The 144,179-nt window shown below is 37.7% G+C and overlaps 1 protein-coding gene across 3 annotated transcripts; it reads left to right on the top strand.

Annotated features, from left to right (window-relative positions):
* The first annotated feature begins 45,882 nt into the window (after positions 1–45,882).
* pdzrn3b (PDZ domain containing RING finger 3b) lies at positions 45,883–136,890 on the top strand. Of its 3 annotated transcripts, XM_084426501.1 has the most exons (10): positions 45,883–46,749; positions 50,290–50,376; positions 52,206–52,313; positions 128,634–128,887; positions 131,188–131,275; positions 132,790–132,888; positions 133,017–133,079; positions 133,163–133,264; positions 133,352–133,468; positions 134,578–136,890. In XM_084426501.1, exons 1-10 carry the CDS (start codon positions 46,036–46,038, stop codon positions 136,111–136,113), a joined length of 3,168 nt encoding a protein of 1,055 aa, XP_084282627.1. In that variant the 5' UTR covers positions 45,883–46,035; the 3' UTR covers positions 136,114–136,890. The 3 variants fall into 3 exon arrangements, with proteins under 3 accessions (XP_084282627.1, XP_084282629.1, XP_084282628.1); XM_084426503.1 differs by lacking the exons at positions 45,883–46,749; positions 50,290–50,376; positions 52,206–52,313 and adding an exon at positions 87,764–87,797; XM_084426502.1 differs by lacking the exons at positions 45,883–46,749; positions 50,290–50,376; positions 52,206–52,313 and adding an exon at positions 115,755–116,088.
* The last annotated feature ends 7,289 nt before the right edge of the window (positions 136,891–144,179 follow it).

The raw sequence follows: 144,179 nt of genomic DNA, 5'->3' as shown, positions 1-144,179 counted from the left end.
CTTTAAGAGCCTGAGAAATGAAGATAGTTAAGTCTAAAATGATTTACACTGAATCTTGAAACGATTTATTTTGCCAACTTGTCGAAAAGTACCGTGATTCATTTAACAAAACAGATAGAAACACACAATTGATGAAATATTGGCATGGAAATGGTTCATTTTATCCATAACAAACATTAGTACTAAAAACTATGATTTAAAAACCAAGAAATTCAGTTAAATTAATATGTTGCCATTGTAGCAACAGCATTGATGTGTAAATCCCAAACAGAGATATATACAGATAGTTTGTCCCTCGAAGATAAGGGAGCAGAAGTTCTCATTATATTGTGGGGCTTTTTTCTGTTCCTCCTGCATCCAGCATCATCAATAGACTCAAGCACCTTTTTTAGGGCTTCTATATAGAAGGAGGTTCTTTAGGGGCCAGACCTGAGCATTCCTTCAGAAAAAAATCCAAACCTTTGGAAGTGTCTCGCTCGAGTTCCGGCATCAGGTTCAATCCCCCAGTGCATCTCAGAAGGAATATATAGCATCTGCAGATATGTTTGATGCAAGCAGAAATCCTGGTGCATAATTTAGTGATCTGATGCAAAACGTCCAGCCATTCCTTCTCGTCAGTTTACTAGCCACTCAAATGCACCAGACAAATGAATACATTTATGATCTTCTCAAACCAAAAGAATCAATATGCGACTAAAATTTTAATAACAAGCTGAGACAATAGGCTTCTAAAATACAAAATAATATTGTACTACCAACAGTGCGCTTTTCTAAGAGTATCTTGCAGTAAAAATTAAGTACACTACCATTCAAAAGTTATACATTTGTTCAGCAAGAATGCATTAAATTGATCAAAAGTGAAAGAAAATACATTTATAATGTTACAAAAGATATAGATTTCAAATGCAGTTGTTTGAACTTTCTATTCCTCAAATAATTCAACAATGCATCACGGTTTTCACAAAAATATTAAGCAGCACAGCTGTTTTCATCATTGATGATAATAAGAAATGTATATTGTGCGCCAAATCAGCATATTAGAATGATTTCTGAAGGATCATGTGACACTGAAGACTGGAGGAATAATGCTGAAAATTCAGCTTTGCCATCACAGGAATAAATTACAATAAATATATATAAATAATATATGTAATAATATTTCTCAAAATGTGTGTTTTACTATATTTTTGATCAAATAAATACAGCCTTGGTGAGCAAAAGAGACTTTTTTCAAAGTCATTTGAAAAAAAATCTTACTGACCCCAGACACTTTTGATGGTACTTATACCAATTTTCTCAGGCACACCCAGACATTCAGAACTGTTCCACACTTCCAACATAACCATTAACAGAAACATTTATTGGTCTAATATTTAATTCCGTTGGCTGTTTTATTCTCATACTGAATTTTCAAGATCACACAACTTAAGAAGCACTCATGCTTCATAAAACCATCTGTCTCTTCCAATAAAAGAGTAAGACTTGAGGTGGTTTTTTTATTTATTTTTTAGCTGACATTAATATTCCATAATAAATGCTTCAGAACCACTGCTATCAGATGCCTTTTTAACACCTCTAAGAGATGTACTGGATAGGGACCCAAGCCTCCCAACCAAGAAACATGAAAAATACTGCCTGACAGAAAATGGAGGGATTCAGCAAAGATTTGAAAATGAATCTTTGGTTCTGTTATCAGGCAGAATCAACTGCAGCAGAGATCTGGCCCTTCCCCTGTAACATGAACCCTCATCTCATGAAGCTCTTCTCTTGATCTGACGACACACATATCTGCTCAGCAGTGTGTGGGGAACGTGTTGTGCAGAACAGTGTGCAGATCAAGTACATCGATCTGAAAAGAGATTAATAAAACAGTCTATCCACCAGTTAGCTCCAATTAAATGCCTTCATTTCTCTGACATGTATATTTTAATATCTATCCCTTTCGTTCTTTTTTCTTTCTTATTTTTATTCACTCTGACTATTGATTATGCTTTATCTTTCCATCCATTGTAATTGTATCAAATCTATCTATCTATCTATCTATCTATCTATCTATCTATCTATCTATCTATCTATCTATCTATCTATCTATAATAGTAATTTAAGTAATTTAAGTAATTAAGTAATAATAAAAGTAATTTATTTCGATTTTTATTTCAGTTATAGCTTCTAAAGCAAGTTTAAGTTTTTCATAAGTATATTTTAATTTATTTCAGCTTTTACTTAAGTTAACAAAACTATAAATTATGCATAATTACAATCAATTAACCATAATTAATCTAACCTTACAGTAAGGACACCTTAAAATAACGTGTAAACCATGTTTTTTTGTAACATTTTGCTTAATGTTGTGTTGTTGTTTCAGATCTGCCTAATTGTATGCATTATTCATTTGAGTTTTTAAATAAAATATTTAAGTTTTATTTAGCATTATCAAGTTAAACCAGTAAGCTACATATAGGAAATACCCAAGCCTCTGTATTTGATCTGCGATTCGCTTGACAGTTTTGACATCAGGGCAGCAGGCGTAAAGGCAATGCTTGGGTTTATAGGCTTGCATAACTTTCTCATCAAATATCCACTATTAGTATGCACCAATAATCTTCGACAATATAACATGATGTGCCATCTAGAGTGCAATCACTAACATTGGAAAATTACAGAATCATATCACTCAGTACCACCATCATTATCCTGATTAAAATCATGGTGCAATTTATGTGAGCTGTGAATGTCCTCTTGAGCCCTATTAAGTTCTATTGTGTTTTTACCGCAGTGATTCTACCCCAGCTTAAGGTCAAGCAGTCGGTAGAGAGTTTAGTCAATGCTTAAGTTGTCAAAATTCAGCGCATATATATACACACACACACACACAGAGAGAGAGAGAGACATTCACCAAACACTTTTAGTACAAATACTTCTGGCTGGGTACCAAACCAGAGTCCTATCCTTGTGCTATTGTGGGCCAAGTAAGAACTAATAAATCAGACAAACCCATTTGGAGACCCCAAAGCTGGAAAGAAACTAAATTGGATCTTACGAGAGATAAGAGTGACAGAGAAAACAGTGCCTTACAAAGATTACCAGAAGTCACTTTTTGGGTGAGTAAATGGAGAAACTTCTAAATCAAGGTGTGTTTTCTTGGCCAAAGATCACAGTCTGTTAAAGTTTCTGCTAAGAAAAAACAGAGTCCATTGTAATGTGCAAAGCAATCAGCTTAGTAACAAGATGAACACAGCAACAATATTCTATAATATCAGTGCTGCAATTCTCTGCGTTCATTTCCACTACAATCAATAACGGCAATGGAAGATGGCGCTGTTTGCGTTTATATGAAAAGAGAGAGAATGCATCAACGGTGTGATACGAGAGACGTGAAAGCAGCGCAGATTATCCAGATAAGAAGATTGATATAGAGTTGGATGACTCGGCATGGAACCCATAAACAAACCCAACACTATCTCACGACCAATTCGTACGAGTGATTAAACGGTGGCTAATTCGTACGACCTCACTCATATGAATTCGTACGATTTGTCTAAACCCGAGTGATGAGTAGGTTTAGGGGCAGGGTCAGGGATAGGTCATTCGTACGAATTCATACGAATTTGGCAACTCGTAAAATATGTATGATTTAGCAAAAATCATACGAATTCGTACGAGTGAGGTCGTATGAATTGGTACGAATTAGCCACCTCGTAAAATTGCCGTGAGATCGGGTTGGGACAAACCCATATTGTGCCTACATTGGCCCCACCATGAAATGTTGGCTGGTATAAATCTACTGTGAGAAATATTGACTGAATTAAAGGGATACTTCACCTCTGGGAAGATGAATGTGTATTTAAAATAGGTCATTTAAGTAGCAGAAATGTGAAGAAATTTTTGAATTTGGAGCTTTCTAGACTGAGAAAAGCCAGAAAATGTATTTTTGGCTTATGTGGATGAAAGACAACAACTCCCAGAATGCACTTGCTTCGCTGCCTTAGGAGGCCACGCCTACCGGTAAGAGTGCGCACTGCAGTTGAAAACAACAAAGCTAGCCTACGTGATGAGTTTGCGAGGGATTTAGAGATAGCCCAAAATGTCCGGGATTCGGCTTTTGCGTTCTACAGTCGCCATTCATCATGTTTACTGTGGCGAGCAGGACGAGGCTGACGGCCGCGGGAGAACAGCGCGAGGCCGGTGGTGTCATTACTGAGACGCGCCGGTCTCGCATCTCTCATGGAGGAGCGGGAATTTTTCTTAGCAATGGTAAAACGCACATCAACCGATCACTTGTTTAGCGTTCATGTAAACACTACATTCAGATTCACCAATCGGAATGAATTCAGTTAGATTGAAAGGTGTGCATGTAAACAAGGAATAGCGACCGCAGAAAGCAAAAGCTGAATCCCGGACATTTTGAACGATCTCGCCCGCCGGACAAGTCCGGGAAAAGGAGGATGGTTACTTACTCAGCTTTCTCCTACTATTCAGCTTTCTCCACAGAACAAGAGCCTGCTAGCTTAGCTTCCAAAGAAAGACGGCTGACACTGTGTACATTCTGACTGAGTGAGATCCCACCCTCTATGGGCGGGTTGAAAACATGCGGAACAACGCCATCTACTGGCTGTAGTCTTTAGCCACTGTCCAGAAAATCCTCCGATGACGCAAAATGACGATTTTTGCGTCATCGGAGGATTTTTTCCAGACAAAAAACACATAAATCTCTTGTCTCAGGGGGATATGAGGGTGGAAAGCATGGTAATTCGAAAATACTACAGGTTTTCTACTAATACAAAGCTTAATGCTAAATCCTGAAGTAACCCTTTAAAGTGAGACAACGGTGGTTGATTTTAGTCAGTTATTAATATCATTGTTGTATCTGTTAGCTTTTATGATAAGTAGTGAATGAATATTCATGTATGTATATACACAGTATACATGCAGACACATAAGGCCCTATAAGGCCCTGTGTTTTCATCTTACTAACTATAACACCATGCTGGATGCCTGTAAAGTGCTAAATAGTTTAAAAATCAGAACACAGGTCGTATATTTCAATGTACCCATTCAGTTGTACATGTCACCCCAGCCTCTGCATTGGAATGAAAGTTAAACATCCTTGAGTTGTCACACATTTGCCCTTGCATATGTTCAGCCATGCTATGCCAGTGCTTTTGGACAAAAAATGTGCCGTTTCTATTCGATAAAGAAAAGTAAAGGGTTAGGCTAGTCCCTCACACAACTACACCTGACAGGGTTTAATCCCCGCAACCAATTCTTTTCTTTTTTTCACACCTCAACCGGTCTTTCCCTTCTGCACCTGACTCTGACTTGAAATGGAATTTCGTCTCGTCAGCCTTGAATGTATAATACAAAGGGATACCTTTGTCCTCTCTGTAAGTGCTGGGTAATGAACTGTGTGGAATGCAATCAGGCACTAACTAAAAACCTCTTTTCAGCCCTATTTTAGAAGGACGGCACTTTAGACTGAAGAGCCTGACTAACTCCAAACCCTTTACTCTTTTTTTTCTTTTTTCTTTTTTTTAACATCTTCCTCTTCTTCATTGAATTGAGAAATTCTTACCAACATGAACTTCACTATATGCACTCTTTTAACATTCATGATTCTTTTTGCTCTGTGAAAAAAAGGACAACTGAACAATCATCAGGCCTTGAGACTAAAGGTTACCCTGTTCCCTCATGAAAAGCATTTTTGATCAATATTACAATGGCTCAAGTGAAGGAGAAATATTTATTTTGCAGGTGTCTTTTCAGAGCGTTTGTGCCAAGTATGCAGAAGGTTTTAATAAAATAATTTTCTATATTATAAATAAATATTCTATTTTAGTTTTGCTTTTAAAGCTAAAGAGACAACCTTCAAGTAAGCTACACATTAAATGGCTTTCCCAACCTATTTACTTTTAAAATGTGCTTCAGAATGAAGCAGAATATTCAACAGAAAAAAGCAGGGTGGGACTTGATTGGATTGTGTAATATTCTCTATATGTGCTTGTGTAACGGAGGCCAGCTAGTAAGAGCTGTGCGAGTAAACCTCACTCCCCTGGCCTCAAGAAGCGCACTAGTGACTGACGCGTGAGGCTACGGTGTTTAGCGTCATTGCTAGTGCATCTGCCTCCCATGCTGGAGACACCCGTTTGAATCCCGTTTGGAGCAATGTGAGTGAAACGGGGGGGTTACTATAGGTGCTTTCGACCCAGAGGAATCTTTTTATATTTCGTAGAACCAATGGGGGAAGTACCAGATTTTTTGCATGTCCGCACCGCAGGGAACGATTTTAGTTCTAGGAACGTCTTTTGGAGGAACTTAATTCAGAGTAAGGTCTAACCCAACACTATAGGAACAGTGACGTAAGTGTACACTTCTTGGCCGAAAGCACGCGAAACACCAGCACCCGCTATTTAAAAAAAAAGCTGTGTACACAAACACCGATTATAGCCCGTATATTTACCCCTACACAAACTAACTCTACAAACATGGGAAACAGTGCTAGATGGACCTCTCAACCTTTATGTTAAGCCAAGGAGAAAACCCAAAGCAACTTTGAGGGGACCAAGCGAAACATGAATATGTATTTTTGCGACATTGGGCATCAACTACACGGTAAACGGAAAATACTTTTTCATCCACTGACTTTCTTTAACGTATTAGACAGGACTGTTAAACAGATCATAAACTAATGAAGAGGGAGAACTACCTAGAACCTAGTTCCTAGCACTACCCAGTGCTAAAGGGGCTTTTGGTGCCGTGACCCAGATGGAAGTGAAGGCAATTGCTGTTAGCGTACCCACCTCCCATGCCAGAAACACAGGTTCGAATTCTCCTCAGAGCGGTGAAAGTTGTTTAAAAATAAAATAACTTAAAGGCCATGTTGCAGGTTTTTTTTTTCATCGAATTTGTGCAGTTTACTTGTTGGTAATAAACATTTAAACTGATATCCATTGTATTTTATGTTGTTGGGTATCACAAAACGCAATATAATACGAAAAAGTAGGCTATCTTACAGCGGTTTGCAACGATTCTCCTTTCCGCCACAATGCATTCCATTACGTCACGTTGGGGAGAGAATATTCCAAAGCCCGCCTTGAGAGCGTTTAGAGTGACTAGAGAGACGAGTAGTAGACGAGAGTATTCAGATAGCGCAGATTATACAACACATCTCTAATCACCTATAACTGTTTAAGCTGGTTCATAAGACTTCGTGTAAAAAGAATAGTAAAGTAAACAAACAATTAACATACTCGTGCCGGCTTGAAGGGGACCATGATCCTGCGTGAAATGGGTTTATGCTATCTTCAGCACAAACGGATTCAGGCAGCATGCAAATCCTGGATGCTGAGTGAGGCACGTCACATCTGATCGCGGGGTGAGCTCCTCGACCAGCGACCAAAATGCACTCACTTACAGCACAAGCTTTCCAACGCAGTTTCCATGGGACGGCACCGCCGGCGCCCACACAAGCACATGCCAAACAGCGACAGACACGCGGCGGCTGTGTTTGCAACATTTTCACCGGAGGAAGAGGTAAACGCTTAGAAACACTTGGCAATGATGCTGTTACTGGAGCTAGTAGGCTACCATCAAAACGTGGGATAACTAATCATTAATGTGTTTACCACGTTGGGGGAAAGACTTAATTAGGGATTATCTGGAGGGGGTGGATAACAGGTGGGACTGGCAAATTAGCCCATAGCTAGCATGATGCCTTCTATTTCTAGATGAAGACAAAGTTTACCGGTACTTATCTGAACTAATGTCATGATCACTGCCACTAGATATAAAGAAAACGTTGATTTTTCACTCATTTTTCCCAGTCAGTCGCCATAGTTCTAATACAAACTGTATTGGCTGAGGCTACCTTTCCTCCGCTTCTCCCCAACGTGACGTCATCACCGAATTGCGTAAAAAAAAACGTTCATACCAAAAAACGTAAAAAACTGGTCTTTAAGACCATTTTTGAGACATTTTAAAAATGGTATACATATCTGGAGTGATTAATGTACCCATTGATCAACAGTGGTGGTTAACCTGCAACATGGCCTTTAATGATGTCACTCAAAAAGAAAAGTTGTCTCAGAGGCGAAGCAAAATTACATTTTGATGAAATATTACTGCACAAAGGTGATTACTTTGGAATAATGTGCAATGAATTGTTCATATTAATACAAAGAACCTACATTAAAAAAAAATAAAAAAAAATAAATTAACTATCCCTTTAAGAACATAAACGGACTTTAATCAGACCAAACTTTCTTTTTTCCTTTTTTTTTTTACATATACACCAATCAATTATTAGTAATCATCTGATAATGATTGCCGGGCTGATGAAAATCTTTGAGCACAAAACATCATCCTCTGGATATAGGCTGAAACAGAACTGCTAGCAGAAGGAAAGGACAGAGAGGACGCTCCCTGATGAGTGATGCATGATTCTTATTTGACAACCTGCTGATTGCCCTCCCAGGGAACAAGCAGATAAATCTGAAGAAACTGCCTGTATAAGCAGATCAAGTGTTCTTATACTGCCCCCTTGTGGTTGAAATAAATGCCACTGGACTGTGGTTAGCAAGGTTGGGATTCACTCGCAAGGAACAGGGCTGTGAACCATTCACAACTGAACTAAAAATGCCTTTTGAATTCTAATTCAGTTCATGAAAAATTAAAAATGTAAAGAAAGTCATATAACAGCTTCAGTTAGTGTATTTGTAAAAAATACTAATTAAACAAATAATAATACTAATACTAATGGTTTTCAGTTTGATTTACCTACAATGTTTATTGAATTAATTTTAATGTTTATGAAATATGAAATTATTAACAATAATACTACAGTAGTCAACATTTGAAGTGGATCAAAAAAGTTCGTCAAAGTTGTCCTAACACAAGAACGGGTATCGTTCAAAATGCATGTATAACTTTGATGAAAGGTTTTGATCCACTTCAAATGCTAACTACTGTGTGTACACACATACATACATACATACATACACACACATACACACATACATACTTACTAACTACTGGGTAGTTCCATCACAAATCCCAGTCTGGGAAACCCTGATTTGTGTAATATTTAATGCACCTTTAATTGTTAATAACACAGAATGGAATACATTTTCTTTCTCTTTGTATGTTTAGATCAATATGGTACAAGATTATCCTATTCAAATCAATGTGATAAACAAGTTAGGTCAAAAGTAATCAAAAGGTAGTCACATTATTACCTTAAATACGAAATGTAATGGATTACGTTACTAACAAAAAAAATTTGTCAAGTAATTTGGAACCAGTAACCGACTACAATTTGTAAGTAAAAACACACACACACTAATCTTAACATTCAATGGCCAATTCTATTTAAATTCCAAGTCATGAAATGAACAAGATCCAAATCTTCAATTCTGATTTTATCCCACGCAAGCCTCAACCAAACCAAACTAATCTAATTCCATCAGCAAAGCCATATTTATTTTCTCCTGGTTTGCCACATTACAACAGTAAATCAGAATCATCACAAATATGGAAACGGTCAGTTACGGTCTTGTATAATTTTGAAGACTGCAACTCAAATAAACACACCTAACCTTCATTTATAGCGTGGAAACTAATTGCAACATTTAAACTGAAAGTGTGGGGACTTGGGATTTGGTAAACCAGTCCCAGATGTGCTCGTGCAGCCCCGTCCAAACCAAATGCTCCTGGAATGCATACATACAGTAGACTGTTGCAGAGAGGTTCTGCAGCACAGCACAGTTCAGATGAGGTTAAGAAGATTATTAAGGGGGTTTCCTGGACGTGGAGGGACAGTCTAAATGCTGAGAGGTCAAACATGATTCTGGAAGTGAACTAGGAGCGCAGTGAGCAGTTCACCAGAGGGGGGCGATGTAGTGCTTTAGATGTTTTGATCTGTCTCATTCATGTGTTGGCCCTTTTTGCCATCATGTTTAAAAGAACATTACCCTGCATAATGCCTGCCCTGCCTTTAAGGGTTTGGGTTAAGGGCTCAGGCAATTTGCCCTGTGGGCTTTTGCCATCTCTATCTATGCCAACTGAATGAGACGGGAGGGCAATAATAAGCACTTCTGATAGTGCTTTAGTATTCGCCTCCGTTTGTTTGTTCTAATTCGCTTTTTAAATTACACCAGCCTTGTACCGAACAAATCCACCCTGATGTTTAAGGCATGAGAGACAAAATAAATATGGTGAGTTTGGAAACAGAACAGAGGAGAAAATGTCTCAGTCAGCTTAACCATATCCTCTACACGTCTAAATTTAACAATCTTGCACATTGATTATATATGTCATCTCTTTTTAATGAGAGCGGTTTTACACACACAAGCCCAAAGATACACAAATATACCAATACACACACATTCCGACTCACAGCCCAGCAATAACTACTTCATAAATCCGACTGAGGTTGAGCATTCAGATGTCTTGGCCAAGGACACAATCCTAGACATTCAGTTGACCCATATGCTAATTAAAAGATTCATACTCTCCAATCTGGGCTGTCCCACCAAACTAAACATGCCAGCCCATTTTCATTAACATCCAGAAGACTATCAAAACACATTTGTAGCCAATATCTACTTAAAGGAGAGGCGAATTAAACCAAAGAGTGTTCTTTCCATGGTCTTTTTGAAAGAGAATCTGGTATAAAGTTCGGTGGGTGATTTATCTTATGTGCTCTTAAAAAGGTAAACTGGACCGCAAACTCTCTTTCCCTTTTTCTCTCTTCTTTTGTACTCGTCTGGGTTCAACAGGTGTTGTTCTGTTGACCTCAAATCCATTACAGCCCTTCACATTGTGACTTTAATCACATACATACAGAGAGAAGTGAACTATGAAACCACTCATTCATGACTATATCTGAGGCTTTTGGCACCGAGCAATAATCTTTTATGTTTTAGCCTGTTATTTTGAGGTTAAATGTCAAAATACGTTGTTAAATTAGAAACACATAAAAAAAAAAAAAAAAAAGCTCAAATCCACTCTGACAGAACATCCCAGCTAAGATTCAGGACGTTAATTTAATTTTGGGACCAGTGTCAAACAATCACTTGCATTGCAATTTCAAATAACTGTTTTTGTCGTACTGACCCAAAACTTTTAAACATTTCATTAACATGCTAAACTTTTCAACTGAAATGTCATACTAGGTTTTAATTTGGGATAATTTTCAGTCTATCATTTGCACAGTGCACTTTTTTGATAACTCAATTTCCTTGAAATTCAGCATTCCATGGGTCAAACTGAAGCCTCACTCCATCTCAGCCAGGTCCAATACACACACACACCTCACAGATGAAAGTACTGCACCTGGTCTCCATCATCCAAAACCAACACAAAAGGCCAGATGACGCGTATCCTTTTAAAGGGTCATGTTTTAAGATATCTTTCCGCCCTCTGCTTTTTTTCCCCTCCGCCTGTACATGTGAAGAGGTGCTCTAGCACTTATGAAAAAAGTGGCAGTTAAGTGTTTGGGGAGACAAAGGCGCTTGTTGCACGAGTCTATTCACAGTAGGTGCGGTGTGAAAAGTAGAACGCGGAAGGAAAGAGAATGAGAGAGAGTTTAGCTGCGGTAAATGGAGCGGCGGTTCAGTGATGCTTAAACGTTATCTCTTTAGAGTTAGTCATGCATGCATGTTGAGAGACGCGAGGTAGAGAGGTGTGGCGTCAAGTATTGAGTTGATTACAGGAAACAGGAATGAATGTGCTAATGAAGGGCTGTATGCTCTCCACGTACTCTTTTTTTTTTCCCCTCTCTCTCTCTATTTGATATGCTCGATCTGTCTCCCATTAAACTTCACAAATCTGTTCATGTAGCTCAATGCAATGCTCTGACAAACTCCAAGATTATGAGTTTGATTCCCAGGAAACACACTGATAAGATGCATACCTTGAATGCAAGTATGTAAATATCTCATGATGTCACACACACTAGGTGGGACCAAAACCAGTGTCTTCGATTTGAGTCGTGGCTGGGTTGACGCTTGTGCTTTTGATTTCCCTGTCCTGTATCTACTGTGCCTATCATCGAACACCAATTTGTATGTTGATATGTCACTGATAGACTCAAATCCAGATGTGACACCAAAATAATCACCTTACAAACATTACAAGAATATCTTCATTGTTTGTTCAGTTACTATTTGATAAACTAACAGCAATAAACTTTTCTATCGACCTTATGAACCGGAGAAACAAGCGCGCAGCCATCTTTAGAATTTTGTGTTTGAACCTCTGTTTTTGCGGTAGCTCTGTATATTTCTTACTGTAATGAAAGTTATCATGAGCATTGCCATTTTTTAAGCAGATGTCATAGCAAATGTCAGTAGACTGAAAGGTTTTAAAACAAGTGGTTCATTCATAAAGCCGCCAGATCTTACCAGATCTTCATGCTGTGGAAATGTAAACCGTAAAAGACAGAACACAACGAGCACAGCACTGAAAAGGGGCGGAGCTACATATGGTCTACATATTTTAAATGCGTTATAATATTGCATTTCTTTCAAAAAAATTGTAAAAAAAAAATAGTTTTGGCACACCAAAAGAGAAACGAATAAGCCTCAGGCTGAAGGAAATTCAAATTCACACCTGTCCTGTAGAGGGCGCTGCTCAAACAAACCTTTCAGCTGTGATGCCATTCTGGATCACAGAAGAATATGGACGCAGGAGAAGAAAGTTCAACACTCTTACTTCAGCAATAAAAACCAAAAATGAAACACAAATGTGATGTTTATCTAAAGTCATTTTTGCTTATTAGTATGGTTGAACTGGATCATCGAAGGCCAGCAGCAAAGACACTGGTTAATAAAGTGAGAGTAAATACATAAAGTATATTTGTTAAATTTAACATATTTAATTACTGCAGGTTTGCGTAATATTCTGAGTTTGCATTTCACTGTTTTTATTCATTTTGAGGAACACTGAATCTGTTTTTGTGCAAGTGAGATGAGTAAATGCATGCTCACATTTAGTCTAGAACTACAATAACTATCATGTTCACACAGCGCACACAACACCTCTGCACTTACTCATGATTTCTCTCAACATGGGGACAGGAGAGGTATCAGTCAATACTAGGGGAAAACAAAGTCACCTGCGTTACTTATTTGAAAAAGTAACTAAACACTTTAGTTACTTGTAATGTGTTACCCCAACATTGTCTATAGGTTTGTAAAAATGAAACACTCTATAAGGGTGTATTGAACTTTAAACTAGGTAGAGAAAAGGATTCAGAATTGTAGTTTGAATTTAAATGGTAGAAGAATATTAAAACTTAAAAAACACTGGAGAAGTAATACACAAATATCAGCTCTAAAATGTAATAAGCTTCACATCTGTTAAAATCCCCGACACATTTGATTTTGATTATTGGATGTCATACATTTCTCAAACCGGGAAACATCTGTAAGTAAATTTGGTCTAAATGCTAACTGTTGCTTCTGGGCTTTTTTTTGCAAATCTTCTGATACCTCCTTAAGTAAACAGCATGTAATTCCAGAACATCACCCTGTGGCTAACCATTTCCCATGTGCTTTATTTTGTTTGTTAGTCTGTAATATTCAGCATATAAATTATATCATTATAGGTCAGACCCTGCAGCTATTGGGGAGTGACACTCAAACCATGTACTTATTGGCTGGATGCTTCTTCCTACTTCTGTTCAGACATGCATCCATTTCCTACACTGATCTGAATCTTTGTATTCAACCACATTCTTTTCACTCCAAATCCTGTGAAATTCCAGCATTCCTCAAAGTCATTCCTTCCCCTGTCTCTATCTGTCTCTCCAAGATTGTTCGTGCCAACACTATAGATCAACTTTAGCTTTACCATAGCTATCTCTTGGGAATTTTTTTTTTTTTTTTTTTGTGTGTGTGTGTCAAGTACAACTTTACAGCTCAAAACATGCATAGCACACAGATATATAATTATAAACTTCACAATTATAATAAAAAAATATTCTTGATTTGACTGCACTGACAGAGAACTGAACTGGACGATAAACATACGATAGATAGATGAAATGAACTAATTTAATAATTGATTATCTTTACAACGGAACTGAATGAACACTGAACTGACTTCAGCTGAACAATGACAGTGTTTTCTTTTAGAGCTGCTTAACAGCCAAAATGAACTCCGTTTGCATCATTGAATCATTTCAATCTCTATAAAGCTGCTTTGAAACAATCTGTATTGTATAAAGTGCTATATAAATAAAGGTGACTTGACTAGACATTTTGGCTTTTAAATCCTCCCCCATATTGGCCCCATTTACTTCCATTGTAAATGCCTCAGCATAACCTTGATTTTTTTTAAAGACAATTTGAAATTAATTGTTGTAGTAATTAACAGTATGCCACAAATGCTGTCGATTTATGGGGTCATGAACTGCATTATTTTTAATTATTATGTTCTTTGAGGCCCACTTATTGCCCACTTGCAATAGTGACGCATGTTAAAACATTGTTACGCACACATGTGTCGGATCCAATATAGTCGGCACTGAATCTTTTTTTTTTTTTACTGTCTCTCTGAAAAGCAAACGTCGAACTGTCTTGTTTAAAAACGAATCCGTAGTAACATGAAGCGAACAAACTGTAATCCGGAACTTTGTAAATTGCCATCTTCACTCCTCAGAGGCATCTCTGTACAGTAGCTCATCAAAATGTTAGGTCTGGCAACTCACCATAGACACAGCTCAATCCGAGGGGCGGGATAAACGGCTGTCTTTCAAATTCACTCTGCACGCAATAGGACAGCGCTTCAACCAACCAGAGCGTTTTCCCAACAGCGGAGCTAACGTTAGTTGATAGATTCAACTTTTGAATCTGGCCGGCAAAACTACGAACACATCTTCCTTTTTTAAGAATGACTTAAGTACCGTTCTTTGCTCTTTTCTCAAAGAAAAACTTAACTCCAAATCCTCCAGAGTCGCGGCCAAAGCCGATTCGAAAGACAGCAGCCGCCATTCTTTGTTTTCAAGTAGCAGGGAACCGTCGCAACTCGGTCGTCATAATGTTAAGCCCGCCCCGCCTACTCTGTACAGTACACGATGTGATTGGCCTGAGCCAATTTAGGTTTTTACAGCTCCGAAAGTCAACGGAGAGTTGCTAGACTACCCTGGCTGCAAAATAAATTTTGCTGCCGCTAGGGTGCGTCTAGATTTCTAGGCTAAAATAGCTAGGCAATGACGTAGCAGTAGGCGCTAATCTTCTTCTGCACTGGTGGTCTTTCATTGCATTATTTCATCATACTGAGACAAAATCCAAAACGAGTAATTTTGGGAGCTTGGTTTCAATAAAAGATGTTTATGGACTAATGAGGAAGTATTGAGTTCTAAAACTTACGGGCTATTTTTTATAGTACAATGACCTCTTGTATGTCAAAAGAGCCCAATTCATAACCCCTTTAAGTAAGACTTAAACACATTTTAAATGCACTTTCATAATATTTATTGGTATAAGTGTAGTGCCAAATACTGACAAGCTTTTATGCTAAACTAAATGTAATTTCTGTATGTCAAAAGAAAATGTTGATTTTTCAATTCATGACCCCTTTAACTTCCCTGGTGAAAAAAAAATATATATGCTAAGTATACTTGCGGCCAGACTAATTATCGGTATACTTCAAGTGTGTTAATGTTAATGATTAGTTAACTTGAAGTATGCTATTTTGAAACAACTAATTTTGTACTAAGTATATTTTAGTTGTAATTAAATTGTAGTAAAACATAACTTTAAGTGTATTTAGTGTACTAAATTGGACCAACTTCAAGTATACGTTAAGTATATGCCTGTGTAGGGACTAATTACATGCTTGATTAGTGATATTAAGGTGTACTTTATTTGTGTTATAAGTACATTACAAATGTCTTCGAAACATTCAAGCAATATACCATAAGTGTATTTATATTTATTTTTAGCATTTCACCTTTTATTAGGATAGGACAGTAGCTAGACAGGAAGTGAGGTGGGAGAGAGAGAGAGGGACGGGATCAGGTGGTCAACGAGCCGGGACTCGAACTCGGGTCTCCTGAAGCACGTCGGCACACTTGCCCACGAGGCTAATACTACAAATTGCATACTTTGTCTTCAATAACAAATGTACAATATTAGACAAATAAATCTTAGCTATACTTTATACAAAATACTATTGTATACTATAATGTATTTTGAAAATATACTTCAATGCATTGTTACAATGATCATTTCCAGCACACAGTTAAAATATTTTCACTTTAAGTATATTTTTCTAAAATACATTTTAAGAAAATTTACTAAAGTACAATTATTTTAAAGTGTGTTAAAGGTTGTATTGTGAAAATCGGTAAAATTGTGATGTTAATATACTTTTAATATATTTAAAGATAGTACAATTGTTGTTAGTATATTTGCAATGTACTATTGAAAAAGGGAATATATTTCAAATACAATAAAGTATATTTTTGTTTCACAAGTGTTGTACTGAACTTGGAATACTTCTTGAAGATGTCATTTAAGCTGACTTAGCTAAGAGAGTTGTCCAGCTACGAATCAGTGAAAAGACATGCTAGCCATTCACTTTTACAGTATTCAGTCCTCCTGCTGTCATTTCGCAATTATAGTTATCAAAATGCCTCAACGCTAGCAGTTATCAGTCATCAGGAATACTTAGGCAGAATTTCAATGTTAAATAATTTATATCTATTTAGAAAGGAAAAGGTTTGTCAGGATAAGCCTAGCCGCAAGCCACCTAGACAAATAAGAGGACATCTTTCTACCAGATGTGTGTTCATTTCCCCCATTTTTACATTATTGTTGTTTCATTTTTAGCCTAACTGACAGGTCTTGCTCATTCTATTGCATCTTAACGTTCAATTATTTGGTGCCGGGATGTCTCAGGCCTGCTTCACTTTGCTGATTTTCACATTTAGTCATATCGAGCCGCCTGGCGGACAGAGTATTAGCTGTATAATTTTGTGGTCTGCGGACTGATGGATTGCGCTATCTGATATCTCTAGAAGAGGGAGAATTTTCAGGTCAATAAATGTTTATTTTGAGAACCCTCCAGACTGGATAACAATATAGAACGGTTTTGATGGTAAAGGATGATTAAGTGATCTTCGTTATTGAGAACGCTCTGTCTCTCTTCATGTCTAAGCTACGTCTCCGTCTCCTCGTTTCACCCCTCATATCTCTCTGGTTTCCTTCACCCTGCACCTCTCGGCTCCTTAGCTTACAGTTTCTCCTTCTGTCTCCCACTCAGATGAATGTTTTATCTGATAAGCTATTTCATAGCCTTGTAAATCTTCTATAGGCATTGTCAGACTCTCGCCATAAGGCCAAAGTGCCCACCCTCATAAGAAAGTGTACTCTTTGAACTTGGCCCGCCTGCTTGTTCGGCAGTGCGACTGCCGACTTTACGAGACAGAAATATTTGGAGCGCATGACGGCGAGAGACAGAGAGACTCCTGTAGGTTATGATTTTGGTCACTCCGTCAATACCTTCACGGTAACATCATGTAAGAAGCCGGGAGCTTGGAAACAATCTAGTTTAGAAACTGTTAAACACATTAACTGTTGAAATCAACTGCGCTGGATATGTTGACCTCCGCGCCACTAATTTTCGTCCAAGCTAACCACCAACTCCTCATCGCTCTTTCTCTGTTGGAGAGGGAAAGTCCCCTCAATGGTCTTTCAGTACAGCCTCAATGTTATCTGAAGTTTCTAATTAGTCTCAATGCAGTCCAAAGAGATGTTGGCGTAAAAAAACAGACTTGGCTTGAATGTCTCCAAATGGCCTTTCATCATCGGAACACCAAAGCTTCTTTTAGTAAGCTTCTTTTTATTCTAAAACCTCAACAAAGGTTCCATAGACTTATTTAAGTAGAATGTAAAGAATGCAGCTGGTCTCACCAAACTTTATGTGTTTCCAGCAGTGCATGTTACATGCATGGGCTGAACATCTGCACAGCTGTAAATGGACCCTAAACTTTCATCAACTGCTCAGTTTCAAGCATTGGTAAAAAGTCATTGGGTTCAAGAGTTTTGTGGCAACTTCTGAACAGGAACGCCACGAGTCATTTAGCCCAGCTTTACCTCAATCTTGTAATCCTCAGGTCACTTTAGTTTAGGTTTTTGATGTGGACTTTAAAGGATGGAAATATTTTCAAAGTCCAAATCATTATAATGATTATATGGGGGGGGACTAAAATTTTACAAACAGTGGCTTTCAATGTGCTTATTTTGGCGATAATTAAATAAATTAACAAACTAGATGGGTTTATGCCTGTATTCATTGCAAATCTGTATTTTTTGATGAATCAATGTTTATTTTAAAAGTATTCACACTTAAAGGTAGGGTAGGTAATCATTTTTCTAAAAAAAAACATTCCAAATTTGTTTAAACTGTCTTTATATACCAATACATAATTAAAATGTAAGTACTCTGAAAAAGAAAATATAAAAATCGAGTGACTGTAGACCTTTTAATCTGCAATAAACACAGCTCATTATTTCCATTCACTCCCACCCCCTCCCTTCTGAGCTCCTTCCAAAGCCACGCCCCCAAAACACATGAACGCGCGACGCCAAACGCTCAGGCTGGAACAAGACGCATTTATTACCTGAGACGAGTGGAGAGGAAGGAGCGCAGTACATACAGTGACATCATGTCAGAATCACATGTAATAAAATACCTAACTTTATCACTGTGAATATAAACAAATAAGATTTCTTTTAGTACACACTATCAAGCTAGCATATCGATAATGGTAAAGTTTCATTCGGTAACGAGCTATATTTATAAGGCAAAACTAAAAACAGGTTGCATTGATACACGTTTTTCCATTACCATCAGTTACACTGTGATGAAGGTGAATTTCGTGTAAGATTCATAACATATACGGTGTTTTGCATGTAAGAGTTTCCATGATGAAAACATTGTTGACTCTAATGAAGACTAACGTACACTCCGAGTCCGGAGACAAGTACCGCATCGTCGGTTCGAGGACAGGTCCGGGGTTGAGGGCGAAGCAGAGGAGGTCGTTCAAGAGTGCGGGCAGGGTCCGAGGAAGTAGTTTTTGCCTTGTTTGCCTTCGCTGACTACATATGCAGGTGCTTTGAGCTGAATATTTCCGGGAACGGTGACATGTGATGAGTGCACGCAGGGCAGCGCGCGCAGTGGGGCTCGGGGCAGGCACGAGACATGAAGGCATCTGATTGGTTCTTTACATTCGCACCGAATGGCAGTGATTGGTCAGAGTTTTTACTGTCCTGCAGCTGCTACAGAGGTCTGATTTTTTTCATTCCTTTTTCTAAACACATAATGTATTGACTACTATCAGGATGGAAGGACCATTTCACCCAGTATAAAAAAAAGTGTTTCTGAACAGGAACACCTACCCTACCTTTAAAAACAATCTAAAATGAATCGTTCAATTCAGATATCAAAATTAGAACTAGAAATAGAAATAGAAATAGAACAAAATCAGACTCATATAATAGTTTTTTGGTGGCAAAACATTGCAAAAGACAAAATATAACAAAAATAACGAAATATAATGTTAACATTAATGCAACTAATAACATGGACAATCATTTTATAGCATTTGCTAATCTCAAATCATAATTTAATGTTGATTTTTTTACACATTCCAACAGATTTTTAAACATTTTAAGTACAATGAACACACATTAATATAACATTAATCTTGATTATAAAATGCTGTAAAATTGTTGTTCATGGTTAGTTCTTTATACTGTACTTAATTAATTAACTAATGTTAATGAACCTTACTGTAAACTGTTTTTAAATGTTTTATGGTATCAAATAATGGTATCAAAAATGGTATCAAAAGACAATCAAAGCCTAAACTTGCATAAAAAAAGATACAGATCCTGATATTAAATGGACAAATGCTTCTTGAAATAATCCAAGGATTAGTTTTACTGCGGTCATATGTTAAGGTCAGTTCACTGCACTCGGCTCAGTGAGGTGGACAGCTGCTCGAATGTGCTTTCACTCACCCTGCACTAGGAAGCAGATGTGTCCTGAGGTTAATCTGAGGGAAAACAGGATCTTTAATCATTCAACCAATACCTGAGCTCTGTCTGTAGCCATCTGGTACTTCAATTAACCCTAGCATTGTTCAAAAGTAAAAGTACAGGAGACGTGCTTTCACAAAAAAAGGTCTCCTCACCAAACTCAAACAGGCATGGAATGACTTCACTTGCACTGGACTTTAACACAAGCATCTGTAAAGAGTTACCACCTCAGGTTGTTGATTATAAATGGCACCTTTTCAAAATGGAGAGAGCCCACGTGTTTACAGTTAAAACACATAGTCTGGCTAGTGTGTCACTGGCCCCCTGTTTTTCAAAAGAGCCATCCAGCTGTTTCGGATCAGTCTGTATCACTCATTCTCTTTTGAAGGACATGTACTGTAGATTTCTCTTCATGCTGAAGAGTTGCGTTTCAGGTCATTTGTGTTGTGGGTAAAAAGCATAGGCTTTCTGAAAGTGATCTTAAGTGGAAAGCTAGATAACTAGCTAGTCTCTTTGCTTATCTAACCCAGCTGTCATCCTGAAGATGAAATGGTGACAAGCATAATAAAGGTTTATGACTCACAGTAGTAGTGGGTGATCTTTATTCTATCTTCTTTCTTTTCTTTTTTTTACAAAACTATTTAATAAGTCATATCTAAAGGTTCAGAGAGCTACAGTTATTCATGAGACATTTTATCAGTCACGCTGATTTATACTGTTACACAAGGCATGAATGTGTGGATATTTCTTGTGAGACATGGGAGGTTTTCATACTTAACAAAACGCAAATATTTGCCCTGTTGACCTCCATGGCTATGATTATAGGCCTTGTAAAAACAGTTGTTCAGTAATTCTTCATATAGCTTCATTCCCTTTTTATTCTATGAAGCATAAATAAAATCGTACATCTTCTTATTGACGCAATTGCATGCAATAGTAAGAATTGTAAACTTTGCTCTTTTGAATTGGTTACCTACCTAACCACCTACAACATTTTAGCAACCACAATGAAATGACCACAGAGAGTCAGGACCTCGGTTTAATGTCTCATCCAAAGGACGGTCTTTGACAGTATAGTGTCCCCATCACTATACTGGGATTTTAGGACCCACACAGACCACAGGGTGAGTGCCCCCTACTGGCCTCACTAACACCTCTTCCAGCAGCAAACTAGTTTCTCCAGGAGGTCTCCCATCCAGGTACTAACCAGGATCAACCCTGCTTGGCTTCAGAGGGCAACCGGTCTTGGGCTACAGGGTGATATGGCTGCTGGCTGCTAGCTTTTAGTTCCATTTAACACAGAAAGGGAATATATAATTCCATATAAATCCAATCAGCAGACTTTCCCCTAAAATCATGCAGAAAAAGGGCTGCAGATTCCATCTGGGCCTGATAATGGTTGTGAGAAATCTGTACCACCTGTCTGCATAAAACCATCTGCGACGAGCTTCAACCTGACAGACTTCTTGTCTTCTCAATCTCAGAGCTTTTTCACCCCAGGTACAAGAGCGTACATGAGAATGTCCTCATTCCCCCGCATGCATCCCTGCATCTGTGTGTGTTTTTTTATGTATGCGGCACACAGAAAATGAAGATGGGCCGTTTGATTCCTGCACAAAGAACAAGAGATCACTGATGCTTCTCATAACTCAGGCCTGATGGGGACCGACGATAACGTCTCCTCATTCCTGGACGTCTTCCCAAAGCTAAATCTGAATTCTTCCACAGGTCTGCTGGTTTGCTTTATGGCTTGGCAGCATTTTTTTTTTTTTTTTTTGGCATTTTTCTTTGATTGCACTCTATGATACCATCACTGTCATCAATTCTGACCAGAGTTTGTCAGGAGGCAGACACAAAAATAAAATAATGGAAATATTTCCAACCAGATAAAGATGGTGTGTGAACATGTAACTAACAACCAACCAACCAACCAATCAATCAATCAATCAATCAGAGTGTGATTGCTTATAAACTAAAAACTGAACAAAAAACACTAAAATTAAATTAATATACAAAAATAATACAAATTATATACAAACTTTTATTTTGGATGCAACTATATATATATATATATATATATATATATATACATATATATGTACTCTGTATAATTATTTTGTATATATAAATACACACATATGCATGTATATACTATATATATATATATATATATATATATACTGTATATATATACAGTACCAGTCAAAAGTTTGGAAACACTACTATTTTTAATGTTTTTGAAAGAAGTCTCTTATGCTCATCAAGCCTGCAGTTAAAAAAAATTAAATAAAAAAAAAACAGTAATATTATGAAATATTATTACAATTTAAAATAATGGTTCTCTTTTTTAATATACTTTAAAATGTAATTTATTTTTGTGATGCAAAGCTGAATTTTCATCAGCAAGTACTCCAGTCTTTGGTGTCTTATGATCCTTCAGAAATCATTCTAATATGCTGAATTATGATCAATGTTGGAAACAGTTGTGCTGCTTAATATTTTTTTTATAACCTGAGATACTTTTTTCAGGATTATTTGATGAATAAAAAGTTAAAAAGAACTGTATTTATTTAGAATAGAAATCTTTTGTAACAATATACACTACCGTTCAAAAGTTTGGGAACAATAACTTTTTTTTTTTTTAAGAAATTAGTACTTTAATTCAACAAGAATGTGTTAAATTCATAAAAGGTGATGGTAACGATTTATATTGTTAGAAATATTTTTTATTTTGAATAAATGCTGTTTTTATGAATAAATGCTGTTTTACTCATCAATGAATCCTGAAAAAAGTATTCCAAAATATATATATTAAACAGCACAACTGTTTCCATCATTGATAATAACTGAGTATCAAATCATCATATTAGAATGATTTCTGAAGGATCATAAGACACCAAAGACTGGAGTACTTGCTGATGAAAATTCAGCTTTGCATCACAAAAATAAATTACATTTTAAAATATATTAAAAAAGAGAACCATTATTTTAAATTGTAATAATATTTCATAATATTACTGTTTTTTTTTTGTTTGTTTTTTTGTTTTTTTTTAACTGCAGGTTTGATGAGCATAAGAGACTTCTTTCAAAAACATTAAAAATAGTAATGTTTCCAAACTTTTGACTGGTAATATATATATATATATATTTAAAAATAATTTATATTACATATAGATATCAATATTTTATATATAAATAACCCACCTTTAATCACCAAAAATCACAAATCTAATCACTTACGAAAGTAAAAGCAAACCTTTTCTCAACAAGTTGCACAATTTAAGGTATTGTTCATGCCTGTAGAACAAACAGTGCACAACACTTAGAACAAAACCCTGATCCAAAGTATGAGCAAAAGCAGCTGTCACACATGCCGTAGAAAACAACAATTAATATTATGCAAGTGAAAGTCAAGAAAATATGGAGAGGGGGGACAAAAGCATCAATAATGTCTCTTACACTGAAACTCTCCATAAAAATACCACACTTAAAGTTTACATTCCAGTATGCTGTCTTTCTCTCTGTCTTCACTTCAGTTTACATATCCCAGGGTTGTTCCAGATGTTGCAGATGATTAGAAGTATGCATTCTGATAAATGACTTAAAAAGCAGTTGTGTTGAAAGCTTTCATCAGTGACACACATCATTACAGATGATGTCTACAACTGTCAACATCAAGTCATTCTCTATGGGATGTCGTAAACAGAAACAGTTAACTGCTGTGGAAAGTTTTACAAATGCAGTTGCTTTCATTTGTTAGTAATTTGTTATCAAAACAGTGTTGTCACATCGCATTAATCCATGACCAAAATTTCCTGTCACATCGAACATCACTGTGTGTTACAGAATGTCAGAATGCGCATGTTAACATTGTAACTTTCAGTAGTTTAACCACAAAATCATAACGCAGGCCAAAATAAGAACTATTCATTGTCTAAGGGAATTAAAAGTCCTCTACAAACAATTAATCATGAGTAAAAAGTGTTTTATGAAATAAAGAAGCTGTCTCTGGACCTTCGCAAGCACACATTACTCTGCAAAACAGGGTGCCTGGCATCTGCCACATATTTAAAGATTCCAGGCTTGATTAAGACACAAATAATGATAATCGGACCACCCGTAGTTTGGCGTGCTCAGTTTGTTGATATGTCTGATGCGGGGCAGACTAAAAGTCCTTACCAGATTTGGAAGGAGGCCACTTTGGTGAAAATTACCTGATATGTTTGTCTGCTGCTGAAATGTATGTTACAGTCTACTCTTTTCATATGAGGGAGGAAAAGTGTTAATAAACATTCTCTTTGTACTTCCTTGTATTTGATTTTATGTGACTAACCAATCATACATTTATAATTTTTATTTCGTGTGCTCTTAATGGAAGGTTAAATGAGATGTATAAGCTAAAAGAGGAGAAAAAACAAAAATTACAGTAAAAATTCTTCTTCTTCTTCTTCTTCTTCTAAATGGCTGTCATTAGAATAAAAATTGCTTAGTCTCTTCTGGAATTGGTTTAAGATGCGCGTGTAATTTGAGACCATGTGGTACCTCAGCCTTAACCAAGACGTTTCAACTGCCTCTTTTGAAAACGTTGACTTCTGTGGTAAATGATGATGGCTCCCTTTTTCTTTCTTCCGTCCACTGACAACTTTGATGGTCTATTATATTTAATAAACAGTTTTAGTGCTGAAATAAATCAATTTCAGGAGTGCCTAATCCTCAGCTCAAGCAGACTGTAAAGCCACAAGTTCTGGAGAAATGTTTGAGACATCTAGTAATGGAACACATATGTCACATAGAAAGGGCCTTTGGGAACCCTGTATCTACCAATACTTTACGTCAGATGGTGAGGCTTTGAAAAAAAAAAATTCAAAGTGTCTCCGATGTGAAGAAAGCCTTATACAGACATTCCCTAGGATCCCCATCACTTTAGTTGTCTTTGGTTTAAAATAATACATCTTTGGTGCAGTGCCTCGCCTTTTGGCTAATCAGAATCAAGATAACAGCATCGTCTTCTTTTCCATAGATTAAGACAAATTTACTACTAAGTACTACAACAATTCTGAGGTAAGTTTTCTGCCAACATGCGATGCTTTTAAAGTACTTAAAGGTGCTCTAAGTGATGTTGGGTGATGTCACTTCTTGTTGACGTTTAAAGGGGCATTCCACCCATTTGAACATTGTTTTTTATTTAAAGTGGGTCATATATGTAGTCGAAATGTAAAATAAATTTTGAATTTGGTGCCTTCGTGACCGAGGAAAGACAAAAAATAACTTCAGGACGCATTTGTATGAAAGACAACAACTCCCACAATGCACCACATTGCACAGCTCCGCAAGCCACTCCCACTAATCCAGAAAGCGCTCTTCCGTCTACAAGGCTAGCTACCACCAGAGCTTGAAATTCATTTCACATTCACACAAAATGTCTAGTTAGTTGGCGAACTCATTACTCCTCGTTTGTATTTCTTTCGAAAAGGTGAATTATTGCATGGTACCTGGATGTTCAGTCAGAACATATGCGGTGCGAAACTAGGATAGTTCTCAACACAAACGTCCGTGTCCTCGTCTGATTCAGAGATTTCGTCCAGGAGAAATTGTCATCGTTGAAATTCTTTGCCGCAGACGGACTCTATCTCTGTGTTCGTAGTTGCATCTTACAGTCTATGAGTTGCATAGTGAGATCACCGGCGCCACCAGTCCACCCTAACTCGAGCCAGTCCGGGCTCCTCGTCCGCGGCAGGCAGGTCTTCTGCCTCGGCTGCTCTTCGCTATAATGCGGCTTGTAAAGGTAGCCACAAACACCTGATTCAAGCATCAGACTTCCGAAATCCTCTTCTTCTATATCATATTGAGCACTCTCCTCCGCTATTGTAATTACTTTACATCTGTCTCCACAGCGCCTGTTAGCTTAGCTTCAAACAAGATGGAGGATATTGCTTTCAGTTTCAGAGAGTAAAGTCCCACCCACTGATCTGTAATAGGTCTGTAGCGTGAGCGGGTCCCGCCCCCTGGGAAAGATGAGGAACTTGTGCTTGTAGTCTTTACAGAAATCCACCCTTTTTACACTTCCTCCAACAATGACGTCAAATGACGATTTTTGCGTCATTGTAGGAGGAAGTGAAAAAGGTAAATAGTGGATTTCTCTCGTCTCAGGGGAAAATGAGAGAATGTTGCACGACCATTCAATAGTATGACTGGTTTTCTAACAATGGACCTCTTAATGCAAATGGGTGGAGTGTCCCTTTAAAGTATTGTCAAACAAAATGGAGGCTAGCTAGACCCTCCCTCCTCCTCATCCGCGCACTCATAGATATCATATAATAAAGGCTAAATGTCTCGTTCGCGCTGCTGGCCAATGGAGGTCGACGTCCGCACACGGCGGCCATCTTACCACAGGGTGCTCGCTCACTCGTAACATGGTGCATGTACTTTTAAATAACCATAACTTGCTCAATTTTCAACCGATTTTCAAACGGTTTGGTTTGTTATAAACGTCAGAGATGTAGTTATCACACTGCATATATGAATAATTATAACAATGGACTTCCATATGAAAGAATTATAGCCACGTTAATAACGTTTGTAAGAAACCAAACCGTTTGTAAATCCGTCAAGATTTCAGCGAGATAAGAGGATTTGTGTGCGTGCTGATCACTCACCTTAATTCACAGCTTCCCTGTGGTAAGATGGCCGCCGGTGATACCGGAAGTGACTCCGCCACAAGACATCTAGCCTTTATTATATGATATCTATGCGCGCACTATCCCCCCAAACCCCACCCCAAATCCTTCTTGTCAGTTATTGGCTGGAACAATTTGTTATGTTTCGTGGTGCGGGTTAGCCCAGTTTGTTTTTCTTGCCGTTTGTGGAGCCTGGGGTGTCTACAGAGACCGCGTTTTTTTACCGTGTGTTCAGGGGAGAGGTAGCTAGCGGATGGTGAGGAGATGTTTGCTGTATGTGACAAAAAATGTTTTGGCCTAAAAAACGTGTGACATCGCTTAGAGCACCTTTAACCTTCCATTTTTCCTAACGCTACCCCATTAAACTTATCCCAACTTGTAAGCTTGTTAGCACATAAGCTAACATCAGTGTATTACAACGTCAGTTCAGAATGAATTAGAATACTTTTGCTGAGTTTAAGGCTTATTTTCTGATTGTAATGTCTGTCATTGTCGAAAGTTATAAGGGAAATAAAAATGAACATGTAATGAAACAAGATCCACTGTGTTTTAATGAGTGATCGTGTTGACCATGGTTACGTGTTAGCATGATCAGTGTTGTTTGCTAATGTATTCAATTTAGCTATGTAAAAGTAGTGAACCTTTTTTCTTCAGTTTCAATTTCAAAGTCTGGAAACAACAATTGGTTGTTTATTATTTGCATATGAGCTTCACCTTGGTCATTTATCATTTTATTAGCTGTAGCTATATTAGGTGTCATGTTGCATGAAATTAAATGTTGCAAGAAAGAGGCGCATTGAAGAAGACTGACTTTTTGACCAGAGTTAATTATTGTTATTATATAAATGAATAAAATTATAATATGCATAAATAAATAATGTCTGTATTTGAATCTGGATTCCCTTGCATGCTGCACAAACACACACACAAAAGTACAAGTCAAAAAAAAAAAAATCACAGCAATCGCATGGCACTTTTTCTGTAAGTCATCCATGTATTGTGCTATCTGTGTCCAGGAAACTGTGTTCCAGGCCTGTTGTACGTACAGTAAGCATTGGGCTTTCTGATTAACCAGTCATCTCCTCATAGCCACCATCGTGTGTTCCAGCCGCATGTCTGAACTCATGCGGTAAAGAGGCTTTAGTTTACAAACTGTTGGGTTAGAGGTTTACTCCTCTCTGCCGCCTGGTTTAGCTGGAAAAACCCAAAGCTTCTTCTGGCACTTGCTCAATCGACAGCAGAGTCACTTTGAACAGTCTCAGTGGCACAGTTGCTTAATACAGAGAGTGTAGGATAAATACAGCATAAAGGTCAACCAGTTCAACTAAGACTTCTTTGCTACTATATGATCGTTTTTTGGGACTTGGTTTCCTGTTACGGCTGACTGGTACCTTTATTAACTCATGATTACAGAAGAGATACAAAACCAATATACTGTAGTATAACAAACTAGATGCGAAAGTTCGTCGAGACAAACTTTAAGTTGGCTTGAGAAAGTTTGGACCGGAAAGTTTTTTGCTAGGCGGTTGTTAGGATGTTATGGGTGGTCGCTATGGTGTTGCTAGGCGGTTGCTAAGGTATTCTGGGTGGTTGCTAGGCGGTTGCTAGGGTATTTTGGGTGGTTGCTAGGGTGTTTTGGGTGGTTGCTAGGGTGTTTTGGGTGGTTGCTAGGCGGTTGCCAGGGTCATTTGTGTGGTTGCTAGGCGGTTGCTAGGGTGTTCTGGGTGGTTGCTAGGATATTTTGGGTGGTTGCTAGGGTCTTTTGGGTGGTTGCTAGGCGGTTGCTAGGGTGTTTTGGGTGGTTGCTAGGCGGTTTTGGGTGGTTGCTAGGCGGTTGCTAGGGTATTTTGGGTGGTTGCTAGGGTGTTCTGGGTGGTTGCTAGGCAGTTGCTAGGGTGTTATGGGTGGTTGCTATGGTGTTGCTAGGCGTTGCTAAGGTATTCTGGGTGGTTGCTAGGTGGTGGCCAGGGTGTTCTGGGTGGTTGCTAGGCTGTTTTGGGTGGTTGCTAGGGTATTCTGGGTGGTTGCTAGGGTCTTTTGGGTGGTTGCTAGGGTCTTTTGGGTGGTTGCTAGGCGGTTGCTAGGGTCTTTTGGGTGGTTGCTACGGTGTTCTGGGTGGTTGCTAGGGTCTTTTGGGTGGTTGCTAGGCGGTTGCTAGGGTGTTCTGGGGGGTTGCTATGGTATTCAGGGCGGTTGATATGGTGTTACTAGGTGGTTGGTAGTTATCACAGATGGTTACTATGGAGTTTTTATAGAGTTCTTAGCATGATCTTGGCATGATTTAACACTTAACTAATCGCTATTAGCATGTAGCTATTCACTGCTAGCATATGTAGCATGTTGGAAGTGCTGTTTGCTAGCATGAGTCAAAAGAGCCAAACCTCATCTCTATACGATGTTCTGATACAGAGATATAGGTCTTGCAAAACGGTTGCTAGGGTACTCAAGTTTGGTTGCTATGGAGTTGCATGGGAGCTGGGAGCTTTAAACTTAAGAAGTTTAAATTGGTTTGAAGTTTAAAGTAGTTTAAAGTAGTTTGAAGTTTATGATAGATATATAAATAAGTTAGATAGATACAAACAAACACACACACACACACACACACACACACACACACACACTCACACAGACTACCTCGCTCACACACTCACTCAGACACACACACACACACACACACACACTCAGAGTTTATGAGTTTAGAGTTTATAAGTGTACAAGTTTTTGAGTTTAGAGTTTATAAGTTTAAATGAGTTTAGAGTTCAGAATTTATTAATTTATGAGTTTAAGAGTTCATAAGTCTATGAATTCATGAGTTTATTAGTTAATTAGTTATAAAATTTAAGTTAATTAGTTTATAAGTGTATGAGATTAGAGTTTATTAGTTTAAATGAGTTTCATTGGCTAATATATATAGAATGGCAGTTTGAATTAGTTTTCAAGGGATTTAGATTTAAATTTTTGTCGGTTGGTGAGTTTGATTTTTTTTTAGAATGCCCAATGTTAAGTCAATGGGAGTTTTTCCGAGTTTTGATCGTCATTTGTAGGAAAACCGTAAGTCCGATCAGTCTGAAAAGATATAGCACACTTGGTCAGATCAGTTTGAGTGTCTGAGCCGAGTTTGGAGTATGTAGAGTTAAAGCTCTAGGACGAGTTTCATATAGAAATTTTAGTCTCTGAATAATAATAATAAGTTTAAATAGGATTTCAATATGTTGGCTCTCTCAAGCCAACTTAATTAAAAAAGAACAAGCAAAATTTTGTATTAACATTTCTTCTGAAATAATCAGGGCTGCCAATGGTGCCAATGGTTTCTACAATCCACTTAGGCTCACAATGCTTTTGGGAAACATAGCCCAGGTTGGTTGGCTTGGCTATATCGTGAATAGCCATTTTTCTGGGTAAATCTGAAGATACTTGTAGAACTAGTTAACATGTCAAATATTATATAATATATTGGACTTATATCTGCTCCTTCACCAAAGATAATATATCTGTTCTGTAATTAAGTGTATAGAAATGATATGCGAGCGCACCCACTTCCTGGACTGGCCTCATCCTCCCAAATGCCTTAATGATTTGAATGCTCTGTTTTGTATGGTTGGTTTTGCATCACTAAGCAACCGTGGAAATGTTCAGTTATTGCTGGGGAGCATCCAAGAGGTTAATGAGAAAGGGGTTGACCACTGGGCTTTGCGATCTTTCCTGCTTATCCTTTGTGGTTTACTGTTAAATGTCTTTAGCATGTTAAATACGGCGGAGGAGCCGGGATAAGATAATTTCACTGCCAAACTGGAGGACACTAAAGATTTTCCTTCTACAGTACCAGTCCTGGATAAATTATGTTTGTAATTAGAAATGTGTGCTGTACTTTGTAATAAAAGGTTAAAAAAAAAAAACATTCCTGGAATCAGTAGCTACAAAGACCAAGATTAACTACTACATTGGAGCCCTGGCCAAATGCTTGCTTACCATGTGATCCATAATAAAAAAATACAGCTAGTCTTGTTTAAACATTTTGGGCTTTCGGAAGTGTCCTTAAAAAGTTTTTCTTTGAAAAAAAATGTCATATCTATTGGTAGAATACAAAGAGGGATGTGGTTAGTATCCACGTGATTTAAGGACACACATGTATGGCAATATGAAGAGCCAGTTGGTCATTATTGTAAATCTTGATCTTATTTTATGGGCACTTACCAAAATAAATAAATATGAGAAGTCATCCAAAAAATAAATAAAAATCTGTCATCCTTTGCTTGCCGTCAAATCGTTTTTAAACCTGTATGAACTTAATTCATCCGTGGAACACAGAAGAATATATTTTGAGGAATGTTTGAGTCTAAAGAACAGTGGAACCCCTTTGATTTTCATTGTATGGACAAGAACCCAGACAGCAACATAGTGTCTCCACATCTGGTACATGTGAATTCAATGCGTACCAGATGTGGGCCGGATCTGGGCCGACACTATGTTGCTGTCAAGGAACACAAACATATTTTATAAAGTATCTTCACTTGTGTTCCACAGAGGACAAATTCATACACATTTAGCGACATGAGTTCAATAAAAGATGGAGATATTACCCATAACTTTAGTGCCAGATGGATAATAAGCCATAATAAGTCATTGTATGGATAATATCCCCCACTACAGAATCATAGTTCAATAGCAAGGCCCACTGCATACAGCAAAACACACTTATTTACACTCACTGACCATATGATTCCTTCTTTCAGTAATGAGTCTTACTGTGGCGAGCCATGTTAGCTGATTAGCACAGCTTTTATCCTTGTTGCTAAACTCCAAGCCTTTGATGTTTCATGCCCCAGATATTATGTCCCTAACCCCTGACATACACGCTAATCTCATTAATTCAAAAAAATACAGGGAAAAAAACTGTATAAATGCTTTAGTTGGGAGCTCAGCTGGTTTGCTTTTACTTTTATTATCATTGTGAGGAAGACTTTAATTGAAGACTCATTAAAACCGGAAACCGGGGGTATTTAATTCTTAAATTATTTATTGTGGTCCCGATTTACGCGCAGACAGTACAGTTTTTCGCAATATTACACGTTATGACTTAATTAGCGCAGATCTTAAAAAAGCCTTTAATCTCTTAATTAGTCTTATTTAATCACTTGCGTTCACTCACAGCTGATGTTGTAGCCATTTTAATTCACCACAGATGTTATGCTTGAGTTACTTTACCATATGTCTGCATGTTTACATTTAAAAGCGTATGGGGCACATTAGTGGACAGATCTGAACGGGAGGAAAGCTTCCTGCAAGCAATATGAACACGCTAAACAATATACCTGCATGTTTTATGTAAAGCGGTTTTAACCTCACGTCATAGAATTATTAGTTTCTATTGCTACAGTTTAGCCTTACAATCAACATTTAATAGCCGTTCACCTCATAGCAACTAGCAGGAATGGCATTTCACTACTCACTAAAATGAGTAAATAAAACAAGAAAATAAGACGTCACGCAGGGAGGACATGCTTACATGCTGTTAATGTTTCCTGTTTATGTGGTCTGGAAAGGATGAACTACTTTATATGAGCCCATGTGCTCGCCAGTGCTTCGCAGAAGGTGAAGAGACATCTGCCACATTTGATCAGAATATAAGAGGCAAGTCCATGTCATTCTGATTATCTGAGGCGAACTGAGTGTGTGACAGTTTCACACTTAAAGGCGAGTGGAAAGTTCAGATAGGCCTACAGGTGAAATCTTGAAAAGTGCAAAAGAGCTACCAAAACTGAGTAAAAATAACAGACAGTTTCTGACACAGACAATTTTTGCATTACAATAACATCCTGTGTGTGCCTGTATATATAGGTTACTATGGGGCTAAAGGCACACTTTAACAAAATGTGCTTTTCGCTACTCCCATATAGTGTATGATTCCAGAAAAAATATATACATGTTATTTATTGAACATTGATGGAGCACCAGATTTTGTCTGAAAATAAATCATAAACATAATTTGTTTTGTTTAAAAATCTTAAAATGAATGAGATGGCAGGGTAGGCGTTTTACCCCACAAACAGAGTACTAAAATATGCAAAATATTACATGTTCTTTCATGCACGGTTAGCTTCTGAAGCGCTGCAAGAGCTCGCGGCGCCATCTGCGGGACACCCTTAGCTTGTTACCAGTGTTCAAAGTGGCAAATGCGAGTAAAAATTGGTGTTGAAGTGGTGTTACTTGCCAGTTGCCTGGTAACTTTTTTATACATTTTGACAATGCGTGGTTGAGAAAATGTGATATGGCTTATGCAATCATCAAATCGTAAATATATAGTCTGACACACTGCATGTTTCAGAGTAAAGCCAAAAGTACAGCACTGTGTTCATTTTCAGTTTCGATTCACAGTAAATGCTACTCTGCAAGTGCTGTGTTTGAGCCGCTTATAATTTGCATTTGGGGATGTAACGTGCGCCAAACATCTATCCAAAATCATAATAAGAATCGTTTATAAATCGGTTGTTGTCAACAAAGAGAAGTCTTAAAGACCTGTGGTTTTCTGCTAAAATAAAAGCTCAGTGGTTTACTGTTTAAAGGCAAAGAGATAGGGACAACCATAAATGTTAGTATTGTAATTTTACTGTTGTTCTGTAAAATGAAATAAAGTAAAATGATGATAATTATTATAATTGTTATTAATTATAATAATAACAATTATATTAAGAAAAAAAATGTTGCAACACGTATTGTATTACAAATCTGTGATTGTCATTATGACTACTCATTTTTTACATTTTACAGTACAATGTATTATTACAGTAGTAAGATATTTCTTTATTCATTTTATAAAATTCTATTTGTATTAATATTAATTGCTGGGGAGTGGGGGGTTGTCAGGTTTCCCTTCTTTTTTTCTTTAGCTGATACCTTAAATATGCATCTGTGGAATCTTACACTAAATGGCACACAAATGAAGAGAAATGAAGCTGTAGACAGACAGCAAAAGGAAACTCTCGTCATGTCTGGTATGTTGTTTGTTTTTGTCCTTTGTGCAGCACATTGAGGAAAGAATCACTATCTCTATTCTCATCTGGTTTAACAGAGGGGGCAGAGGTATGGCAAGAGGAAAGCAGAAGATGGAGTCCAGGTATTTGCCTCTGAGGCATCTTCCTATAAGGAACTCTCCGCTCATAGGCCGGATTGCTACTCTAAACCACAATAGACCAAAAGTTCCCAGAATACACCGCGGTGGTCACGACCTTGCAGCGTAGCTTGAAATTTACAGAGTATAGGAGGTCACTGACCACACCTAAAAAGGGAAAGTATACTTCAAGTGTGCTTTGAGTTCAGATAATGACTAGAATAGAAAGAGGTAACCTGTGATGTGGTGTATGATGCATAAGTTGTATAGGTCATTCTGCAGGTGCTTTTTTTTTTTTTTGAAAATGGAATTTGAGTACATTTCCATAGTCTTTCAAGAATTTGATCAGACAGAGGAGAAATTAATCCATTTAATATGTTGGAATCTAACTATTCCATGGGCTCTTTTAATGGACTTTTATTTATTGTGTGTGTGTGTGTGTGTGTGTGTGTGTGTGTGTGTGTGTGTGTGTGTGTGTGTGTGTGTGTGTGTGTGTGTGTGTGTGTGTGTGTGTGTGTGTGTGTGTGTGTGTGTGTGTGTGTGTGTGTGTGTAGATCATTTTAAGAAATAACATTAAAACATAAAAAAAAAAAAAAAAAGCCCTGTTTAAGAAGTGTTATCTACACAAAAATGTTTTCAGGTATCCTTAATTCAGACATATGTCAAAATGCAGTGTAATGTGTTTGTTGGTAGAGCCAATTTATATTTAGCCTGACCTGCCAGAGAATTCCCCTCAAGGGACAGTAACAATGGTCATGACTTCAGCTCGTTATTTTGGTAATGGATAATTAGAACGGGGTTGTTTCCGATTAGCTCCTCATGTTACTGAGGCAGACTGTTGCCTTGTTTCCGTGCTGATTAAATTATACCGCTGTGAGCCACTACTACAGCATTGCAGCTGAGCATTACGCTTAATATTGCCCACTAGGACTTTAGTTAACTGCAAGCTTTTGTTTGCATGCTCTCAGAAGCCTTTGAGCTATTCGTGTTTGCTAACGGAATTCCTCTAAATTGCATAAACGTGACATTTATCTAATCACTAAAAAATAAAGGAACATATCCGTGAATAGTCGTCAGGGATTCTTTGAGATGCTGCATCAGTCCTGACAGTGTAAACATAATGAAATAAAGTCATCTTAAAGCTTTGTGGCTCCTCAAAGCCGAGTCACATGTAAATAAATGCTCTTTGACATCTCAGTCCCCTCCAGGACAAAACCAAGGACAACGAAGACAATGTTTGTGTTGTTTACATAAGATTGTTCTCGGGAGCTCAATGTCCTACAGGCAGTGGTCCAAAGCTCATCGTGGAGAACTGGTTCGACTTGACGCTGATCCTGTTCTTCCCCCAACCCTTTTTGTGACTTTAGATTGAGCAATATTCTGACATTTTAATTCACAGGGAGATGTTCTGCGTTTGATAGGCGCATATTCTCTGGATCTCCTTGCACAATATTTAAACCTGGAATTCTGGTCGGAGGAGAGAATTTCTAAAAGTAAATCATTCAGTCATTTTATTACATATTTCAATTAAACTGGCCTTCTAAATGCATGAACTTTAACCACTATAGGTAAAAAATGCAAAAGTGCACAAATAAATATGAGTCTTGGGTAAAAAGATGGACCTGTGAATTAATAAAAACATTAAGGCACTGCATCTGTTTCATAGATTATGTTTCAAGCTTTAGGGACACAGTGAACATATGCCAAGCAGACCTAATGGTTTTTGCCATTATTTATTTAACAAAGTCATCATTATTTAACAAAGGTAATCCCAAGAAAAGAAAAAAAAAGAAAAAAAAAGATGTGAAGATGTTTTATGAAGGTATTGTATCCCATAAGCACATAATGGTTTCCTCCAATTCAACACGAGCGCTTAGCAGAATGCGAGAGCTCAGCCTCCATTTCAATTTCTCATCAGATATAACAGCTCAGCAACTTACAACAACTGGTCATCTCAACAGGCTGAGACACATCTCTAGTTCCAACACTGCTATCACCTTCTCTCAGGTCTCTGCTGTAGCTGCCAAACATCGGGATCAGCCTCCTACTGAACAATCTCCAATTACCTGAGGTATATAGAAGAACATGGAGATGATAATGATATCAGAAACATTGTGAGGGTCAGATCTGAAAGTTGAATGAGCAAAAAAGACATTTAAAAAGAAAGCATTACAGTGCTTTTACCAGATTAAAGGGGTGATTTTAACATGGAGCACAGTCTCTTGTGACTTATTGAGTTCATAAAAAGGGGCAATGTTATGATATAAAACAAAGTTCAATATATAATTCTCACAATCACAATAAACTATTTTTACACTAATAGTTCATTTGCCTATAACTATGGGTGATTTTTTTATTTATTTTTTCATACGTTTTTGCTATTTTTGTTTTGCATACTTTAGGACAGTTTACATTACAAATTATATTATCAACATAACTTCAAGTTCAGAATCTTAAATACTTCTCATTCCATTGAAGCCATAACTTTTCATTTCAAAACACAAAAGCTTTTAAACTGTTTATTTCCAGGTTTAGATGAATAAGTCCCAGATTTTCAATGTGGTCTCAGACTTTTGGAGCCATTTGTATAATTTAATTCATGTGCAGTGACCGGCTATTTTACGACGGCATCAAATGTGGCTTGTCTAATCAGTTTTTAGACTCAGAACTATACTTTTTATAAAGATCTTTAATAGCCGACCTCCAAAAAAAGCAGTGGAACATTACTGCAAGCTTAGTTAACAGAACTTATTTTTATTCAGGGTCAACCGAGTGTTCAAAATAATATGCTGAACTTTGAAATCAATTCAATCTAAAAGAAACAGATGCGAGACCACACAGTAAAACAAGCCTAATCAATTCTTTCTGTTTCGTCTCTCAGGGATGTATCAAAACAATGTTCTTTAACACTGCAGTTTTCGGTTGTTTTTCTTATTTTGCTCTGTTTCGAGCAGTTGGGGTCATCCGCTTTGTAAAAGAAGTCATCTGTTTCTAATATTACACACTTGTTATTTGGGAAACTCTGTGGCTAATGCACTATGCTAGCTCAGTTGCCAAAAGCATCTAATACAAGATGGAATTCAGACCCACTCCGCTGATGAAAGATATTGCGAAGGAGGTCCCAGAGTTCCAGGACCTATTGTACATGTATTCCTGCATTACATCAACACTGAAGTCAACTAACGTAAGACTTATGTCATCTCTGTGTCTGACTTGAAGTTCATCGCTAAACCCTCTAAGGAATAAAGGATGCAGTTCATCTTTCCCTCTCATTCTTGTTTTCTAAAACACAGCTGTCTCCAAACCACCCTCTCCATCTGGTTAGTTCTGGATCAGTCTTTCCAGAAAGAATTTAATTTCCCTCTAGACTTGATTTTGCACTGTCAGCAAAGTCCGTCAGCAAGTGGTTTGCACAAAAGGTGCAGGCACGTTTTTTTTTATTCTTTCTATATAAAGTGGAATTTAATGTACCTTTGATCGTTCACATTACTAAATGTTCACAGATGTCCTAACAAATGGATTTTTTTAAGGGTCTGTATTGTTGTTAGCCTTGATTGGATAGTCATTGAAGCTTTTTGAAGCTATTTGAATTTCTGTATACAAATAATGTGTTGGTCACGCACTTGTGATGTAAACTGAGATAAACAGTTTCCAGTTTCATCTGAAATACTGTAAAAGCAAATGTATTATGCCTGAAAACGTCCTTAAGCTTAAGTGTCTTTCAATGCTATCTCACGACCAATTCGTATACGAGGTGGCTAATTCATACAAATTCGAGTTCGTACGATTTGTCTTAACCCCAGCGATGGGTAGGTTTAGGTCTACGAATTGCACAATTCATTCGAATTAGGCAATTCGTAAAAGATTTAGCAAAAATCGTACGAATTCGCACGAGTGAAGTCGTATGAATTAGTATGAATTAGCCACCTCGTAAAATACGAACAAATTGCTGTGAGATCGGGTTGCTACTTCTGCACCACTAATGTCACCCAACAGAATACTCCATCTCCCATTGGTTGCATAATCAGAAGGCCCTGTCCCAAAGCTGTTCCAGACTGATTCACAGTGTTCCATTTTTTTGGGGAGAAATTAACCTACTTTTGGCTTACTTATGTCCAGAGCCGGACAGTAACGGAGTACATGACACAAAGTACACAATTTTGAGGGATCTGTACTTTACTCGAGTATCATTTTTGGGGAGTACTCATGACTTTACTCAAGTACATTTGAAAGGGTAAAAATTTTACTCTTTACTCCGCTACATTTCTATCCATAACTGTGAGTACCCGTTACTTCTTCTAAAAAAAAAAAAAAAAAAAGGAAAAATCTCAGAAACCCTCAATTTGTTGTTTCCCTCTCAAACGTGATTGGATTGTGCAGGCGCCACTGATTGGGGAAGCCTATCAGCAATCACCTTCAGCTTTCCGCCAAAGTCAACTCCATGGTCAGATTTAGATAAGAGACGAACCCATGGACGAAACGATGGAACCCGTGGCCCCACCTCACCAGACTATTTCAATTTTCGCTCGCTTGCACAGTTCGTTTCGCTTTTGTCCAGTCCGGCGCCTCATACACATGCGCCCTGTCACAAGCGCAGCAGTTCATCTACTTTACTCACCGATCAAATACAAAATCACTTTGGCGGGCGCTAAAACAAGTTCAATGCAGGAAAATTCATGCGTGAATTTAACTGAGTAGTAGGCTACATGACCATGCACTCGCACAGATGCGACCACATCAAATTTTAACTTGCACATTCTCAAAAAATGGTCGCAGTCTGGAACCCTGTGATTTGATTGATGAAAAAACAGAGAAACTCACATGTAGCCTACACACACCTGTTAGCTGAATTTTCTTTTCTGATATTACACATTAATGTAAGCTGAGCATTTGCTTTGATGTTCTTGAGTATGCGGTGTGTTTAACACAGTCAGGTTCAAATGTGGGTGCAAAAAATCCATTAAAACTCTAGCAGAGGTTTGTCACAGCGTTGCCATTGTGCTATTGCCTTGTGGGCAAGTGAGAAATGTTAAATAAAGCAACATGGTAAAAAGATGAAAATGACTTGATTTTACTTTCAATTCCTTTTACATTCTCCAAGGTATTAACATTAACATTTTTCATAACTCCATGTAGGACGTTTCTGTACATAAATGTAAGCACTGTGGCAGTAATGCAATATTTAGAAAATGTACTCTTGTACTCTTGATACTCAAGTACTTTTAAAAACAAGTACTTCAGTACTTTTACTTAAGTAGACATCTGATTGTAGTACTTTTACTTGTACATGAGTAAAATTTAGCAAGGGGTATCTGTACTTTTACTCAAGTAATGAAGCTGTGTAATCTATTCGCCTCTGCTTATATCTCAGCTTAACCCATTTGTGCCCAAATCTTTCTGAATGGTTTCATGCATATAGTTGTGTTAATAGTCCCCAGGTTTTTTAAAAAAAAATTATTGAAAATCGTATTTGAATAATTTGCCCGGTGGGCAAATATGTTGTTTGCACCCCCTCAATGTCAAATATGAAAAGGAGGAGAACATTTAGCATCTATCTCAAAATAACTGCTTTCAACAGATCAATCTTTATTCATAAACAAATTTATTATGTATAAAAGTCAAAGAACATTTGATGTGAACCCAAAAAAGCTGCATCTAGCTTATAATCTCTTGAATATGAAAACACAACAAAAAACAAGGCATTTGCCCACCGGCAACTATAATTATGTAGATACAGTGGGGAGAACAAGTATTTGATACACTGCCGACTTTGCAGGTTTTCCTATTTACAAAGCATGTAGAGGTCTGTAATTTTTATCATAGATACACTTCAACTGTGAGAGACGGAATCTAAAACAAAAATCACATTATATGATTTTTAAATAATTAATTTGCATTTTATTGCATGATATAAATATTTGATCACCTACCAACCAGTAAGAATTCCGGCTCTCACAGACCTATTAGTTTTTCCAGAGAATGTCTAATATGGCGAGAAGTTTCACTCTCAGTACACTTCCGGCTTCTGAACTGGTTGCAGTTCCTCTCTGATTCCATATGAGGGCGCTCACAGGACGAGTGCAGAATGAATGGAGGTCTATGGCGCTATACCAATAAAAATCCACTTTTCTCAGGATATAATTTTTGTCTAGTAATTTGAATGTTGAATTCGAAAGGAGATGCAAATAAATTACACATTGCTGGGTGATGGATTTTTTTGAGTCACTTATTTGCTTTAAAAAGTCTTTTAAAGTGTCAATGACGTCATACACATGTACGACCAGAGATACTGCTTCACGGCAATCCTTCACTCACTCTGGTGCGTTCGCGCTCTGCACTTTCTTTTCACTCGAGGCATCGACAACACAGCTGACACAGGTAATCACACGTGCTGGAAGAGTTTTTGTTTTGTTTGTTTCTGGTCCCGCTGCGGATGACACGATGCCATCAAGCGGTATCTCTGGTCGTAATCAGTCCTTCACTGACCAATCAGCGTTCATTAGCAGAATGCTAGCGTGTTATGGGCAACAACAACTCAACCTGTAAGAAATCAAAAGGACATAAGTACTCGTTCATTCAACTTTCGACCTAAAACCCATGTTGAACCTGCAAAATCTACAATCAGATCTGAGATTTCTCAACGGCAATCGGGTGAAAGAGACAAATTTAGCTGTCTAGCCCCATTGACTCCCATTCATTTTGCACTCATGGCGATCGCCCCCAGTGGAACTCTGGTGGTACTACAACCAAAATTCGGTACAATAGGGCTTAATAGGGAGTGGGCAGGCTCTCCGTAGATGGGCTCTGGTTTTTCTTTAAGAAGCCCTCCTGTTCTTCACTCATTACCTGTATTAACTGCACCTGTTTGAACTCGTTACCTGTATAAAAGACACTTGTCCACACACTCAATCAAACAGACTCCAACCTCTCCACAATGGCCAAGACCAGAGAGCTGTGTAAGGACATCAGGGATAAAATTGTAGACCTGCACAAGGCTGGGATGGGCTATAGGACAATAGGCAAGCAGCTTGGTGAGAAGGCAACAACTGTTGGCGCAATTATTAGAAAATGGAAGAAGTTCAAGATGACGGTCAATCTCCCTTGGTCTGGGGCACCATGCAAGATCTCACCTCGTGGGGCATCAATGATCATGAGGAAGGTGAGGGATCAGCCCAGAACTACACGGCAGGACCTGGTCAATGACCTGAAGAGAGCTGGGACCACAGTCTCAAAGAAAACCATTAGTAACACACTACGCCGTCATTGATTAAAATCCTGCAGCGCACGCAAGCAAGGTCCCCCTGCTCAAGCCAGCGCATGTCCAGGCCCATCTGAAGTTTGTCAATGACCATCTGGATGATCCAAAGGAGGAATGGGAGAAGGTCATGTGGTCTGATGAGACAAAAATAGAGCTTTTTGGTCTAAACTCCACTCGCTGTGTTTGGAGGAAGAAGAAGGATGTGTACAACCCCAAGAATACCATCCCAACCGTGAAGCATGAAGGTGGAAACATAATTTTTTTTGGGGATGCTTTTCTGCAAAGGGGACAGGGCGACTGCACCGTATTGAGGGGAGGATGGATGGGGCCATGTATCGCAAGATCTTGGCCAACAACCTCCTTCCCTCAGTAAGAGCATTGAAGATGGGTCGTGGCTGGGTCTTCCAGCATGACAACGACCCGAAACACACAGCCAGGGCAACTAAGGAGTGGCCTAGCCAGTCTCCAGACCTGAACCCAATAGAAAATCTTTGGAGGGAGCTGAAAGTCCGTATTGCCCAGCGACAGCCCCGAAACCTGAAGGATCTGGAGAAGGTCTGTATGGAGGAGTGGGCCAAAATCCCTGCTGCAGTGTGTGCAAACCTGGTCAAGAACTACAGGAAACGTATGATCTCTGTAATTGCAAACAAAGGTTTCTGTACCAAATATTAAGTTCTGCTTTTCTGATGTATCAAATACTTATGTCATGCAATAAAATGCAAATGAATTACTTAAAAATCATACAATGTGATTTTCTGGATTTTTGTTTTACAGACTTCTACATGCTTTGTAAGTGGGAAAAGCTGCAAAATCGGCAGTGTATCAAATACTTGTTCTCCCCACTGTATATTATATGTCAACAAAAAATACTAATATGAAAATGACCTTTCTTTGGGAGGGTTTGCCTTCGCCATGCTTCCTGGAAGTAGGGGTAGGAAGTTGACAGCCTCATGTGACAGGAAGGAAGTGAATACCTTTTTTTTTCCCTTGAAATCCTTTATTTGGTTGTTTGCTTGCATGTCATTGAGACATAAAACATGGATACCATCTAGAAAAATACTTACAAAAGAAAAATGACACTATACACTGCGGCAACTATAGTTGCCGGTGGGCTTGCAGAGACAAGTATAAGTATTTTTAAACATTGAAAAAAGTGTTTGAACCTTTTTGACATTGTGTTTAAGTGCAGATTTCCACATTTCTGTATATAAACATCGAAATGTATAGGTGAACACTGAGCAATCTGATGTCATGAAGAGTTTTGCTCACACTGTCTGTCATCAACATCCTCCAGGAGACATGTGTGGCCTTGCATGTGCTGCATTAAGGCCCGTCCCCTTACCAGTTCACAAGAACAAGATCACAAGTCCACCATAAGATCCGCATGGACATGTCTAACTCCCACTGCAAAACACATATGAACCATAAAGACCCTAAATATGTCAATGAAGAATATAAAGGAATAGTTTACCCTTAACATGGTGAATCCTTTAAGCCAGTAACTGTTCTGATTCAAATGATTCTCCGAATGACCAGGGTGACTGAAAAACTTCACAGACAATTGCCAGACATTTTATAATAACCCGCAACTGGTACGAGAATATAAAGGAATGTCAAGGAAAAAGCAGCAGACTATGGGAAACATCTGTGCTTCAACCTCAGGTGGACTCAACATGGGCTCACCGCTAACAGTCTCTGATTGGGGTCAACGGCAGAGGGCCACAGACCTGATAAAATAAAACGAATGGATAACTAAGTCCAGTGGCTTTCAACTACATTTAACTGACTCGTATTCATGCAGGCTTGTGGAATAACATGCACATGTACATGCACATGCATGCTCTCATTTTCCTTTGATAGCAACTATTGCAATGCAGGATGCAAAGCGATTAGTCTTTACAAAATCCTACAATCCCGCATCGCCCTCATGGTCTTGACATATCTTCACTATAGCAGAGTGGTGATGACTGCAGTATGGCTGGCATCCAAGCTCCAAATGAAGCCCTCATCTAAAGCAGTGTAGACCTTTCTGTATCCCTCTCGCATTAGCGATCACAAGCCTATAACTTTCTACACAAGGAATTTACTATATGGGCTTAGAAATTCAGTCTATTCCTGGACTCAAAAGCGTGAGCTTTGTCTCAAAAAGATATAAAAGGTTTAATATAGCAGCATGTGAATCTTAAATGATGTCTGAGCAGTTCATTTTCCTTCAACTCAAGGCAATGTTTTAATCACAGATTTGCAATTAAGCAAAAAACAACACACACACACACACACACACACAAAAAGCATTGCTTTATTGGCCCTATATTTACTCTTCAGTATAACAAAAGCCCTCTAAAAAGATGAATTACATTATGAAAGCATTATGAAACCTACATTATGAAAAGATGCATTGAACATATATTTTGATATTTTACAATACTTTAAACTGGCACTGCACAAACTGTCTCTCTTAGTGTCTCTTTTGACTTAAATAGATGAGTTCATCTGATTCAGAAGGGTGGGGTGAAAGACTATATGTGAGCTAAGATGGAAGAAATGTAGAGCATGAGAAGTGGTTCAGGAACATCCAACACAGCCTGGAGTCTGAGAGCCAGATCAAGTCTTATCACAAATTATCTTTATTTTTAACCTTGCGTAGCTTGATCTAAGTCATTTGAGTTCTCTGCCACAGCCAACAAATAAACAAGTCTCAAGTTCTTTCCTAATTTACAAGGATTACGTTTTTGGGAAGTGCACTTCAGTGACTATCGTATATTTTGAATGTTTCGTATTACAACGTAATGATGTGTATCCAAACTCTGCATCTGTAATGTAATTATCTGATTGCACATGACCCGTTTAAATTATAGTTTGGCAGGTGTTTAAAGTAAGGCTGAGACATTAATAACACTCCATGAAGGCTAATATCATATACTGATTTTGAAAGCAGCAGAAAAAAATCTTCTTGTGTTTCTATCTGTGAGATACTTGACAATTTAACAGTGCTGTTTTTCATACCCTCAAAAAACAGAAATAAAATGAAAGATAAATTATTTTGTGTCTGCTTTACTTTTCAGAACGCAACATGCATGGTAACACTTTGTTATGTTTCATCCATAATGCTGATTCAATATCTTTGACTTCTTTGAAGTAATGATTGGATTACTTAAAGTTTCTATCAGTGGCAATATCAAATTACAGAGCCACTTCTCTGACATTTGTTTTTCTGAACTACAGATTTCCATCTAAAGAGCAGAAAGAAGTCACAAATTTATGCGTGATTGCAAACATATTCTTGAGTTTTTTTCTTTAATTTTTCTACCCTGGAGTCAGTAACTTTGGGAGTTCTGTTATTTAATAATGCACATGTGAATTGTATCGCTTTGTTACAGCCTAGTGATGAAATTTGATTTCACCGAATATTGGTGAGCAAAAGGAAAGAATTTCACATCTTCAGATCCGTCAAAAGCAGGAGAGATGGACGCTGTTCACAAAGGATAGTTAAGCTGCAGGCCTTTCTTGTCCCCTCACTTCACATAGCCGCCAGTGACCCTGTCTGTGGCTCTGTCATTTACAATTCAAATGCTTTTATGACTATGCTACTTCCAACCGAGATGGAAAATGTCATTATTTAAATGAGCCGTATTTAAACTCCAGGTTTCTCTATAGACAAACTACACTGGATACAAATACACATTTTTAGGCAAATCATACGCTCACAAGCTCCCATTTACTTATCAGAAAACTGTTCAGACAGATGATTATTTCCCCCCACGAGGCATCATTGGCCACTCATGCAAACCGAGGGAATGTGAGGGAGCATCTTTAGCTTTGGGGCTTTTAGAGTTTGAAATATGTAAGCTTCTCAACTGTTCTGCATAAGCAGAAACATGTATCTAACGCCAGCTTTATTTAGTGATTTATGCTTTTTTTCCGGTAATGTGTTTTCTCAATTGGATCTTAAAGGGTAATCACTTAAAGATTTAAAGTTGGCATGAAACGGAAGATGCGATAGTATTTTTTTACTTCCCAATTGTGACAAGTATGAAGAAGAAAAAAAGTGTGAGTGGGACTTGAAAAAAATAGAATGAAATGAAATGAAGTGAAGAATGAAAATTATATCATAATTTACTCACCCTCAAGTTGTTCCAAACCTGTATGCATTTGTTTCTTCTGCTGAACACAAAAGAAGATATTTTGAAGAATATGGGTAGGCCTAAAGCAAACAATTGATGGACCCCGTGGACTTCCATATTATGAAGGGGGGAAATACAATGGAAGTCAGTGGGGCCCATCAACTGAAATTCTTCAGTTCAGCGGAACAAAGAAATTGATATAGGTTTGGAACATTTGAGGGTGAGTAAATTTTCATTTTTTAGGAAAACTATCCCTTTAAGGCTGCAAAAAACAGTAATATAATAGGATATAATTTATTTGTAAGTACTTTAAATACTATATTAAATAAATATAAATGTAATGACTTTCAAATAAATCTGACTGAAAAATATTTACTGTAGTAAAAAGTTTGACAACTAGCTCTGGTCTTGCCTACTCTTTTATCAATCATTTAAACCTAAAACTTTTTTATTTAATGTTTCACTTGAAAAGTGTGCCTGCACTATATTTCTTTGTATAAATGCCACTTGCCTTGATTTTGTTATCTAAGAAGTGAACAGCAGTCATACATTTTAAGTTTGGCTTAAGAGTCAACTTTTTTAGTCAACTTGTTGAGTGCGCAGTTCTTCAGATAGTTACGGTATCCAAATCTGCAACACTTCTTTCCCCCATAGGAAGTCTCAGGCAATTAGTTCAGTCAGTAGAAGTTCTCGTACTAGTCTACTCAGTTTCTCTGAGCTCTTCTAATGACTTAGTCCGAAGAGCGTTTAAACCCCTGTGATATTCTGTGGGAGCCCCGGTTCTGCTTTTGGATCTTTATATATATAAATATATATATATAAAATGGGATTTGAGTTGGATCGTTTCAAAGGGGCTGTGGACCCAGACTTCAAATGCAACTTGTGTAATAAAGTTTTGGAGGATCCGCTCACTACCCCGTGCGGTCACGTCTTCTGCGCCGGCTGTGTGCTGCCGTGGGTCGTTCAGCAGAGCAGCTGCCCGGTCAAATGCCAAAGGATCTCCACCAAAGAGCTCAACCACGTCCTTCCTCTCAAAAACTTAATATTAAAGTTGGACATTAAATGTGACAATCACGCGCGGGGCTGCGAGAAGATCGTCAAACTTCAGCATCTGGCGGAGCACGCGGAGATGTGCGATTATTCTCCTGCCAAATGTAGGAATAAGGGCTGCAGCGAGGTGCTGAACCTTAAAGATATGGATGCTCACATGCGTGAATCGTGTGATTTCAGAGCGGTCGGGATATGCGAGAGTGGATGCGGATTGATGCTCACTCATAAGGAGCAGAAGTTGGACAACCACTGCTGTTTGAAAGCCCTCAAAGTGCACAACGGCGCGCTGCAAGGGAAAGTTGTCAGCTTGGATAAGGAACTGAAGAAACAAGCTCTGAAATCGACTAAAAGAGAGAAATCACTTTTGGCGCAACTGTCGGCTGTTCATAACGAGCTTCAGATGACAGCGCTGAAGTATCAGAAGAAATTCACGGAATACAGCGCCAGGATTGACTCGCTGTCAAAGAGTCTCTCTCCACCGTGCAAGGTAAGAGAACAATCATGACAGCACTTTAATAACACTCACAAATATTTATAGCAACCATAGTATCCACTACTACAATAAAACTATGGTAAAACGTAGTATTGGCTACCATTAAACAACACAAAAAGTCTGAAACGATTCTAAAAGCTTGCACTTCGTGAATGGAATTTCATAATAATTTATAGAGGTTTTGCAGTAGGAACTTGTTGGTACATTTTAATGCTGTCCGTTTCCTTAACAAATGAGCTTTCTCTGGAAGCCAGATTTTTGGTCAAAATTTCTCTCTCTCTCTCTCAAAAAAAAAAAATCAATGTGGTTTAATTTTATATTTTACCTTCCTTTTTTTCTTCTCTTGTTTATTAAATGTTGGGACACCTATTTATTTATACTTTTATAGTCAGTGTTGTTTAGATTTAAACTCTTTATGGACTTCCATTAGGCGATCACTCGAGTGTACTGAAATCGGCTGTGAATGGGCGGTAGGCAAGATGCTGTGTAACTAATCACAGCCATGTTGATATAACTTGTCGACTGTGAGTGTGATATTGCTTTTATTGGTTTAGAAACATGCTTGGACAAGTAATTCATATCTAGTGACAGTGATTTGTAACTCTCAAGCAAATATTGAGCAGTGACTTGGTATATTTCCTCTCCTCCAACAAAAAAAGTTCCAAAAGAGGAAAGCCAAGCTCCAAGCAAATCGCATACTTAAACCCTGGCCTGGCCCTTATAACTGGAGCGAAAGGACGTTTTTCCATCAGTGCTCTACAAAACACAAACTAGTTCAAAGTGCATTTACATTTTTGAAAACAATACCATTGTCTCCACGTAAACTACAAAAATGCAAATTTGTGAAAACAGTAAAGTCATGCGTATTACGTGTTCAGTCTGTAGAATTTAGGTAGCTCTGCCCCTTTTCAGCGGTGCGCTTCTGTCCTTCGGTTTGTATTTCCACAGCATGAAGGTAAGATCTTAAAGATTTATGAATGAACCGCTCATTTTAAATCTTCCTAGTCTACTGACATTTGTTACGACATCCGCTTCAAACATTACAATGCTCATAACTTTAGTTAACTCTGCAATAAGTAAATCCACTTCACCAGCTAATTACTCTTTGACAGCGATGCCATAGAAATATACAGAGCAACCCCAAAAACGGAAGTTCAAACACAGTATTCCAAAGATGGCTGCATGCTTGTTTCTCTGGCGCATAAGGTGTATAGGCACTTAGTGTTTCTTTACAAAGTGACATCGCCAACTACTGGCCTGGCAGCAGAATACAGCAATTTTAGTAGTTTTACGGATCCGTGTGAACTGGGATCGCTTTGACATTATTGTATGTCTGTCTGCAAAAAAAACGCAAAGGAAAAGCTTTTATGTTTTTAGTACATCGTTGTTGTGTAAATGTACCCTTAGAGACATTTTTTTATTTACACTCTTTTATTATTGCTTGTTGATATTAATGCAAAGCTGTTTGTTGTCATGCACATGGGGTGCATAAAGTTTTTAATTTCGGGTGTTTGCTGTTTTTATGATTCCTTCCAAGTTCCAACCCTGAAAGATGCATTACTAGCTGGCTTGCAATGTAGACTTCATTGGTTTTGATGGAACTTTCTAGTTTAGTATAAACTTTATAGTATAGAAAACATATTGTTATAGCCTATAGTGTGCTACATTATTTTTAGGCGTTTAAAGACGTACATTACATTTTGTGTCCTTCAGTTGGGTAGTTAAACAGCTTTTCGCTGAAGGAACACTCAATATAATTTCCAATGTAGGTACAATTTGCACAATAGACTTAAAATGGTAGCATATTTAAAGTAGTTTTATACGTTGTTGTCAGTAGGCTACATCAGTACTTGAGCGGTAAAGTACATGCCAATGGTAAAGTGATAGTTACTAAGGTACTTTGGAGTAGTCTAGGCACTAAAAAGATACATCATGCCCAAATAATGAAACAACGACCTTACTATATGGCACTTATTTTTTTTTGTTAGTGCTTTATGTCCTTGCCATGCCTTAAATTAAGTACCATGGCATCTTCTGGCATGTGTGATGCCCTTCACATTAGCTATAATATATTCTCACCTCAGGACTCCATCAGAGCATGGAAAAAGTCTGTGAGTTACACTTGTGACAGATAACCTCCCTTGACCGCTCTATGAAGGAGCATGAGATCCTAAGGCAACCTCCCAGTGAGTGAACATGTTTATGGGCTCTGAATGATGCCTTAGTGCCAGTGACTGCCTTCCTGCAGGGGAATGAAGTCTCTCTTGCTGTTCCCATCACATGGTTCATCAGTCAAGTGAGTTGAAGCAGGGCTGGGAAAGGAAGGCGATGATGGGGAGCTGACATTTGCAGGATTGGGCCTGTCTGCTGAATGCTGGGCTGTTGATCCAGCTGCTCTGGAGGAAAAAAAATGATATCACAAGAATTTTCGTATCACCACTAGAGCATTTCAACACGATTTATGCATTATCTTTCTATATGTTTGTTTGTTTTTGCCATTCAAGAGAATTTATTCTTTAGATGAGTCATCCTCTGACATTATTTCCACATTTTTATTATATACATTTTAACAACAGTGATATGCATTTATATTAAGTGGTGCCGGACATTGTTTCCCATGGAATTATGGGACTTGTTCCCATGACCTGGTCCAGCGGGATACATTCCTTACTTGGAGACGTACATTGCATACACTCAGCAAAGATAGTAAAGAGGACACTGTACATGCCTGCCATTGATGTCTGTATTATATTTAGACACTGTATTCTGTGGCACACAGAAATGACAGCTGCTTTAGTCTCTGATTCTATGCAGTGCACCCTAACCGAGGAATAAAATGCTGACTCCACTTGTTTGTCCACGTTCCGCCGTTCATCTGTCGAGAGAGCCGTTTGCTGCAAATGTATTAATATACTCGACCAAATGAGCAGGGAACAAGGCCTTAACCCTTAAAGCCACTGGCCACTTGACAGCTCCTTTTCCAAGATGCTTTAAGCTGACTTGTGTATTTTGCATGATGTTTAATGATTGTAACAGGTGCACTTCTGTACTTGTTTGGTCACGCACCACTTTTGGTCTCAGTCAAATGTAAATCGTGATACCTACGGATGATTTAAGAGCTTGTGCTATAAAAACACACCCTGAAGGGTTATATTTGAAATAGGGATGTCCTAGAATCCGAAATCCGAATTCGGAAAGGCACTGAAAATGAGTAACGCATTCTACGGAGCCCCTGAAGGGACATGGTTAGGCTTGCTGCGGTAGTCAGTTACATTACAGTACATCAGATTTCACTTATCACTTGAAGATAGTGAGGAGAGATGACTGACAGGATGATGTTGGAGGATTTAATGTGCAACAGATCTTGTAAAATGCCAGTCATTTCCTATCCAAACATAGTATTTGGCTTCAGGCACATCCCTAATTTGAAATATTTAGTTTGGAAGCTCAGATGTTTCTACTTTCCGAATAGAAATAAATATATGGTTTTAAAGACGTATGTGTGAATTAATGGGCCATTTATACTGTTTTCAGGGCGGAGAGACCAAAAGTGTCATGGCTATACTCCATCGTGATTCTGGATCTTTAGGCTTCAATATCGTTGGAGGAAGGCCATGTGCGGTAAGTTCAGAAAGATTTGCACCTCCATCTTATGTGTCCTTGGCTCATTGTATTTCCTGTTTCAGCCCATGATTGTCAAGGTTTGGTAAAGGACATCAAGAGGGGTTTTGTGAAGGGTTTTCCTTAACAAAACTGTTTGGGAATCCCAGATCATGCATTTTTAAATATTTTTTACATATATTTTAAGGCCTTAGATTACCTCATGCCACATCTACAGTATTAGTTTCTTGATCTAGTCTTAACCAAAACAAATTATTATAATGATAAACAAAAAAAAATATGACACAGACACCTTCAATATCTGTCAGGTTATTTTAGAATCTCAGTGTGTCACTGGATGACTCAATTTAAGTAGGAGATTGCAACTGGGAAAGTACAGACATAAATTATATCTTTTGTATACAGTGCCACTTTGGTACGTCAGTCCACCCTGAAGTGGTAGTTGTGGTATCCATATCAGTGTGAATGAGCACCAAACCCTTTAAAAAGTGTTTGTTTGTGGTTCGTCTGAAATAGAAATATGACGCACTTTGGTCTGAACTGGACTTTTGCAGAAAAACCTTCCAAAGAGGAAAACTATTACAAGAGCCAAGTTTCCAGGGTTTCTTCTAAGACCCAGATGTAGCTTCATCACAATGACGAGGCTTTATTTATTTATAAAAAATACACCACAGTTAAAGCATATAGCACAAATTGATATGGCTGAGTTAGTTTACCCTAAAGTAAGTGGAAGAGGTCGGTCACTAATGAATGACACAAATGGCTGCGTCTCTTAGCAACTGCACAACTACTTCAACGTGGCCATGACCCCTCCATAGCAAATGTTTGACATGCCAGCCATCCTGTCTGCTTGTAAGACCTTAGATCTGTTTCTAAAACTTAGTGAGCTGACCACTTGGGACCACTTGCATTTTAAAATGTCAGTAGGAAGCAAAATCTTTCGCAGCATCGTTCGCAGAGTTGGGAATACCAGAATGCATTTCAATGAGCTCTGTCAATAATGTGAAAGAAATTGTAGTTTTAAATTTCAACTTTTAGTAGCCACCCAATATTTGTGTGGAATATTTTATTACAAGGCTCTCTGATTCTAATAATCACTGTTATCACTAGTTAATCACTGAACTGAGGAGGCAATTTGTATATTTGTATATTTAATTTAGTATATTTTGTATTTAAATATTACATCGTTTTTGGAGTATTGCGTCTTTAGTTTAGCTACTATTTTTGTTCTGTTACTTCAATTTGGAACAGAGTGTATGTCGTTTCATTAGAAAAGAATAGAAATATTATGTAGGAGTAGGATCCTCTGGCAAATAAAGATGTTGTTTTTGTCGTTGTAATGGGGAAGAGGGAAGGGCTTACAGTAATTAACTGCAGAGTTCACAGTTTGACTTCCTGCGGTTTCTTAAGTATTCCATTAAAAATTACAGCACAGTGTCACACAACATGGCACAGAGGTAATGTGGTTTGATGTGGTTGGGAGGTGGGTTCAACGATTTTGGCAGATCCTGTCCAGGTTATATTTTCATATAATGAATGGTGAGCATCTTTTTATTAATCTCTTAACACCTTAAATATCTCACAAACGCAATATGTTTTCCATTTGACAGTGTATTTGCAGAGAAGCTGAACAAAGGAGCACATTGCTTTGTACACCTGCAAACAATTATTTGTGTTTTGGATGCGTCTTTAAGGGAGTCTGTGTCTTTGTTAATCATTTTATTTATTTGCAGTAAAAGTGTTTTTGCATCTGTAATACTTACTAAAATGTTTTATTGGTTAGTAATTCTTTTTTGGCTAAATATTGCTGCCTTGTTTTTGGATTGCAGGATAATAAAGATGGCACTTCGAATGAAGGAATCTTTGTGTCGAAGATTGTGGAGAATGGACCGGCGGATAAAGAAGGAGGTTTGCAGATCCATGACAGGATAATGGAGGTAATTGCCTCTGCTTTAAGCCTGATACCGTTGCCTAACCAAGGCACCATAAGAGCCAATCATAACATATTTTATATACATATACAGTTTTGTGCATAACACAATGAGATGTGTAATGCATATCCTGTCCTATGTCGCAATCGTGGCTGATAAGGACAGAAACTTTTGTGTTGTGCCATGTTAGGACACTATTTTTGCCAATTATAGCTCATCCTGAAAGGAACAGTTGTACAAACTATGTTGAACCCGTAAATAAAATAATATTTAAAGCATGTTATACCTCGAAAATGGCTTTAATGTAACAGCTTTTGCAAGATTCTTGTTTAAAACTTTATCTTTGAGCCCTGATTATTTCAGAAAGTCTGCATTTGTAATTTGTTGGACGCTGTATATACCGACTTATAGGAATCCTTCCTGGCTGGCATCAAGTCAGAAGGCTCTCTTTTACCTTGGAACCAAATCTGGACTATTTAAAAGGCCAAAAGTTCCCAGTGGTCACTTTTGAGGGTGCATAGAAAGTCAGCCCTACAAAGGTTGCTTTTATAGCGGCATGAAACACAAGTATGGTACAACGGATGCTTTGAATTCGCTGTAGCGTGTTATAACTATGGCCTGGGTCTGTACAATTGTTTAGCTAAGTTAATGTAAATATTTTCACTTCGTGTAGTCGAATCATCATTCAACAAAATGGTAGCTTTCGCCGCAAGATTTTTTCCCCTCAAGAGTTAGTTAACAACATCACTTTTTGGTTTCAAGATTTATTAATTTGCGCTTGACGTCAGTATATGCGGTATGTTGGATGAGGAAGTCATGTCTGCTCTTATACTAACTTTTAAGAGCAGCCACATGCAGTGTGCTAGCCGTAAGTGTCTTAAACTCTCCTGTTCGTTTAGATATGCCGTAAGCCCTTGAGACAATGGATAGATTGAGCCACCAAAGGCGACAGTAATGCAGTCGGCGCCTGGTGACTTAAGACCACTAAACTGGCCCTGCTTTGGATGGGGAGGGGGGCGTATGAGTCCCAGATTGGTTAATGCGTTGGGCGGAAATGTGCTAGTATGACTTACTTGGAGGAAGGGGCCAGGGTGAGGGGAAAAGCTTTGGATTGTGCTTAGCATGCCAACTGCTGCTTTGCCGTGATATCTGAGAGTGTTCCTTGTGGTTTTTGTGGATGTCACCTACATCTCTGCTTTTTCTTTTTCTTTTTTCTTTTTTTTAAAAGGACATCAACTTAACAATACATAGATATTTGAGAAGGGTTATCTGTGACTGGTTTAGTATTATCATTGTAGTGTGCAGTAAGCTTTTTCAACAAGATATTTTGCTCTAGGATGGCAATAGACCTAGAAAGTCACTTTTTGTCTTTGTCTTTTGAATAATTAAGGTGAAACAGCATGCGTGCCAGAGGATGTAAATGCATAAGGAACATGAAGCACAAAGCCCTAGGTCAGTCTATTGAGTAAACCTTTAAAATTTATAGTCAGAAACTCTCTACCACAATGCAAAGCTGTTCCCACCCTGTGCTGTCTATTTGGATCATGTGTACATGGGAATAACGTTTTCTGCTTCCTTCAGGAGATTTATCGGTGCTTTTAAAACTACTTTAATAATGTTTCTGCCTTTTGAAAAGGGTGTAATAATGCTTTTCTGGCTATCGGTGACACCTGAGGTAATGTTGTGCTCTTTGAGATCGAAATATGGATTCTAGCTTTACGTCAGCGCCTCAGGTGGTATCACATATTTAATTATGTTGACTTGAGAAATGATTTTCTGTAGAAATATAATCACAGGGGAAGAATTAATGCAAAATGGCTTACAGCAGTTTTGTTTCCATTGTAATTTCAATTGTATGTATCTAAACCAACACCCTGTAGTCCCATACTTTATAGCCCATGAGAGTTAGACTCAGCTGGACTTCGCTGTTTAAAATATGTGCCTCTGGAACCCTCCAGGTTCCAGCACTCTTTTGTCTCTCTTGCTACATCAGCACTTTTTCATCCATCATATGGAGTATCCATTTATCTCCTTTTTTTCCCCCAGCTCATTTGGATCCACGTGTATTCATTGGCGATTGTGCTCAGATGCTTTAAAGTCTGCATGAAACGGGAGTTACGATAGTTTTTTCTTGTTTGCTACTGCAGCGATCTCACATGAGTGACCCTCGCGCCAGCAAACACGTCATCAGAGATGTTTTTGCAAGAGGGTGGGGAAGTTATTTTGATTAAAGATTATAAAGGCACATGAATTGTTGTGCTCAGATTAATAATTTAAAATAATTTGCATCTTGCTGTATGTTGTTGATGTTACATTATGATGACATTAGTGTCATCTTGGTAAGTGGCCAATATTAGATTTTTTTTAAATCCATCAGAATTGGATAATTATTTGTGAATGATCATTTTTTATTTCAGATTACCTTTGCCGTTATCTATCCTATCATCACTTAATAACACTGTTAAATTTAAGCAAATCTAAACATTTATATAAATTTGACTGTAGATTATAATGTTGTGATGTCTTAATTTACTATTAGCGCGTAAAACTTATTTTGTGATTTTATTTAGATTTTAATATCACCCATTCATTGACATGAAAATAATTATTGGCTTGGTATCGGCTAGTAGGTGTGACCCTTTTTTTTTTTTTTTTGGCAAGGAAGTAACCACTTTTTCTTCAGAAAATGTAAAAATCTAATAGTTTCCCAAATATACGCCAAAACCTCTTTAAGTCAATTTTATGCTGTTTACCATTCAAGCGAGAGACTCTTGGGTGACTAGCATCTACTGATCAGTACAATGAGTTCTTGAGTTGCGACAGCATCTCGGCTGAGAGCATCCAGGCGGAGCGTGTGAATTTGTGTCATAGGGCGAGCAGGGCCATCACGGTATTCAACGGGCTTTGTGCACATGTTCCTGACAGCAGCAGTGATGGGTGACTCACTGAGCGATCATGAGAAATTCCAGCCAGGAACACACTGCACAGATCATCTGGCCCTTATGTAATAAATTTCACTAGAATGTTTTATTGTTCATGTCTTACTAATAGTGAATTGGGAAAAATCACAAAATAACAAAATTCTTCATATTCTCTTGGCTATGTTGGCTTCAAAGATGGCATGTGCACGTAAATGACATGCTCATAAAGATCTAGAATCTCCCACGGTCGTCTGATGGAGGAGTGTCATGGCAGATGTCTCTGGTAAGCACCAGAGAGACAGGCTCAGATAATTCAGCGGATGAATAGCGCCTTGTTTGCCGGAGACATTTATTTTCTCATAAAAAAAGATGTAAAAAGGGAAGAAAAAACCGTGCTGTGTTTGCGCTCCACACTGTTCGAAAATTTTCACACATAGTAGCCGAGTTTGCCTGTGACAGATTGATTTATGCATTGGATTTAACACAGCTCTTGTGTTTGGAAAAATTCTTTCTTTTTTTTTTTAACAGGGACAGTGCACATAAATAAACATTTCAGTAAATGCCCCAGAGTTAGCCAGAGGCTATTTTTTATCTGTAGTATATATATTTTTTTTTAAGTAATTTGTGATACATTTTTGATGTAGAATTTATTTTTCTGAATTTTTTATTTTAAATAAAGTGTGACATTTCTGTACACACGCGTAACCAAATGGTGGGGGACAAAACAACTGCTATTTAAAGGTCCCATGGATTATGTTATTATTTTATAATGTTTCCTGGGGTGCCCTTATAATGTTAGTATGTTTTTTAGAATAAAAATTGTCATAATTTTGAAATAAAAGGCATTTTTCCCAGCCTGATTTTAGCCTCTGATTTGAACGCTCTGTTTGAAGGGGCGTGTCTGCTGTGAGACTTCAGTGTAAACGCCCACTGTTGTGATTGGCTGACATGCTTGCATATTAAATAGCTAGCATTACATGTGGAACTCTCTCGAAAACTTTTACCATTACAGCTGTTATACGTTTTTACTATTACAGTTATCGAGATTAACGAATCGTGAGAAGTTTTTTAAGTATTTAGATCTATTCTCATCACATAAAAAGTTGCAGTGATGAGCATTGAGCAGATGACAGCCTGTTGATTGCGTGAATGAAGATCTTATCATTGCAACGCAGTTTCTGCACTCTCACTAATGCTTTCACCAATGCAAACATGATGTAAATACAGTAAGAGCTTCGTTGTGCAGTGTAACAGCGCCATTGATTTCATCAACTTTCGTGGAGTTGATCGTTTATTCACTGGCTTGATTTACTAATGCATAAACAGTATTGAGCGGTTTTGAGAGAAAGATTATCTGTCTGAACTTGAACAATTACACATCAGAAATTGACTTAACCCACTGGTTCTTATGAGGCTCGGATGAAGGTACTAAAAAAATGTGTATATCCAAACACTGAGCAACTGCCATGCTTCGCTCGTTTGCAAGCCATGATGTCTCTCGAGGAAAAACCAATAACGCCACTGCCCATAGGCAGGCTAGGGGAACTCAAATTAATGTTAAAAAACCTAATTGAGTGAAATTTTCATGCCATGGGACCTTTAAACTGGTTTTCCATACTGAAGCCCAGTCTGCCATTGTATGGTAAAACAGGTAGTATTGCGCCACTCTCCACTGGTTGAACCAGAGGTTTACATTGCAGATCTCTCAAATAAACAGAGCAATGTTAAAGTGCTGCAGAGTCACAGTGTTTACACTAGTCTGGGGAATCAGTCCGCAAATGGCTTACTCATAGTTGTCTCTAAACATTTAGCTAGGATAGAAAGTATTTTAACCTCAACCAAATTACACGCACCACCTTTAAGAATGCTGTTTGATGCAGTTTCATCTCAACCTAAGGGGTGTTGGGAACACAGTACATGGCTATAGTACCTTCAGCTTTCAATGTGTTTTTGTCACAAAACCATGGAAAACCCATGTGTCTCGATATCCATGTCGATCATGGCTGTCTTCAGGAGCATTGGATGTGTTGGGAGTAGGAAGAGGTCATGGAGATAGACCAGGTTGTAAATGTCACCTTGTAAAAGCCTGCAAACAGACAAAGGTCAGAGGTTGAACAACAACCAGACTTTAAAAAGCAGCTCCACTGAGAGGCCAGTGTTTGCCATCTGAAAGAGGCAAGAGCTCCAGCAGTAACAGAAGAGTAGTTCTCTTTAAATAAGAATGAAGTATGGTTGGGGAGATTTGAGATATATTTGCAATGATTTTGTTAATAATATTAGTATCAGTATATATTAAACATCACTTTTAATTAGCTATTATGTTTCCTAAAGATCATGCCAGAAAGCTAGTTTTGCGTTCACTTCTTTGTCACGAATATGAGTGTGCTTGGACAGATATTTTTAAAGAGGTCTTGACATGGATTTTTTTTTCAAGCTGTTAAAACAGGATTCGTCAAAACTAACATTCTTTTATTCATCCATTTGAGTCAAGCATGTGGATTTTAAAAGACTGAACACCAACGGGCAGGGTATATGGTGCGATGTATAACGTCATAATGTATAATAGTTGATTTCTTGATCTAGAGGCAGTCATGTGTAATTTGCATGTATTTGATCATGTGACGTCACAGATCCCACAATATCCAAGCTAACCATTTTTGGAACTTGGTTAAATAATTTATTTTCTTTATAATGAGGAAGATGTTTTAAACTGTGAAACTTGCGGGATGTTTTAATGGTACAAAATCCTATGTTAAAGGATCAAGGACAATGTGATTTCTCATGTCATTGTTTTTATTATCCAGCTTTGTTGTCTTGTTATAATTCTGCATCAAATATGTATAATGCATGTGAATGTAACTTTAATATCAGCAGCTTCTAGTAACACCAGTGGTTCCTTATCTTTTTCTGTCTCCATATAGCTGTAAGGTTACCCACAGTCCACCACTTAACACCCAATGGTGCTTTCAGTTATTTTAGTGTGTGCTCGCTGTCAGATGTGGCGTTAAATGGTGTGAGGGGTGAGTGGCAACATGAAAAGAGTGGCAGCTTGAATAGATATGTTAAGAGTCTGGGGCCCATTGCTAGCATGCAGATGAGTCCTCAGCCCTTTTGAACTCAGGTTGTTAGCATTCTTGTCCATTGATGATTAAGAAGAACCTTGTAGATCAGACAGCTGTAATGAAGGACAGAGGAAGAAAACATATATACAATGTGCAGTTGGTTTTATAAAAATGGAGATTTGGGATGTCCTGAGTTTTTGAGATGTCCTTGAGGGAAATTTATTTCAACCTCAAATAATGCAGTTTTTGGTCCGCGATGAATTATTATTATTTATTTATTTATTTTTTTTTTTTTGGAGTGGTTGTCCTTAGTTCACCTGTCATTATTTGATCTTAATTCTTTCTGAAGTGCTATTTGGGTAAATATAAAAACCTAAAAAAAAAAAAAATATATATATATATATATATATATATATATATATATATATATATATATATATATATATATATATATATTATTATTATTATTTTTATTTTTTTTTGCAGAAGAAATTAAGTCTATTCTGTACCATTAAGATTTGTTTTGTTAAATTGTGCAATATTGTATGTCTTTTGCACAACAAATTTCCCAACACAATTCTCATTATCGTAATGCAACTGGTGTCTAATCTAAACACTGATTTATTTATTGAAGTTTTTTTTTTTTTTTTTTTTGTTCTATGCTTATTGATTATTCTCAGTACAGTTAATACAATATTTAAACTAAATATTTATAATAAATATTTTTTTACTAAAATGAACTTAAATTAGAGACAGTACATATAATACTAAATGTTTTTTTGCAATACAGCTATGAAATTGCGTTGAAAAAATATATATTTTGTAATTTGTTTAACACCTCTGTAACTCATCCACTATACCATCCACTAAAACAGGCCTTAACCTTAATCTGTCGCACTCTGGACTTTATGACCAGCTTGGACATTTTTAAATCAGGAGACCCTGTTCTTAGTTTCCTCAGGGACATGAAGTCAGGTCAACCCAGCATGGGGCCGCCCTGCAACCTCCAGTCTTCACCTTTCTTCCACTGACAACTAAGATATCACAGCACATGTCATCTTTAGTTTGGAATGTGTCACAAGGTCTTGTGTTATTTCTGACTGAGTCCAACAGAGCAGTCCAGAGGTGGCAGTTTGTTCACTGTGGGCAGTATCACATGTTATTTGGCATCTGATTGCAAGAGGAAAGCCTTTGTCAAGGACTTTATTGGATTTGTGCCCCTGTCTTTTTCTCTAGATGGAAGTGAGCAGGGATGAGGAGTATAGGCAAGTAAGACTGTTAGTCCCAGTGGTGAGTTGCTTTCCAGTTGACTGGAATGCCTGACTTGGCTATTACAGGACATTAAATCCAATGGAAGTTTTAAAAGGGATATAATAGGCTTCTGGTCTCAGCTTCTGTAATAGCAGCGCATGGTTAAAATGGACAGTCCTGTGGTGCACGTATGAAGATATTTAATGTGCACCTAAAGTATACTTGCAATAGTTCCACTTTAGCACAATCAGATTATACTTAAATATATCTTTAGTTGGACCTCAGCACTATTTCCGGATAACTAAAGTGCATTAAGTACAAAATTAGTTGTTCCAATTTAGCAGACTTTAAATATATTAACTAAGTATACCAAAAGTACAATTGCAGGATATTTATATTAAGTACATACATATGTAAATGTATTTGTAGTATACTTAGCATAAAATAAATGTATTTTAAATACATCAATCAAATACACTGTCTTTATAATGACATATAACTTGCATAACAACAACAACAATAATAATATTAGTTTTAGTAGTAGTATTGTAACAATTTCTAAAACATCTGTTAACTGGCCACATACACTTTAACATACTCCAATGCTGGTCATTTTAAATTGGGCCAAAAATAGGCAGATTAATCCAGTCAGATATCAATCCTTATATCCTTTTAGCCCAGTATAGAACTTCTTGATATTTGCTGTCAAGGATTCGCTTAGTCTGGCTTAGCCTACTGTAAATGTGTTGTGAATTCTGGTCAGCAGGCCTTTTCCCTATATATAGAAGCCATGGGTATAATTTATAGCATCTAAAATGTTTTTGGAGAGGGGAATAGGCAAGTATAATTAAGGTTAATTGTCTTTCCAATCAATCACCAGGCTTGTGTAAACATATCAGTAACAATAGTCTCAGGTTGCCTAGCCAGCTGCTCTCACAGTCAGACTCCATTAGCCCCCCACCCTCCATGCAAGCCACCCACCCCCATAGCCTCTCTAATTAACTACCCTCAATTAAACGCTAATAGGCTGATTAACAGACCCTCGGTCGTGAAGTAATAGGCAGTCGTTTCCTTGTAGTTGCCCTCAGTAATGCAGACCAGGCCCCGGCCTGTTAATTACAGCCCACTTTGAGTGCCCTCAGCAGGACCTAAGAAAATGTAGCCTGTCCAAGTCTGGAAAGTGTGGTGGATGTTGAAAAAGAACATGTCTGCATTATGGATTGTTTCAGCCATCTGTAATTCAAAATGGGATCTAAGAAGAGAATGCTACCACAGAACACTTTCTGCGGTAAAGCCACTTGTTGACTTTCGCTAGGCTTTCAACTCTTGGCTCTGTATATCACAGTAAATCAGTAGTAATGGACAAATCATCATTTAATTTTATGCATATAAGGAAACTTGTAATATTTTCAGTGGCTGGCTGGATATCTGAGTTGACATCTTATCGTCTGTGATTTTCACCAAATATGGTATTAGGGAGTCAGATCAGTTATGAATCCATTCACTTTTATGAGTACACATGAACACAGTCTTCCTGTTTTAAGTCTTGGATGTAAATGTAATTTTCTTCTCACTACCTCTTTTTATGGGTGTACAGCCACAGTGATCTTGTAAATGTACTTATTGAATGTCTGTTCTGTAATTTAAGCTTGGTTTTCACCATATTTCAGCAGCTAGCTCATGATTAAAGTAAGCATGTCAAAGCTCAAGCCGAGAATTGAAGTCATATTTCCTGTCATAACTCACCAAAGTACAAGACTACTCTTCTTTGTCCCTCCTCCCAACAGATATATAGTTTTGCTGTGCTCAACATGACTATTGCAGTGCCAAAAACATATGCAGACTTGAATACTTGGCCAGTGCAATGCAAACATATGGCCTAGCTAGTGTGCATTGTTGTGTTTACTGCACCAGTAACAGTCACCAGTAGGGGTCTATTGATTTGATTTCCAATGCTTTAGACATTATACCAGGTGTGTACCATTCTGGAAGCTAGCTGTCAACATTTTAACTAACTTTCCCAGCAAGATTCTTTTCACACTAATTCCGGCATGGCAGTAGTTGGCATGTAAACTGATCATAGAAGACAATTGCGGCAGTGATGAAATGTAGCAATGTAATCTACTTGCTTTGTGTTCCAAATTGCATTTTGGCACATTTTGTGAAACTGAATTGGCATAGCTAAAAACACACTTATTTACTTTGTTTGGGCCCAAGAATACTCTACTGTGAATATTGTAGCCTATGTCTCACATCAAGGTTTACGGCAGATGAGATTCAAGAGTTGTCCTGAACTCAAAAGCCAGGTATCTTGTAATTTTGGGGTGTTTCCAGCCTAATGTGTTGGCTCATGGACAAGTGAGGTCAATATTAGTCCATTTGAGTCTTCTATTTGGCTACAATTGACACATGGTTGGTCTGAATTTGATGGTTTAGATCTTTGTATTAGCTGGCCTCACTAATCAAACTCCTTTTGAATCCAGCCAACATGGTTTGGTGTAGAATTCCTTCGTTTCTAGCCTGACAAGCTTTCTTTTCAAGAGTCGTTTAAGAAAGCAGTCTTTCACACACCAAACAAAGTGGAACCAGCAACCGCTGTGCACACTTCTCATGCAAATGAGCGCAAGTAGAAAACACTATTCCTAAGTCATGTTATTGTCCCTGTGGACCTACTGTGTGCGTCCCTGTTCCACTGAAAGAGATGTAGTCCTTTCACACATACCTTCTCCATTTAATTGTAGACTTCCTACATCTTTCAGTCAACAGAGAAATTTGTTTTGACTTAATGCATCAAATTCTGGGAAGATGTCCAATATATTCTTCTGTTGTGACAGTATAGGTAGTCTTCTTTTTGTGTATTATAAATACACATTAAAGTTCTCCATCCTCAATAGCTGTTCAAACGTTTGCTCAACAAGAGGGATACACCATCAAGATAGTTGCCATGGACTACCAGCTGAGCTTCTTACGTCAAGACCAACTATCAAAGTTAAGATGGCAAAAGTATAATCATTTTAACTCTCGGAATTTTGACTAGGTTTTAGCCAGAAACTAGGCAAGAAATCAGATGCCTGGGCAAGTTCATGGTCCTGTTGTGTATTCTTGATGTGTATTCTTTTGTTACTTACTGATAGACCTTCAAATGCAGGGCTGTCCATTCATTCCTGATCCTGTAAAGCTACCTTCCTGAAGAGTTTAACTTTAACCTTTATTAAACTTGCCTGAACCAGCTACTCAATGTCTACAGAATTACTAGAAGCTTCCAGGCAGTTGTGTTGGAACAGAAGATAAACTCTGCTGAAAAGTTGACCTTCAGGAGCAGGACTGGACAATGTGTGGTGCAGTTGGCTAGCTATAAACATGTCGACAGTTTAGCTGTAACTAACATGCTCGGCACAATTGTTGCTTTGCCTATGGTAGGTTCCTGGAACTAGAAGTTTACACTAAAGCCTTCTGTATTGGCCCTTGGACTGAGATTGCAAAACGTACTTGTTTACATTATGAATTGCGTTCTGATTTATTTAGAAATTCAACAATATTTGAAGTAGACCTGTGCGATTAAATGTTAAAAGATCACAATCTTGATTCAAGCAACCACGCAATCTCGTTCCTAAATGACAATGATTCGCCTGTGTCTATTAAACCTTTGACAAAATCACACCGGAACATTCAAATCTGCGTTGGCACTACCACTGACCCAGAGTTGTCATGAATGAAACCACTAAACAAACAGTCTTTTCAACTACTCAGTATTTCTGTTACAAATATTCACATTATCACAGAAGTACTGGGTACGTTACACAAGTAACTTGGCACTTCAAATAACGATTGTGTCGTTTACATCGTTATGACATCAGATTCTGGATAAATTGAGAATCACAAAAGTTTTGTTTCAAACAGAGATCACGATTCTCCCAACAGACAACTAAATAAAATAACATGGAATTTACTAGAAGTTCTGACAAAATGTTAATTGCTGGAGTCTATTTAAAATGCTTAATTAATGTATTATTTAAAAAAAAAAACTTGGGTTGAATGAATGATTCAATGACTCGTTTGTAAATACCTCACATGTTTTATTACTGGATGGATTTTTATGAATCTCTTGAATGAATAGCATGAAGTTGAACTTGCATAATTACTTGTGGCTTGTAAGATTGGTAAAGGCTTTCATTTCAAGTTGGTTCAAGCCAGTTGCAGTTTTTTATAACATAACTGACACTGGGTTATTGAGATGTGCAGCCTGGTTACAGAGTGCATGTTTCTTGTGAACTGGTTATTTTAACCATTTTGGATTGTTCTGGAAATTAAAACGTGCAACCTAAGGGCAGTACTGTCCTCCAAGACCATTTCAGACAATGAGTCACTGTGGACCGCAGTTTAAACTTTCACCTGACCGCAGGCAAGTTTTAATTTATTAGTTTTCCAACAGAAATCTAGCCAAATCATTTCACTTTTATTCTTTCTTTTCCATTTGTCATCAACCTCATCTGTTACTCTTACTGTGTGAAAACAATCATTGCTGTGTTTGAGTTGGCAGCACCTCAGAGCGATGTGGATCTGGATAAAGAACAGGAGAACTTCTGGACACATTGTGACTGGTTTTTGAGGGTCAAAGTGAGGCAAACAACAGAGGCTTTGGTCAAAGTCTTGTACTCTTTGGGCAAAGCTGTATGGCCTCACACTGCAGACGGGCCTTTGTGATGGAGTTTGGCAGTGTGATGGGGAGTCATATTGAGGGTCAGACCTTGGAGATGTCGAAGAAACGTTAGGTCAGACATGAAACAGATGGATGGATTGAATGGCTGCTGATTTCCATGGTGGGTTTAGTTGCTGTTGGAGAGGTGGTTTAGGGTGGAGTAGTATGAGAATGGATATAATGGATTCTGTTGGACTAGGTAGGTGGTGTTAAATAAACCTGGCCACATCTGCAGCAGGGCATCAGGTTTCTCACACGCCGGGCAGCTTGACAAGTGCTCCTTTGTAGACTCTCTCCCCTCACCTCACACTCTCTCCGCACCACTGTCCTTTTCTTCCCCTCTTTCTCCTGCACTGTCCCTTTCTCCTCCTCTCCTCTCTTTTCATCCTCAATATCCCTTTCTTTCTTTCTTTCTTTCTTTCTTTCTTTCTTTCTTTCTTTCTTTCTTTCTTTCTTTCTTTCTTTCTTTCTTTCTTTCTTTCTTTCTTTCTTTCTTTCTTTCTTTCTTTCTTTCTTTCTTTCTTTCTTTCTTTCTTTCTTTCTTTCTTTCTTTCTTTCTTTCTTTCTTTCTTTCTTTCTTTCTTTCTTTCTTTCCATTAAAGGAATCCTAACATAAGTGTTTTTCCAAACAGGTTATTAGCAGGAATATGATTTTAAGGAACGAACAGGAGAGGAACAAATCTCTCTAATCCAAATTGAGAGATGCCCACTTTAAATGCAGAATGAGACAGAGTGGAACTAATCCATGAATACCATAAACATCAATAGAAGAAATTAAGGCAAAATCCCTTTTTTATGAAACAGTGTGAGAGGAGGCATGACAAAATTGTCTTGCAAGATGAGTATGTGTGTTGATGTGTTCTTTCTTATAAAGTCAATATTGTTATAAGATATATAAGATATCCTATCCTAGGTAGAGTTTGAACTTTCACTTGATGTTGCCTGGAAATCAAAAATTCCAGTGTTTTTAATGTTAGTAGTCTTGTTTCAGATGAGACTTTACTTTATCAGGTGAACATTAAGAAAACCTCGCTACCTAACTATGTGAAACTGCTGCAAAAATTCCTTGATTTGGAGCCAGAAAAATGTAAATCCTCTTCCAGCTGTCTTCCGGCTCTACGTCTGCTCTGGATCTAAGACAGAGCAGAAAAGCACAGGAAACAGCACCATGGATTGGAATTTTCTCTAATGCCTTGAGAAAGATCAGAATCTACTATTATAGATCTTAAAATGTGCTTAATCTCACAGATAATGTGTTAGTTCCCTAAACATTTCTTCAGTTAGCACTTCATGTAAACTGGTTACGAGCCATTTGATTTGTTAGCGTTGTTAATATGACAAATGCTTGTCTGTACTTTTCCCTCTCGTTTAATTCCCCTTAAGCTTCCTGTTTTATTTTTAATGCGATTGGAATCCATCACTCTAATATTTTCAAACATTATCACTTTTACAGGGCTTATAAAATGAGAAACACATGTTTGGCCACATTCTGAAGGTAAAAAGTATGTGTGTTAAAGAAAAAGAGAGACCAAGACAGTCATTCTTCACAAACTTGTACCTTTCCTCTGCAGATTTGTCCACATTCCTCTCTGAAGGTCCTTGTTTCTGGTGTAATGTTTTTAATGTCGTCAGTTAAGGAAGAAACGATCATCTATAAGCGTCTAAGCTTTGACTTTCATGTCTTAACAGCAAAATCAAATTTTCATTCCACAAGCGGTGACCTAGGATGAATGTTAGGGCTTTGATTAATTTGGCGTGTTCAAAAAAATGCAATGTACAGTAGGTTGGGACCTTTCCAATCAAAGCCAACTGGAAGGGGTTTAGTCAGTGGTGGAAGGTATAACAGTAGTCTTTATGGAACTGTTACCTTGCATAGTCCATCCATAACAAATCTGTTTTGGCAGATTGGAATCTGTCAATGACTGGTTTGTTTTCAGAGCATAGTTTTGTTTTATCTACCATTATTACAAAACATCAGCGTACAGTAGACTACCTCAGATAGACTTCTCGGAAGAGAGATGATGTTTTGGAGGCAGTCCAGCTATTCTTCAAGAATCATTGTCAGCACTTTCAAAGACCATGCCATCTTGCATGTTCTGACTATCTCTATCTCTTCTGTTTTGGGAAGAATTTGCACGGTCCTTAGAACATCGGGCAATTTTTTTGTAAGCATTTGTTGTAGGAATGAGTAGATTGCTGTGTGATCATACGGCTCTTTCATGTGTGACCTTCGGACGACTCTGCTCTCCAGGATGCCCTAACGAAGCTGAGGGTAATCAGATGACAAGGTGGGCGACTGGCCTTCAAATCACCAGCCTTTCAGATAGAGCTCTGATTGAATGAAATCAGTCTTGCCTGTATGCCAGGTTTCTTGAATCTACAAACATACATGTCCCAAATGTTGGCTGATGTTTGATGTCTTATGGTTTCCTTAAGCATAACTCAAAAAAGTTTTTTCTATTATTTGACTAGAAATGCACTTTATAGCAGAGGACTGTCCATTTTGGCTCATGTTAAGCAAAAATGTGCAATAAATGTGCAGTTTTTACAAATTCATGCTAAAGGGTCCTGCAATGTGCTCAAAGGTTTAGTGCTCCATATGATTGTATCAAACTTGGACTGTGTCGTGTTTAAAGGCACAAGTTGGTGTGCGAATTGCTTCACTTATTCCATTGTGGCAAAGTCTCTCTCCATAATGTGTAATCCACCAGGTCATATATTTTCATAGAATGGCTTAGGAGGACCACTGAAGTCCTTTAGAAATTTTTGGCAACCATAAGGAGGGTGAAACATGCTTTTGCAACTCCTGGAAATGTTTTGCTTGTGGTCGGATGGGCTCATTTATCATGAAGTCAATTAGATAGAAGGCCACAGACTGGCTTGGTAAGTAGAAGAGACTGTAATTTAGGAATATGAGAGGCAGTTCTTTGTCAAATGCTTGCGTTTAGGTAATTCTAGTCTAACTCTCTGGCCGCACAGTAGTATGTGGGTGCTGGCGGTGACGTGCGGTCGATGAATGAGATGACGTGATTCACGAGCTGTGGGGATCCAGACTCCTGACTCCAGTTTGGACTCAGTTCAGTCATATGCTGTGTGTTGCAACCGTATGGGGGGCCAGTGCAAATTTAAACATATTTTTTCCCATACATTTTTGTTTTTGCGTCTGTGTGTGTCTTTGCATTCCAGTCTCTGAAATGGCCAGAGAATTCACTGACTCACCCAAAATGTCTTTCTTTCTCTCTTCTTTTTTCCTTTTTGGAAACTGTACTTTTGATTAATGAGGTAAGTTTCTGGAAGGAAATGTGCAACCTTGAGGTTCTCCGATTGAAAAGACCAAAACAGATTGACCTAAATGCTACGTCTACAGAAACTACTGACAGAAACCTCAAAGACCTCTGTTTTGACAATACTTTGTACTTTGTTTTGTAATGTCATGATTCATCTCGAGTTGGTTGGTCTATTGTTACAAAAGCAAAAGTATATCTGCTAGTTTTTGTCAAGTGGATTTAAAAAAAATTAATTGCTATCAGTCGATATCGGATATATACTCATTGATATTGGATATTTGATCATGCATGATGATTTCCCCTATTTTTATACTATTTTAAATGAAACTATTTTAGAATACTTTTCAACTATCATCTAATGCTCACTTAAAGTCAATCTTTACAAACACTTATAATTAAAGGGATAGTTCACCCAAAAATGAAAATTCTATCATTGTTTACTCACCCTCAAGTTGTTCCAAACCTGTATGAGTTTCTTTGTTCTGCTGAACACAAAGGAAGATATTTGGAAGAATGTTTGTAACCAAACAGATCTCAGTCCCCATTGACTACCATAGTATATTTTTTTCCTACTATGGAAGTCAATGGGGACCGAGATCTGTTGATTACAAACATTCTTCCAAATATCTTCCTTTGTGTTCAGCAGAACAAAGAAACTCATACAGGTTTGGAACAACTTGAGGGTGAGTAAATGATGACAGAATTTTCATTTTTGGGTGAACTATCCCTTTAAGTTGCACAGTTTAATATAATCTTTAGCTAATCTATTTTTCACACTGTACATTATAATATTGTGATAGCTAAATTCACTTTGATTGATTGTTTTTAGTTTCCAGAGTTTTAGTTTATTTAGACAAAATTGTATTTTAATTAATATATTAAGAATTTTAATATCAGTCAATAATTATGAAATAATTATTATGGTGTATATGAGCATATATTTGGCATGAACTAAAAGCCTAAAATCTTCAAATTGGGATTGAGATCTTCAATGCATCCTGTTCACCGCATACAATCCATTTATCTAAATTATGTGACTTTACTGAAGAATTATTGCCTGACCTAGCACAGGAATCAGCACACAGTTCTTTAATCCTACAAGGATGAACATGTTGCAGTGTATGCACATTACTTACGCTTACACATGCTCATCGAGTTGTTACATGATGAATTTCACATGTGGCTGCACTTCTGATGTGAACAGATCGCAGTACTCGGGGTCAGAGTGGGCATTTCTGTCATAACTGAACTTTTGTGCAAGGAGAGATTGTGTCTGTTTTCAGGTCAGCTTGTGGTGAGATGTTTGGGAATGCTTGTGTGTTCTCACAGCAGCTGCGTACAGCCCATATGGGCTTGTCGGTGTTGGCGCGAGTCTGTTGTGTAACTTCTGAGCAGGACTGCACGTGGATTGGCCACATTTGGAGGTTCTGTTTTCATTGGCACTGCTGTTGTTTCTGTGAAATCAGGTGGCACTTTTAAATTCCCAGATGACTGTGCATCCCTACCTTATTCACTCGCATACTAGAGACTTCTATTTTATGTTTTTGCTACAGGACAACAGTGCATCATAGCACAACTAGATACCAAAACTATGTGATAAAATATCATACAGTGGGGAGAACAAGTATTTGATACAATTCCTTCCTCATGATCATTGATGCCCCACGAGGTGAGATCTTGCATGGTGTCCCAGATCGAGGGAGATTGACCGTCATCTTGAACTTCTTCCATTTTCTAATAACAGTTGTTGCCTTCTCACCAAGCTGCTTGCCTATTGTCCTGTAGCCCATTCCAGCCTTGTGCAGGTCTACAATTTTATCCCTGATGTCCTTACACAGCTCTCTGGTCTTGGCCATTGTAGAGAGGTTGGAGTCTGTTTGATTGAGTGTGTGGACAGATGTATTTTATACAGGTAACGAGTTCAAACAGGTGCAGTTAATACAGGTAATGAGTGGAGAACAGGAGGGCTTCTTAAAGAAAAACTAACAGGTCTGTGAGAGCCGGAATTCTTACTGGTTGGTAGGTGATCAAATACTTATGGCATGCGATAAAATGTAAATTAATTATTTAAAAATCATACAATGTAATTTTCTGGATTTTTGTTTTAGATTCCGTCTCTCACAGTTGAAGTGTACCTATGATAAAAATAACAGACCTCTACATGCTTTGTAAGTAGGAAAACCTGCAAAATCGGCAGTGTATCAAATACTTGTTCTCCCCACTGTATATGCTAATTTCCCTTACATTTACATTACCTTTGCCGTCATTTCTCAATTTGAGTTATTGTTTAAAAACAGTAATAATTTAACACTGTTAAGTGTTAATTTTAGCTAAATATTATTTATATTTAGAAATGAACATGAATTTGTATACTGTACTTTGACTGTTGTGATGCCTTAATTCACTAGTAGCGTTTAACCTGATTGATCTCTTTTAATAAATTTTTTTTATTTCTTTTATTTATTCGGGCAAAATGCTATAACATTTTAATATTAGCTATTTATTCTTCGGGCATAAAATTTAAATAAATAATTAATAAATAATTTAAAAAATACAATAAAAAACAACAATATCTGATATATTGTAAATATAAAATGTTTATTATTATTATTATTATTATTATTATTATTATTATTATTATTTATTATTATTTATTTTATAGTATTTTTTCACGTTTCACGAGCATATATTGTCATTCTGCCCAGCACTAACATTTAATGCATAGTTACAAGTTCTTCTTATATAAAATATTTGTCTTTTTCTCTGTATTATTAACTTTCGTTATGCTGCACAGAAACAGTCTAGCCAGAGTTTACTAGCTAGGGTCAGAAAACACATGATGCACTGACTCAATTAAGGCCCTGTGAGTGCTTCTTTGTATATCCATCCCCATGATGCCTTCCCTTCATTCCTCGTTCATACCACAGATATGCTAATAGACAGATCTTTGGTTTGATGAACACACCGGTCCCAAAGCTGCTGATCTCTGGGCACACACAAGAGTGGAAATAGAGAGAAAACGAGTTTGGAAATAAGCAAAGATGGAGAGAGCAAACTCTTGGGATAGAAGGGGCAGTGAACCAGTTACAACATCCTGACATTGGGACCATTTGGAGGGAGTTCATTAATTAAACAGATTTACAATACATCACACACACGAAAACACAATTACACTTTCTCTCGATTGTGAAGCACCTAAGGCATAGACTTGTGCCTAATGAGGCAGAATATTCCCCAGCTTTAACAATGAGATGAAACAAAGCTTCTTAAAGCCCCTGAACCACTGCTAGTGATTAGCTCAGTACATTAAACTTAATCAGAAATCTGTCCTGTGCTTTCCCTACGGTGGAAGAAGGTGAAATCGTGTGTAATATACTTATTTAAAGACATTATAGTGGAGGAATGTTAACTAGAAAATTCAGAGGATGTTTATTCACTTTTTTATGGGATTTAGAGGATTGGATGATGCAAGCTTTAAGATATGCAACACTTCTTTGTCTCTTTTTAATTTTTCGTTTTTCTTTCTCACCCCATTCTCTGTTGATTTGAATGTTTTACTAATAACAATCAAAACTGACAGCGGGTCAGCGCAAATAAATGTTGAGCTTGTGTTCTGCACTAAGGATCATGTGTCACTGAAGACTGAAGTAATGGCTTTATAAATTCAGTATTGGCATTACAGGAATAAATTACGGTAGTATATCAGATATTTACTAAACATATTTTGAACTTTTGAAAATGCATCTCAAGACCCAAGTGTAATTTTTTTTTATTGATTATTGATGTGATTGATGAAACCTGAAAATCATTCAGGAATTCAAACTGAATGCTGGGAAAAGTCACTGGAAATACTTCCTCCATCACTGGGTAAATGATGAGTCAAACTGCCAACATGGCAACTTTTTTTTTTTTTTTTGTGGATGGAGAACCACAAGAATAGAGTAGAAAGAGGGAAAGGAAAAGCAAATAGCAAGTTTCATAGTCACTTTTCAAATTCTAAGTTTGGAGGCAGGGAAGAAGAGCAAGGCCAAAGTTCCTGTAAGGCAAGTCATTCCTCATGGTGGAGATCTTGGGAATGCTTCTGGGCATTTTCTTTGTAACTAATGGGTATAATGTACAACTTGCTATGTAATTAAATGGGGAAAGACTGAAATCTCCAAAACTCTTTTTCAGTACATAAAACAGTAATATAATTTGCTGCTGGGTCCAGCTAATGTGCATGCTCATTTTACAGTAAACTAGTCACTTTTAGCAAGCTGATTGGCTTTTTTAGGAAGGCGAGACTTCTATATAGAGTGCCATATTCAGTGTTATTTCTCCCATTCATTTGTATATCATTTTAAAAATATCAGTTGTTAAGGTTTTGGTTTGGTTGCACACAGCTGTCTGGTACATAAAAAGTTTAAGCATAGACTAAAAACCATACCGTTGTCTTTTAGCATGAACTTTCTCTGTCTCTCTCTGTCTTTGTTTCAACTGTTTATAATGTTCTAAATATGCCTTTGTCCTTCAGCTTTGGATGAAGTACAAGGATTTCACTCCAGTTGTTTGATTGCTGTCAGATGTTTATCTCTAAAGGCATCACCACATGCAAAAACCCACAAAATGTAGCACGTTGAACCTTATAATGGAACACAATGAGTGTGATTGAGTCACAGTGAGGTTAATACTGCTCAGAAAGGGATAAATCATCATAATCACACCAGATGTCCTGATCCAGCCTCTACTGAACACCAGCCCAGCGTTCTTCTCAGCTGTTCCACTCAGCCCAGCCAAACTCTCTGTGCTTTGCTTATCTGCTCATATCGGATTCAGTTTTGAATCGCTGCTCACTTGAAGCCAAGCTCAGCTGCTATTCAGCTGACTGTGTGGTCCACGGTTACCACATTGACACGCAGCACAATAGACCCACCAGTGACAAGGAAAGATGCCCATCTCACTGCCAGCTAGTTGTTCCAACAGACAGAAGTGTTTGATGGATTGTTTGTTGCTATTGGATTTACAGCATTTCCATTTGATAGGATAACTAATTGTAGTAAATCAGAGCCTGGGATGGCTGCAGATTGAAGTAATGGGAATGCCGAAAGGTACACAATGCTACAATAAAAAAAATCTGTGACAATAATGTCTTAATTTTTGTCAGGAGGTATGCAAAATCAGTGTCAATGTCTTTAATATGAAATATTAAATCCATCTGTCCACTGTGCAATCCACATTGCATCCACTGTGAAAAAAACAACTCTTGTACACTGCTGTACACTGGAAAAAAACATATGGATTATCATACGTTTACTTCAAATTTCTTTAGAGAGTAGTATTATTTTTCCTATTTTTAACGAAAATAGGATGGAGTGAGCATTACTGAGCGCTAAACACGTCTGTTTCATTCATAAGCCGGAGGGTGCCCTTACGCTGAAAATCCAAATATGCCTCACAGAAGTAATATTGCTTTTAACATTCCAGGAAATCCTTAATATGTAGAAAAGGCATCATGTTATCGCTGTAGCTGAATAAAAAGAAGATAGAAACGCTGACTGAATAAACATGAAGACAATAATCACTAAAATCATCAAAACCTGTGACAATTTAGGGTTTATTTGAGTTCTTCAAGCCTTCTTGTGTATTTTCATAATAATAAATTAAATGTAATACTAATCGACATAGCCTTTATCACTGTATAGAATTCTATAAAATATATTGTCTGCCTCATTCTATGATTAGAAGCCACATCAGGTCACAAAAGGAAGTTATTTCAAACACTCGATTAATGTTATGAAGTCAGTTTTGAATATATTCGTGTTATTAAATTGTATCTTTTGTTGGACAACAGGTTTATAAACGCTTTGCATTACAAGTTTGCATGTATCTTCCGATGTTTGACGCGTTGATTTTTCAAATGCACGTTATAAGCGACTCAAACTCGCAGTGCTTTCAGAGATGGAGCAGCATTTACTACTGATCACAGAGCCGCTCTTCACTATAACACCTTTCCAATACTCTGACCTGCTGATACCCACTCTTACAGATTTGGTTGAGTGTTACTCGTACAAGCTGAAGTTCAGCCGTGCAGTAATGTGTTTGTGGTTTGTAGAGTTGTTTCTTAAGTTCACTAAACAGCGGCATTTCAATGCAAAAACCTGAAACCAGTTTTTCCAGATGCTAAATGCACTGAAATAATGCTAAATCATGAGTTTTTTCATTTCATCGCAAACACGCCTCTTTTATGTTTATTGGCTCAGGATAGATTACTCCTCATTCTCCAAACTCATCACCATTTGCCTGGAGCAAACAGGCAGTAGACATATTTTCTTTTTTTAAATTCATGTTTATGTGTGATGTTATGTAGTGATAATGGCAGTAATTCATGAAATGATGATCAAAATATGGAAAACACGTGCATTTTCAGCATTTTAAAGAGCCAGTTCAGATGTTTAAATTGCTGTTGTTGATATGGTATTTGCACCTTTAGATGATTTGCATTATTCCTATAGTGAATCTGGCACTCTTAACATGTAGAAAATGTGTGCAAATATAAACGACACTATCAGCAGGTGCAATTCATTCTTAATGAATTTTATGTTTTTATTACTAATTTATCTTCTACAAAGGAAAATGGTGGTTTGCTGTTTTTTCCACATTACTTTGGCATAGGGACAGCTGGCACACTGCTAACATTTCCCCTCACAGCTGTGCTTCTCATATAGCCTAACAAGGGTTTGTTTTTAAATTGTTGTAAGGTAAAGCCAATATGAGATTGTCATTTGGTGCCTTGAGTATTCCATGTGGAGAGCATGGAGTAATGAATATAGTATTTTTACCCTAGCAAGTAGCAACTATTCACTCAGAACAACCTCCACCCTCAAAGTCAACACCCTAGAATTGTGCTGTTTTGCATGGGTAAGCTCCACTTACATTTTTGGTCAAAAAAGATTGCTAAACAGCTTGTTTCTAGTCAGGCAACACAACATGTTTCCTTACAAAAATCTCTCTCTCTCTCTCTCTCTCTCTCTCTCTCTCTTTATTGCAGATAAATATGCAGATTTTTTTTCTTCTGTTGGATTTTATCACTGTTTGTTGCCTTTGGTAAGAATAAAGGTTGCGAAAGTTCGCTTACATAAATGGCTCAGACACATAGGCCCTTGTACCAGCCATGTGTTGATTCACAGATAGCCTTTCTGTCCGACAGCTCAAAAAAGAGTCATACTTTGCATTCTTGCCCTTAGCCTCTGTTCTCTGAGGATGACCTTCAAGCTATCTGTCTATCAGAAGAGGTCTGAGTGCCAGTGACGGAGGGAGGAAGGGAGGTGGGGGGGGATGAAGGGGTAACTCGCTGACCTATGAGTCTTACTCATATCCCAGCCGTGAGCTGGTCACAAAGACTAGGAACAAGGAGACAGGCTGAATGTTACTGATGTAAGGAAAAGTCTTGGGCATTGGGCATGGAGATGTCATTGAGTCTTGTCCCTATAGACTGGGCAGAGGTTCTCCAAGCCAAAGAGGAAGTGGTTTGAGGGAAAGGGAAAGCCTAGTGGGGCTGGGTCCACTTCAGAGACAAGCCTGGCCCCAATGGGACGTAGCAAGTCCGTTTGATGTTCTGCCACAAATGCAGGTTCTCATGAGCCTTGCTGCAAGCACACACTCACGCAAACAGCTGGATGGAAAATAAAGCAAACGGAAATGTTTCGAGCCATCAAGCGTAAAACTTCCACATATGCGCTCAGCATGTCATGTCCGGTTTATTAAATCAGACTCTTATCTCCATGCAAATAGAGCAAAAAACGAAGGATTATGCATCACCCTACATTTACAAAGCTGAGGGGCTCGGCTCCAAATGACTTATTGTGACGTTATCACATCTAAACAGTGGGAGTGGTAACTGAGCTTTCATGTAGGCTGTCTATCTCTCTTAGGAATCAAACCTCATTCCCTTCAAGGGATTTGGAAGGGTGGGAAAAAATTAGTCACTATTTCAGCTTCATGATTTCAGATATTAGTGAGTATAATATATATATACATTATATATATAATATATATATAAGTATATTATATATTTATAAGTATATTTATAAATATATTTATAAGTATAATATAATTCTACATCTAATTAAATATAATCTAATATAGTTATTCTATGGTTATGTATTTTTGTGTAATATTTATTTATTTTAGTTGTAAAAGCAGCTTCTTTTCAGAAGATCATGGACTTTCAGATTCTTCAAGTTTATTCAAATTCTCTACCCCGCTTATTCTCGCCAAAGGCTTAGGTGTTCCTAGAGGTCTTGTAAACCCTGATTTGCTAACATGCTGCAGCTAATTGAGAGGGGCTTCTCTCCTTGTACACAATAACAGCTGAGGTCCAGAGATGTCATGCCTGCACTAATCAACATCAACTGCCTGCAAATTACCAACACATGCTGCTCACTTAGTGCTGGAGGTGGGACCCAAGCAAGTGGCTGTAAGTCACACAGAAGACTGTAAGACACCATAAAGTAATTGAACTGGAAAAGTGTGATTTCCATGTTGGTTCAGCCCTGAAGTAGGCCTAGAGGTTTTGAGAGTTAACAAGCAAGAGTTTGTGAGTTTACTTGTGTCTTGTATTTTAGACAATATTTTCTCTAAGTATACACTTCTCATTTTTATTACAAAGAAAGAGTTTCAGTCCAAATATTTGTATGTGAATTCTGGGATATCCCATTAAATATGCTGGATGAAAACACCAAGATGTGAAGAAAATTCTGTTAAGTACAGCTCACTGTTATTTGGATCTGTTAATGGCCCAGATGAGAATAGTACAGTCATCTCCAATGCACAATTCCTCCGCATTTGGCATAATGTTTGGGACCTTCAGCCTACATTAGTGACCGCAAAGCTGTACACAGTTAAGAAAAATAACATCCATTTCTGTTTTCCCAATTAGAAACTTACTGTTACAGTCATGATTTAGATTCACGCAAAAGTTCACCCATTCCCCCCATCAGGAACCCATAAATCTTGCTGAACAGCCCAGCCGTCAGTGTGAGGAAAAGAACATGAAGCATCGACTTCTTCACACGCACAGATTACTGCCTTTAATTTCATTAGCAGACCAGCCTCCGCTCCGTCTGTTGCCGGCAGTCACAGCATGGACTGGAAGCATAACATGTAAATTAAATATTCAGACTTTTTTTTTCTTTCTCTCATTTAACAATTTTTACTCTTTTGATTTACGTATCTGCAGAGTTGACATCTCATGTGGTCTGACTTTGCCAGGCTCAGTGGAAGGCCTGAGTTATGACCGCAATAGTTTACGTCCAGCTGGAGCTAAGACAGCTCTTTGACGAGTCATTTTTAATAGGAGAAGCAGATGATCTTATTTTTGGCTTTGCTGTAGGTACATTAACATCATTTATTCCAGACTAGTTTTAAGCTTTTTTCTGGTGGGTGGCCTCTGTGTTTGAAGCCAAGTCATCTTGAACACCTAGAAACTGACCGACCACTCCACCCAGCAACTTGCTTTATATGAATTACATGCTAGCTAAACCTAACTTAGGTCAGAGGATTATCCATGAAATCACTTTTGTATTATTGTTGCTCTGTTTCTTGACCTACATTCATGGACACTTAAAGTTCATTTTGTTGAGTTTACAGCTGCAGGGGAAATCTGGTGACTTTTCTTTTTCTTCCTTAAATCAGATTTCTTTTAATTCTTTCTTTTTTCAAAATACAAGTTACCAGATCTATTTTTTGTCACTTTTAGTCACTTTTGCTAGCACACGTTCCACATTTGTGAGACTTGATCATGATCATGAGGGCAGTATGCAAATCTGAAATTGTGAACCATTCAGAATTAAAGAGAATACCATTGAAATAGTTCAATTCAGTAGAATTATACTATGTATAATTACTATGAAATACTATGAAATTCATGACAAATTTTGAACAAAAAACAAAACAAAGTTTGTCTAGACCTACAATGAATGCTGGCTTGGACTGTAAAGGACTGTATCTGAATGGATAGATACAGGTGGAAAGATAGATGGATGGATGGATGGATGGATGTTTGAAATGCCATCTATTTTGATTTGAATACTTTATTAGATTAAATATATGAACCACTGTGAACCTGGATGGAAGAACATTGGATTGGCCTTCATCATGTTTCCCCCCTGTTCAGACTACATGTAAACTTAACAGATTTTTGTTGCCTGTCTGAACAAGGCCTAATTTCTTGACTGTCAGGTTCTTGAGATGTTTAAATAGAGATGACATTTGAACTGAGGTTACAAGGTGGGCCCACAGGTCAATGTTTTATAGATGTTTCTTCCATTGCGTTTTATCTTGTTGCTGCTGCATTTCAAACATTCGAACCCCCCACTGCAGCAGCGTCCATTGTAAATGGATGACAGAGAGTTCATTTGCCACTTACTAGCCTTGACATGAATTGTCAACCCATTAAAGCAGTGTTCCTATCTTTCAAAACATCAAATTTATCTGTTTTAGATGTGCAATTTCTATTAACTACTAGAACTACTTTTTAGTCCACACGTTAATATTTTGTTAAATCTAAAAAGAGATTTACTATGGTTTGATGTGTGGATATAAGGCTAGCTTGCAAGGCTCAGTTCTCATGTTCAGACAGAGCTCGATATTTGTTCGATCTAACCTGTGATCCCTCACAGTAGATTTCTGAGTGCCGTCATGTTCTTTGAAACCCCAGCTGGCATGTGCACTATTTCATCCACATTAACATATCAAGATTCTGAGATGTGTAATTTATTAGGCTTCAGGTCTTGTCATGGGAAACAAGCTACTCTACCTTCTCCCAGTCACCAACACTAGAAAGCCAATACGTTTGAAGAGGGCACACTGGCACGCTGTGTAATATTATCTACATGCATGCCTTACTTTGTAGATTTATGCTGATAACCACCAATGACACGGTTCAGTCTTTTGGCATAGCTGATGCTAGTGAACATCTGAGAAGCTTGCTGACTGCTCATTAACAGATTTTATTATTAGCCGACCTCGGTTACTGGCATGTCTTCGGTGGGCCTGTGCTTTGACATGTCTAAAAAATCGCCATCCTGTTGTTCTAGTAAATCCAATCGCATTGAATTGGAATGCATCTGCACAAATGCTTACAGCTGTTTTCGGAAAGTTTACTAAAGTGCAGTCTTCTGGGAAAGGCTCAACAATGGTATAATGCGAAGAGCAGAGCGTCCACATGTTGCATCTGTCACTTTTCTGAACCCTTAGCTTCATTCTATGTGGTTAGCAGACCCTAGCTCAATGGCTCAATGTGTTTGTTTACAACATGTGTTCCTCACCAGCAACAGGCTGTTGCAAACCCCTAGCCTGCTGCCTGTGACATGGGGTTTTAATTATGGCCAAGTCTGTGAATGTTTTTTTTTTTTTTTTTTTTAAATGTCCACATTCATGCTAGCCTGGAGCCTAGCAGACCCTAGCTCCTTACGGAGGCTCTGAACAGAGAGACTCTTGTGCAGCCCTGTGTGAGCGTGTTTGCTGTCATGGGAAAAAATGTGAGAAATGTCTCGGACTAAGAGTTAAGAGAGTTTTCTGCTAAGGACATTGTCTTACACTGTCAAAAAAGGTGCAAGAATTTGAGCTTTATAGGTACAACAGTTTGTCATTGTGGCAGTACCCTCAAAGGGACAACTTTGTACCTTATCTACCCCTACAAGGTGCATATTTGTACCCCTAGAGTAGTAAAATGTACTCTTAAAGTACTACCATGAACCTCTTAGGAGTAAATGAGATAAGGTATAAAGAAGTCCCTTTGAGTGTATTACCCCAGTGACAAGCTGTTGTACCCCTAAAGGTACAATTATTGCACATTTTTAATGAGAGCGTATGGCGAGAAAGACAAAAAGTTTTTCATTAAAGTATTTAGGTGGTCTCTGTAAAGCTGCTTTGAAACAATCTGTATTGTGTAAAGCGCTATATAAATAAAGGTGACTTGACTTTGAAAAGCAGTTCATTTATAGATTATCTTTTATCCGTGGTGTTTCCCACCTAAACTACTATATCTCATACCTTTTAAAAGCTCAAAAGACCAGCCAAAGGACACAATGCATGTGGACCAAATGTGCTGGACATTCAATCTACATACTGTACATATTGCCCATGATATGCTGTGCGATGAGATATTTACAAGTGTCAACGGGATTCTTTCTGGGGACATTTGATCCGTTTCCTTTCGGACAGATGTTGTCTTCACCTCATCAATGTCACACTGTTTTTAGGTCTTGTGTCCTGCTTTGGAATGGTGCTAATCAGAGACAGGTTAGTTTTATAGCTCTATTTCCCTGTAGTCTGCAAAAGGGATCAGAATGATCCCTCCCCACCAAATCTGCAGATCCAGAGTACCCATAAGTCACCTTAATGGCCGCATTTTACCCTAATCCATTGTCCGAATTGGATATTTTGTTAACTGACTGCTTGGTCAGACCTTAAAAGAGAAGGCAAGAATGGAAGAGGCGGAGGGAGGAGTTTGGAGGGGAAATAAGAAGGATCAGCACAGCTGTATTTGCAGCTGAATGCTGTGCCGCAGCAGTCGACGGCCTTGATTGGCCACATCTGGCATCATTACGTCCACATTTAGACCACAAAAAGCGGACATCCTTTTGAGATTGCTCCTTTTGCCAGTGTGTGAATCTAGCTCTCTTGTATCCATCAGGGCAGCTTGATCATTTCTAACCCTTCGTTCTGTAGTCAACCGTGCTGGTTATGTGATCCATATGGAGATAGTGGCCCTTTGCTAGCAATGCTAGATTTAACCAACACAACCTTCTTGTGACATGTGGGACCTGGTTTTCATTGCCCTTCAACCCTGTAAGCAAGCGCAAGTGTGAAATGTGATACCTCCCAGACAAAGCTTTTTTGGCCTGAACACTAGAATAACCTGAAAAGTCTGAGAAGATACAGAGACCGGATGATAAACTGTGGTCCCGACCTGGAGGTCAAAATGGGACTGAAGGAGATACATAGAGGCTTTTGAGAGAGGAAGAAACAGAGGTGTTTTGGGGAGAAAAGATTTTGGGAGTGCTCCATGGCTGTGGATCTGCACCCCTCCCCCCGGAGGAACAGCGTTTCCTGCCGCAGCTCTCAGCTGAAATCAGATTCCCAACCTTGCTCGGGCCTTGTTTTTCTTGGCACGAGCCATGCAGAGACACTCACAGAGAACTGCTGTCAGAGTCTTCACCCCTCGTTTTCTCTTTCTCCCTTTCCTCTTTTTCCTCGCTGTCTCCTCCTCACCCACCTCCGTTTTTCTCATTCGTTTGAAAGAAACAGCATCCCCTCTACTCTCTCACCAGGTTTTTTTTTGTGTGTGTGTGTGGATGTAACCTGATCTGTCCTCACACTGCACACATTTTAATAACATTTAAACATCTCCAGATGCAATTCGAAAATAAAGTGGCACAAACGTTAGCTGGAGGCTTTGCGGTTTCACGCTCTCGTTTTTTGAACATCAGCTGTCGAGACATGTGCGATCTTTCTTCGTTCTCTGCTGGCAGTTATCTTGATGTGTTTCGTTATTTAGATACAGGACCCAAAGGAAAACACAGTTCGCTCACAAATATTCACTTTAACCTAAAAACACTGTAATATTTTCATTCTCCTAGTTTATTTACCTCATTGTTAAGGCAATGTTTGGATGTTACTTATGCAAACATAGAAGCGTCTTTAGCTTAAACAAAGGGGTTTACTTACCAGCATGGCCCCATTAGCCCCTAATGGTAGCTGCTGTAACTACACCATCTGGTTATAAAAAACATCTTTCACCATTGATGGATAATTCATAATTAGCTTTATGCTGACTAAAGATAGATTCTGTTATATTCTGTATATTATATTATATTATATTATGATGTAATTATAATATAATATAATTGTATAATATATTTATTATATTAATGTTAATGGTTTTATATATATTTATATTTTATATAAATGTAATAATTCCATTATAATATATTTGATCCTTTACCAGTGCCTTTTTTTTTTTTTTTTTTTTTTTTTACGAATCAGATGACTCATGTCATGTCAAAAGTCATGTGGTTTCCATGAACAAAAATGTTAGATTTCAAACCTTTATTCGTTTTAGTAGTTCTTTGTCAACAACTTCCATTGAAATGAAAGGGAATGTTAAATTAGAGCTTTCTCCAGGTATATACAGTACAGGTAGCCTACATGCTTTATCCTTGATTTGTACCAGCAAAAATGTTTAAGCAAATCCTTTTTTTTTCATTGCATTGCAAACGGCACTTTGCATACCAGTGGCCCCCTTTCAGCCTCTGGCTAGGAAAAATGACCACCTCTGTGTTTGCAGGGCCATAAAAAATGGTCTGTCTGTAGTTGTCTGTCAGTGTCTCACACTGTGGGTGCCTTATTGACACTAAGGACTATGGAAGTGTAAGTATGTATGTGTTTCTTATTTTCTTGAGAGGAGGGGCCATTAAAACAGACTGAGCTCATCAGGGCAGTTTAACAGTCCCACAGTTAAGGGAATTAGGAGAGAGAGACTTCTAGGCTAGGTTTAGTGTATGTTTGTATGCTGCTAACATGCCGCTAAGCTCCTAAAAATACTTTTATCACATCACTGGGTATCTCTTCTTCTCTTACCTACAGCAGAGCCTCAAATTAACTCCATATGATGTTTGACGACGTTACAGAATCATAAAATTACACCAGCGTTTTACTTTCTGTGTCATACTCATGAAAAGTTTTCCATTGTTTTCCGAGAGCTGGGTTTAAACAGAGAGATGTCACGGGGGAGGTAGGATTAATATAACCTCACATTATCCATTTAACTGAGTGATTATACTATTATGTCCATTTATAATCAGACAACAAAACCTTGTAAAACTATTTGCAGACCACATTCCCAATCCCAAAGAACAGACAAAACAAAGATATTTTGAATGGATAGAAAACCAGAAACAGTCGTTGGATGTGCAGCTGTCTGGTTTGACTTTAACAGCCCTCATTTTACAATCCCTAACGCACACAGCACAATTATTAACCGCTGCACCGGTTGAAGCTGTTGCTGTTTTGTTGTGCATGACTGTGCTATAGCTTTCTGTATGTGGGGGGTGTGGGGCTCTCAAGGCTTTGTGGGGGGTTGTAGCGTGTTATATGAGAAGGTAGGACAAACGTAACAAAACAAAACACGCACACACAGCAAGTAGAGTGCGTGTCTCTACAGCCCTGACCAAATTGAAAGCCTCTGTCCCTGCATTCAGTACCAATTAAATGCTCCCCTTTGTGGCCGGCCCGAAACAGCTGCAATGACTCCACTGAGTCTGTTAAGACCAGGCTAGAGCCAGGCCCCCTCTGCGCTCCAAAACACACACGCTCACATGCTGCGAGACCATGAGAGAGAGTGAAAAGAGAGCGACCAGTAAAGCTTAGATAAGAGGGGAAAATCACGTCCAAATGTTTACGCAAGAGGCAGCGTCGCTACTTCACTCGCCTTTATCTCATCTATATAATAATGTACAAGATGGAGATAGAGGCACACTGACAACGGGACGGTGCCGCAGGAAATGAGAAATGGCTAGTAAACAAACACTTCGGAGAGTGTACTTTGATGTAAAACTCGTAAAGGCTGGGAGACACTATTGTTAAAACTGACGTGGATTTCTCATGTAAAAAGACGTTATCACTTGGCAGGCGTCTTGGCATGATTATACACCATTTTTAAATTTAGCTGAAACTTTCGTTGCCATTCAAAATGTTCACTTCATGTCTGGACATAATAACTGGATTTCTTCTCTTTTGCAAAGGCAAGGTTTGAAGTATAATTTGTCCAGTAGCGTCTCGTCCAGTGGAGATGATAATACTCCTTTCAAACGTCTGAGATAGACTGATCCAGGCTAAATTTAAACCCGTGGACAGACAAGGCGCGCCAGCGGTGCATGTCTCCATTACACTCTCAGCTCACTATGTGACTCTGTACATTTCTATAGTCTTATGGTATGTTGCTTTGTGTAATATTACAGCAAGTTAAAGGTTCTTTTGCTCTCAGTTACAGTACGTAATGTGCTTACAATTAGGAGAATGAGGCAAAACCTTTTCGTGTTCCCGGACCTGTGCAGAGAGTAATTAACAACATAAGTAAAGTAGGGTGGAAATGTCTGAGAAGAGGAATGTTTTTGTTTAGTTTTTTTAAGTATATTTATAAGTAAAAATAAATAAATAAATGCATTATAGTATCAAACTGTGACAGTATAAAATGTTCACATTACAAAAAAAATGTCACGGTATACTGTATTATCACGATATTAACAAAAAAGTGAGTTACAAAAAATTGGTTTAATTACTCTTAATTGGTTTAATAACTTTTTTTCTTTTTGAACATTTAAATACAATAAAACAATACACAAAAATGTATGAAGTAAACAAATGTTTCACAGAACAAAAGAACTATAAAAAACAATGTTTTAGTCCATATTAAAGTGTAAAAAAAATTCAGTTTGAAAATAAACAGCTATTATTCTTGCACTTAAAATCTAAATAGTTCGTAATAAAGAATTATTTACAGTATTTTAAATTGCCCACTATAATAATACCGTGCATGTTAATTATTGTGAAATATCGAATTACCATATATCGGCACGTCTACTGTTTTCTAATGTTCTTTTTGCATATTAAGTGTATATTATATTATATTATATTATATTATATTATATTATATTATATTATATTATATTATATTATATTATATTATATTGAATATATTTCTATATAATGAATATATAATTTTATAGTGTTTTTTCTTTTTTTTTTTTTTACTCTAAAAACTTGAATTGGCCTTTTATTAGTGCTGTTATAAAGTGATTTAAAAACATTTTTAAAAAGTATATATTATTATATTATTATTCTATATTATTAAATATATATTCTGTTTTCTAATTTATATTTAAAAATAGAATTATATTACTAAATATAATAATTACATAATTATATTATATTATATTATATTATATTATATATACATTTGTGGCTGTACATTTTTATAGTTATATTTTAGTCAGTAAGAGTAATCATACGTAAAATTTAATTACTAGGCTACATTTAAATTTTTCAGTACTTCACCAGTTTGGAGTCATTTACTATAGTTCTTGTACGTCTACCATAGGTGAACTCTTTCCTCACGTGTGGAATAGTGTTGAAAGTCAGTTCAGTCATAGTTCAGAAGAGTTCAGTCAGTTCAGTCATAGTATAACTAGTGAACATGAACTGCTCTACCTCATTTCTTTGTCTCAGTCTCCATCTCTTTTTCTCTCTGTCTCTGCCTCTTCATTACGAGACCCCTAATCTGTCTTTGAAGATGACGGCAGGGATTAAAACAGAACCCTGTTGTTATAACATCAGTCACTGTGTGTGTGTGTGTGTGTGTGTGTGTGTGTGTAGTCGGGAGTGACTTTTAAAAGTGAGCTTCACGAAACGTTACATTTACTGGACACTACTAATTTACTATTGTCAGGTTTTATGTTTTCCCTGTTGTTCTGATTCAACAGCCTTGAAATTGTCCCCCTTTCTCTTTTGAAAAACATTACTTAAATGTGAAGTATGAATTTCTTTTAATATTAAAATACTTCTATTATATCCTTTCCCAAACAATGGAAGGCATAGGATAGTTAGTGTGTTTGAAAACTTGAAAAACAACAACAAAAAAACCCACAATTGAACACTTCACCTTTAAAAGATATACAGTCTCTTTGTGCATTATTTGACTTTGGAAAATCTATATTTTACTAACAAAGGACACACTGGTTTAAGAGAGTACTGGTGACCTTATGTCTGTTAAACAAAAAGCTCAATAGTAATCTGCAATCACCGCATTGACCCGAACCAAGAGTGTTCCAGCGCTTTTATCGTCCTCATAGAGTTAGCTGTTAATGTGACATCTGCTGACACACTCCATTACATGTGCAGTCACCTGCCTCGGTGTGAGTGTGTACACTGGAATGCTAAAAGTAGACCTGCAAATTAATATAAGATTCTACATTGCGTGTTGTTAAACAGTGTTGATTCCCAGAGCAAAGTGTTGTGGCTCAGATGTTGCTCTTTCAAGACTAAAGAGACTCTTGAAAAAACAATGATGCTCATTGTTTTTCTATCGTATTTGCCTCAGATGTTTCTTCTAAAATTCTTCAGGAGAAATAAAAATATGCTGAGTTAAGGCAATTGTAGACATGAAGTAAGAGTATAGAGCAAGAAATTAAATGTAGACAGCATAGCTCCAATAATTTGGTCTTTTATACAGTATATTAAATATATGCATTGAAATATCTGGCTTTTACAGACGTTATCTTGACCAATCTGAGCACAGTTTGAAATCTCCTCTGAAACGTTAAGGTGTTGCAGGATACTTGAGCAAAGCCTCTGTTTGCTCTAAATGAAATAGTTGGGACATTAAAAAGATCTCTTGAGATTATTATTTTTTTCTTTCCTTTGGGATTTTTCACAGCATGTATATTTTATATTGTGCTGTGAGAGCAAGCAAAGAGGAATTTCAGTGTAAGATTTACAATTGACAAATAGAAAACCTGAAAACCTCTGTATGTATGCACATGCCTTTCAGTAAAGTTTCCCTCGGCCAACTCTGTAAAGGCCAGTGTCCTTCATTAAACACAGCCAGTCATCCCCAAATAAGGCAAACACTGTGCCCTTCATACTCTTCCAGCCCCCTGCTGTACTGCCAACAAGCGTGCATTTAACACCAGCATAAAAACAGACCCTCCAAATACTGCAGCACTGTAATGCTTTACAGTCAAACTTCATCAAGAGAAAAGTGCCATTGTTAGTGCTGTTTGCTAAGGTGGCAAGATTAACTATTATTATTGCACATACTTAAGTTTAGTTAAATTAAGGGTTTGGAGGTTTATAACAAATTCTTCATAAATATTGCCATTCGTTCATTGAAGTGAAAGTAGAGGTGGGCGATCTGACGATTTTATATCGTGATCAATCTTGAAGACGTCCACGATTTACTTTTCAAGCGTAGAGATCGAAATCTTTTATGTACTTGCAAGTTATATCATGTGTCTCTATCATGTGTTGTTAACTAATTTTAGTTTCCATTTCAATTTTAGCTTCCGACGATCATTCAAACGTGATAAAATGATCATTGTGCCTCATGCAAAGTATACTGGTTTCAGGCGGGAGGCTAAACGGTCAGATATACACAAAAAAATATGTTGAAATGTCCGTCTTGGTGAGTATTTACATAAAGACAGTCTGTGATGTCTTAAGTGAATAAACAGTTGGGTAAGAAATCGGATGTGTGCCGTTATATTAGATCCATGCATTAGGTCTTAAAGCCTAATGGAAATACCTGCTGCTGTCTGTGTCATTAATGTTAAACAAAAGACAAAGACAAAATCAGTCAGTGCTCCTGACTGAATAACTTAAGTAGCTTTAAGAATCAATGTATATTTAATTCATACAGTGAAGACTTTGCTATGTTTTAAAGTTTGTTGTAAAGACTGTTTTGGCAACTGATTGTTTATTGCAATACTGTGTTTTAAATTGTGCAAATAGATAAGTCCATTGGCTTGTTCCAGTCTGGATATAATATTGGGAAGATTGTGATTCAGATCGTGGATCGTGATTGTTTGTTATAAGATTGTGATGGGAAATTTTGGGAAGACCGCCCACCCCTAAGTGAAGGCTAGATTTGAGACTACAAGGTGATTTAAAATTGACTTTGAGCTCCATTTATCGATTGGTCAACATAATCAGAAACTATTAATATTCATAATTTGGACATGTATTAAATGCAGAAGACTGGTGTTGACTCGTGCTTGTGACAGAAACTATAATTAGTTATACTTAATAAATAAAAATAATAAAAACTGTGAATCTCATTAGAGTATATGTGACCTTGTTGAACTGATATATGTAAGAAAATTGGTATATTTTTTAAATAAACCTTTTTCTATTTGCCAGAATGTAGTAGTAGTGTTACTTTGTATATATATATCTGTTTTTCTTATTGTAATATACATTTTAATCTAAGTGAAATATTGCATTCTTATATTGAGGACAGGTGGTTTTAGAGTGATGTAATGTCGTATTTGTGCGGTCAACAGATTTGGAACTTTTGCAGTTTGTCAGCCAATCAGGATCAAGCATTCAATAGTGCTTTGATATAAAATGTGGTAATGTTTATTAATCTCTTTTTTTCTCTCTCTTTTTGTTTTTCTCCCCAGGTAAGACTTGAAATCTGAATCTTCTCACCTATAAAGTGTGCAATCCTCCATGTAAGTAGCAATTGAGTTTCTGTTGCACTTTATTCACCCTGCAGATATGTAATACTGTATACCCTGGATTATGTTGTTTTGACAAACCTTTGAGCAGTTATGTCTTTTGAAACATCGGGAGCTAAGCTTTCCCTCCCACCTCTCCACTATCTTGTAATCCTGCTGTCAGGCAAACAAAGCCCCTTTGCGGACGTGAGTTGATACCATCTTTTCTCTCTGTTCCTCTGCTTTTTGCAAAAAGGAGCTATTTAACCACTTGCAATCTTTCCCAACCACCACGGGCATAGCCATAATAGATCCTCAACCTGTGTTGAGCATCTCGTTTGCCTAATCGACTGTTAAAAAGCAACTTCCCAGGTTTTTTTTTGTTGTTGTTGTAATTGCTGTCAAAGTGATACGTTGGAGGTAATTTGTCAGGGGAATACTCAGGCTCAGTGAAAATGATGTGTCAGGATTTGAGGAATAAAAGAACGAGAGCAGGCCTTTTAGTCATGGCTTTGAGAGGGTAAGTGCGCTTCTCGTTTCTAGGGCCAAAAGAGGGAGAGAGTGAAAGCACTAGTTGTGTGCGAGCAACAGGTCACGGGGAGCATTATGTTGAGCACTTAACCTCAGACTCAGAGACCCTCGCCTCCGCATGCAGCTGCACACGCGCTCGCGGCCTGGCTAACGTTATCTCAACCAGACGCTACCTGGGAAGACATGCTTGGCTGGGAAGCAAGAGAGATAAGAGGCCTTCAGAACAGGGAGGACAAAAAAAACACAGCGTGCTGCTGTCTGGAGTTGGACAGAAGAAAGAAAGGAAGGTGGTGATTGAGTGAGAGAGACTTAATGATCTAAATTTTCTCTTTGTTATTAGCTAGTGCACAGTTACTTTTTGGTCAACATGTAATAAAAATCAACCATATTTACTTTTTAAAGCACATTCCTGTCCATTACTGTGGTCGGTTATTTTATATATATATATATATATATATATATATATATACAGTGCAATGCATAAGTGAATACACCCATGCTAAAGTTGACTAAAAAGAGGAATAAAAAATCATATTTTGGAAATTGAACTTAATGCCTTAATTTAAAAAATTAGGAAAAATCCAACCTTTAAGGACACCAATTTTCTTTGTGAATGAATAATGTATCGTAAATAAATAAATGTTCTTCCTTAAAATACATGGTGCATAAGTGAGTACACCCCTATGTTAAATTCCCATAGAGGCAGGCAGATTTTTATTTTTAAGTTTTTTAAAAAAAAAAAAAATTTAAAAAAATTTTTTTTTAGGATACTATGCATCCTGATAAAGTTCCCTTGGCCTTTGGAATTAAAATAGCCCCACATCATCACATAGCCTTCACCATACCTAGAGATTGGCATGGTTTTATTTCAGTTAGCCTAAAAGCTAGTTTGATTTGCACTGAGAGATGATCTTATGGAAAGTACCCCATGCCAATCTCTAGGTATGGTGAAGGCTATGTGATGATGTGGGGCTATTTTAATTCCAAAGGCCAAGGGAACTTTATCAGGATGCATAGTATCCTAAAAAAAATTTTTTTTAAATACTTAAAAATAAAAATCTGCCTGCCTCTATGGGAATTTAACATAGGGGTGTACTCACTTATGCACCATGTATTTTAAGGAAGAACATTTATTTATTTACGATACATTATTCATTCACAAAGAAAATTGGTGTCCTTAAAGGTTGGATTTTTCCTCATTTTTTTAATTAAGGCATTAAGTTCAATTTCCAAAATATGATTTTTTATTCCTCTTTTTAGTCAACTTTAGCATGGGTGTATTCACTTATGCATTGCACTGTATATAATGTACTGTGCAAAAGTCTTAGGCATGTTAATAACACCCCCCCCCCCAAAAAATAGAAAATTGGTATATATATATACCATATATATACATATACATATACAAACATTTTCATCTTGAATCCACATTTGAAACCCTATAACTATCGTGTAGACCACTTGCACTGTTCAATTCAATTTCCAATGGATAAAATCAAGTCCCATTCTTCATTTATTTATCTATAGATAGTCTATCCATCGATATATCTATCTATAGATCTATCTATCAACCCCTCTCTCTCTCTCGCTCTCTCGCTCTCTCTCTCTCTCTTTGAATATCTTTCTTTTAAATGCATTACACAGTGGAAGTAAAATGGGTTTGAATGCCATTTCATGTTGATTTTAACAGAAAATCCAATCTTGCTTTCTTCAATAGTGTTAAATTGTATTTTAGGAAAGTTGATTTTGCCAAGTAGGATGTGCTCCTGGATCAACATCTTTTGTTAGTTCTGGAACTATATTCCTGTCAAATAAACATAGTCCTAACCATAACCAATAACTACTCTTTATACCAAATGATAGGTTGATAAGAATGTTGTTGAAGCCCAAACCTCAGCCTTAACCCTAACCCCAACCATAAAACCTAACCCTAAACTCTAAATTGATTAATGTTGTTCCAGGACCAACAAAGATGTTGATCCAGAAATGTGTCCTACTTGGTGAGGTCACTGTAGGCTTCAGGAAAGTTGTACTTCATTGTCTATTTTTCTGCTTAATTAGTTGGTTTTAGTTAGTTTTGCAATTAGCTACAACTAGCAGTTTGTTAAGGGTTGTTTACTAACTAAAGGGTTAGGGTTGTAGGACTAAAATCCTGCCAACTTCTTAACTTATTTCAAATCTTCTTTTTTCGTATTGTTTTATTGAAATCACCCACATCAATGAGCCACTTGGAACTTAATATTTGAATCTTGGATTAGAAAAGTATGTTTTCCTGCTTACCAATGTCTTAATGCCACAAAACGATCACGCCATGGACTTATTTTTCTTTCCAAACCAAAATGTGTCTATTCCAGACCATAAATGCTTTGTTAATTGCTGTGATTTTTCATTTTTGTTCCATTGTACCAACATATATATTTTATAATTGTAGAATTTAATGCAGTCAACCCTTGCGAGATTTCTCAAATGGAGCAATTCACCCAACAGTATTTAGAGACATTTTAGATTATTTGTTTAACTAAATGTTCTGAGAATAGTCACGGTCAGCCAGTTTGGCATAAACATCCTCACAGAGTAAAAACAGAACAGATGGTCACCTCACTTAATTGTGTTTATAATGTTTGGTCTGGGCCGTGACAGTGAGAATTATAGGTAGAAAATAAAATAGAATGGCCGAGCAAGAGCTCTAATGATGTAAGATAACTAGTGGCAGCTGAGCAGTAGTTTTTGGAACTGGTCTTGTTTTCTCAGAGAGCAGGGGTTGATGGGAGAGTGCATGAGTGACATGCGTGTGGACTTCCTGCTTGCATGCTTCTCTAGATGTGGTGTTGAACTTTCAGTACTCTGGGTCGAGACAAACAGAAGGACGTGTCTGAAGCTTTGTGTAGAATTATGATGGATTGGGTTGGGTTTATTAAGAGGAGAACTCAAAGAACTTGAGGGTGAAAATAACAATTCATGGGGCGAACAAACGACCCTGCAAACTTCAGAGGAGTTTCAAAGCTCCAGGCAAAAGGCCGAAACAAGAGGAATCAGCTGGATAGAAGATGTGAGACTATATTTGTATGTAGTGAGAAGAGATTGAATAAGAGGCCTAACTGGTGCACATAGTGAAGACAATTACGTTTACTCACTCCGTCCATAGCCATCTGCTGCCATGGTTGGCTCATATGAACTTCTCATTTTTCTCATTCTCTTTCTCTTTTTTGTAGTCAATGTAGTGCAGTAGTGATGGGCCAGTATAGTCGGCCGTATATTATTGTGACATATTATTATAATTCAAAATAACTGTTTTCTATTGTAATATATTTTAAAGTGCAACAACTTATTATTTCAAAGCTGATTTTTTTCAGCAGCCATTACATAAAGTCAAAAAGGTTGAGATCTACTGTCTGCTTTAAAGGGTTAGTTCACCCAAATATGAAAATGATGCTTACTCTTAAGCTTATGCTACTCCTCATCCTATGTCATGCGTCTGGTCAGAGGTCATCTTCCGCGGAAACTAGACTCGCCAACGGCCATTACCGGAAGCCAGTGATTATAGTTTATAAAGTTATAAATATGGATATTTTTCTTACAAAAACACATCACTTCTCTTCAGAATGCCATTATTAACCCCCTGGAGCTGTATGCATTACTTTTATGATGGATGGATGCGTTTTTTGGAGCTTCAAAAACTTTATTTTTTTAACATAACTCTGATTGTGTTTGGCTGAAGAAGAAAGTCATATACACCTAGGATGGCTTGAGGGTGAGTAAATTATGTAATAATTTTCATTTTTGGGTAAACTAACCCTTTAAGTGCCACAACAGACATTAACACAGACCTACGTATTGTTGCACCAAATCAAGGACAAATAAACTCCAAATAAAATGAAAGTCAAAATCCAATTCTAAGATGGAGCACTGCAATTTTAAGATGATTAAAAAATAATAAAATATATATACAGTATATAAAAAATAGAATCCCTGATGTGCTGCATATATCATATAAAACGTTTATTTCAGTCCTCCCTTGAAATAAAAACGTAGTTCTTTTAGAAGTAAGTATATGCCTCAGGTCAGGTAATATTTTTACCCTTTTACTGTTGCTGGCTTGGGCAGCGTTCATGGACAGTTTCTTCTCTGATTGACATGAAACTTAAGTCAGCTGGTTTTTCTTATGTTTTTTCCACTGTGCCCTCAGTCCAGCTCTGCTCGGACCAGCACTTCTGATTTCCAAGAACGAGTCCTTAGCATCCATCCTGTTCTATTTCTGTACAAAGATGGTAATTTACTGTGTACAGGAGCGTGTGGATTGAAGATTGTAAATGCAAAGAGAAACACAGAAACCGAGGATAGCATTGGTTGAGTGGGACATTGGGGAGGCTCTTGATGTCTTTGGCTGAGCTCTAATATCTCCTTATATTTTGCTTTATCTGTCCTTCTATCATGTTTGAGGAATCAACCCTGAACTGTGGCATTGGAATCTCTCAAGCTAATGGCACAGTTCATCCCAACATGAAGATTCTGTCATTGTTTACTCACCCTCATGTCATTTCAAACCTGTATGCTATTTTTTTTTTTTTTTTTTTTTTTTTTTTACATTGAACAAATTCAAGTATAAATTTTAAGAAATAAAAGAAACATGTCTACAACATCAAATGAATGAGTTCTTGCTGTCTTGTGACCAAACTTCATGATGTCAAACCATAAGTACAACACGTGCAATATTTGATTTGAGAGTTGCATGAATAATCAGATTTCAGAGAGACCAGTGACTTAAATTTGTATCTGTTCAGAACAACTTTAGAAGACTTGGGGGTAAAAAATCTAATTTAGACTTCTTTATTGTGCTTTCATGGCGTTCTTTTGAGCTTGACAGCCCAACTCAAGTCACCTTTATTTATATAGCTCTTTTTACAATACAGATTGTTTCAAAGCAGCTTTACAGTGATAATAATGCAACAGAGTTTGTTTCGGCTATACAGCAGATCTAGAAGAATAGTGTCATTGCCCACTGTCATTAAAGGCAGGGTAGGTAGGATTTATTAAAAATTAAAGATCCAAATTTGTTAAAACTTTCTATATATATCAATACATAATTAAAATGTAAGAACTCTGAAAAAAAGAGTATAAAAATCAAGTGACTCTAGACCGTTTAATCTGTATTAAACACAGCTCATTATTTCGATTCGGGACGAATCAAAGGATTGGCTTAGGCGACTGTCACTCTCTCGCAACCATGGCAACCACCCTTTTGCCACACAGCACCTGCCCACTTGCGCGCGACCGTTTGATTTGAGGAGTGCGAGAGGCACGGAACCTGATCACACCTCCGTCCAGTAGATGGCGGTAATGCACTATGTTTGCAAGCTGCCAATAAAATCTATCGAAGAAGAAGAAGAAGGCACTGAACCTAGGAATACCAAAACAATGGCAGAGAAAGAGCAATCTAAATTTACAGTACCGGCATATGCAGTTAGTGAAGGCAAACCAGGCAAAAAAATGCCCCTTCCCCTCCGCTTGTCTCAGGTAAATAATGCGTCCTCTAGCTCAGCGGTCGGAGTCGCGCGTTCATGTGTTTTGGGGGCGTGGCTTTGGAAGAAGCACAGAAATGAGGGGGTGGAGTGAATGGAAATAATGAGATGTCTTTAAAACAGTCGTGAGAGGTCTACAGACACTCGATTTTGATACTTTCTTTTTCAGAGTACTTACATTTTAATTATGTATTGATATGTACATAAAGTTTAAACAAATTTGAAAAATAAAATTTTTAGACCATTTCTACCTACCCTGCCTTTAAGTTCAGTGATGATTCATTTCTGTTGTAAAAAAGTGATTAATTTAGTTCATTCATCTATACAGCCGCTCTGGAGAAAACAGTGATGTCATCGTCCAGCTCAGTTCAGTTCTCATATAATGGTGTCAATGCAGGCAGATCAATAATATTGTTGAATATTAACCTTAAACAATATTAACCTTAATTTAACCTTTAACCTTTTAATATAAACCTAACATTAACCTTACTATAAACTGTCATTTTATTGAAAAAGCATCTTAAAGTTTCTTCAAAATGCTTGAGTTGTAGGTAAGTTTGGGGTGTTTTTAGGAAGAAGAGAAAGTAAAAATGGCACAAAACAGCTAAGGGCAATTTAATTTTAGACATGCATGAAGGTGAATGAGATTACTTTTTTAGGTGGCGGATATGATGCTCGACCTCTTCTGCAGACCGAGTGGTCGAGGCATATGGGCAATGCAGTCATTTGTGCATTAACGCAGCACAAATCTGCCTGTGTGTGCGCTGCGTCCAAGACAAGTACGCTTTGCAGGGAACGAGAACGGGACGGAATTTTTTCGAGTTTTCTTTGGAATCCCTGGTGGATTGTTTAAGGTTATTTAAGATGGTGTGCTAGTGTTACAATTTACATTTCCAGTGATATACTTCTGGTTATGGGGTCTGTTCTATTACGGTGGTCTCTGTAGAGTCTTGAGTTTCCTTCTGTTTTTTGTACTATTATGACCTTCATTCTGTGCTAGCTCTGGGCTCTGTTTAGGCTTTTTGATATTCCCCTCCTCCTTATATGTTCTCTCTCTACTTTAGCCTTTCTTTTTCTCGCTGACCTTTATAAAAGAAGTTGGATGTCATCCAAGAAAAAAAATCTTCATTCAGAAATTCCTTTATGGGCACATCAAAGATCTTGAGATGTTCTAACATTAATTCAATTAAAAGCCGAGGCAGAGGGAGACGGGCAAACCGAGACGGCGAAATTAAGAGTTGCAGGGGGTGCAAAAGGATCCGCTAATCCCAGACGTGCCTTATCAGCCCTTGAGTCAGGTCTAGAGTCAGGCTCCTGCCCCCCTGGATCTCCTCCATCAGTGGGAATGCCTTTTATTCCACCCCACTGATCTGACTTCAAAGGCGGTATGAGGCCCGTGGTCCACCCCTGCTGTATACTCCAGCTTTCATTAGAAAGCAGATTAGCGCTAATCTGCTGGAGCACACCTGACGTTCCCCCTGCACTGCCGGATGGGAAGCGGCTGTAGTATGGGTGTAAAGGGGGATTACTGTAATTGCAGAGGTCACAGCACCAACTGCACTCAAGACCTGATCAGAGATCAAGGTGCAAAGCGGTTAATTTGTTAATTGGACACATGGGGAATTAGGGAAAGGAGAATGGATAAGTAGCATTGTAAGATGCTGATAAGTACAGTATTAAAGTATCATTTTCAAAAGCTATCTACTGGGCATTACACAGAAAGAAGGATTACCTCACTTGTTCTTTCACATTGCAGCTCTTTGCAGGAATGCATGATATAAAGCAAGTGTGGGTATCGGCAGATAAATTTGACCATTGTAATCAGTGTATTCATTTTGTTTTGTATTATTCTATTTGATTACTCAGAGCCTCATATATAAATATCAGTTTTTTTATATACATTTTTGAAGCACATACATACTTTTAACAAGAATACATCCTTTTTTTTAAGAGATCAAATATCAACCATCGTATTGGTTATCGGCTTCAAGATATCTTTAATTATGACTTTATATTATCCAGAATTACTATATGCATGCGTCCCTTGCTATAACTGTTGCGTTTACATACGATTTTTTTTAAAATCCCTAAATATAAAAATGAACCTTCAGTGTGAAGGATTTTTTTTCTTTTTTGGTCTGTTTCTCACGTGACTGACCATTTGGCCTGCATAACTAGAATCATTAGTGTCCACACATTTCCTGTTTCATGTCTCTGGGGTGATTTAGATCTGCGCTCTCTTTCACCGCAGCAGGCGCACTGGGCGTAATCTTGTGTTAAGACTTAACAGACTGATCTGGATCAGACATTGATCTTTGCCTCCTGCTCGTTACACTTATATGTGCTCACACATGTAATGATCCACGCCAACCTTTGACCCATGCCAGCTAGGGGCAATATAATCACTCAAAGCTGATGGACATGTATTTGAGGTGAACACTGCAAGAGCTGAAGGTTTGTGATTATTGAACTATTCAATGTTAATCAATCAACGCGGCAAGTGAAAAGTGTTTCCCTTTGAGAAACTTTTGGCTCATGAATTCTTGACTTTACCAAGAATGTGTCTTACTGAATTTACATCAAGCGCAGTGAAGTTGACAGAATTGTGATTTATTTATTTATTTTTTATGTTTTTTGTGTTATCCAAATAAAAAGCCATCACTATTGGTTGATTTCTTGCATTTTATGGCTCTCTTCAAGTTTAGAGGGAGGTCTGTTGTCTGACTGCATGAGCTGCCCGTATTAACCTCCATCACTGTGCGAAATGACTAACATCAGAGCCTTTCTAGTTAGTGAAGTTATTATTCCAAGTTAAAATGTAACTTAGTCCAAAGCAAAGCAAAACATATAGGTAAACTGCAGAGAATATATTGCCTTGCATATGGTATACAAAGTCTTATTGTTTGAAGCTAAAATAATGAAGTAGATCTTTACATTTTATGAAGAAAATGTGGTGTTTGCCAATACAAAATTCCACACAATGATTCTAGGGTGGTGTTAGTGGTTGTCAATGCAGTTTGTTGTGAGGTGGTTGCCCAAGTCTCTGTGATATCTTGGTCTCATACTTCAGTGTCTGAGACTGATTTGTTCTCCCATTTAAATGTTCAAGGGGTGAAAAAAAGAAACTGATCTCTGAATTTCTAATCAAAATGTCAACTCTTTGTTCTGGTGAAAGGAAACTTCTATCACGTGATCGACTGCAAACTCACAGTTGGATTGGATCTGCTTTCATCTAATCAACAGCCAATGAATAGAACTATCACTACTACATCACAACTTTAGTTCTTAGGATTAGAGATTTGAACATACCTCAAACCATATCTATGAAGAATGGCAATATCAGGCACCAATAATAAAGTTGTCTCAAAGGAGGTAGTGATGTCACTGTGTGGACTTTAATTTAGCAAAGAAAACATAGTTTTTCCAAACAGTCTTTACAGCACTTGGCTTCATCCGAGTGCCTCACACATGAGGGGTATTTTCAGAGACTGTGGTACCAAACTTTCTTCCAAGAAAGAGAAGTTTAGCAAAGCTAGGTCTTGTATACTTAGCCTCCCCCCTCACAGAAACACGCAGTAACACACACACACACACACACACACAGCTCCGGTTGTCGTTGTAGATGCTGTTTTTCTATGCCACAGATGGCCTGTCTTCGAGTGGTGGGGATTACTGGTGTTTCTACAGGACTGTTTGGGAAAGAGCTGTTTACTGTAGGCTGCTGGACTCCATGCTGCCGTGGCCACATTTGGTTCCCTTTCCTGTCTCTGTGAGGCCAAGCCACACACCATACGGCAAGTAGGACACACTTATGCATAGACCCACACTTTTGCAGACTAGCAACAGCAGCGCCGGAGTTCTAATGCCGCACAGAGACAGAAGAAAAACAGGGATCATGGCATTTCAGCCTATTAAAGGAATAGGACACCCAGAAATGAAAATTGTGTTATAATTTACTCGCCCTCATGTCATTCTAGACCTGTATTCATTTTTTTTTTTTAGAGCTGTTAAGCAGAATGATAAGGCTGCTCTTTTCCATACAATGAAAATCAATAGACAAGTTCCAAAAAAGACAAAGGCTGTGAAAGGTTGTGACTCATAAATGAATGTTAGCGTGAATGAGACTTGAGAGAACATCTTTGCTGGACTTTTCTTATTTACTCATAATTACAAATAATAGTATCTATCACACTTCTTCCTTAAAGGGATAGTTCACCCACAAATGAAAATACTGTCATCATTTACTCACCCTCATGTTGTTGCAAAAATGTATGACACTGTTTCTTCTATTGAACATATATGTGACCTATACTGGCTAAATGAGTCGCAATGAGCATATTATCAAAAATGAGTTATTGTAATTTTCACAAATGGTGTATGATTTGTTGGAATCTGAAAAAAAAAGAAAAAAAAAGAGCTACACCTATTTGAAGTCGATAAAGACAGCAAAGTCAGTTTTGAGAAAAATCGAGTTTTCTGAAGGTTCCAAAACAAAATCACCTAGCAACCAAACTGTAAAATCCCGGTAATAACACCATATTTGGCACACACCAAGTCAAACACAAATATCTATAGGAAAAGTCTGTATTCAACTTTTTTTCCCCATGATACAACAATTGTTTGATTAACGTGAATGAGACAGATAGCCTTAAGACCTACTGTACTGCACAGATATAATATAATGTTACACATCAGATGTTTTCCCCCAACAGTTAACCAAATATTAATTTAAGACATAACAGATCATTTTTGGGTGAATACTCGCCAAGACAGATATTTTGAAATACTGTAATTCTGTGTCCCAAGGCGTCATATACTGACGCTTTTGACATTTCGTCTACATCGAACGCACATGGCACCCTTTAGCGTCAATATGAGACGCAGATAGATATGGGCCAGAAGGCGCCTCCTAGCGGTCTACCCCTAACCCTACCCCAGACCTAAACCCTACCCATAACCGAACAAAGCTCTGTGCGTGTCATATTGACGCTAAAGGGTGCCATGTGCGTTCGATGTAGACGAAATGTCAAAAGCGTCAGTATATGACGCCCTAGGATGAGAATGCGTTGCTATATGTGTATATCGGGATCGCACGTCTGATCCGTCTTTGTGTGCACACTTCGTCTCTGTCAGTCAGCGCACGTTAAATAATTTAGCTTACATCAGCATGAGTTTGAAAATCCCATTTCATTGATTCAAACTTGAAAATTCGCTATGAATATTCACAAAGTTGTAATGCTGCACTTTAAAACAATACCGAACTTGTGCTGAGGGAAAACGCCAGTCGTCGAGAAGCAAGCAGAGAAAAACTGCAATTTTCATAGGGAAAGAGTACTCTTTCAGAAAATGTACAAATAAATATACTTTTTTGTGAAAACCTAAAATTCAACATTTTCCCTTGTTTTGCCTGTAGCTCGTAATTATGCGCATTTCCGACTCATTTTTCCTGCACGACTCACGTATATTTGGTTGCCAGCATGCTTCAAAATATATATATTTTTTTTTGTTCTGTAAAAGAAAGTCATACAGGTTTGGAATGACGAGGATGAATAAATGATGACAGAATCTTTGTTTTTTGGGTGAACTATCATTTTACCGTAGAAAAGACTGCAGGCCAAGTTTTTAAACACTGAATAGGTGTTTCTAACATCTGAATGTGGGCGGACATGGGAATGTTTTAATGTCTGATGTTGTTGTAACAAGATGTTTTTGCAACTTAGCTTCAGTAAAATGGTATTTTTTCATTGGCTAGCAGGTTTTGAACTCTAGCCCAGTTTTGGAGATTGCTTTAATAGTACTTCATACTGTTCTTTTTCTATCATATTATAATTCCTTCAAATTTGTCTTCTTGCTTAAATGCACAATCTGCTCTATATATGATAAGCTCCATAGGAGACAGAGCTGTCTCTGTGCTGCATGATGGGAGAGAGATGTTTGTGTGGTGTGGTATGGTAACTGTACACACATACACATAAACATTCTGCTAGAGCTCTTGCACCCAGCTGCTCTAGTCTTAAGGAAGAATGTAATAAACCTGAAATGAACTGAGATATAAGGATATTCATAGTCTCCCATCTGTCTTGGATACATTCAATATTCATATTTAAAGTTTGGGGTCAGTAAGATTTTTCTTTTCCTGAAAAATATATTACTACTACATTAACATTAAATTGATCAAAAGGGACAGTAATAATCTTACAAAAGATTTCTATTTTAAATAAATGCTGTTCTTTTTAACTTTCTATTTATCAAAGAATCCTAAAAAAATATCAGTTTCCACAAAAATATTAAGCAGCATAACTGTTGATGAGAATGATTTCTGAAGGATCGTGTGACACTGAAGACTGGAGTAATGTCTGCTGATTTTTTTTTTTTTTTTTTTTTTTTATTGTGTAATATAGTTATTTATAATATATTATATAATTATGTAACATAATATTTCATAAAGTTACCGTTTTTACTGTAGCCTATCTGTATTTTTGTTCAAAAGCATCCTTAGTAAGCATAAGAGACTTATTAAAAACAGTAAACATCTTTACAACCTCAAACTTTTGAACGGTAGTAAATTATTTAATATTCTGTGCTATTGCTTGGTCTCCAAGTCTTTTGCAATTGTTCTTAAACCATGTGTAGAACAGACAGAAATGTAAGTTGTTTATTAAGTTAATAATGGTTTGACAACCTGATTGAATGTTTTGAATTGAACAAACTTTGATTGGCATTTGAGAGCTCTTTTTCTCTCTTTCCATATGTTGTGTCAAATCAGTGACATCAGACTTGTCGCAAGTTTATGTGTCTGGGTTCAAGGTCTTAAAATGCTCAAAGAATTTGTGTATCCTTGAACACAGCCATGAAGCTTCAGTCAAAAATGCATATCAGGCCTTTTTGCCTCATCTGTGCCAAAACACAAACACTAGTTAGTTTAAGCATTATTGTGGCAAATATTGCATTACCATGTGTATTTTCCAACAAAGTGGACCCAACTGTACATTACACAACTGTTTCTGTCAGAGCGAGAGGATTTACAGGCTGTCAGGTGCCAGGTGTGCCGTTACTGTAAAATGTTTATGTGCTCACTGAAAAATGTGCTTTGGCCTTTAAGTTGGGCTGTTGTCTGTTGAGGCAGGTCTCTGTTGACCTGTTACAATGTCTTGTTTTTAAGAGACTGAGAGAATGTGATGTTGTTTGCCCTGCCTTTTGCCAAGAGGCTGTCTGGATTCAACCGTTCCACTGGAGATGAATTAGACCGGAGGAGAGGAGATCCCTCTAGTGGACAAATCAGTTTTTCAGCAACCTCAAACACTCGCAGCACCCATACATGCAGAATTCATTTTATTTTGGGGAGAATTTATTTACCTGAATTGTAGTTTAATGGCCGATTCTTGGTTATCAAAATGTATGACTCTTACAAATATTTGTTTAAAAAATTACCATTACCATGTCCATAAAACAAACTTATAGTAATAAGTTACCAATAGTAACTAATATTTATTATTTTATTTTAATATATATATATCTATTTTAGAAAGTGTTTTCAAATTTAAAACCAACCATTTATTTATTTAAGTGAGTGTTTAAAAGATATAAGACCTTACATTTGTATTTGCACTTACCAATTTGACTCTTTTGCAGTTTGCTTTTGTCAACACTTTCCAATCAATTACTGTGGTATTGCCATGTTTTTCGGGCCAATGCTATTGTAGTGATACTGTGGTATACTTTTGAATTACATTGGAGTACCATATAAATACCATTGCATATGAATGTGCAGTATATCATGATGATACCATCGTGTTATGAAATCACCACATTACATTTTGTAAAGGTCACTACTACATTAAATTCTTAACTTCATCCGCTGGTGTATTCGCTAATATAGTTATCGTTATAGTTATCGTTCTTGGTGAGAACGGGCCTTAACAGTTCAGTTCATCAGTAACAAAGCTCATCACCACATACTTGGGGGAGAGAAACAGAACAGTTTAGTGCAGCTGTCATTGTAGTGACATGATTCACTTTGCTCTGCATGCTTCACAAGGCTTTTATCTCTCTAGTCGCTGACTTTCTTTTCTGAGAGTCATTGTGTTTAATATAGGGTCTGTCTGTGTTTGAAGAGCTTGAATTGTCAGGCGGACTGTTTTGGTTTCTGACAGTGTTTGTTAAGTGTAATGTACAATTGTATGGCTTGAGGAATCTGAGGGTCAAGCTCAGAGCAGACGCTGACATTTGTTCTGTATCTGACCCCAAACAACCAGCACACATCACAGAATGCTCTTTTGCTTGCCTCAAGGGCTGTGTTTAACTCAGCAAACAGTAAAGAGAAAGATCGGCCGTGCTTTTGTGGAGAGGAGCCCATTTGTCTTTGTCTAAAGATGTTTGAGAAGAATGCAGGCAGAAGTGATAGAAATGCTTTTAAATGCTTGTTTCTCCGTGAAGTTTTAGAACAAGGGAGAATATTCTGATTTATTCCTGATATCATTTTAAATATAATCATGTTTAAGGTGATTTTATGTTTTTTTTTTGTGAGCTATAAACCTTTCTTACACCATATTTAGCACAATCCAATATTATTTCAATTGATTTTTATCCTTTTTGACTGTAAATGCTGATAACACAGCAGTTTGCCTTTGAACTGGTGTTGCTCCTTATGAAGAGATTCTGTGTTTGCAGACACACAACACACACTTACAGATTCTTATTGTTCTTACTGAGAGAGGTACAGAAGCTTTTGGGAAAGTGAGTGTTAATGAGAGGAAGACCTGTTTGGATATTTGGCGGTCTGACATCTTCTGAGAGCCGAGTTACACACTGGATGATTCACACACTGTATGTCCAGATGGACTCAGAGGGGGTTCATGAGAATGAAATCTGAGAGAGATTCAGAGGAAGTGGAGTGGGTAGAGATAGGAGAAAGCACAACAGAACACCATAGAAAGAAAGAGTGCGAGAAAGACAAAAAGATCACAGACTTCGAGACAGGTAAAGAAAGGACCTTCAGTGAAGATAAAGAGGGGAATCACATGGGAGAGCAGGGAATAGACATCCGGTGTGTTCTGTGTGTTGTGATGAGTGCAGGGAAGATTTATGAGATGCTGTTGAATGTAGCAAGCAAACAGTAGAACTCCTCCACCTGCTCTCTCTTTCTTTCTCTCTCTCTCTCTATCTGTCTGGGATTTGCTCTCTTGTTGATACTATTTGCACAGATTCTCAGTTTGCTATAAACTCCCGGACACTGTCAACTTTCCACTCTCTTTTCACAGACATACATTTTTCTCCCTCTCTCACCCTCTTTCACACCCAACATATTCACACCTATGATTCACCTTGGTTAGAAGAAGTTTAGTCACATATTTTTGTTTCCCCTCAAGAAGCATTGTGTATATAGGCTATATTGAAAGAGGTAGATGGTCTAAACTTCTCAGCGATCAGCGATTACCTGGTAGCAGTAGCAGCTCCTGATCATGAATTTAGGTAGGGCAGATTCTGGGTCTTAGTGCTGGTTTATTATAAACATATTATAAATTATATTCTAATCACTGAAAACTCAGGCACCCACTATATCCCCGCTAGCATCATGATACATGCCTGACGAAGCCATACGCTAAATGAATATATCCTGCTCACTTTACAGCTTGAAATAGTCTAGAAAATCTGAAAATATTTGTTACAGAATGCTGAACATATTTACAGTTCATTATTGATTCAGTTTATATAGAGGTCTTTTGGATGAATATTGGAGCCTGCCCTACAGACGAGCCACATCTGCATGGTCCACAATCCATATGGGGTGAATTCAGATTGATTGGGACACTTTTTGCCATTGAGATGGCTGAGGAAAAGTGTCCCAAATCAATCTAAATGTATTTATATAAAAACCTATAATGGGTCAACTTAAGGTTGAGCCACTGTAGTCACTTGGACTATTTTAACAATGTTTTTTACTAACTTTTCTGGACCGGCAGAATGAAATTACCTAGAAGCCTATGAAGGAGTGAGCCAGCTTTCAGATTTAATCAAAAATATCTTAATTTGTGTTCCGAAGATGAACGAAAGTCTTACGGGGTTGGAACAACATGAGGTTGAGTAATTACTGACAGAATTTTCTTTTTTGGGTGAACTAACCCTTTAATATTATATTACATGAGTTAAAACTTTCTTTTTCCTTTTTTTCCCCTCCCCATTTTTTACTATTGGGGTTGTAGTTGCCCCAGTATTCACAATAGTGGTCAGTCAAATGTGTTTGTAATGACCCTTAACTTCCCAATCATGGATATTTGGTCACGCCACTGTTTGTTGTGCTTGCTTGCTAAAGCTTGCTACCTATAGGGGGAGCTAAAACTTCAAAAATAAGTTCTTCTATCATTACTATCTATAAAGCTCTAATCTTAACACTTTAAAGTGATATATTGATCATAATTTGATTATGAACTAAAATGATATTTCCATGTACTCTGCATGAGCTTCTGTTTACATCGACAATTCATATATAAGTACTGATAATGACATGCCCATTCATCTTCTTTGTATTAGTTCATCTTATGTGAATGTTCATTGAGTATGAAACCAAGATTTTTGTCAGGGAGAGATTGTAACATTGACATTTAACAAGTCAGTTCTTAAGTTGTATGCATCACAATGTACAGACAGAGCAGTGAATAAGATACAAATAAATGGATGCCTTAAATCACAGGTCACCCGATTGGATTTGTGATATAATCTTGAGTTAATCTCTGTTGTTCAGATGAACCTCTTCTTTTGCTGATGCACTCGTCAGTTCATGATGGCTGAACCTGCCATTTTGCCTAACCTGGTTCTACAGTGAAGCCGTCATGATAATCGCATTACAGACCAACAAAAGGCCCACTTCACTTGAGCTCTGTCTCTCTCTCTCTCTATCTCTCTCTCTCCAAATACCCAGCGACATAAAGGCTGCTCTGAGGAAGTAATTTAAGCTCTCACTTGCATAAAGACCACAGTAGCAACAAGACTTTCTTTTAGTTAGGTTAGAGTTTTTATTTTTTTATTTTTTTTAGGTTAGAGGTACAGTATATGTTTTCTAGTTTGATTGAAGCCCTCATCATTTCATTGGTTCTTTTTCACTTGGTTTTGTTGGTGAACAGTGGAATATGTTGAGCAGGTTAAGAGCTGTGTATGTGTGTGTGTGTGGAGAGAGAGAGAGATCACTGCACACCTGTTTGTCACATTAGGGGGCTGGTGTTTGGTGAGCTGTGAAGAAACATCAAGGCAGAGTTCTTAGTAATGAATCTCCATCATGCCCAAGACACTAATATAACTGAACAGAACAGCACTCCTCAGTCCCCGCTGAGAGAGAACGAGAAAAAACAAAGAAAGAAAGAAAGGATGAGGGAATTTGATTAAGCAAATGGATCAGGTTGGTTTAGGAGATTGTAAACACACTATATCCTTTCTGAATCAGTAGTATGATGGATCCCATATTCAATGAAACACCTGTTCTAGTCTAGTTTTGACTAGTCTCATTTATGGATAGTATGCAGTATGCATAGATACATGTTTTGTTTGTTTTTTCATTGATCCTTTGGCCATTATGATGTGAACTGTTTACTTTGTTCATATTTCTGCATCATTCATACCTCTGCTGGATCATAGTTTAAGCTGTTTTTTGTAACATGGTATCAAGATTGTCTACCAAGTCCACTTATGGTACAGGTAGTCTCGCTCATCAACAACTTTAGACCAGAAAAAGACCATTAAGGACCTGATTTGACCAGTTAGAAACCATATAAAATTGGCTAGCTGGTTCTATTCTTAAAAATAAAATAAAAAAGTGGGTTTTCACAGCAGTGCCACAGAAGAACTTTATTTTTCTTGAGTGTGGAGAATATTAATGATATAAAGAATATTTTTCCACTATAAAGAATGAAAGTTTTCATATATGTTAAAAGTTGTTCATGGAACTATGGATGTCAATAAAGAACCTTTATTTTTAAGTGTCTGAATACTCTTTAATATATTATATACTATGATAATTCTTTTGTTTTAATGCCGAACAATTTGTTCTGGTATTTTTTAAATACCTGGACAGATCAGATTTGCCATGAATAGTACGTAGTAGCTGCAAAAAAAAAAAAAAAAAAAAAAGGTTGCAAATATTTTATAACTTTGCATTGTTTGGTTGCATCAAACAAGATTTGAACAGACATGCACACTACAGTTAAATGATCGGTTCACTAATATAGCTTTAACATGTAGGAGCTAATTTGATTGGGGCATTTTAGCATGAGATATGAATTATTTAAAGTGTTGAGCTTCATTTAATATATTCGTCATCAATTATTGTATTTTGTGTGCTGTTCTGCTTCAGTATATGTGAGAGCTGTGGATCAGCTGCCAAGTGTGTGTCTTTTTTTAAAAGGCATGCTGTTTTAGAGGGCCACGGTCAAAGACCCTTTCTCTCCGCCCCATCACACATCTATACACACACCCTCGCATATAACACAACCCCTGAAGGCCCTGTGAGGTCCCAGTGTCAACATTTGAATGGCGGGTACAAAGTTAGAATTCATTGTTATGGTTTCTGGGAGAAAGATGCAGAACGGCCACTGTCACTCACCCGTTACGGTGACAATGAGGGGGGCTCCTCCTGCCCTCTTCCCTTTGTGTCCTTATTGAATTATGGCACTGGTTCTCTTTGTGTGTTCTGGCAATAGTAATTGAAAACATGTGACAGAAAAAGCAGTCAGGAGAGAGAGGATATGCCTCACTGACTATGACTCCATTAGAAAAGGCAAATTCAGAGAGAGACGCAGTGATTTATATTCCATAGAGACTGGGTTACGTGAGGAATCCTCTGTGTGTATGAGGTTCGGTCTTAAACCTGCCTTGAACTGAAAGTGTTTGATGGCTTATGGGTAAAAGTTGAGTGTGGTACGCTATATACGTAAAAAATTTCTCTCCGTCTGTTTCTCTGTCTCCTTTCCAGTCCATTTTGTTTATATTAGTTTTTTTCTTTAAAAGACTTTATATTTGCATTCCCAATGTTTTGCAAAATTGCAACGAGATAAGTATAGAAGAAAACATAGCAAAATACAGTAAATTAATTCAGAACGTAAAATAAAATAATACAATAAATGTTTAATGATTTAATAAATAATACTGTTATTATGATAATACATTACCTTTATTAATAATATAATGTTTTATGTAAGAAATTAATATAATATATATTAAGATCTATTTTAATTTAAATATATTACATTATTATATTATATTACATTGCATTTGTTCAAATTTATTTTTATTTACATTTTCTTTTTATTATTAATTGTTGTATATTATTAATTTATATTTAACATATATTGTTTAGAATGCTTTATATAAATATATAGCTTATAGCATATGGAAAAAATGAAATTTGATAATGTGATATTAATGGTTTTTTTTTATTAATTTAATTATTAAACTGTGTGTGTGTGTGTGTGTGTGTGTGTGTGTGTGTGTGTGTGTGTGTGTGTGTGTGTGTGTGTGTGTGTGTGTGTGTGTGTGTGTGTGTGTGAAATATAAATGTAATGAATTGTATTGTCTCCCCTCTTGTGTCTTTCATTTGATCGTTTTTTGAAGTTAACAGCTAGATTGTATTCTTGAGGTAAATGTCTTTGTCTAGTGTTTGTGTGTTAGAGGAGTGCATTGTGCATAAACCTATATTTCACATAAACTGTTCCCTGTGATTCTTCAGACAACATAAAAACTGTCCTATCTATAGGCTAATGTCTCAACACTCATTAGGAGGTATCAGTCTGTTAGCACACACACACAGAAAGGTGTTGTCTCCCCTTAGGCATTGAACTGTGTCAGATTGGCATGTTAGCAACTGTGTGGCACATATTGGCTGGTGGAGATGCTCATTTTTCTATTTGCAAAACACACTCTCTCTCACTCTTTGGCTCACTCACTCACTCACGTTCTTTCTTTGTCTGACAGCCGAAGGTTAAGACACTCCTCTGTTCCCCTGCTTAATGGAGTCTGATGCCCCTCTAACTGAGCCATAGTATTGTATGCCATAATGACAGCATTTGCAGAGTACTTCAGCACAAATGAAGTTTGAATTGGATGAAAATTATAGGAGCTGGGTCTTTTTAAAAGCCTCATACAACCATTCCTCCCCCATTCTCAGCAAGGAAAGAGGGGCTATGTGAAGGGTAAAATTATCTTCAAACAAACAGACAGCTCTGTATGGGGACAACAGCTCTTAGGGAATTAGAGCCACGCTAATAACCCTGGAGTAAGGGAACACTGCGGCGTTCGCTAATGGGGAAACCGGCGCTTTGTTGCTGGTGGTTTTTCTTAAAGACATTTGAAAGAAACAACAAATACACTCAAAAGCTCCCAAATTACAGTATTGATTAGCTTTTGTCGCTGTTCTTCTGCTTTTGAAAACGTCTTTAAAGCACTTGTTCGTTTTTACCACACACAGTTTCGCACAATTAGCACTCGTGAATTAATAAGGCTGTTTAATCTGAATGTTTTTTTTTTTAAACAAGAATCTAGTGATGATTTTCAATACATTTGACTCAACAAAAATCATTATTCTTTTTCCCCCTTTTTCATGCATGTTCTTCAGAACAGACAGAAACTTTTGGAAAATAAGACATTGAATAATGGAAATTGTTACAAATGAATTTTTCATGAATGCTAAAATGATTAGAGACTGCAGTCTAAACCCCTAGACGACTGTGTTTCAATGCGGAGAGGCAAATCGGGTGTGAAGATTTGATAAATTGCACTTTGATTGTAATCTGATTACACTTTGACATGTTATCTAATTTGAAGCGACTCACTAACAAGATTTGTATTGTCTGAAGGGGATGTGTCTGGAGAAGAATACAAACAGGAAGTGCGATAGCACAAAGTGAGCGGACATTGTAGACCCTGTTGGAGCAATTATGTTCAGTATGAATTTGATATTGTGATCATCTTTTTTTTTCTATTGTGACGTACACTGCCCGGCCAAAAAAAAAAAAGTTTGGATTTAAATGGGCAAATGCTTAAAGAGTCAATGATGAAATCACAACATTTATTTCTATCTAGATGTGCATCCATATTTGGTCAAGATCTTGTATTGACAATGCAAGAGTCCAGCACTCTGTAAAGTCTCCTCCAGCACATCCCAAAGACTTTCAATGAATTTAAGGTCTGGACTCAGAGGTGCCAATTCATGTGTGAAAATGATTCTTCATGCCCCTCTTATAACCATTCTTTCACAATCTGAGCCTGATGATTCTTGACATTGTCATCCTGGAATATAACCATGATGTGTCTTCCTACATGGTTGTTTAAGAAATGAAAAGCTACACACTCAATCAGTTAGGGTTAGAACTGTTGCCAAACATATAATATGCAAGAAACATAAAAATTACTGCAATAATGATCCAATCATTGACTCTTAAGCATTTGCCTATTTAAATCCAAACAGCAATTTTTTTTTTTTTTTTTTTTTTTTTTTTAAATGAATGAAAATTATTTTCTATATACTTCAATGAATTAAAAATGAAACTCCTGGTAAGACCACAGTTAAAATATGCAGTTTTTATGGTGTTACTATTTTATGTTATTGCAAACATAACTTCAGATTCAAATTAATGTTTAGTTTTAGTTGTTGCTGTTGATTTTTATAGTGGTGCCCTCAAAGTCATATAAAGGTGAAAATGGTACATTATTGTAAGTAGACATGGCTCAGCATCACGATCACCCATAGAGCTCGCTATAAAAGACAACATCTTGCAGTCATTTTAAGGTGTTTTTTTTATTTTTTTTTTATTTTTATTTTTTTTATTAATCCTATATAAGTAATCAGAATAGAAATGTACAGGGCATGTCAGAGGTAATCCCAAAAGCTTGTAGTAGTGGACATATCTCCTAAAAATTCCCTGATCGGCTTGCAGTGCATAAATGCTTGGAAGACTAAACAGATTATTTTCTTCCTCTTTTTTCTATGTAATAATCTCTGAGGTTTTTTTTTTTTTTTTTTTTTTTTTTTTCAGATGTTGACAAGGTTTGTGTGTAACCTCAATGGCCCCTGCTGTCCTGTTTGGGATATTTAAACAATGATTTATAACTTAATGATAAATTGCTTGTATTTTTGCTTATTTCTAAATCACTTTGGGTAAAAACACATGTTAAATGAAGGCAGCAGATTCTATCTAATGAGGACCACTGATTGTCATGCCAAGGTCTAAATTCATAAATCACCTCATTCAACAAATACAGATCATGCCTGTGCTAATTTAAGATCAGATGTTGTTGATTCTGCCGTATAATCAGATTAAGTGACTCCAAATACTGCAAAACTGATCGAGAAGCAACGTTGCTTTTGTGAAACGCTTGATAAAAGCTCGCTCCCAGCGCATTAAGAGCCACGAGCTGAATATCAAATCTTTTAATATCCTGTCTAATAGTGGTGGTGACAAGCACTGGGAGTTAGGAATGTCATGGCATTTAGATAATGAACCGTAAATATTGTTTTATTAGGGTTGGGTTTGCAAGAGAGGAGGTTTTATTGTGGCAAAGGTTAGACCCTGATTTTAATGCCCTTATTATCGTCGTTAATTCCGCTTTGTGCCGGCGAGGGCGAATGACTGCTCGCTGGAATCCAGCCATGGCCGAAGACATATTAGATGTGCCAGTCAGAGGCTGAGAATGAACTTACCTCAGTTAAGTCCCACCTCTGTCATCACCTCTGCCAATTTATTCACATCTAAATCCGTTTTTATCCTTTCAGCGTGGAGTCTGACAGCTTTTCACTATCAGTTCTTCATTTATTATGAGTCCTCAACCCCATTTTAGGACTTTTTCTGGCTTTGTCACTGGAAAAATCCTTCCAAATGGTTGCCGGTGTCTTAATAGTTTCAGGTGTGTGCTTTTGTGCCTCGGTTGTGAGATACCTTGATGGCTTCTGAAGATAGTATTTGCTTTCTCTCTCTCTCTCTTTCTCTCTCTCTCTCTCTCTCTCTCTATGGGTGTGTGTATGTATGTGTATATATATATATAGTGTATTTTTTTCTACATCATCTTGGTGACATCAGCAAATTTTGCTACAATTGTTAATGCTAACATAGACATTGTTTTATCAAAATTACTAAAGTTACTTTTGATAAAAGCATCAGCAAGAATGTCTGACATCTGACCTAAATCAAGCTCAAATGGAGTTATAGGAGAATTTTGTACGTTTTCATCAATTTGCAGATTATTAAGATTATTGTGCTATGTGGGCGCTCATTATTTTTTTAAATTTTTTTGGCAAATCCCATGTTATTAAAACTGAAGTGCTACGCACAGGCTATTTAAGACAGTATTGACTTTGATTCGACGACAGATTCTAGACTAAGACGCTCTTCACCGCTCCTCAAATGCATAAAACATTAGCCTTTATAATAGTGTTTTTAGAGTAAAGAAATGCTGTACTTATTCAAATAACCAGTTCTTCATTTACCCTTGCATCGCAAACAAGCAAAGACTGTCAAAACTGTATGAGGTACTTCATTCAAGGTAGAAGTCTCAGTTCAATGTCATATTATCTTAAAATAATATTTTTTGTGCAATTTTTTTTTATTTGGTCAAAGTTTATTTTCCGATAATGACCGGCTGGTACTTGATGATACTGAAATATCATTTTTATATATAAAATGATACTTAATTCTGCATCATTGAAACACAAGCTTGCGTCGTTCAAACTTTCAGAAACTGTTAAAAATGCTCCCCGAGTGATATTGTGCTGAGATTTCTCTTTCATGTTTATCGTGTTCTCATCATCTTGTGTTTGTCCATGCAGTGTCCTCTCCTCCCCCACCATGTCTAACAGTATCTTGCTCTTTAAACTCTACCCCGCTATAAAAGTGTGATGAGCACCTTTGAATCTCTCTTTCTTCCTCGCAGAGCTTAAACTGTCCGGTAGGGAGAGTGATAGTGTGACATTTAGCCTAGTGGTACGTCAGAAATGCCAGGGCACGGCTCCATTAACTCCCAACCAAACCTGGGCTGAACTCTGATCTCCAACTCAAGTTGCAGGGAGATACAGCTTTTGTCACTGAGAAACAAGGGGTGTTCCAGACTAGTTTAGTAGACTTTTGAGTTTATAAGATATATGAATTACTTTGAATTAACTTAAACACATGTTAGACCAACAATTTTTCCAATTCCCCCATTAGTCTAATAGTGTGTGAGCAATTCCATATGGAGCATTGTTGCTGATTTGTTAAGGGTTTAAGAGTTACCTGCATGCAAATTATGTTACACACCAGGAAATGATGGGGTTACTAGAGCGGGCATTAACACAATTTTCACAATTCGGTTCATTTCAGTTGGATTATCGATATATTGGGTATTGATTAATTTGGGCCTATAAGGTACAGTACATGGCAAATTTCCTCAAGGAAAAAAAAATCTCTCTACTAATGCTGTAAAGTACACTGGGAACCTCACTTGATTTTGCACATAAGGAAGTTTTTATTATAATACATTTATTATAATTAGAATAATACATTTTTAATGACATAATTATGTTTCTACTTATTTTTTGACTCCTAAAAACATGATGAATTTAAGGTTAAGGTTTAAGATACAATGAATATGTATTAAATATTTAGCTAAAATAATTTAACTTAAAATAAAATTCTAGCTGACTAACGAGTTTTGAATGGCTATTCTGAGGTAAATGTAACGTGACTTTTTTTTTACAAGCTTTTTTTATTGATGTCTTTTGGCAGTGTACAGATTTCGGGTAAATTGTACTTTATCTTTCAACATACCTTCTGATGTTCATTGAAGCTTATTTTGTGCTGTAACTAGTAGTAAAGGGACAGAGGTTATCGGTTCACGTGCGCTTTGTGCTGCCGCTTTGTTTGATCAGCGATCTGTCACGTCACATTATAGAGCGCCAAAACGGTATTTATTGTTTGAAATTCGTAATAAAATTGAGAGAATTTGAAAGTTGTTTCATATCAGACGTAACAAAGCACAAAGCTCACTGATATCTACAATTTTATTCATTCATCAACTGAAAACAGCATAGACTGAAAGATTGATTCTTGGGATTTAAGAATCGATATCGGTTCTTCAAAATGAGAATCGATTAAAGTCGAGTAATCTGTATATTTAACCCAGCCCTAGTGGTTACTGTTATATGATTATTGTTTTGCTGTTATTTATACCAATATAAAGATATATATAAAAATATTGATAAGTTCTCTTTATTTTAAATGTCATATAAAACCATATAAAAAGAATACAATAATGACATTTCAACCTGAAATGAATGCAAGTACCTCCTTAGAGTTGGATTCAAAGTGTGGTTTTTTAAACAAAGAATCCTTGCCCCCCTGTTGTGGCTGTTAAAACATCAACAGAGACAACTGTTAAACCAGGTCCAATGGGGCCACAGCGAGACATCTGGAGGAACAGGCGATGAATATAAATGTTTGCATCAGAGCTTAAACCCCGGGCAGGACGGCAGTGCTCTCCCAGTGCCGGTGTTGTCTTAATTAAAGTGGGGGTGATGTAGCCGCCGCCACCTCCTGTCAACTCACCTCCTCTCTGGCCCTTCCTCCACCTCCCATGTGGCTCGTGACACCCCGAGAAACATCATTATCTGGGACTTGGGCTGCCTCTTTTGTTTGGCTCAGGCAACAGGAGTCCTACTTTCACTAATGGCCATTTTTTTTAAATCTTTTTTTTTTTTTTTTTTTTTTTTTTTTTTTTAAGATCAAAAGTCTGGTAAAAAAAAATAAGTTCCCTAGGGAAGGAGGTGAAGTGTTCTGCTGGCACAACAGCAAACTGTTATATATATATGTATGCTATTTATTATTGCCGTCACTGGCGTTATTCTGTGAGTACAAGTGTATAAGTTTGAATGTATGAGAGTCGTGCCTATATTGCAATCTTCTTGCTGGAGGTGAGATCAGTCGAGAGTCTGTAAATCTCTTCGATCATTTCAGCCTTAAGCAGGTCAGAGGCTAATCCATACACGCTTCTGTCAAGGCCAAACAATACCTCTAGGGATGGAAGATAGAAAAATGAAGATGATAAAAAGAAAGAACGACATCCAAATGATGGTACCGTGCCTTCAAATAAACCAAACCCTTATTATCTGCTCGGCATGATGCTTCTTGCGGTCCTTTGTTTTCTCCAGGAGCTTTTATAACATATCATTTGATCTCAAGCGTTCAGGGCTGTCAATCATTCCAAAACCAGAGATGTTGGAAAGGGATTATGCTTGCATTGAGAGAGGACAACAGGACGGTCCAGGAATGATGTAAACATTGGATGTGGAATAATCCTATGGAGCTAGACTGTGAAATGGCAGGAAACTGGGAGAGTTAAGTATCATATGGAAACATCTGGTCAGAGGAAATCCCACCACCAGATTAAACATAAACATACATAGAAACACTTCAGTTCTCATCCTAGTTCCTCTCTCAGAGACTGGTAGGAAAGGATGGTCCATGCCAACTACCTTCCTGTGCTGCTCCCTCATGACATTCCCAATCAATGAGATGATAGCTCAAACAGGGCAGAGGCAGCTTAAACTGACGTCTGAAATAATATTTTCTTATCTGATAAATAACCCTGAATATACAACAAGGCAAGCCATTTTTGATATCTTTGGACTGCAAACCGTGTTCATGAAAATACAAAGACACATGTGGAATGTGGACAGACTGCCTGTCATGCCATGAAGTAGTAACATGCTCTCTTTATTCCTCTATATATTGCATTCGAAATACCCATTGATATCAACTCTTGTTGTTTCTTGACTTCTAAGTTGTATTACCACTAGAGATGCACAATACATCGGCCAATGTTGAATGATGTTGGATATTTAATTGCGCAAATGCATTTAGATGATCTTTGTGTCATTGCTTAAATTTTATTTTTAAAAACAGTAAATTAATAACACTGATAAATGAAATCTTTATTAAATCATGCTGTGCATTTATAATGTTGTAATGCCTAAATTCACTTGTATCATTTTAAAATGAATGATTTATTTATTTTGTATAGGTCGGTTTGTGTTCTTTGGATTAAGGGGCGCACTTGGCAGAATTGGCAACATGATTAACAAATTGAGTATGCAAATTATCTCTTTGTCAAGTAAGAGTGCCTACTAGCAACCTGTGGTACAGCAATGCCCTATTAGCGAATGAAATTATATCTTAGTTCCCCTTGCGTGAATAAGGAACACTGCCCCAGCACAGTTCAACATTCTTCTAATTGGCACCTATGTTTGGTTGGTTGAGTGGCACCACAGTGTTGGACACGGCCGATGCCAGGTCTGCACTGCCCTATTGTCAGCTATGGTGCCGTAAAGGGCAACTCATACATTAGCATGGAACCAAAAGCACAGTGTCGTTTTGCATCAGTCACCTCAGCCTGGTCGTTGAGGTGAAAAGAAACATTCGGTCTTTAGATTTGTTTGCTTGGCCGTTAGCCCACTTATTAAAAAACCCCAAGGATTGCCCCGATTATTATTTTATAGTCCTCATGCATGATGTATACCAAAGGTCACAGAAATAAAGACAAAACTGAATGTTTACTCTGCTCATTGTTTTTTATAATTTAGTGAAAAATTATATTAGTGGAGAAAAGAAAATCTTACTTGAGTGCTTCTCTTTTGTTGCATTAACAATTGTTGTCAAATTATTTCAATTTGCATAATTATCAGACCCCATTCGACAGTCATTGTTGTTGGCATAATGCCGTTGCGTTTCACATCAGGTGTCACATCAGGTGGAACGAGTAATAAATTAATCTTGAGCAGACTTAAATGCACCCAAATCATCATTTACACACAGCGGGACTGTAGGACAGCCCCCTTATGAATATTCAATGAGGCAGTGCTTAATATGCATGAGTGGGCGTGCATAAGTAGTAGAGTGTTGCCGATGTAAGCAGACCGATCCAGAGAGGGGGACTGACTCAGACCTTCATGCACACACTCATACTGAATGATAATGCTTGCTGGAGAGCTTGAGCAAATCTTACAGAATAAAGGAAGTGAGAAACACTGACGAAGGAGGAGGAAGAGAAAAGAGAAGGTGTATGGTCAAGAGGGCAGCCACATGTGACAGAGAAAGAGAGAGAGAGCCAGAGGGAGGGAGCGCACTGAGTTCCTGCTCTCCTCCAAGAGAAAAACTAGATGGTCTGATCTGTCCATGATGGGGTGCAGAGTCTGTACTCTACAGAAGCCTCAAGAGCAATACAAACTCCTGTATGAAGTATGCCAGGTAACTGATCTCTTTTTTTTCTCACACAGGAAGTTGTTTGTTGGAATTAATCTCAATCATTTTATGAATAATGTATGATAACTTCAAGCTGGTGCCATACATGAATCTTAGTGGACTTTTATTTCATGGTCATGTGGAGTTGTTTTTGATAATCAAGCATTTTTTAATAATATACAAACATTTAATTCATATTTATGAAAGTATTTTCTGACAGAATGACAGTCCATATTCTTGAGTTATGTGACTGTGGTTGGGATAGCTTGAATTGAGTGTGACAGACAGTTTATGATTCGTCATGTTACAGGGTTGATGTGTGGATAGATCTCAGTCCATCTTCTCTGTTTAAAGCAGCTAACTTTTCCATTCTTGGGCTGATTGTCACTGTTGTTTAATCGCTGACCATCTATTTGGCGTGGTTAGATTTGAGCCAAATACAAAAATGACTGTTGCTTTTGTTTCTTGTTATGTGTTTGTATAAAGTGGGTTATTGGCAGATTATTGATATGCATATATATAAATTGTAATAACAACATAGGTGTCTGGAATTTTTATTGGTGAGCTCATTAATGTATTCGTCAGATATTTTTGTGCCATGTCGTGCATCATGTATGAACTGTGTCCTTGTGAGCAGTGTGTTACTGTTTGACATTGTTGTCAGCTCTGATTTAATTTCCTGTGGGTTTTTTGATCCTGACGCTTACAGCTTTAGGATGTCTGACACAATATCGCCGGGAGGCTGTAGATGAAAGCCAGTAGGGGGCCTCTGAGAACACGGCAGGACACATGCTCTTGCTTATACTTATGTAAATGTGCACCCATAAACACATTATCACAGAAATTGACAGTTATCAACCAATTTTAATTTTAATTCATTTTAATAAAAATGATATGTTCCAAAATGGGGGCTTCTTGTTGATTTAAAAAGCTCACACAAACTAAAATATGTTAATTTATTCAATTCCTGATAAAAGAACCCTAGAATCGCTACTTCTTGTGGATCTCAGGCATGAAAGCATCCAGGAAGATTGTACAACCACATTTTTAGCACTTCCTCGCCTACTAAGGGATGCATTCTTGGTGTTTGTATGGTGTGTGGAAGGTGCTTTCAGTAAATCTAATGAGTGGCCTGGCCACTTCGTCTTCTCCTTTCACTATATTCCACAGTGGCTGTTTCTCTGCATTAGCTGTTGATGACAGAGCAGTCACTATTGTGAAAGACTTCGCTTTGATCATACAGACTGTGTGAAAGCGGGACTAAAAGCTTTTTCTCCCGCTAAGGGCAGAGCGAATATATACGTGTATTTGTGTGAGCACTACAACAATAAATGGTCTCTGTTTGTTAACAACCCAACAGCCGATGTTGGGCTTCAAAGGAAACGTCAGCCTTTTCAAATCACTCCCTGTTGAAAAAAACCCCCAAAATACCCTGAATGAAATTAGAAAAGAGACAAAGACATATTGGGCCCATCATATGAGCTCTTTATTCGACCCACTCCTCTATTCGACTGCATCTGTCATGCTGCAGTCAATTACTTTTGATTGACAGGCTGTTAGTTAAGAGAACCATACTGGTTTCTCTATTGGTACTTTCATTTTGTCAGTTACTCGAAGCCGGATCATCACATGCCTGAGAAAAGATTTTTCAGACAAAGATGCTCATCCATGTTTAACATCAGATGGCGTTCGTTACACCTCACATAATACTGATGTGTCATTTGAGAAGATTTGATATTACTGTTATCTTTACTGGTTGTAGATGTTGCAGCTGTTTTTGCCATGTTTGTCTGGAGAGACAAAGAGAGACATCATTTTTCTGTGCTGAATGAGACATTGTGACATTGCTGAAATTAGACATGATGAGCAGTTGACTTTTACCAAAACAAGCATCAAACAGAGACATTTCAGAAGAGAGAAGACGTCCCTGCTGAAAGCAACAGCATAGGACGCGTTTTTTTTGTTCCTACACAGGACGCGTTTAAAACCAGGTAGACAGAGCATCGCTGAATCGTTCAATCTCTATCCCAGGCTTTCCAGGACTAATATAGTTTCATGTTTGATGATAATAATTATTAATCGGTTCTGTATAACAGTTGAGTTTTTATAACCATAATAAACATTACACAACAAGAAAAAATATGCATTATGAAAATGTATAATGATGATATTAATGTTAATACAATTTATATATTTATAGTATATTTAAGCAATTTTTTATATATATATATATATATATATAAATGATCAGTTTTTAACCTGGAAATAACCTTGAAATTTCTAATCATTTTCCAGAAATCAACTTGGTCAAAGGTCATGGCAAATCAAATAACTTTGTTCAGAAAGTGCAGCAACCACAAACAGCATGACATCATTAAATTGTATATATTCTGTATGTTATGGTATTGCATATTATTATATTTATATACATACAGTATATTATGCCTTTATGTTGTAATATTATACAATCGACAATCGTGATGGGAAAGTATATTGTTCATGTATACTGCAAAGGTATACCACAGACAGATAATGGAGTCTTTGTGATGTCCGATCGGTCCGTCTCACACAGACAGTAGGTGCCTGGAGAAGTATGTGGCAGAGGGGGTTGTTGTTTCGTGGGGTAATGTTGAGAGTGCTTTTGGCTGGCGTCGGGGTCACTCACAATTAAGGCCTGTGAGTGGCGGCAGGATGTCGCTGGGCTTTAATGAATAGAGTGAAAGACTCATTTGAAGTGTGAAAGTGATCTGTTGACTCATCCTTTCCCAGGCGCCCGCTTACCCATGTGTCGAGCTGACCTCTCCAAGCATGTGTGTAAACACACGTGTGTTGAAGATTGTGACATGGAATTGCGTTATTGCAATGGATTGATATTGGTCTTGGGGATTTAAACAGCTTTTTTGAAAATTAGATGTTATTGGGGAGATCTGGAGATTTGTCAGAATGTGTGTGGTTCATTGGATGGCATATAGAGGGGATCAGGCTTCAGACTGGGCCCATCCCCAGATAATACACACAGATCCTCTTCATTAGGATGTCTGGCACTCTCTCTCTCTCTCTCTCTCTCTCTCTCTCTCTCTCTCTCTCTCTCTCTCTCTCTCTCTCTCTCTCTCTCTCTCTCTCTCTCTCTCTCTCTCTCTCTCTCTCTCTCTCTCTCTTTTAGAGCTCCCCAGAGGCTAACTGATAGAGAGAGATTCATGGGCACCCAGAAATATTTACACAGGCCGTGTGCTCCAGGATACACTACAAATAACTCTAGACATGGGAATCTGAAATTAACACATGCCATTGCTTTTATCTGTATGACCATAAATGACGGAGTATTGCAAGTAGATTTTTCTACCCCAGAGGGTTAATCATGCTCTTCAACCTGTGTGTAAATTCTGTAAGAAGGAATTCTGATATCATGGGAGCAATTCAAGCATAAAGCTTTATCTAAGTGCAAGTATTGACATATGTGATTAATTTGATTATTTAATCAATTGGCAGCCCAAAATTGACTGTTTCTTTCTAATTATAGTGCCGTTTATTATTACAAAACTCTTGAGTTGGACATGGTGAAAGGAATAAATTCAAACTGATAACACATGACATTTTTGACTAATTCGTTCAAAAGAATCAGTTCATGAGATTACTTTTATTTGTGAATCAGACTGGTTGCTGTATGCTTATTCCTATTGTTGTCTATGTGGTCTTGAATAGTGCAATGAAGTATTGAAGTAGTGAAGTAGTGCACTGTCAAAATATTTTATGATATTCTGTTTTACTCTGATATTCTATTTCAAATAATTGCTGTTCTCTTGAAATTTCTGTTTATCAAATAATCTAAAATAGTTAGATATCAAAATATTAAGCAGGAAAAAGAAACTTACATACACCAAGCTTTACAGTTTTATTCCTATCTATATTCTGAAGGTTTTTACTGAGGGGTTTGTTTATATATAATTCACCAGAATTTAGACAAAATTGTATTCCTAAAAAAATGGTGCTTAAAGTGATTAAAAGAGATCTTCAAAATCCCCTCTGTAAAAACATTTAACTGTCATTTGTCAACAAAATGAAACAAAACTTTTGAACCTGGCTTAATCCAGTGTTCAGATTTCTGTTCTGGAAATGTTTGCAAATTGGTGCATATTTAATTATATAATATGTAATAATTAATATTTACATATAAGAACTTGTAATATATATACTTGTAATACAAAAAAAATGGTTAATTCCCCCCGCTCTTTGTTAATTTGTTAAATTTGTTAAAAAAAAACATTACAAAATCTTATCGACCCCTAACATTTGAATGGTTGGTAGCGTACTTTTAACCCATTTCAGTTTTTCAGTGGCAAGCATTCATCTTGGAAGAGCAGCTTAGCTTCCACTGTGCTTTTATGTTGTATTCTGGCAACATTTGCCAAAATTCTGTGTTTAAAAACAGGTTCAGTTGGCCTATTGATTTCAGTGTAGCGGCCCCATTTAACAAAACCGCTCACAGGAAAAGAGAATTAGTCCCTGTGAAGCTACAGGTCGAGAGAAGGTCATTTTCCCCTTCAGTTAAGATAATTAGAACCGAGAGGGTACGCAGCGAGCTTGCCTCGCCATCCCCGAGTAAACTTGATCTCTCTCTTACTGTGCTGAACTCAGTGCTTCAAACAGGAGAGGTATGCACCATGTGGAGATCTAGTCTCCTTTGTCACTGATGGGCCCATGTTGGCCCATCATGTTGGTGGAGACTGTGTTTGACAGCTCCATGGCTCCTAATCTCCCTAGAAGTGGCCTGTAATGGCCATGGCGCCCGTCTGCACCTCGTGTAAGACCTTGGTTTTAATTAAAGTATCAAAACAGTCAGACTGTTGAAGCTCGGACACAGATTAGGTTTGTATTGGATGAGTGCTAGCTAATGCATTTTTGCTAGTAACTTTACACACTTTGGCAGACTTTTCACGTTCTTCAAAACGTTTGCAGAAATGAAACGTCCCCCAAAGCAAGGCACGTTTATTTATACAGCACATTTCAAACACAATGGTAATTCAAAGTGCTCTACATAAAAAGAAATTCAAAATAATCTTAATAAATCAGATGATTAAGAAATAAAATCAACAATAAAAAGTCAGAGATCAAACAATATAAATATTGATTTTTAATGTGTGTGTATGAATTAAATATATCATGCCATCCATCCATGTCGATGGATGGATGGATGGATGGATGGATGGATGGATGGTGGGACTTCATATACATCCATCCATCCATCCATCCATATGAATTTTTTTATTTGGCATCAGACTTTAATAATTCTGTTACAAAAGATTTATTTTGTTCATATTTGTGTCATTTAGTTGCATCGTCTTTTCCAAACTGCTTCCACTATCACAATCCTTCTCGTTATCCCCCTCTTCCCCTAATAAGTCTTTACATTGATGGGATGGAAAACGCTCGTTGCTGTGGGGAAATAGACTGAGCGTAGTCTAGTTATCTTAATCAGGGACAGGTCCTCCCCACAGCGCTTCCACAGCTGCTTCACGCTGTAGCAGGTGGCCGACAGTCTGCTGGCTTACATGCTAACACTTTCCTCGACTGCCATTGATGGGTAGACAAAGCATGGACAGAACATGACAAAGACATACACAAAGTGACATGAAACAGATGGAATGAGACAAATGGGCAGATGAAATGCAGACATAACATGTCAATATTGACATGTCATTGACAGTGCTGTAGACAATATTAATTTACCATAGCAAAGTAAGGACTTAAAACGAACTGTTTAAGCTGCTCACAGACCCAGTTTGACTAAACATGTTAAGGTACAGACAAAACATATTCAGCATGAAGAAGCAGAAGTTCTGTTTGAAAGCTTAGTGACGTGCCTTGCTGTCTACTGCCTACATAGGAAGCTGCCTTCTTAGACTGAATTGTAACCTCATAAATGACTGATTTGATATACTTCCTTAAGTGCAAAAGTTTGTAAGACAAAAAAGCTTTGCCAATTGGGTAAATATAATGTAAATTCTCTGAACATTTTTATTAACTAACACTAAGAAAATAAACTGTACTAGAGTTTGCTGTAATATACACAAATGTGTACAAGCAAATGCAATTCTGGCCAGAAAAAACTCAAAACACACACAAATATCAGATAGAATTTGAATTTTTTTTTTCAATGCATCTTGATTAGTATTTTTGCTGTCTATTTTATTAAAAAAAAATTACAGGGAGACGATACATAGTTTGCAGTAGATTCTCAGTGGAGAATATGAATAGATGAGCATTGTTTTGTCATTAGTCTCCATAAGTCTGGCGCAGACATGATTATGCATGGTGATGGACAAACACAGGTGTGCCCACACGTTTTTATGGACAGCTTTATTTGCACAGATGCATCAGATTCTTTGCAATTAAAATGATATATAACCAGATTAAGCGTCCCAACTGTCTTTGTTTTCACTCGTGATGTTACGTCTGCCATTTGTTCTGTCTAATGCTAGGGGTCAAATATTTTTGCTGTCTGTTTTTTAATTACACACAAGGAAATATTAAAAGCAAAGCATGTCAACCTTTATCCATTCTAACCAAAGAAATGACTTAATTCTGAATCATTTATATTAATAGACCCAATTCTGAGAAGCTAAACTGCTGTTAACATTTCCATCATCAGAGAACAGACTTCCACTCCAGAGACTTTTTATTCTTTAGAATGTGATAAGACACAATTTAACAGCATAAAATCGAGTGCATGCATGTTGGGGGGAATGGTGGCATGCTTCCCTGGTGTCCATGCTGAGTCATGAATAAAACATGCTAACAGAGAAGTTTGAACTCTCTAGGCTAGAGCAGTTGGCTGATGAATGCTGATGATGGAGCTATTATATATCATTTATATTCAGAATGAGCACTCTAAATACTGCTTGCTGTGCGGCTCGCTTTAAAAAATATTGGGGCTGCTGTGTCTTAAAGAAGTACTTTACACATTCATGGGCACTAAAAGCTTGTTGTGCAAGAGTGTGAAGATGGTATTGTCAGCATTTCTGGTGTTAGCTCTCTTTGCCCAGATGGCATAATTTGTCAAATATATGTTTTGTAACATTATATATTCCCCACAATCCCCACAGATAACATTTAATTAGAACATAAGAGTGTGTGAGTGTCAGCAATTTTGCATACATCTCAATTGTCTGCATGATATTATTATTTTATTTTAACCATACATTTAATTTCCAAACTGATGTGGGGTCGCAGTGATGCTATATTAATTTATTTTGATTGCATATATTTGGTTACATGATTCTTGTATAAACAGGATTATCTACAGATTGGTTCTAGATGAGCACAAGCTCAAGAGTGAAAGCAAACTAAACAACAGTGATTAGAAGGCAGTAACTAATTATTCACAGGTGTACTCTTTGACAGTAATTAACATTAAAAGATGAGTCCATGCTTCAGATGTTTCTGAAGTTCTCGGTTCTGCACTTCTTCTTTACTACATGTAAACCAGCTTTCTCTTCATCTCCACCACTTTGCATTCTCACAAATTCTGGATGTTCACTAATAACTTCTATATGTCTATACTGTATTTTTCCATAGGAATTCATTTCTTGTTTACCAGACCAGGTTAGGACCAGGCCCAGAAGGGATCTGGACTTTTCCCACATTTTGTTGCACTGATTTTACTGGGGACAGTTGCATTATTCTTCAAGCATATTCAAGTACCCAAAATATGGCCTTAAATTCTGCAGAAAGTTCAGTGGGAGATGATTTCATGTGAGCCTGGTTATAACCTCAAACTGCTAGTAAGGTAAGGAAATAGGTGGTAGAGTTTGGGAGACTGTATTTCCTCAAACGGAAAGTAACAGACAACTCATTATAAGAGACAGGAAGCTTGAAGGAAGTGATTTAGCCTTCTACTATTGATCCTCTGTGGATAACAGAAGGTCTCATGCTTAAACAGGATTAAGAGCAAGTAAACAGCGGCGTCTTTTAGCAGGCGTCCATGCTTATCAGGGGCATTAGTTTCCCTCTGTTTGCTGCTTAATCCACACTGAGATGGCATGCCGCAGCGTATAAAGGTTGCTGTGTTTCAAGTCAGTCAGAACTGTAAGAAGGTTTCCTCATTCTGAATGACGTAACACACACACAGACATACACATCTTCTAGACCAAATCAAACCCTGCCAGATTGCAAACCCCCCTCCCCCATTTTTTCTTTAAGACTTTTATGTTTGGAAGAAAAGAGGAATTAAGTCTCTGGACAGAACTAACACATGGTGAGAATGTTCTTTCAGGGATTCTGGGAATAAAGCCTTAAAGTGTTCGTTCACCCAAGAAATAAAAATTCTGTCATCATTTACTCCCCTCATGCCGTTCCAAACTCGTAAGACTTTCGTTCATCTTCAGAAAACAAATGTAGATATGTTTAATGAAATCGGAGAGATTTCTGTCCCTCTGTTGACGATTTGCCACTTTGACATTTCAAAAAGTTAATAAAGAGATTGTAAAGCTATCCATTTGAATTGAGCTGTTTAGTCCAAATTTTCTGAAGAGACTCGATCGCTTTATATGATGAACAGATTGAATTTAGACATTTATTCACATATAAACATTTATCAACTCACACGTCAGTTGTGGTAAACGCAAGCTCAAGCATGTTCTCTTAACATGCAAGAACCAATGAGGTTCATTCCTGTGTGTTACGCAGCATGTTTGAGCTTCAGCAAGAACCAGTGAGGTTCATTCTCACACGTCAAGCAGGATCGGTTGAGCTTCTGTTTATGTTCGCTAATCAATGTTTATATGTGAATAAAAAGCCTAAATTATGTATGTTCATCATGTAAAGCGATCGTCTCTCTTCAGAAGATTTGGACTAAACTGCTCAGTACATATAGATTAGTTTTACAATCTCTTTATGAACTTTTTGAAGCGTCAAATTGGTAGTTGCATAGCTGTCAATGGAGGGACAGAAATCGTTAAGATTTCATTTAAAAGATCTTCATTTGTGTTCCGAAGATGAACGAAAGTCTTACGGGCTTGGAGCAACATGAAGGGTGTGTAATTGATGACATAATTTTCATTTTTGGGTGAACTAACCCTTTAAGATGTCTGTCACATTTTTTATAATGTTCTTCTTAAACTCATACACCTGGTTTCACAGACAGGGTTTAGATTAAGCCAGGATTAGGCCTTAGTTCAATTAGGACATTTAAGTAGCTTTTATAAACTGCCTTAGAAAAAAAAAATTACTGGTGTGCATGTTGGGACAAAACAATGGCACTGGCATATTTTAAGATATTTTAAGATATGTCAGAGCAAGTTGCTTTCATTTAAAACAGCTCAAACAGGCATTTTAGTCTGAGACTAGGCTTAAGCCTTGTCTGTGAAACCGGGGGATAATGTGTAGAATGTAAAACATCCACCTAACTAGAGAAAACTATATCATGGGGAAAATCAGAGTCTGATTTGGTATTTGTGAAGCAGACATTGATGATGTGAAATGCTCCTGATCTAGGTTTGCATCTGATATTTCTGTGTTGTTGAGTAGTGTTTCCCAATGCATGTTTAATTTTGACATTTCATTGAGTTTATTGATATTTACAAGTAGCGGGAAAAAGGTCCAATCCACCTCACATCAAAAAGGATTGACTTTTTTTATAATTCTGGTACTAACCAGAGTTGGAGTAATGACATGAATTCATTCAGAGCCTTGATTCCTTGTGAATTACCTATAATGGTAAATATACCATGCAAATTTGTGATTTAGGTTAGTAGGGCATTTAGTATATTAGAAATAGACTGTAGTCTTGTTTAAGGCCATAAGCCAAGACCCAGATCTAGATCAAGACTAAGGATATGTTTAGCTACACTACCATTCAAAACTTTGGGGTCAGTAAGATATAAACAAAAATATTAAGCAGCATGTGAAGTTTATATTTTAGATTTAACTTTTCATATTGTGTCAGTATGAATATTCTCTCTGTATGAATTGTCTAATGCAACAGCATGTCATCCGTGAGTGGTCGTTCCACTGGGTCTGTGTTAAACAGAGTGTGAGGAGGCTCAGTTTGCACTATTCTGGTGTGTATTCCTCAGTGAGACGGTGTCAGAGGTGAGCTGTGTGAATGGGGGTCCCGGTTCCCCCCTTTCCCTTTGCTGAAGGGGCAGTGAGGCAGAACGTTTCCAGGGTTGAGGCTTTGTCTCGGGGTCGTGGGCTTCGAGGAGGAGAGGGATTCCTAAACACTTAAGTCTTACCGTGAACCAGACGGACACACAAAAAGGGATGATTGTGTTATTGACCTAGCTGATGGAGAAAGAGAGAGGAAAAGAAAATCTATACAGAATTGAATACAAGGAGTTAAGAGTTGAAAGGTAAAATAAAGAAGAAAAGAAATATTTGCCATCTTCAATAACAGCAGTTAAGTAAAAAAAAAAAAGAAGGTACCTTGGTGTGTTTTTTTCCGACATGTACCACTGTACTGATACGGTTTTATTTCTAGGTTAGCATTTACTAATTAGTTCCTTTTCAAAAATATATACCATGGGACTACCATGTGGTTTTGAAATGTACCATGGTATGAGATGGTTATGTTGTGGTACTTTGAAATATACTTTGGTACTGAAATTAGTTTATAATGGTAGTACCATGTTATCATGTCCAATAAAACATACCTTTGAATTTTTTTTTTTTTTTAAGGATTTAAATAATGTTGGAAGTACCACAAACTGTAATTACCATAATCATTCAAGGACCATACTATCTGTAAAATGAATGTACCATGGTTTAACCATCTTATACACCTCACTGTACTATCAAACCTCCATACTTTTTAAAGTTAATATTGAATATTGGTTAAAAATTTTAAAAGGCTTTTTTAGTGTTTATTTATGAAGATGGTGAATCTTAGTTTTTTTCTGTTTCGGAAGTTTCAGAGTTTGGATTCATATTGGATGTTCCAATTATCCCTCTAGCTGGGATTAGTTTTAATCCTCTTGGTTATTAGTTAACATATTCCCTCTTCAAAGCTGAAGTGCTCCGGTCCTGCCTGTTTGAAAATCCGAGAATTGGATCCAGCAGCTTGTGAATTAGACTCTATATATTTCTCACAAGTGATTTATTTATTTATAAAGGAAATAGAATGCACAGTGGATTTCAGTGGATACATTTCTAAAAGCTGTGTGAGAGGCGTGATTCTGCGGACAAGTTGCAGAAATGTTTGATGTAAAAGAATATATGGCATACAACTAGAGAAATCCATCCATGTCTCAGAAAATGAAGGCTAAACCATTATTTGAGTATTTGTATGTAAAAATGTGTGCATGCATTTGGAGATATTCACTTTGTGTGCACTAATAAGATGTTTGTGCCTTCTCAAGCATTGCATCACCCAATTTATTGTGTTTTTTTTCCTTGAATTTCATCACACCCTTGTGCTAGTGTGTGGGTGTGTGTGTGTGTGAGTGTGTGGGTTTGCATACGAGGCTGTGAATGCCTCAAGCAAAGATCCTATCAAAGCTGTCTCTCGTCTAGAAATCAAGAATGAACAAATGGGAATGCTGTGTTTGTTGAGACGGGAACATGGGGAAAATCTCTATAAGCTCTGAGATAAGAAAGACGGTTCCACCCAAGGTCAAACACCCTGTTAGCAAACACACTAACAGAAACTGTCATGCTTTTGCAACCTAATGAAGGTGCGCTAGCTGTTCGGTTTAGCTTGACTTCACATCAGCCCATACAGGACACTTTTTGGAAATAAATTATGCAATACAACAGCAGTAAAATGTATACTTTTTACTACTTGACAGCATGTTTTTGGACATGTGTTTGTCATTTGATTTAAGCAATTAATTTGTTCTCAGTTATATATTATATACACTTTATTTATTTATTTTATATCTGCATTAGAAATGATTAAGTAGTAACTCTTTACAATGGTATACATCAAAGTACTAGCATCATATGTTGCCTCCATATTGCTTCTTTGTAAGGGTAGCAAGAATTGAAATTTTGTAAATGCAAGTTCAGTAGGCCTACTGTACAAAATTCCCTTTATGTGTGCAGCTCAGACCCCATCTGGCCTTGGTTCTCTGCACTAAAAGATTGCTTTGAACCTCTTCTTTCTCATTTCTTTTCAGCCCTCATCAGCAGAGCTCTGCTCTTGATTGGTGTGTCATGCTTTGGCCCTGAAGCTCGCATTCATTTCCTCTTGTACAGCTCCCACATCATCTTCCAGGGGGGCCCTCGTCTTCAAATTACTTAGCTAAATTCGTTTCCCCTGGTTCAGTTTGTTTAATGACCCTGATTAATTAGCAAGAGAGAGCTTTCTAATTTATGTTGTTGTTTTGCTGAGTCTATCTTTGACCCCCGAGAGCTGCGAGAGGCTCTACAGACGCTTTGTTCTGTTGTAACGGTTGTTTTTATTGCTTTGCTCCCTTGAATTTGTCATCTCAGTGCAGCTTTATAATGGAGTAGTTTGTGTTATGCAGCCTGCTCAGTCATATGCAAAACTCCACACACATTAATGCTTAAACGATTTTTAACATCAGTGCTGTTATGTTTGTCCGTTTCAACAGGTCAATGGAAAGGACTTGTCCAAGGCGACGCACGACCAGGCAGTTGAGGCCTTCCGTATGGCTAAAGAGCCTATTATGGTCCAGGTGCTACGCCGTGCTCCCAGGCCCAAACCTACAGGCCCAACTGGGGAAGCGCAGGTAGTGGACATCTGCACCCAGACGGACATCACCTTCCAACATATCATGGCCCTCAGTAAGCTGCCTACGTCCTCCCCGCCTGGGGATGTGCTTGAACAGTACCTGCTCCCAGAGGGGTGAGTCTCAGACCTCTGGACCAATCAGAATGCATATCACAGATTTCAGTTATGACTGACTCCTAACTAGTGAAGATGGTGCTGTTTATAGCAAAGAGAGTGCTGAGACGAATTGGAAATGTAGCATTTACGTGCCATTGCACATAATTCAGAAGTTGCTCAACCAACCCAAGTAGAGTTTAATATACTTGTCACACTAACAGTGTTTTGGCCCAGGGCACAAGATGAAATTAAGTTGCTCTCATTTATTTGGATTTGCATTGTCCTCTCACATCTCACTGCATGTGTCCTCGGGGTTTGTCTCTCACATGTTACTGACAGGAACTTGGTAGCCAAGAGAAAATAATTGAATTGAATTTTTCCCAACACACCAAAATTAAAAAATAACTTGCTGATATCTAATTTCTGCAGATGCTTGGTTTTATCGTATTAATTATTTTACTATTAAAAGATATGGGTTGAGTTGTCAAAATAAATTATGACCGGTGTTGTTCAACATCATTTTATAAAGTTGATAGCTACAGATCTAAAATCAATTGGATGAGCCATTTAAAAAAATATATATATTTGTCTAAAGAATTTTTTTTTTAAATCATTATTATTATTAGGGCTGGGCAAAAAAATCGATTTTTCGATTAATCGTTTTTTAAAATGTGGTCGATTCAAAATCGATTCTCAAACGCCAAGAATCGATTTTTTTCCATCTTTATTTAATATATTACCCAAGTAGGTTTCCTCCACTGTTCATTGGCTTGCAAACTCCATTTTATAGCTAATGCTGTGAGATTTTATGTTAGTTTTATCTAAATCATAAAATAACCTCAACTAGTGCTGAACGTTTAATCATATCGCAATCGCGATGTCAAGCCTATAAGCAATTAGGCTATATGACGCAAAATGCTGCGATTTTATATGAAATAAACAAATTTGGGCTTTTAACACAATTAATGCAGCATCTGTTCATTTTTGGTCATCCTTTGGCTAGTGTTACATGTATTCATGTAACACTAGATCTTATTCATGCAAACGCTTTTAAACCATTCATTCGCGACAAGACAAAAAAGAGCTCGCTGCCTGTGAACGTCCTGACTGCGACACAGAACAACTTGCGATGATATCGTGCGTGCGCACAAGACAGCCCAGAATAGAGTTATCTTTCGCTCTTAAACGAACAATAACACACACAATTATGCCAAAATGTCTTTTTGTTGAGTATTTTCATAACATAAGAGCAGTCTTATGATGAACGTGAAGAGTTATGACTCTTGAGAGAACGAGGCGTGTGTGAGAGCCGCGTCTCTGAGAACAGCGGCTGGTCTTAAAGGGACAGTACACAGTAGCCACTAATTATCTCTGCCGTTAAAGTTAATCAAAGAACAAAGGGAACAGACAAAAACACTCACTGCTCTTGACTAAAGAACTTTTGTAACTTTGATTAGTCTATATATAATTTATAATTAATGCACCGCAGACTGTTATATAACTTTATTCAATTTCTGTATATGGCCTAGCTGTTAGACAGAAAGGGCACAGATAAAAATTATATGCAATGTTTTTATATGGGTTTATATGAGGATTGTTAACCTGTTTGATAAAGACATGTGACTGTTCTGACTTGTCCAATTTTCAGCATCAATTTTTCAAATCCTGTCTATTCATTGTATGCATTTGAAATGAGTTGGGTTCTGTTTTAACTGTACCCAATTGTACCTAAAATAAAAAGAGTTTAATATACAGGTTTTTAGCTCTTAATTTATTTTTATTAATTAAACACTTGAAAACTTATGTTCACTTTTCTTTTCTTTTTCTTTTTTTAATAAATATAGGATTTGTATTAAATATTCATTGAGTCGAATCGAAATCTAATTTACAATCGAAATCGAAAAATCGAATCGAGAATCGAAATCGAAAATCGAATCGAGAATCGAAATCGAATCGAATTGAGAGCTTGTGAATCGAAATCGAATCGAATTGTAACATCTGAATCGATACCCAGCCCTAATTATTATTATTATTAATAAATTAAAATATTTATTGAACATTGCTATTTTTATCACTATTTAGGTTGTTTTATAAAGCAATTATCCACAAGAAACCACATATTCCAGTGATTTACTAAGAGTAAAATCCCTTAGACGTGAGATGTGAAATTGGCACCTCCGCCAGCCTTGTAGCATTTCATAGAACGTATGTATTAATCAGCCGTCTAAAACTTGAATACAGGGTTCATTTGATAAGCACAGTGCCTCTATATTTTTGTTCTTTACAGTATGATATGGTTTGGGTTTTGTGTTTTCTAGACACTCTCCTGCTCATGAATACTTCGACCCCAATGATTTCCTCGAGGGAATGCAGCATGAGATGGAAAGAGAGGAGCTAGAATATGAGGTGATGCCACAGAATCTCTCTCTCTTTACTCCATCTTCTGTCGTCCCTGAAATGTGAAATAAGACATGCTGACGCCAGGCCTGATGCAAACTGTGTCCACTGATCTATTGGTGAATTGACTAACCATACCCTCCATTACCTCACACAGACATTGAAGTGGTCAGCTGTACCGATATCAAGTAGCCTTTTTAGCCTTGTTCCCTTGAACAGACGCGAGACAAGGATATCATTATTTACTTTGTCATTGACTTATATATCGGTGATTAGACTGGCGTGATTGATCTGAATGTACAATGAGCATAGACAGATTACACTGTAATGAGAGTGGTAGGCAGTGAGTCATGAGGGGTCACGAGTGAGTTCATAAAGAGATGAAGTTCAGAGACTTGTAACAGCAGATGCTCTGCACATAGCCCTCTTAACGACCTCTCATTGGCCCCTGAGGGCCTCCAGCAGACAGAGATCAACGACCGGGATGGGGCCAATCTGAATGCCCAACAACACCACCACCCTCCTGCCTTGTTTACCTCTTTTATTAATGCTCTCCATTTCACTTAAAGGACAAAGGAAAGATAGTTTTAGATGCTGTGAGGTAGAAATGCATTAAATGTTTTGGGGTATTTTCATACCATAGTGTAGTGTTGGAAAACATTTGTAATCATGTTATGTAATGAACTAACCAGCTTATCAAATACTTCATCAGCATGGTCACGAGCAAATCCATAAGAGCAAAAGATCGAGTTTTTTTTTTTTAAATAGTCTGAGAGATTTATAATGGACAATTATTGCTTGGCCAATCTCATGAAATTTGTCAAGAATGTTATGATTATATTTCACCACAAACCCAAAGGAAATAATAAGTAAGGAATTATATTTTTTACAGTTATATTTAAAAACTAATTAAGTCTATGTTTAGGACCAAGAAGATTTTTTTTACATTGTGACATTTCTACCACCTATTCTCATTACCACAATACAAAAAAGTCTTATTCTCAGTACTATCATATGAAAAAAAAAAACTTTATTAAAAAAAAATCTTACAAACCCTACATTTTTTGAAGAGTAGCATATGTTTCCTTGCCTAGGCATGTATTCATGTGAGTTACCTATTTACATTGACGAAGACTGATGGTGGAGCATTTGTTGGTTGGTGTAGTAGATTACAGGGGATTTTTTTGTAGTGAACTGTTTGATTGCTCAATAACAGCTTCATTCACCCTCTTCCTTCATATCTGCTGTGATACCTGCCCCATGAGAGCTGTGATCTCCATATGTATCTTGTAGATTACAGGTGTTGACACAAGATGAACGAGTCTCTGTTCATGTACGTTTGTGGCAGCATGCCGTTCTGTCGCGGCACTCTTAAATCTGGGCAAATTATTCAAATGTGTAGATCAAGACAACAGATTGTGCACATTTTTCTGATTAAACTGCTTTGTTTACACTGTTTGGCAAGTCAACTTACAAATGACTTCTGTTTTTCTATGCATTAAAATATCACTCTCTTCTTTCAGGAAGTGGATTTATACAGAACTAATGTCCAGGATAAATTGGGGTTTACTGTGTGCTACAGGACCGATGATGAGGATGAGACGGGTATCTATGTCAGTGAAGTGAGTTGCATCATGAAAATAGGCGTATTTGTGATTGTGAATGTCTGAGGCACGTTCTTTAAAACATCTGTGGTTTCAATTGTGAATCGAGTTTATAGTCTTGGTCACCAATTTTCCTCAATGTGCAGATTGATCCGAACAGCATTGCTGCAAGAGATGGACGAATTCGAGAGGGAGATCGAATCATCCAGGTTTGCTTTATTTAATTTATGTAAATCGTCTTATTCCATCATTTTCAGGCATTGTCTAAAAAAATCTCCACTTCACAATTCAGATCAATGGCATTGAGATCCAGAACCGTGAGGAAGCAGTGGCTCTTTTAACCAGTGAAGAACACCCAAATGTGTGCCTGCTATTGGCTCGACCAGAGATACAGGTCAGAGACCCTGGTCAGAGACCAAGCTACTCTACTTTCAAGGACAGCTGATAGCTGATAGCTTTTCTCCTGTCCTTTTTGTTTTAGCTGGATGAAGGCTGGATGGATGATGACAGAAACGACTACCTGGATGACCTCCACATGGATATGTTGGAGCAACAACACCATCAGGCGATGCAGTTCACCGCAAGCATGCTCCAGCAGGTACAGTAAATCCATCACAAAGTCACTCGTGGTGTCCGTCAGGAGGCATATCAGTCAATCATATCTCAGCCTGTCATTGCATGACATCTAACATATCAATCATAAATTCTGTGTCCGTCACTGAGCTGGAGATAAAGCAGGCAAGCCAGGACTTTGGTTTAAATAAAGCATGACTAGTTTAGGCCCCATTTGCACCTGGTATTAACATCTGTTTCAGGTGATTCGATCTGAAGTGGACTGTGCAATTTACATGTGTAAACAGGGTCAAATGCATCTTGATCAGGTGTCAGATCTCATATGGCTGCATTCAATTTAGTAATGTAAGCACTAATGTGTCCTGATGCATCCCAAACATTAATGAATGATTGTTTACTCTTGCCTACTCTTATAATATGTATGCCAAAACTAGCATACATGGTCATATACAAAAGGTCACATACAAAAGGTTCCAAAAAACATCCTCTAAAAAATCTGGAAAAGCCTGTAGATCTTGACCAAAAATGTATTCACCTCTTGATAGAAATAAATGTTGTGATGTTATTTCCATCCAGAGGTGCATCCATATTTGGTCAAGATCTCGTATTGAGAATGCAAAAGTCCAGCACTACTCCAGCACATCCCAAAGACTTTCAATGAATTTAAGGTCTGGACTCAGAGATGCCAATTCATATGTGAAAATGATTCTTCATGCCCCTCTTATCCCTCTTAACCATTCTTTCAAAATTTGAGCCTGATGAATCTTGGCATTGTCATCCTGGAATATGGCCATTATGTGTCTTCATACATGTTTGTTTAAGAAACGAAAAGCTACACACTCCATCAAATAGGGTTTGAAGAACTGTAACATATAACATGCTAGAAACATAATAATCACTGCAATAATGATCCAATCATTGACTCTTAAGCATTTGCCTATTTAAATCCAAACATCGACTTTTCTTTTGGGCCGGGCAGTGTATGCACAAGATATATTTTGATGGGGATGCACCAATATGGATATATTTGATATGATAACTGATAATTATTAATATTTAATATTAATATGAAGGTGACTGACATCAAATTAAACAAATCAGAGTAATGACATTCCCTGACTTGTTTTCTTTCAGAAGAAGCATGAGGAAGATGAAGGTACAACAGACACTGCCACGCTGCTCTCCCACCACCATGAGAAGGACAGTGGAGTGGGCCGCACTGACGACAGCACTCGTAACGATGAGAGTTCTGAGCAGGAGAATCTTGCAGACGACCAAACCAGCGCCTCCACCACGCTAGGCAGCCGGCGCATGCTCGCCTACAGTCAGGACACCCTAGGTAGTGGCGACCTCCCCTTCAGCAGCGAGTCTTTCATTTCCGCAGACTATGGGGACGCAGACTTCTTGGGTGACTTTCCTGCTGACGAATGTGAACGGTTTCGCGAGCTTTTGGAGCTCAAGTGCCAGATACAGAGCACAGGCAGCAGTGGAACACCAGAGCAGAGTTTGTTCTGGCCCAGTGGCAGTGTAGGTGGAGGACAGGGTGGCGTCGGCGAGGAGGGCGTCGACAAAGAGCTGGAGCTTCTGAACGAGGAGCTCCGCAGCATTGAGCTCGAGTGCCTGAGCATAGTCCGAGCGCACCGCATGCAGCAGTTGCGCGAGCAGTGCCGCGAACAGTCCTGGATGCTGCACAACAGCGGCTTCCGCAACTACAACACGAGCGTGGATGCAAGACGCCACGAGCTGGCGGACATCAGCGAACTCCCAGAAAAGTCCGACAAGGACAGCTCCAGCGCGTACAACACAGGAGAAAGTTGCCGTAGCACGCCACTCACTCTAGAGCTCTCCCCGGACAACTCCTTGCGGCGTGGAAATGAAAATCAGGCGGAGGCAGGGGCAAGTAGCGGTACATCGGGTGGCAGCAGAATTCTTAAACCTCTGCTATCGCCCGTCCAAGAGGCTTGCAGCCCCACCAGGGGTCGCCCAGCCTTATTGAAAGAGTCTGAAGCTGGAATCCAGCCCGAAGTCCGAGAGCGCAAAGTAGGTCGCCATGCCCAGCCCCAATCTCCCTACAAACACGCACACATCCCGGCCCACGCCCAGCACTACCAGAGCTACATGCAACTGATCCAGCAAAAATCAGTGGAGTACGCCCAAAGCCAGATGAGCCTAGTCAGCATGTGCCGGGACCCCGTTGCTTCTGCTGACTTGGGACCCAAGATGGAATGGAAAGTGAAGATCCGGAGTGACGGTACACGCTACATTACCAAGCGGCCCGTCCGGGACAAGCTCCTGAAAGAGCGAGCCATACGGATCCGAGAGGAGCGCAGCGGGATGACTACAGATGACGATGCCATCAGCGAAATGAAGATGGGTCGCTACTGGAGCAAAGAGGAGCGCAAGCAACACGCCGTTCGCGCCAAAGAGCAGCGCCAGCGCAGGGAGTTTATGAAGCAGAGCCGTATTGACTGTCTGAAGGAGCAAGGAGGCAGCGCTGAAGACAAGAAGGAGCTCAACATCATTGAACTGAGTCACAAAAAGATGATGAAGAAGCGGAACAAGAAAATCTTCGACAATTGGATGACTATCCAGGAACTGTTGACCCATGGTACAAAGTCCCCCGATGGGACACGAGTGTACAACTCCCTACTGTCAGTGACCACGGTGTAGGCTCTGTAACGTTCTGTAAATAGGACACTACCGATTGGGGTAGACAATCCTGCCTCGTTCAATGCGGCAATATTTGTAAATAGGAAATATGAATGCCTTGTTTGAAGGAACTTTGCCATTTGCCAAGAGTAGGTACAATGAGAGTCTCAGAGATTGAATAGAACGATGGATTTATACAAATGATTTCTTATTTGCTCTGTTCGTTTCTATATTGAGCTTGTGGTTTGAAATATTATATTAAGGAACTGATTCATGACCATTCAGCCTCTTTAAAAGTTTTGGAAAACAATACAAGGACCATAAACAACCATCAGCATTTTTTTTTATTTTTTTTTCCAACAAGTAACTAACAGTCAGCAGTATTGTACTTTTGTATGCATACATATTGCTTATTAAAGTAATGCAGATATTTAGCTTCATGGTCATCACAGAATATTTGGCATGTGTCATTATATACTTTGCAGTCATTATGACAGGGTTTTACAACAAAAACGATAACTTTGCTTTACAGATTTTAAAGAAAAGGTGCTGTTATTCCTAAAGTTCATACTTCACTCAGCTACTGTTAAATTAGACATGCATCAAAGTGAAACCATGTATTAAAATCTAAATCTGTTCATATTATTGTTGATATCAATGTTTGTTGTAGACAAAAAGCCTTTTGTATAGGTTTCCATTCTATTACAGCAAGATAATACAGTTTAACAAATCATTAGTTAGAAATGCAATTTGATGTCTTGTAAAATGAGAGAAATAATAAATTATTGTTTTATATTTGATGAGCTTTCAAAATATTGTTGTGAACTTTTTTAAAAAAAAAATATTTTTTATTTGGGTTTTTCTTCTAACCAATTGAAATGACTGCAAGAAAGGGTTCTGCAGATATGTGTGAGTTTCTGTTTGTGTCAAAGTGTGTTAGGGGGGTTATGGGTGGATGATGTCCACACTTCAGTGACCACTCGACCTCAGGGCCACTGACCCAGCCAAGCCCTTGTTTCTGCTTATCTGTCCCCAGCTGTGTGTAGCTCTGAAATGTAGAGCTCAGGTCAGTGAACAGACCTCTATCTCATTACAATCACACTGAAGGGTCTGCGATGCCACGGCTGCAGTGAGCGGCGCAGACTTCTGTTCCTAACACACTTACTAGCTCAGTCTTTTTCTGATAAACTTTGTATTTGCATTTGATAACAAAATATCAAATCGAATTAATTTTGTAGTTTGTTTTAACCAACTGTTGTCAAAGTCTTAGTGGAGGGATGTAGTTCAGAAAGTTGATTATATTATATAACCAGAAAGTTTCCACATATTTTATATAAAAATGTATCTTCATCTTTGTGCGTGCGTGCGTGCGTGCGTGCGTGCGTGTGTGTGTGTGTGTGTGTGTGTGTTTTTGAGGGCTTGAAAGGTGTGCCATCTTGCCATCAATAAGTGCCACTTATTTTATTGTCTATTACAATAACATTCATACATTTTTAAACATGGCTTAAGTGAATACTTTGTGAAGGCATTGTGTATGGAGCAAATAGGCTTTTTAGGCATTTACGATTTACCACTCTATTATCTAAACACTTTGTCAATGGAAATGTGACCGAAAATACCTGTTTCTTCCCTTAACATCCTCCCCCCACACACTCCAAAAATAACACACAACCACAGTTATGAGGGTATAAAGAATCGAAGCCACTTATTTGTCTCTTTCTATGTTATGTATATACAGTAGGCTATATAATCTACAAAAAAAAGCCCATTGTGTATCTTTGTGCAAACGTTAAGGGAATAATTATGTTAATAAGGGAGGAGAAGAAACATGCTGTCACCCTCCTCCTCTCTGTCTGCTTGTATGTAATTTATTGCCTTTCTGCTTGCCTAAAGGAGGACTGCTTATGTGATTTATGTCCACAGAGATCTCTTCACACACACTCTTTTAATAGGAGATAACAGCGTTCTATGCAAAGACAAACAAAAAGAAGCAACAGCAATCAATTCTGAGTTGTTCCCTTCCCGGGCCAGGAAGAGGGGCGAAGTGGAGATTGCTTTGATCACACTCTCTGGTTTGTTTTTATATTGGTAATGAATGAAGGTGGGCAGCGTGTGATACGGCCGGCCGTCCTCCGCTGTTAGTTTTGGAGCTCCTCTCATTTGTCTAAATGCCACGGCAAAAGAAAAGGAGAAGCTCTAGAGTAAATCGGCTGTTGACCGATAAGACCACTGTTTGCGTCCTTGGCTCTTGTTCAGCTTTGTGAAAGGAAACCGTGTCGGGATGGGTTTAGTGTTAAGAATGAGAATGAACCCCAGTGGGCCTTCTCCGCTTGGGAGATCGGCAATAGTGAGCTTATTGTTTTGTTTTTGTTTTACCACTTTTAACTGTGGTAAAATCACTGTAAGACAAGGTCTTGAGGCAACAGCAATATGGTGAAAATCACTCTTCGTATAATCAGTCTTACTTTTCGGATTCAAATTAACCAATCAAAATAAACCAATCTACCTCGCCACCCCATTTTCAACACACTGGACCACAGACACAAAAAAAAAAGACTGGACTGGCAAAAATGCACACTTGTCATTGAATATTGTCACTTTGTGTAGGCAGTACTATACATTATTTAAGGTTAACAAGCAACAGCAACTTGGCGCATTAATAGTGCCATGTAGAATGCTGTCATAAGTGTGTTTATTTACAACTACTTCAAACATGGTTGGTCCTATCAGAAAGTCAGAACTATCCTTTTTATAATAATATAGGCTATCAATTAAAAAACATTCAACCCTGAATAATTGGTCATTTTTCCGTTAAAATGAATAGTTTGTTCACGTTTCAAACCCCATGGTTTTCTATTTCACACTTCTCCAAGTCCCAAAAAGGTCACGGTACAAGATGAAAATGTGAAAACGTAGTGAATGTTAATTAACTTAAGCCTACTCATTTTTACATTGGCGTAGGCAACTGCACTTATGGCATGTTGGTTTCTTTTTGTCTGTTGGTAACTATTTGACTTTTGCTTGCTTACCATTCTTTGTTGGCAAATATACATTGAATGCAACATCACTGGCATGTCATCAAAACAACACAATGGACCAGGCGTATCAGAAGAATGAAAAAAAAAAAAATGTATGTAAATATATGATGCCATAAACTATATCATTTCTCATTTTATGCAGGTGAAATGGCATCAGACATAACAATGACTGATAGCAGGAATGTAGACTCCCATCTGATCATTCATCATATAAAACTCCCACAGACGCTCCAACTAGATGATGTCAGAGAAAACATGAAGTATGCACCCAATTCAATTAACCCCCCTCAGCTGGGCTGTGCGTTTCACCAGATCCATGAATTCTGAATAGAGACATCTCATTATTTTTAAGATGATGTAGTTTATAAAAAAGCAATCAATGTTCAGCTGTCAATGTACTGAAACATTTCAATCAGTTGAAACGTGCGGTAGGACAAGAGTTTATGTGTAATTTCCAGAGTGCATTGATAGAAGACAGTATAGGAATGCAAGAGACAATTTCAGAGTCTCAATTCAAAGCAACATAGAATTATACCTAGCCTGGAAATCCAGACCCAAATCCGAAAGATTAAGGGTCTGGCATTGAGTAAGCCAAGTCTAACTCGTTCACTGTAGCGGCCAAAGCTGTTTCAAACACCTGGTGTTCATCCATAGCCATCTTGCAATGTTTACTAATGACTTCGACGTCGCAGCGATGTCATCATCTGTTTGGCTGGCCTCTGGCCCGCCTATATCAGACAACCCGATGTGATTGGTGCAGCTCGGCTACAAGGGCATAGGTAATGAGCATCATTACTCAATGCCAGAGTGACTTGCTTAAATTCAAATTGTGCTCTCGCAAGAACTCTGGATTTCCAGGGTAAATAATACCTGGTCACACATTCAAATTTCTCTTATGAGAATTTTTTTTTTTATGTGAGCACCCATTCTTCCATAGTTTTAATAGATTTCTAATACACTGTCTTGGTGTGCTGGGGGGATAAAAAATTTTTTTGCAAATTTGCAAAGTTCTTTGGTTGGATAACCCTTCTGAACATGCTCACTGGCTCATTCGGTACTGCACAAGGAGAATTTGCATCTTGAGTCATCAACTCGGAACTAAAGTTTGATTCAGTTCGATTCTGTGAACCGGCTCGACAGGTTACATGCTTAAAAGAATGATTCGCTCAAGAATCGAACTAGTACAAAAGTCATCACTGCATTGGTAGGACTGCCACCCATAGTCTCAATCATTCTATTCTGTTCTCTAGTTATGGTATGATGTTCTTACACTAGTTCTGCCAAACTGTAGAAATAGTAGAAATCTCTCTGTCTTCAAACACAGATCTGCCACTCTTCAAAAAACTCACACTTCAGTCACACTGACCTTTTCATTGTCCATACATTCCTCACACAACTTATTATCCTTCAGACTCTGGGCAGTAGACGCAATTGGACCAGTGATTTGAACACTAGGAAGTGTGGAGGACAGCTGTAGCCTACAGCAACACATCCAACAAAAAGTGAGATCTGGTGTTTCTTTCTATGTTTTAATGAGAAGATCTATTGACTATGATGACAGACTTTGAAAAAGATGATAGGGTTGATGGTAATTGAATCACTTTCATTCTCATTTTGAAGAAACATGCCTGCCACCAATTCATTTAGCGTTGTTTGAGACAAATACTTTGGGGAATTGCGCTCAATAGTGATGCATTGCATTTATGCAATCATTTTTCAGCAGCCTACTTGTCACAGAGTGCTTTCTCCCATTTGACTACAGGGAATGAATGGTAGTGGTTTCAAAAGCAAGAAATCAACACAAGCATCACATTTCATTTTTTTGTTTGCCTGGTGGATGATGGTTTTGTTGCAATATATTATATCTCAAATGCTGTTGTGACTTTCACATCAGTCCTAAATTAAAATGAGGCCAAGTCAGAAAATATGCAATTCATGCATTTGTTTTGTGAACACACAAATGGTGAAGAATGGCCTTGACCCTGTGCATGACCGCAAGCAAAATTTACCCTCACTAGTCACCTGACCCTTGAACTTAGCATGGACTTGTTAGGTTCAAAGGTCTGTTTAGCCATGTTGTTTATGGCCTAGTATTGCAGCAACTCATAGTGCACTTTTCCCTATAGGGCTGCAGAATTCTATTCCCATGATCCCATCATTAAAAAGGCCTATTATTTGTTAACATTAGTTAATGCATCCACACCTGTTGGTCAATATCAAAATATTGGACGTGAGAGCAGTGGTGAAACAAGTGCTGTGCAATGTAAACGTTACACTCAACCTCCTGGTGTTTCTGTCACTGTTGTCTGCCGTGTCGGAACTGTCAATGAGGTGAGAGACGCTCTGCTCTCCCCGGGCAGTAGCAACTTTACACGTTGTTCCATCATGTTTACGTACCTCGAGGCATCGATCCAACCTGTTTCTTCAACATTCTCCCTCTCTTTGAGAAGCTAAACATCATGTTGAACCTCAAAGGCACAGTGCTTAATATGCCTTTCCTTTGTGTTGCTATAAGAAATGTATTGTAGATCCTTCAGATTTCCCTCCCATTGCAAATGACTTATGCACGCCTTGGTGGGCCATAATTGAGTTTTGATGAGCTGTGCCAAACAAATTTCAGTTTTGTTAAGCAAGTCAGCAAGCCAACATATTATATGATGATGCATAATACATTTTAGTAATTATTTACCCATTTAATTTAAATTTAGTAATGGGTAACATAATGGAATCCAAAATAAATATGGCAGATAAAAGTCACTAGCATGAAGTTTCCAAAATTGCAAAATGTTTTAAATCGATACATTTAGATGCTTTAAATGGAAGAAAACATGCTGAATGCACTTACTGCTACAAAAAGAAGTGACTTATGTTAAAAGGTCTTTGACAGTGTAACAATGTGGTGTTGCATCTCATTTAATTTACTACCCCTCTTTTCGTATGTTAGAGTGAAAGTGTTGTAGATTTACTGCCTTTGAGTGTGTTGGGAAAGAATGGAATTCTAAGGATTCAGTGGAATGTTGTGCCTTTGAAAGAGCAAGATCAGTTTGAGCACTTGCTACTGGATGATTTCGTGCTGTTTGCTAAAACCTTGATTTTGTTTTTGCGCTTTATTGAAATATTTTAAAATATGCCAGTGCAAGTTGCTTTCAGTTAAAACAGCTCAAAAATGCATTTCAGTCTGGGACTAGGCTAAAGCCTTGTCTGTGAAACGGGGGGTAAAAATACATTATTTTACTAAAATATCTGCCTGAGTTATTTATTTTATGTTATTAAGAAATATCTTTACACTAGAGACTTTCACATTTGGTGGCCTGGATCAGTGTAGCGACAGTGAGTCACTCACACATTATATGTCATGGGAGATTTGGTTTATTGACCATCAGAACTAATAATAGCTCCCTCGGGGGATGATGCAGTGCTGATGGCAACACAGCGGTTCAAAGACCAGCTTAACAGCAGCACAAGCCCTAAATCCGCTAGCTTTCTCAAAATCAATTCACTCACTGTATTTAGACGTTATTGATTTTATTGGTTTTCACTTGTCAGGTCATTTAATACCTGCCAACCTCTATTATGATGAATCTGCTATTTCACATATAGCTGTAATGGTAATGATTACATCATATAATAACCTCTGCTCATATGTAGCTTGTTTAGTCACAGTATGAGCCGCTATGCAATCACACTGGGAAATTGATTGAATGCATGAGGGATTCAAAGACTTGTCCACATGATTGTGCACTCGCTGCAATAATCAGCTCTAACTAGTGCACATGCTCAAATTGGATGTCAAGATCAGTCGATTGACCTGTTGTGTACCTTGACAGTATGGGGTTTCATTTCTCCATTGCTAAATTACAACACACTGAAAGGTTTGCTGTTACTTTTCTAAGATATTGGACTTATGATTGTAAAACAGACACACACACACACAAAAAAACAACTAAATGTGCATTAAAGGTGGTACACAGAATATCATAGAGATTTTGACTTTAAAAATCCATTTTTTACATATCTATTACATATGTTGTATGTTGCACAAACACAAAACAAAATGTTCACCAACATTTCTCAAGTCCTCATGAAAATACACTCAGAGACATGCACCTTTTTTCCTGTTTTATCAGGGGCAAAATTGCTCAAATTGCCCCCTTATTAGTCTCCCATTTACACTTTTAACAGCCTTTTGCAAAAAGCAGCATTTCCTGCACAAAATGGCTGCTAAAAGCCTAGCTGTGTAGTAAACCAGGTCCTCAGCTGCTATTAGCCTGAGAGGCCGAGGGTACATCTATAAATGGAGCGATGATGGAACATCCTCCACACAAGTCAATTAAAGCACTTCATTAGACTGCAATTCTCCAACAGAGGCCACAGGCCCACGAACCCAGCAATGATGCCAATCAATGTGTGTATTACTCAGAATTAGCCACCAGCTGTCTGAAGCAGGGCTAGATCTTAATGCTAAGATGAATAATGAGCCAGAAAGTATGGCAAAATATGAAGTGAGTTTTATGTTTGAAAGGTAGTGTCAGACAATGCGAAGGCTAAACCCTTACAAAAAAACAAGCTGATTCAAGTGTGCTATTATAGACTAAAATAGGAAAGTATACTTTCAGTCTACTTTTTATGTACTTCTCAGAAATATACTTCAAATTACACTTATGTATACTTGACTTACAGTTGTACTCAAAATTATTCAACCCCCATTGCAAATCAGGTTTATTGGCAATTTCATCTGTTTGATCAAATCAAACAAAAGTAATTGAAATAGCTCAACACAAATGTTTCAAGTGGTTTCTCCAAATTCAACTGAAAATGCAAGTTCTGCAGTCTCAAAATTATTCAACCCCTTCTTTAGTACTTAGTAGAGCATCCTTTTGCTGTTATGACCTGCTGCAAACGAGATGTATAACCAGACACCATCTTCTGGCAGCGTTTCTGAGGAATCTTATGTCTCATTCCTCATGAACAATGGCCTCCAGTTCAGTAATATTCTTGGGTTTGCATGCTGCTACCGCCTTCTTCAAATCCCACCAGAGATTTTCTATG

This window comes from Rutilus rutilus (assembly GCF_951802725.1).
Source record: "Rutilus rutilus genome assembly, chromosome: 12".
In the NCBI taxonomy this organism is placed as follows: Eukaryota; Metazoa; Chordata; class Actinopteri; order Cypriniformes; family Leuciscidae; genus Rutilus; species Rutilus rutilus.
Note: the sequence above shows the minus strand (reverse complement) of the source record. Positions and strands in the feature narration are given on the sequence as shown.

Coding starts and splice junctions, on each gene's coding strand:
- pdzrn3b (XM_084426501.1), top strand. CDS start 46,036: ATGGGATTTGAGTTGGATCGTTTCAAAGGGGCTGTGGACCCAGACTTC. Junction 46,750..50,289: donor GTCTCTCTCCACCGTGCAAG/GTAAGAGAACAA, acceptor TACTGTTTTCAG/GGCGGAGAGACCAAAAGTGT. Junction 52,314..128,633: donor TCCATGACAGGATAATGGAG/GTAATTGCCTCT, acceptor CCGTTTCAACAG/GTCAATGGAAAGGACTTGTC.